Below are 133,449 nucleotides of genomic sequence, written 5' to 3' on the forward strand. Positions count from 1 at the left end.
CGAACAACTACGAGTTAAAATGTCACCTTGTTCATGTATTATAACTAATTTTTCTTGAATGCTCGATTCAATTGCATCAACAAAGTTTCTTACTGGATATCTGGGGTGTTCTCGATTCGTTTGAAAAGACCCAGGGCTTGACGTTACTTCTGCTACTTTTATAAAAGCATAGGAAGTCCGTAAAGAAAAAGGAAGATAGAAGGAGTGACATCCTTGCTCAGTATTTGTAAAATTTCCTAAACGATACGTGGGCGGACAAACACAGGTTCAAATGTCACCTTCTTCTTGTATTACAACTAACATTCCTTCAGTGCTCGATTCACTTGCATCACTTGTTATCAACAACGGATCGATGTGTGTGATGGTCCCGTTTCTTATGAAAAGCTCTCAATTCATTACGTATGTTTGCGTAATGGAAATTGTTTCTCGTTATCAATGATATGTATCTGTTAATGTTTACATTAGGTTCCCTATGTTTATCTAATATACAAATTGAAGGAAATCATTGTTCTTAACTATCCGAAAGTGGATTTAATATCTAATTTCAGTAGCTGAGCTTACGGGTAATTAGACGCGGAAGATCGAAAAATTATCGTCCAAGGTCAGGTTCAGCGAAAGCTGGTAATTGCTTTAACACATCATGCAAGAAACAATGTCGAAAGCTGCGACTTAAGCGAAGCCTAATTGCATTTTGAATACGAAGAGAAGACAGTCAATCTCAGTCAATCTTCTTCCGAAAAATGTAAAATAAATCTTATAAAAACTAGGCACCATTAAAATACCGCTGTGCATAAGAAGTGAAATTCGTTGTGGAAATTTTGATCCCTAGTCGGATGCCCGCTTTAGACTTTCGACATCACATTCACAAAGTAAATATGAGTATGAAATTCGGATAAGTATTTAACATTCAGCAGGTATTCAACATAATCTTAACGTTTTCGAGAATTTTTTGGAAACAAATGAAATTTCATAATTTTGCACCTGCAGATCTAAGGCTTGTAACAACTTTGATCACTTTCCAAGTTTATCAATCTGATAGTTCCCAATACAGAGCTCATGATTGACGCTATGAATATTTGTCTTCGCTGTTAACTTTAATTTTTCGTCCATCCGGCTTCTTAATGATATTTTACACTTCAGATTGTAACAGCTTTTGTCGAGATGTTGTAGGCTTTCCTGTCCGATATGGCAAAACACTAATTACAAAAATCTCTTCCATTCGATACACTAGCGAACCAACTACTTTTTCTTTTCAAGCTTTTAAAATGAAGCTACAGTCGCCACAAGCCCTGTATATTTGACTGAAGGTATTAAATGTTGCAAGATATATATATATATATATATATGTAGGATCTTTCATTGGGAAGGTTCGCTTCTAAGCAAGATGCAAAGGAATCGTTTGACAAGCTGCCTAACTGGGTGTGCTAAATCACCGAAAGTACACGTCGTCAGTAACGTGACAATCGAACCAGGACCATTTTGAAGGAAGTAAAGCGCAAAAACCGCATCAACTCATCACTTGTTGTGGTTTTTTTATTAAGATTTCAGAGCCCTAATTATGCTTGTTCGCGATCCCTGACAGGTAAAAATAATGCTCATCTCTTAAAAAAATTTTGTTGAAAGCTTTTGTAGTCTTTACCCATTATTTCAATATGCCATACAAGTGAATATTGATCTTTACCTGAGAATTTTCTAGCTTTTACTTGTCACGTGTCATTGCCATAACAGTTGCATACTGACAGCTCGGAAATGACGGGAAATATAAAACGACACCTCTTATTTAAAGATCCCAGAGTTAACGGCAATGAAGAGAAATATGAAGCGTTTTTAACAATGGCATTCGTCCATCTATATCGCTTGCTGCGGAAGATGTGATTAACAACACATTTTTCAATCATCATTATGCACACATACGCTTACAGGCACTCACAGACACACATATGTATATATATATATATATATGTATATGTTCTTTCTTTCAACTGTGAGCGAAGTTTTTTGCTGGTTTTCATATTCGATATGAATATTGAATAATAAGAACAAATTTAAGAGTAAATGAAGAGCAATCTTACACAAAGTTTTAAAACGCTTTAAAGGTAATTTGCACATATTTCCAAATCAACTCCGCTCTTAACGTGGTACAGGAATAGACGACCACTGTGGCCCTATGGTGTGTATTTTACTGTTTTAACCATTTATGTATATAAATACAACACCAGTAATAATATATATCTTCCCACGATGAATATAATAAAAGGCACTCCCCTTGAGCCCAGACCGAATCATTTCATATTTTCTTACAAAATGCATCGCGCATATAATATTCATTTTCCATTCATTCATTTTATTTTAAATTCCTGTTTCTTGGCGATAATTTTACTAATTCCCTTTTCTCCAGCATATTTTTTGTCCTTCCGTTCCAGATACCTACTTATCACCAAGCAAGAGAAAAAATCAATCGACAACAGCTCAGAAAATTATATTCGATTGTCACCATGTCTTTTATACTACTTTCCTAAAGAAAACTAAATTTCTATACCCTACAATACTTGATAGACGTAGCTGATTTTTGCGGATATTTGCGGAATAAAAATGAAAATTAATATGGTGTATGTGTTGTTGTTGTTGTTGAATAACAAGCGAACAACCTGGAAACTAAGAATGTTCACATTTTCTGTTGCGTAGGCGTGTCATTTGACTGGTTTCAAAATCTCTTGTAAATTTCTATGTACCGTACATTTAGGCAGGCGAATAGATAGACAGACGAACGGACAGACAAGCTTAGGGCATATACTTTATGAGGGCTTTGAAGCTTGCTTTTGCGCTATATAAAAAGGATCCCGATATCTGGATGCTTCATGAATGGACAATGAAAAATTGGATGGACTGGATTTCGGCTGCGAATCGTTACTGAAACGAAATGAATTCGAGCTGTTTTTTATGAACAAGGGCCGTTGTTAACGGTCTACGAAAAAGATATTGTAAGCCAAACGGTTGCAAACTCCGGATTGACGTCACCTAAGGTAGGGCTTTCTGTTCGCTGGGATCGGAGGCCAATCGCGCATTATATGCTCCTCCAACCTGAACGGACGATTAATTTCTCTCTCTACTATCGAGAGAGAGAGCGATTAAAGTTCACAACAAGCGTGGAGAAATAATCAGTAGGGAAGGCCGTATTTGTATTGATTGGTTTCAATACAAGACATCAAACATCCTTAATGGAAAGAGGACACGCGTCATGCAACTAACGTCTGTTTTGCTAACTGCAGAATTTTCGTAACAATTTGAGCTGATTTCAATAGAGACCTGTATAGAGACTCGCTATAGTTTTTCTTTTACAAATCCTGGCAGTTTTACAACAGCGATAAGCGCCTGGTCTTATTGGAAAAGCAGTGAGAGGTTATCGTTTAAAGTGGCATTCACGACAAACGCCCCGAACCTCTTCCTTATTGTGCCTTTTTGCTATCCTTCTTTACAATGCAAAAGGAAATTGATTCTACCTTTATGTATTACATTGCAGAAGGCTTTGTGCTAATGAAAATTCTTTAAATAAATTTCAAGGAAATTAACAGATTAAGTGTAAAGATAGAATTGTTAGAAAAACTTTGTACGCATGTATTTGAAAAACTCAAAGAAGAGCAAAGACGTTTTCAAATACTGAAGGCTTTTTCAAATTTTGCCAACAAGTGAAAAATTTTTCAATTGAAATAAATGATTAAATTGTGTTGAAAAAAGAAGAAGAAAAAAAAAAAGGAAAACACTTGATTTATGCTTCAGTGAACTGATTATGAATAACAAAATACACTTTCTATGCATACCACCTCGACGCCATCATCATCTTCTGTGTTATATGAATAACAAAGCGGAGAAAACGCATGAAAAGGGAACGTAGTGTTCTTGTGACTGGGAATATGATTTAATTTTTAAACTGACATCACAATGAAATCAAAAGTTCATATATATAATGCATATATATGTACATGTATAAGTATTTGTATATAGCTTTATAATGTAAAAAGAGAAAGTAAAGTGATCCACAAAAGCATGTATATAAGCATTTGTGTACGTAATATTTATTTATTTATATTTTTATTTTTTGCCTGATTGACTGATATTTTTATTTATTTATTTTTTCCTCTTTGGAACGCTGATGAGTATTGACAATGACACTGACACGTGTCAGTTTTCTCCTCTTGTCAAGTCAAAAGGATTCCTTTTTTTTTTTGTTACCGAGCTTAACATATACGTGAGCTATATGCATTACATATAGCTATGTATGTGCATACATTGTGAATGATGGAAGATCAAGGATTATAAATGTGTCTGGAATTTAAGCTTTATTGAAAATATTTATGAAAATATACAAATTCAGAAGAGTGCATTTGCTATAAATGTATGCATGACATGTGATACTTGTGTTTTCATCAACATCAACATCAACATCAACATCCCACATCAATAGCATCAACAAAAGGTTTTATTAAACTTATGCTTAAATTTATGAAATTTTCTTCCGGTCTTCAAAAAAAAAAAAAAAAAATATTCCAGAAACTTTTCAAATCTATAAGATTAGCTTGTAAGCCTATCAGGGTGTAAAGAGAAACACAAGTATTCCTATTTCCTATTGTGTTCAAAATAGAGGGTTACTCACAATGGACAATAAGTAATTAAAGAGAGGGGAGAAAGAAGAAGAAAATTTCCGGTTCTTTAACTGCCGCTGGTAACTGCAAACAAATATTTATTTGATTTCGAAACAGTAACGTGATAAACTTTTATGCATTTGAAATTAAAGAATTCTTCTAAAAAATACTGAAAGAGTGTAAAGCCTCGGAATTCTGAAACTTCACGTTCTATTAAATAAAAGTAAACATGAGATAACTTTTAGAGAATAGGAAGAAGACCGAATTTTTCTAATAATTATAACATTTTCATAAAGAAACCGCACCAATGCATTTAAGACCGAATGACTTTGGCTTCCTTTGCCTCTCTCTAGCAGCAGCTAGCTAGCTTTTTAGCTTAGTTTGACCTCAGAATAGTAGAAACTCTAATAACATTGTTGGGCACCATCAACTCGTTGTTTTTTTTCTTTCCTCAGAGCATCTCTGGCATCCACTTTGCTTACTTTCGGTTTGATTTTCACATTTGCTCCTGAACATCTGTACAAAGATGGAAGTGAGGTAAACATAACTGTTTAGACTTGCTTCTTCCTATCTATATATATATAGACGTCCTATATTGATCTATAAACTAAAGAATAAATACAATTTTTTTTTTTTTTTTTGATTATCCAAAGCTAGATTTAATAAATATTTTCATTAATTCGATTTATGGATAATTACGCGGGTAAGATGCAATAAATATCGTTCGCAATCGTTTTCGTGCACGCCCGTAAATTGAATTTACATTAAGCGAAAGCTGGAAAGTGCGTTAACAGTGCATTGAAGATCGGATGGACGGACCTATGGACAGAAAAGCGAGAATCACTAAACAAAACCTAGTACTAACCAGTAAAACCACTACAATGAGACATAGCCTATCATTAAATATGCCAAACCATTTCGTTTAGCCCAGTTAGTCATATAATGGCTTCTCGAAATAAATCTTTATATAAGCAGTAGTCGAAAACGGTCTGATGCGAACCATTTTCAATAGCATTCATTCGTTCTTGGGCTAAAATATTTTGATGAACCAAAAATTGGGATTTGTAAGTTGAATACAAGAGACACAACGAGACACACATACACAGACATGCTTAGGTTTAATAAAAGGTGGATCTATCGCAAGTTCTTTCTGGATGTTCTGTACAACCTTTACACACAATATTGATGTAGGCTACAATAAACGGAATGTTTTTGTTTTTTTTTTTTGTTTAATGATATCCTAAATATTGATATCAATAATTATCAAGGTTTTTCGCAAATGGCGCATTTTTTTTTTTTAATAAAGTTGTTTAAAAGCTAATCCAAAGTAGGTAAACATTTAAAGCGAATATGATACTCATTTTGCATTTTTATTAGATATAGCGGCATATTCGGTGATCGGTCGTTAGTCATAAAAGAAAATTATGTGTCTTCTTGTTACAATGGGTTTCGCAAAATGCATTCAAAATTTCAATTAAATGAAAAACACGTAAAAACGCAATTTTTGGGAGACCATATAGTTATTTTGATTTCACATCAATTTTGGTATTCCGAAGAAATAGTCATAAGAAAATTCCCCGATATTCGTTTTAATATAAGACATAACGCAAAATGCATAGAAAAGAACGCGGCTCACTATCGTCTTTTTTCTTTTTTGCAAATTTAAGGTCCAATTAAAGCCTTCTTCATGACAATATTCTCTTTGTCCTAAAGTCATTAAAATTGCGCTTTAAAGAGTTCTCCTTATCATTGAATTTATAAGGCAATTTATTTCTTTCGTCTGATGTTAAAAAGAAAAAATATAGTTTACTTTTTGCTCTTTAAGCACGTTTTGGCAACGATTCTCTGTTAAGGTTAAGGATTTTTTTATGATAAAAATATATAAAAAAAAAAAAAGGCTTAAAAATACTTAAGAAATGGTTTTATTTCTCCAACCATTTTCTAATTATTTTAGTACATTTTTTCAAGGGTTATTTAAATATATGAAATAAAATATATTCAAGAATTTTTGCTCTTTCGGTGTTTTCCTTCCCTCTCTATTCACTTGAGCAGAAAACAAATAAGAAACTTATATACATCCTAAAATGAAACTTTTATATTCATCAGCCTAAACCAGAGATGGGAAATTTTTTCCATCATCGGGGCCAATCTTAATTTTCATATCACGGCGAAAGAAGTTTCGACTTTTCCGTATTCTGTATGACTTTTCCATTTTTTTTAAATGGCCAACTTTATGACCTAATGAACAAAAAAAAAACACTTAAACGCGTTGTATACGCTACGCAGCTGAACAGGTACAAAAGGCAGACACTATCCATGTGCAGCACTGTTGTATGCGAACAAATTAAAGTGTTTGAAACTTTGAATGTAGTGGTCCGCAATCGGCGCGATCAGGCCCGCCGTCCAAGGATTTACCATGCCTGCTTCAAATAGGTACAAGGAAATTTTTAAATATTTCATTAAATGTGGGCATGTCATGACCCGGACCGGACGATTTTTGCGTCGATCTTCCATGTGATCCTGGCACACATTTATATCAACTTAAGTATCACCGATGTATAAGATTCTTTGTATTTTTGTGATGAGTTTATGGATGTATCGCGATCACTTTTTGCTGAAATTTTAACAAATCTTCGCACATGTTTTGACGGAAAGCTCGGGAATAACTTTCACGGATTATAAATGGAAAAGAAATGAGTTTAGATGCTTGTATGAAGGATTGTAGGCAGATCATGGTCGCAGCTTTTACTTTTTCCACAAGTCTTAACTTTTTACATACATTTCTAGCAAAATAGAGAGTTTCAATAATACGCCCAGAGATAGATAGCAAAGTGAGAAACGGAAGGAAAGGGGTTAAACCAATTCCGAACATTATGTTGATCAAGTATTATAAATGTATGTAGGACCTTTATTGGCTATTTTCGGATATCGCTTGCAGAACAACAAATCTAAAACACTCTCATCCCTCAACAGTGTGCGAGTACGTTTTCACCCTTCTGTACAAAAATAGAAAAAATATATATAAAAGCTGCCTCTCTGACCACTTGTCATGACTCTATTTGCTTTTATTTTTACTACTTTATAGATTCCTGTTGAATTGTATCGAATATTAAACATCAACGCAGTCATAACTTCCACAACAAAGGGCGGGTAGATAAGCGACAATCGAATAGATTCTTTTTTCTTTTTTTTTTTTGTATAAATTATGTTTCTTTCTGGTGGTGTATTATGATGCCCTTAAGGTATTTTTCTAACAACACGCAATTTTGTGCTCTGACATTTTGTGACAACCAGAAACGCAACCATACCACAAACAAGAAGGACCCTTTGGCTACTCTCCTCCTTACATTCTTGTTACTTAACGGTTGTATATTTGAAGAACGCATTTACCAAACCACTGAGCGCACAGAGATAAATAAATAAAAACATTATCAACATTCATAAGTAGACGAAAACTTAAAATAATAATCATAATGATGATGATTTCAAGTTTTACATTAAGGGCGCTATCTCTTCCTTTTCTATTTTTGTGGTTGCGTGGTGTCATGCTTTCGAAAGTTATACAAATATTCAGAAACTACAAATAAAGTAAAATATTTTTAATTAATTTCCTTTTTTTTCAATTGTATTTCAATTTATTGCAGAAGCTGCATAATTGGTCCGGAGCTTAGTGTTAAAGTCTGCACCATAGGCACTGTGATAAATCGTTTGGCCTATGCTACAGATTATTGTCAATTGGAAGGCACTACCGGGCGCCAATCACAGCCTATGCCTATACGCTGGATGGCCTGGGAAAGTGTACTGCTGGTAAGTGAAATTTATTTAGTTTTATGAAAAAAAAAAAAAAATTGTTTGACAAACTTAACCATAAGTGGATCAAGATGAGCCTTTGGGGCTCACTCGAACTTTGAACAGTTTTGTTATTTATATATATAAATATTGTTAAACTATAAACAAAGGTGGTAACATTTATATATTCCCGTGATTCTCGTAAGCGCTCCTTGGGCTCTTTGTCAAAAAGAAATGAGGAAAGAGAGAAAGCGACAAGGAGGTCAGAAAAAAATGAGGAAGGGAGACAGACGTCTTCACCGACTGAGTATTCACTATAGCTTCGACCCAAAAAAATTTTACATTTGAGATTTGAACCCGTAAACAATGACGTGGTAATCACCATTCTTTGAAAAATATATAAATATGTGAGTGAGAGAGAAAAAAATGTGTATTTCATAGCTGTAACACAACAGCTATGCTTTCTGTTAAAAAAAAAAGACCTCTGCTTTGTTGTACATCGAAGCGTAATAGAGAAACACTCCTATTATCTACGAAAAATAAACAACGTAACAAAACCTACTGAAAGGATTTCTTCTGATCGATTCGTTTTGATTATTCTAATGACTTATCCATCTGAATTTTCTTATACCTAGACGCCTTTGCGAATGCGAAGAAAATATGGCATAGGTAAATAGGTGTTTAGCTCCGCCTAACACTTCAACAGGTTTATCTTCACACAGTAAAAAAACCTACGTCGACCCCATAGCGAACTTTAAAGGAAGATAATCACACTTTTGAACTAAGAGAATTCTATCATTTAGTTTTCGTACACATAGCGCGGTGGGTCTCAGTCTAATATTTCTACGCGGGGCGCTGCCTTCCATACCGTACATCATCCATACATCATCAAATAATTAAACATATGAACTTTTCAAAGCGAGCTATTATATAGGCAGGGGTCAAAAAAGTGACCCGATCCGAACCATTTTCAGTACTTTTTGCACTTGGGCCAAAACACGTGGGTGCACCAAGTTTTATGAAAATATCTCAAAAATTGCGGCCTGCAAGTTGAACGTAGAGAAACAAGTCAGGCAGGCGGACAGAAGGACAGCCAAGTTGAGATGGATTCGGAAAATGTTTTTAAAAATGATTCTGAATCAATCGATGTAATAAAGGATAGGTGTATCTCAAGTTCTTCTGGATGTTGAGCATAAATTCGCACAAGGTTAATATAGCTTTGCACCGCGAATGGTACATGCTCTACGAATGTACAGAAAACGGACTTAAGTTCACAACCTTGAATTCATAATCTAGTCTAAAGCGAAATTCAATATAAATATTTTAATAACTTCCGTGAACTTCATAAAAAAAAAAAGAAGAAGAATTTTTTTGGTTTTTAATGCGTTCCCATTGCATTGTAAAAAGAATAGAAATTAAACTTTCAAGTATGAAATTGCCAGTTAATCGTTGCTAATAAAGTTAATTAACACTTCGGTCCAATAAAATTTTTTTAAAAAACTTTTTTTATTTAATCATCCAGTCATGTATGTTGTCTAAAATTTAAAATGCAAACGAATTCATTGCGTATAAAAAAAAAAAAATGTTAAGCCAATTTATTAAAATTTTAAATAAAATTCAACATTTTTAAATTAATAAAATATTTTAAGGAAATGAAAAAAAAAAAAAACGAATGAAAATAAAAGCGAAAATATATTTTATATATAGTTATATATATATTTTACTACACGTAAATGGAATTAATTAAATTTAATAAAATTAAAACTTTTTTTTATTTCATTTCTTATTTAAATCCGTTGTGTTTATTTGCCGGTCGTAATAAACTTGCGAATTTTATGTACAGAATATATTTTTTTTCCTTTTATTTTGTTCACATATATATTTTCAGGGTATTTTTCACTCGTTTTTCACTTACTTTTTTGTGTTGCCCTTAATCCTTTTGCCGCAGCAACCATAAATATTCATTTTACACTAATTTTCCACTTGATAGTCGTCGCAACAGTAGCTGTACCAACAGTTTAATACTGTTGGTAATAAAATGAATATCCCAGCCAGAGTATATTTTAGTCGAAAAGAGATTTAGAAAATGTACATAAAAAGCAGCTGAAAAAAAAAAGAAAAGGAAAATTATATCAAAAGCTTAAAACGCAAAAGAATTTGAAAAGGGGAAATGGATGGAATTATACCAATTCTATTGTTTTCCCGGTTTATTTGAGAAAAAAAAAATTATATTTTCCTTTTTTTTTTTTTTTTCCTAATTTCGTTAAGTATTTTTATATACTTGATGCATATACGAAAAGAGTTGGAATTTGGCAACGAGTATAAAGTGCAAAAATACTCGACGACCTATGAGGCGTAAATCCTAATGAAAAGTTCTCCACATAAACTATAAGTTCATATCATCTGGAGATACTTTTTTCCTATTCTTTTTTTTTAATTACCCGTACAAAACTGAAGTGAAAGCTGAAAAAACGGAGAGATAAGTAGTATACAGTTATATTTATATATATATCTGTTCCATCAAAGCACATCAAGGCTCCGAAGGCGTATGTTAAACAATGTGTGGGGCGAGTGGCTTACGACGAAGTTATTATTTGCGGGTTCAAATCTCAAGTGCGGTAAAGTTTACTTAGGCCACAGCTGCGATGAGTGGTCAGTCGGCAATCGCGTCTGAACACTGACACAGGTTGGGCACACGCTCACTAAGCTATGACCACCCCTTTCCTATCCCGTTCTCATCCCCCACTTCTTCCTGACCGCCGCCGTCACGAATAGGAGACATCCCCTATGTGATTGAGTTTTTTTCTCTCTTTTCTCTCAATTCCTTTATCTATTATCTAAGTCAACAAAGTCAAAAAATTTGATGATTACATGGATGTTTTTAGATATGCTACTAGATTTCAAAGCAGTGTCCGTGAGTAATTTTAGTGCCAACAACGAAATGTATAATTCCCAGTCTTTTTGTCATAGATTGAATACGAGAACACATGATTCTCTTACATTTGTGCTTACCCTCTAGAATAGCTACTGAAAATGAAGATTCAGTCTGCCATAAGATCATACCAAAGCGCCCTTTGGAAAGATCTCACATTCAAACAAAGAATTTAAAATTTCAAAAGCGCTGTAAAAGTCTTCAGCTAACCGAAGCACAAGAATTGAAAACAAACACAGAATATTTGTAACGGGCTAAGGACTGAGTACTTATTAGTAAGAACCGGATAAATTTCTTTTTATTTACGTAGTTTTTATCTCATTTCCAATGATTATCATCAATATATCATCAATTTGCATACATATCGCTGAAGAAAGAGGGAACCCCACAGAGTATGCATAGTTCTGATCAGCATCAAAATCCAAGTAGATTTCAGTCTGTCAGTCTGTCTGCCTCTTTGAAAGTTCCTGCACGCTGATGTGTATTGAAAATGGGCCAAATCGGTTGAAGAATACCCCTACGGTAGTACGTAAAGTGAGAAAACCTCAGTTCTTTAAGAGGAATAAAAAACTGGTTTTCTGCTCATTAGTCATAAACTACGAAAAATGAATCCACAAAAATATGGGGAAAGTTGATCACACCTACTCAATACCTTTATAACACACGGGAGCGAGCTTCAAAAGCATAATAAAGTATATAAAATTTTGGCCTGTCTCAAATTCGGAGTGAATCTAATCATGTTCGCGTACGTGTTCGCCCGTCCATCTGCCCAACTATGCACTATCTGTGGTAAACATTCTCCCTTTCCCAAAAATTAAGATATCGCCTATAAATTTCAAAAAGATAATGAAAATGACCTAAACCGGTCAAAGGACACGCCCACAGCGGCCACACATCTATGCCCACTCGTCTGTGCGTCTGTGAACACGTTTGTTTTCCGTGTTTTTTGCTTGCTACTCACAGAGTATAGCACACACGTTATAAAAATTTTCACTTTTATTCTGAGAATAGAAAAAATCAACTACGCCCACTCAATAGAATATGAAAATATAGTTCTCTTTCCCTATTTTTAGTCCCTCTTGGGACATCGGTGATGGGTATAAAAGATTCGGTTACAACCGAATATAATTTCCTTATTTGTTCCTTATACTCTTTACATTTATTTTACGCGAAAAAGTTTCCTACAGAGCCTATGCACTATTCGTAGCGAAATTTCTACCCACTTTCTTCTCTCACATTCGTCAAATTTATTAAGTGTCATACATTAAGTGCAAGCTGTAAATCTTGTCGACAGCTGAAGGAAATATTACCAAAGTGCATTAAGTAAAGGGAATTTGATTAACATTATGAACATGGAACGAAAACATGTAATTAGGAGAATACTGAAACGCGTTTGCGATTAAACGAAAATGTGTCTGTCGCTTACCGAAAGTATGCCTTAAGCGAAATTGTCTATTAGAAGTGATATGCGGAATTTCATTGCGGAATTTTTTATTCCTTAAATAACGTAGGTGCTGATCAGTGAGTAATCATATCAAGAAAATCTTGGTTTTCATAGATTTTGACTTGACCCTTGCCAGGCGTGTAAATTTCAAATGGACATTTGCCCATAGACGGCCATAACACCAGGAGGAGTAATCTAGGAGTAATACATATTTGAAGTACAGCACTAGCGTGACAGGGTATATTGAGGTTGTGCCGCCATATGTAACACGCCAAAGGGTTTTAAGATACATCCGTCTTTTATTATAGCGAGACTCCCTCGTCTGTCCGGCTGTCTATCTTTTCGTCTGTCCATGTAAATTTGTGTTCAAGCTACAGATCGCAATTTTTGAGATATTTGGATGAAATTTGTTACACGGACGTGCTTTGGCCCAACGACAAATGTTATTGAGAATTGTTTAGAGCCCCATATAACGCCCTATTTTAAAAAGCCATTTAAAAAGCTCCCCAACCAAATCAGATTTTTCATACCGGTTTGAAAAGCCCAAATACTATCACAAAACAAGTTTTGTGGAGAAATTTTGAAAATTGGATTTTTTTTTATATAAACTTTTGTTAACTGGAAATAAGAAGTGAATCTATTCTAATAATCTAAGCGTAACATTCACATCGACTACGAGTCTAAATCCTTTAAACAGACAGATAGTATTCTATGTTTGATGAGACCAGAGGGCACCGCTATTAGCTGTTATAGGTTCAGTAAACTGTTAATACCAAACGCTGTCAACAACGCCGTTAACCACCAATCACTAATTGTTTATTAATTATTTAATTAATTATTGTTATTTATTTTTTAATTAATCAATATTTTAATTTATTGAGGCGTAATTATTAATTAATCGAATCATTCACTGATCAAAGAAAAAGCAAAACATGGAAGAAGCTAAGCAAGACCATTTTTGGCATGGCATCCCTCTATGCAGCAAAATCTGTTCGTGAAACATTAGAAGCACACAACTGGAAAGTGCTAGCGCATGCGGTTTACTCACCCAGAAGAACTCGAGTTATTCCCATCAGTGGGACACGAACTTGATGAACAGCGCTTTAGTTCTAGATGATTACTTTAACTAGTTTGCTTCCAGCATATATCTCTACCCTGACCGTTCGACGGATGGGAAAAAGTGTGTAGCTAACTACGGACAATACGTTTTCATATTCGTACAATAAATAGGCAGTTTCTATATAAAAATTCCAGATTCATAAGCACTATGTGCCTAGCAAGGGTATCGGATATAGGTTGATTTCAGCGCATTGATCCGAAATCCCTGCATATATTTTACAGTACATTCTCTTAACGTTGCCCAATTCTCATCTTCACAGAACGTATTTACTATTGGGCTCAGTCTTGATACGCTTCCACAACTCCAACTCCCAACAGGTTCCAGTCTCAATACTCTTCCAAATTCATTAGCTAATCAAATATTTTAGTTTATCAAATATTTTAATTCTGTACTTTATTATTATATATATATATTTTTTTCATACTCAATTACCATTAAGAGAAATAATTTATGAACTCTGTCGAACCGCTTCGACGATTAGCTACAAGTTCTTAAACAAGGCAAGCTTAGGAAACAACTAGGCTAAGTAATTTTGATTAATTGTGAAAAAGTCTCATTGTTTGTCAATGGTGTGCATGGGAGACGACTTGTTCGGGTGTAATCCAAACTTTAACCAACTTTTAGTTGAGTTTTTTCAAACCATTCAAAGGTATCGGCATTGACGAACAAATATGTTTTGATTATCTCCTTTGGCAAAGAGAAAAGTTTTACCTCAGATAAAAACAGTTGTCACTCTGTTCACTTTTCATTGCAATTAAAGGGTCATAACAAATTCAGCTAAAATTCTCTTTTTCCACAATCCAAATAAACCGTATCAAATAAAAATGGAACCAATGAAAAAAACAAACAAAAAAAAAAAAATCAAAATAAAATAAAGGCATTGTAAATACTTTATGATGTTTACATTGAAAACTTCTTGATAAAAGGTAACCTTCACAGATTTCAACTTGTATGCCCTAAGTTATACCGTAGCTGTCTGTTTTCCTTCCAATTAGACATATGAATATCGTTTTATTTAATTATAAATTTCCGTCCATGCTTGTGGTTACGGTAAAAATCACTTTTCAGTTAATATTCATTTCATTTTGCAAATAATACAATTCTGAAGTTTTACCCGAAAAGTCTTTTATTATGTTACACAGAAAACGCATACAGACAAAAATAGACAGCAACCACGGCAATGAAAATTAAAACAAATGTTGTTTTGCGTTATTGTTGTTCTTACTGCTATTAAGGTTGAGCTCCCAAAATGCGTATAATTTTCAGTTTAATGCACTTGAGCAAACGTACAAACAAACCTAGAGGTACTTTCTCTACGCAAAACGCTAAAGTTGAGTGAGTAAGAGAATAAAGTTCAAGTCCTTTCAAAAAAACAAAATAAAATAAAAACAACAGCAAAAAGTATGATTTATTTGTTAAGAGACCTATACGTATACGTGCAAAGGGGAAGAGGAAGACCGAGAGTGAGGTACAGGCAACTTATAATTTGAAAAGCTCCACATACTTCCGTCAGATGCTTTGTTAATAATAACAATGACGATGATGATGATGATGATGATGCATTGCTATGCTCATAAGCACTTACTTTCAGTTACTATAGACATAACAAAAATTTTCCATGTAAATATATTTATTTTTCGTCTTTCTTTAGGATGCTCTTTGTATGTTTATATATATATATATATATATTTGCATTTATACAACTATTACTATATTTGTTTATATTTTAATACATATGTAGAAACCGCAAGATTTCCTGCTGCAAAGATCTTCTTAAGAAAGTCCTAGTTCTGGTATTTTGCTGTTTCTGCTTATTTACTCCGTCTATATACAAATGTATAAATGTAATAAATTCTATTAATGCAAACTTAGATACATTGTGTGCATGTTTATATGCAGAAAACTGCAACAAAATTTTCATACATCTGCTTCTATGTGAAGTGAAGTTTCATCATTTACACGCTTTCATCCACAATACAATATTTTTTTTAAATACCCACAAAATACATATCATCTTTTATTTGCATGGGTTATGCATGTGTGCGCGAGCGTAAGCGCATATATAAATACGCATATGCCTAGAGATAACTATGTGCTTTTTCACAAATACACATACGCATCAAAAGTATTCACAGTAGAGTATGATTGTCGTTCTATTTTTCGTTTTCAGGTTGAAGTCATATCATGTAAGCTTTACATTACTTTTAGTCTTTTTTTTATGCCCCCTTATAGATCAACTCCACCCGGCCCGTCCAAACGCGACCAGACCAGACCATACCAGGCCAGACCACATCAGCATCTGTATTCACTTTGTTTGCACATATGTTTTTATGTCCTCTTCTTCATGGTTTAGCATTCATGGCTTTCCACAGCTATATTTTTTTGTTCTTTTTTCTTTGTCTATTGTATATGAGTGCATGCATATGCTGGCGTGCGTGCGTATACTTGTTATCATGTAGTTAATTAATTTATTTAGTTTGGTTTTTTCGCTTATGGGCGAATTTTGTACGTACTTTTCATTTAAGTCCCATATCAGTAGATATACAAACGATATGCGTTTTACTTGTACATATGTATATATATATGCGTTTTACATGTATCCGTATGTACACCTATAAATATATAGATATACGAATATGAGGGTTTTCGTGACCGTTATGATGTGGTGGTTTTTTTTTTTTTTTTCTATATACCCTGTAAACCTAATACTTTTATTGTGGGCATATTCTCGGTTTTGTTGTTTCACCTACCAACGCAAGTGAAAGCCGACGAAATATTACATTTGTCATTCTCTTTGTAACTGAGAAGAGAAAAATTTCCTAACACTTTCGAGCAGCAGTTTATTCAGAGCAATATCACAGAGGCATTAGAGATCACAACCCAGTCACACTGTCTGATATTCTTAGATCTCATCTGAAGTTTGGAGATTTCAGAAAAGTCACAAATTTGCGAACACTTATGAAAAACAAATATGAAAAAGAAAGATAATTGCAACATTTTCGTGTGATTTCCTAATTTTGTAGATCAGTAAGTCCACATAAAAGCGTGATAAAGCTACTAATAAAATTCATTAGATCATACTGCAAAAGATTTTTAAAGCATTTGAAACGTTCTCCGAAATGTTATAAAAAATATAGAATCTTGCGAAAACCAAAAATTTCTTTCCCCTTAAGCAGGCGGATAAAAGCTATATACTATTTTTAAAGACTCTTCTGTATTCATCAGTTCAATGCTATAGAATTATTGACGTTTTGCAAAGGGATCAGAGCGATCAAGGATGACGGAAGATAAAATTTTTTAATCGAACACATGCTTATAAACATCTTCGATCCCAAAAGTTATAGATGAAAACGGGAAAGGATTTTCGGATTTCTACGAGCTTATCCCAGTTCTATGCGTATTCTAGGCATACCTACATAAAGATCACTTTTGTTTTTTTAACCTTGCCTTTTCAGTCAATCAGGCAGCTTCCTACCTTTATTTTCACGAGTTTGATAATTTCAAGGAAAATTAAAAAAAAAAAATTTTTAAATTTGGCAACTGCTTGACAGCACGTTAACTTAAGACTTAAGTCAAAGCATGTTTGATTTTGCCATAATCTGTCTAAGCAACCTTTTTTCTTGTATACTGAATACCTCAAATTCAATCGAAAAGTGTGGAAAGACGATTTTTCAAATGTGATTAATTATAATAAATAAATTCTACGACTAAAGTCTTAAAGCACTTGCATCTAAGGCTTTATTCGAACTGTACTTCACTTGAGATTTGAATCCACGACCATTGAGTTGCTAGTCAAGACTTTTGCCTACTCGGCCACTCAGGCGGATTGAATGAAAATTAAAAGAAGACACACTGCCCAAATCTGACACGGTTAGTAAAATTATGGTGCATGCGTCTTATAAACTTTTGCGACGAAATCAAGCTTATGCAGTTTTTTTAATGGAATGCTTAACAAACTACACATGGAAGCGCTGTCAGCAACAATTGGAACGCCTGAGAAGAGCATCACAATATATCGCATTTACTTAATAATCCTTTAAAATGAACCCATAATCGTAATAAATATATTTCTAGAAGCCAGCTAGTAGGCCCACTAGTAACCATAAAGACTTTGAATTGCCTTAAAGTAAATTATTCTTCAGTTTTCATCGTCATCAACTTGCACGTGAAGTAAGACGTAGCAACTAGTCCAGTTGACCATGCCCGCATTAAATTCTTTTAACCAAAATTTAAATTAAATTATTGTTCAAGTACTATAAGTAATACTATGGTAAATTTCTCCAAACAAGAATTGCTTTAATATTTACAAAGGAAGCATCTAAACAAGTTGTTGCTTAATTAATAATAAGCAGAAATATTGCTGTATTAAGGACATTAGAAAAATTTGTTTACGAGAATGTTATTTATGTAAATTGTCTTTGAAAGCTTTAATTAATAGAAACTATTTATTCTGTTGGCGATTTTTACCACCGAACCTTAACGTGCAGTATCTACAAATCAATAATTTCGCCCTCAAAGCAGTAATCAATGATTTCCATGACATATATGAAGTGTATGAACTTCAATTATGTTTTGAATATGTCTGTGAAAGTGTATGTGTATATGTGTGCGTGTGGGAAGAAAGATCGAAAATTAAAAAGGAAAAAACCAATAGGACAAAACGTACCGAATGGCATGTGTTGCTAGTCGTGAGACGAAGGACTTATACTATGTTGCCTTGCGGATGATTTGATATAGGCTAACGGAAGATTTTATTGATCCATCATCATTAATTTATCGACTTTAATTAGCTTTTGACAAAGGCAAAAGTTGAACGTAAGTTTCACGCTTTCGAATTCAATGTTAAATAAGGTTAACTTGGATGCACTTTTATTGCGTAACTAAGCAGAGATTCAATATCTAATAATAAAGAGAGAAAAGTGGCTGATAAAGGGGGTAAAGGGTAGGCAGCATTGCTGCATCTTCGAAACTTGCTAATTTTTTAAACATTCTTTCACATTTTCAGTTGGAATCACAAAAAGAAATAATGTTTTCTCGCACAATTAAACAAACAAAAAAATTATAGCCTGGCCCACTATAGAATGCTCTACAACACCCTACAGTTATGCAAATGACAACTTTTCAAAGGAGGATATTATGTGGAAAGTGGTCGAAAAAACTGGTCCGATGCGAACCATTTCAAATAGCGTTAGTCTTTGGGCAATAACATGACGGTGTACCAAATTTCAACAAAATATCTCAAGAATCGCGACTTCTAGGTTAAACACAACAAACTAGATAAACAGAAGGATAAGCAAGCGTAGAAAGTAGTTTTAAATCGCCAGCTATAATAAAGGGAGAGTCTATCTTAAGTCTTTTTGGGCGTTTCTTATATGCCCACAAACGCCCCTTGTACCACAAGTACCACAAGTAGTGTAAGGTGAAAATACCTCGGATTCATTCAGTATATATACTACTTGTTATCAATAAGAAAGCGTTGGTACCTGAATTAAGAATTATCTTCATTCGGTGCAAATTTCTGTAGTCTCAGCACTTCTTCTCACAAGCGATTCACTCGCATAACCAGCATCTAAAACGTAACGAGAGCAGGGGCATTTCAATGAGAACAATGAACGTATGATCGACCTTTCTAATCTCATACATGCTAATACTAGTTACTCATAGGTGAAGATAGAAAATCAAAAATGCATTAGCATACGATCTTTAATCAAAAAGGGGTCTCCCCTCTACTCGATGAAGAAAACTCGGAGGAAGTTTAAAAATATTGTTTCAACTACTTTAAGACTTAAATAGTATATGGTTTTGAAATCTCACAATTAACGAAGTTCACTTATTAGTTTACGATAGTTTTAAAGAGTCGAGAATTTAGTGAAAAATGTAGGTAAAAGGGATTGAAAAAAAAAAAACTCTAAAATATTGTAATTAAAATTTAAAAAGCCTTCCTTCCGTCGGTTGAATATACATGTATTCCATTCTAAGCATGAGTATCATTATCAAGCTGGCAAGCGGTGTTCGTTATTCTAAAAATTTGTTCAATTGTTATTTTTCAATTTTCTCAGCAATAATATTCATTTTCTACATTGTTTCATTTTATTTATTTTTCTTTTCATTTTTTTTTTTTTTTTTTTTTTTTTGCGAAAACTTTCTCTAGTCCGCAACCAAACTGTCATTTTCATTTAATCGTTTTCTACAGAACCAACCACAAAACATATCATGATATATATTTTATGCTGCTTAACCTCTTTTTCCTAAAGATAACCACTGCAAGCAAATATATCCATGTGTATATACATGTAAAGCAGGAGCTGGCAACATTAGGCCCGTAGTATTTGATAGACACTTTTAAAGCTATATTAAGTGAAAAGCGAAACGAGGGAAGAGTATAAATACTGCTTATCGAAATTTCTAAGAATATTATAAACAATGAATGAGTGATCCGCCGCATAATTTTCTCTTTAAAGTTCCAAAGTATCGGATCACAAGTACCAAGCCAGTGTTGATAGATTCAAATCGCAGTGCGCTATACTACTTCAGTTTGCAGTAGCGCTAAACTTATAATACTTGCCGATTGGGCACATAAGCCCACTCGACTGTTCCCATTCCCTCTCTATTTTTTTCCCTTTCCCCACCCCTTTCTGACTGTTAACGTGTTACGCACACGGTGGACATGTCCTGATTAATTGGTCACACCAAAGAAGAAAGAATCTACACTCAATATATATTCAAGAATTTCTTCTTCTTCTTATAAAGGCATCCAATAATAGGTCATTCACTCAAGGGTTTGTTGAGCATTGAATGTAAAAAATTGCCGACTTCTGATGTAGAAAGTGTCAAATTTCTCATAATTAAAAATTAATACAAAAATATGAAAAGAAAAATGAAATGATTTCAAAAACACACCGAACACACAAAAACAAAAGTAACACTTTTATTATTTTCCGCTTTAATTGGAAACTTTGCTTAATTAATGTTGACCCAATTAAGGCACAAATAAAACGTTGGATAAATGTGCAACTATTGTTTCGAAGGCAAAAGTTTCTCAAGTAAAATAAAAACAAATGAATTTGAAATATTATATTAAACAAAAATTTCGAAATGGGAATAATTGAAATCCAAACACAAGCTATTATAAGCAAGCTATGTAAACAAAATCCAAATTTAAGCTAATTTTACTTTTAATTTTTTTTTAATGAATTGTTAAGCAACAATTTTCGCTTATTTCACCCTAAAAAGTGGCAACACACATAATCGCGCAGGCAAGAAACTGATAACTGCACAGAGCACAGAATATTCATCTGTATTTTAAAAAAATATTAAATATGTTTAGTTTGCATAATTTTAAAAATAACAACCCTACACCATGCTACAGTTATCCATATAACGATTTTTCATAATAAGACACTATACGGAATATGGTCGAAGAAGTTGTCCGAAACTATCCAAACCGTTTTCAATAGCGTTCGCTGTTAAGTCCAACACATGTCGGGGAACCAGAGTCCATCAAAATTTCTCAGGAATTGCAGCTTGTTGATTGAATAAATCAAGCCGGACAGATGGACAGACAGACGGATAAACTTAGATCGATTGAGAAGGGCATTTAGAAAGTGATTCTGAATATATAGGCATAATAAAAAATGCGTCTATCTCAACCCTTTCTGAGTGTTGCCTACACCCGCACAAACTCAATATACCTTTTTGCCTACCCACATCACTTGCAGTTGATAGGAAAATTGTAAAAAAATGTTGAAATTTATCATTTAAAGCATTGTACGGCTTACGTTCCCCACTTTTTCCCATATCGCAATAGTGATCAGAAGTTGCAAAGTCTAGTCAATAAGAAGAACGGCGAACAAATCGCACTTCAGTGCTGTTAACTTTTCCTCGGAGATTGTTACGTACGAGACCGAACGTAAGTTCAAGTTGAAAAATCATCTTATCAATACAAAGCGGCCGTTTGTATACTAAGGCTCCGAACATTTGCGTCGGCTGTTTTCAGTAAAGTTCTTTAGTTACAGTTCTGAGCCCCTCTGATCTCTACATGTTATGAGCATAAGCTATATGAATATGAATATTTGACTATACGCTGAATATTGATTTTTTTACCCGCTTGTACCATTATTTTTTTCATTATACAGTCACAATAGAATACAAGAAATCTTTCCTCTTTGTGGAATAAACCTGAAGTTATATGTACATTGAAAACATGGACGTAAAGCGGCCCCAGCGCAACTCTAAACAAAATGACATTGGTCAGGCGTCTAGCCAAAATAAAATTAATAGAACCTTGTAGTACAATGAAAAAATTAATTAAATGAAGTGCTTCTCGTAAACGATATCTCGCACATCAAATTGTTGATAATGTTGCTGGGTATCTACGACAAATGGCGAAAGTCAAAAACATAGCTAAATGAATGCTAGAAGATATGCAAGGCATAAAATGTAAGGATCGTTTAAGCCTTAGAAAGTTGATTTGGGTGATGAACATAATTTATTATTCCCTTCATAACTTTCTGACTGATATTTTCTGAATTAGAATAGCACCTTTATCCGAAAATTTAACCAATCTCCTCAAATAAGCATCGCCATTGCGCTTCTAAGGCCAATTTTACCATTTTGAAGCTGATGTCTTGGATTCGGAATAAGCTAAAGACGAGCTTCGACGAGTAACTAGCGGAGAATTGCACCGCATACTGGTGCAGTTGTATTGTATGCTTCACCGCATAGGTCCAAACCGATAAATTTTAATTAACTCCGATTATTATTTTCACTTAACGATTCCGGATACTTCTCATAGGTTTACATCTTTTGTAGACAAGGTTTTGATATTTTTCAAAATTTATCTGTGAAACTGCCATTTAGGCATTTTTAATAATTACAGTTGCGCGTGAACGGTCAGATAAATGTTTAAAAACACTCACGTGAAGCCATCGAGCAGCTCAAGCCGTTTTAAAAAGTGACAAGTGAAAATCTAATAGATATAAACATAATGGCGGATCAATCTATCTACATCCCCCACACATTAATTGTGAATTAAGTAATTTAAAGAACGACAACCTTATAAAATAAGTTATATTTTTGTATATTATATCACTTGTGGTACAAGGGTGCGTTAAGTTTGTGTGTATTAACATGATATCCAGAAAAACTTAAGATATACCCGCCTTTTAATATATTGATCAATACTGCAACACTTTGTGAGTCTGATCTAAGCAGGTGTGTCGGTCCGTCCAGCTAATGTCTGTTCTTGAATTTTTCTGTTCAGGCATGGGATATTTTGATGAAGTTTGACACACCAACCTGTTTTCGCCGAAGTACAATTGTTCTAGAAAATGGTTCGAAATGGACCACTTTTCCGACCACTTCTCGTACAACGTGTTGCTTTGAAAAGTCGTGGGGCAAGGTAATCTCCTGGTGGTCCATGAATAATGATAATGTTTTCTCTTGTTTTGAAAATAAGTTCTATAAAGAACTGTACTGGGCGAAGAGGTGTAGTATATGTAATGGTTTTACCTTTTATATATAACCCGTTAACATACTAACCGAAATTTTTGGATCTTTCTCGGGTTTATTAAAGATTCTAAAAATTCGATTTACTGCGCAGTTAGGGTCAATTGTCAAACTTGCTCTAACACCGCCGTAACATACTAACAAATTTTTACTTCAGTTCAGGCGAACCTATGCGATTTTAAAATGGCGAATTACCTTTATTTCATTTATTTATTTAAAAATTTTCATCATTCTTTTTTTTTTTTATTTATTGTGACTAAAATGATTTTTTCTGTTTAATTTTCAGGGTAAATTTACGTCAAAATCGGATGTTTGGTCATTTGCAGTTACCTTATGGGAAATTTTAACGTTCGCCCGCGAGCAACCATATGAATATTTAACGAACGCTAAAGTTATTGAAAATATTGGTCATATGTATCGTGATAATAATCAATACGTAAGTTTTAATTCGATAGGACAATAAAACCATAAAAATCGATCAACAAAATGATTAAGTGAGAAAAACAACTGTTCATGTAATGCCACTAAGGATGCAGCTATAGGTGTTGCGAGGTAATTTTGCTACGAGTACTATTTGTCCGCTGCTTCCCAGCTTTCAAACCAAAATGTGATGAGGCCTGGTTTTCACTCTACACAGAAACCAAAACAAAAAAAGTTCCGGCACTGTCAAGCCCATAAAAGATCTCCCGGGCAGACTTTGTAAGGTTCTGGGCGATGATTAAAGATCCATGTACTTCAGCGTAGTTAATAAACTACACGAAACGTTTATAGTTTGAAAACCGTTCGTATGAATTCTATATTTAACGAACAACGTAAGGTTAAATTTATTTGCCAATTAGCGACCCTATATACTTCAATAGAAATTCGTAGATAAATATTCACAAATTTTTGCCATGTGACAGATTCAACTCTCTATACTCCACTTGGGTTAAAATTTTCCGTAGGTATGTGGTGCCCAGAAGGGATTAAAATGGACCCGTCATTTATTATAACGGTTCAAAATCATTTCCTGAACCGATTTAAGTTTGTCTGTCCGTACGCCCAGCTCACGTGAGTCCATGTATATTTGTATTCAATCTACAATTTGTTTACAATCTACAAATCACACCTTATTTCTCTTTTACATTCATTCTGGGTATAGCGATTTTTTTTTTTATAAAAATTCTTATATAAGAAAAATTTCCAAAGTCTTCGCCAATAATATTTCGAAGTTTTAGATTTAAAAAATCTGAATCCAATGGACTAATTTTTGGGACCCTCTCTTGTACAATTGTTCCTACGAAAAGTGTTTGTTTATATGGCGGAAAGAGCTCATTTTTTCCTGGTTATTTCTTATTGTGAAGACGGTAAATTGATACTTGCAGCCAAGAAACCACAGTGAAAAACTGATTCCGAATTCAAATTACATGTACAGTTGTTGGGTCAATTATGTTAAAACTATTTCGTACTTCTTTCTATACCCATCACAGAAGGATGAGGGGGATGATAGTGATTTTAGAACACCTACAAAGTATATATGAATGATTAGCATGAAATTTCGAATCGATTTAAGCATGCCCGTCTGTCTGTCTGTCCATCTGTGTAACGTGTACACATTCTCTTGGCCACACAAATGAAGCGACCGCCTTCGAATTTAACAGAAACATTGAGAGTTATTTCCCGCGAGTTGGCGTTAAAAATGGGCCAAAGGGACAAAAAAGCTACGGCAGATAAATCTGAACATACATATAATGCGCGAAAATTTGAACATATATTTCATGGGCAATGCTGCCAACTTCAAATTCAGAGCACATCTGTTCGTTTGGCCACCTGCCCACCTTCTCATCTTCTTAATGTTTGAGATAAACATTCTCCCGTTTGCCACAAGAAAGGTATCGCTTAGAAATTTGTAAAAGAATTTGAAAATAACCTGAACCGGTCAAAAGAAAGATCGCCAACGCCCATATGCTTATGCAAAACAAAAAAAAATGTGAACGCCTTTTTTTCCCGTGTTTTGCTTGTTACTCAAATTTCTCCCCTTTTGTTCTGGAAATAGAAAATTTAGTTCTTTCCTATTTTTATAATCTTTTTTAGGGCAATGTTGATGGGTATAAAAGATTCGGTCGCGACTAAATATAATTTTCATACTTATTTTTGTTATACTTAATACAATTAATAAAAATTTTTCTTTAGGAATTGCTTATCATACCAGTGAATTGTCCACGTGAAATCTACGATTTGATGTGCGAGTGCTGGCAACGTAATGAAGCTAATCGTCCCAATTTTCGGGAAATTCACTTGTTTTTACAAAGGAAAAATTTAGGTTTTAAACCGACACTAATGACATATTAAATAAATCATAAAAAAATAATAATAAAAAAAAAAAAAGTAAAAAAAAAAACAATTAACAATTTGTCTAATAAAAGTAAATAAATATGAGAAAAAAAAAAGTTTTGAAAACTAAAAGCGAATTTATAAACAAAAAAAAAAGAAAAAAACAAAAAATAAAACAAAGAAAAATTACAAAAAAATATCAATTATTTAAGTTGAAAATAAAAAACTAAAAGAAGAAAACCTTTTTAAAAATTTTACCTCTAAGCTTCTCACTCAGAAATTGTAAAGAAACAAAAAAAAAAGTCTTTATGCTTAAACCATTTTGTATATATTTTAAAAGAACAAATTTAATTTTAATTTCTGCCGATATTTAATAAGCAAAGGAAATGAAAATGAAAATAAAAAATATCTAAAATCCTAAATATATATATATACATATATATATATATATATATTTTAGAAGTATGTTTGTGTATGTGTACCTTCCTCCTATTGACCTGTTACCAGTCATTAACTATAATAAAACTCATAAAAAGCAATTATATATATATATATATATATAAATATATATATAAATTATTTCTTTCAATTTAATGTTTAAAAAATTTAAAAGAGAAATAATAATAAATATAAATATAACAAAATCACAAAAGAAAAAAAAAAAAAAACAACTTGATCCCTAACCTGCACACGAAAAAAGTTCTTTCGACAATAACTATTCTCAATTCTCGAACTATTCGCGTACTTAATCTAAAAAAAAGAAAAAAAATATTTTACACTCACTACCAAAGTTTTGTCCTTCCGTTTATCGTATCCAAAAATACGCGCAACAAATTGCATAAAATATTAATTCTAAAAGTAGATGCGTTCGCTCTGCTCATCCAGGTGTCAAATCAACGGAACATTGTACATTCAGAAGTTAACTATCGAATTCCATGACCTATATACAGCTGCAAAGAGAAAATCTATATAAAAGCATCACTTTTTTCCATTCCCTAAAATTTAGAAAGCTATCGCAAACGCAGAAACCGATATACTCCGTGTACGAAGAAAAAGCCGTAAGCGGAAGGGCAGGGTTAGCGGTTTTATAATTCGATAAGTGACTACTACTGCCAAGCAAATGAGAGCTATAACCGAATATGACCCGTATTTGACATTGAACGTAACCCCAATATTTACTGATTAAATTTTATTCGTTACGCCTACACTACTAGACTGCTGTTGGTACACGTTATATAAAGCTTGTGCAGATGTGCGCAATAAGCAGAAGGGCTTGATTTAAAGGCACTGTTTTTTATACCAATCGACTCAGCATCACTTTCTAAATCGATTTGAGTTTGTCTGTCCGTCTGTCCTTTTTGTTTTCTTTTGTTCGACCCACGGACCGTAATTTTTGGGACATTTTAATGAAATTTAATATACTGAGGTGCTTTGCTTCAAACGCAAATGCTATTGAAAACTGTTCGGATCGGCCCACTTTTTTGAGCACTTTCCGTACGACACCTTAGGCATTGTGACTGTAGACTAGTATAAGGTATTCAATGATGGACTGTGAATTTTGTTGCGTGCGTAATCAAGCATTGCGTACTCGTGAGATCGATTTTGAATTGACTTGAACAAGTCCACGCATCCGATAATCTGTTATTAGAAATTTTATTATCAAATATTTGAAGAAAAAACTCAACCAAACCCAGTACTGCTTAACTAAAGACCAGTTTTAGAAATTAGTAAGTACGATCCACGTGCATGATCCCTTAGATCTACTATACTAAATATGGATCTTTTAGGTCCTTTACACTGCCCGAAACTGAAAAAGCTGGAACACGGAATAACGAGGATAAGAGTCAAAATTTGCGGCAAATACCATTAGCATATAGTAGAACCATTGGGAAGAGCCGCGCACTGAACAAAAACTGAATCGATATGCTAATGTACTAAAAAAATTTAATTACAATTTTGCTTCTGTATATGCTTAAGGTAGTGGGTACATAGAGTTCGCCCCAAGGCGAACATTATTCTCATATTTGTTCTTGTTTTTTTCCAAGTATTTTTCGGGTGCCTTTTTTTACGTTGAAGTATTTTGTTTTTTCCTTTTTTTTTAATTTAACTTTTCATCTATTTTCAGTATAAGTCCTATTGTATAATAAGCTTTGTCTTCAAAGTAAAGGTTTCGCTGAAAAGAAAAACAAAAAAAAAAGTTCATCATAAAGAAAATGTATAAAAAGGAAATTTAAAAAAAAAAAACTTTTTATGTATAAATTATTCATTATTCATTTCGCTTAAAAGCAAAAAATAAAAATCTTTAACGTAATGATTAGAAAAATGTGAAACAGATTCTAAATATAAGTATATTGGGAAAATTAAAATATTTTTTGCTAAAAAAACTTTAAACATGTTTTAGAAAATATGCAAAAAAAAGGCTTAAAAATTGAAAAAAATATTAACTTTATGTATAAAAACAAATAAAAATTCGCCCACGGGAGAATATCGATTATCCATCATCTCGAGTCCAATAGATTTGCAAAATTCATATAAAGAATGATTTCGGAGAAGCAATGCGTAAAACTACTGCCTTTCTCTGCCTATCATGTCAGCGCATTGTTTCTGCGGTAAAATGTCTGAATAGTTTCTGAAAACTTTTCCGTTATCGTACCATATGAACTCGGCTCGGCTCGGCTCCGGGTCCCTTAAGCCAACTATTCCAATACATAATAGAACGAAATAAAAACTGTTGGTGGATAAAGAAAGCAAATAAAACATTCATAGTCGATTAGCATCCGCTGTTAATTACTCCACACTATCATTAAGAGTAAAACATTTACGGGGATTGTCTGATAAGTATTTATGTTAGGATACGGATACTACTTTTAAAGTTTATACAATGATCTACTTTTAAAAACTTGAAACATTCAATATTAATTGCATTCCATAGTTTGCGAGTTTCTTTACTTAAACCGAGGAATTTTTATCCCTTCGTTGTTAAAAAAGGAGATAAACCTTAACCTAGAACAGCAGTGAATAGTATAATAGACTATGTGGAAGTTGCCAGGGCCTGCAGAAGATCACATCACTCAGTCACTTTTTACACTGTTGCAAGTCGACTGACATTAGTAGATCGTGCTGTCTTCGATGATTTTGTGAATCTCTTCCTTCTCGCACCTGCTCAAGGCAAACCCAAGCACACACGTTAGCGCAATGGGATTATTTTTGGTATCTTCCCTGACCAAAATTAACTTAATAATAAAATATGTGCCATTTCGCTAATTGCAAACCCTGATGCTTAGCTAAGCCATTTGCCCCTAATACCGTTGCAGTATTCTCTTCGGTTTTACAAACTACCACCATGCTTAACATAACCTAATTCCAATATATAGTTTTTCAACTTGCGGCCATTACGAAGAACTGGAAAGTTTTACTCAATCGCTTCCACTAGATTCTAGATTTCTAACTTGAAATTGTTTGGTTTTCTAATGTTTGCATATGAAAAATTTATAATCATGTTCTAGCGTTGTGACCATTTACTTACTAATCGTAGGATAGCACATCGTGTTCAAATTTTATATTCCGATGTTACAGTAAAACCCTTCCATATAAAGTTTGATATAAAACTAGGTAATTAAATCGCGAAAACTTGAAAAAGCCTCTGACTGCGTTATAAATTTGGAATTGTCTGTGATATTACTCACAAAGCCAACGAGAAAAAGATAGAAGGCGACAACTGAAATTTGAATGCGTCAATCGACTAAATTGTCGCGTTCAGAAAATCCGCGTATGCTGAATGCGTCCAACGCAACGTGCCAAAGTTTGACGTGTCGCTATCGCAGGCTTAAATCGATTGACCTAGAAGACACTTGGTCTCAATAAAACGGGCGTGACATATAGGATGGGTAAAGCGGGTCCTAAATGATCAATATAACTTGTTTAAAACAACAAAAATAACTTCTGCGACTAAAAGCAAGATTAGCATTAGCAACCAAGGACTAAATGGTTAGTATAGTCGGGGGTTCTCTCATACAAAATTATGGCAGGGTGTAGAATAGTTTAAGGTATAACATTAGCCCGTCCGGTAAGAAAGTTTCAATCGTCCACCTGTTTCCGATAGGGTTTCCTCATATGTATTTCTTGAGTGTAACCGTTTGTGAAGTGTTTGTTGGATAAAAAGTGGAACCGACCCTCAATTACTGCCGAACTAGCTAGCTTTACAACGACACATGCGTGGCCTGTTGACTAAATATATTGCTTTCTGTTACGCTGTTATACCGGGTACAATTCCTCGAATATTGAATCTTACAAACCCATTAGATCGACACTGTAATATAGCCAAGACGAATTCTTGCAAATCTTTGAGGTTGAATTTCTCGATTTTGTTTGTGATATATACGTAATGGTAGAACGGCATTAGGATTAAGGTGAGGGTAGTTTGAATTGTGGTCATATTGACTTTTTTAGTTCATTTTCTCTTTATCTCTTTACTTTCTTTTAACATATTTTTGAAGGTCAACATTTTCCCTTATATCATTTCCCTTGTTAATGTTGCCGAAGCGTGAGATTCGTAATTTAAAAGCAATATTTAAATCTTCAATTGATATCTTCAGACCGTTTTAAAATCCTTATCCATAGCAAACAAAACGAAGGATCCCCACTAATAAATAGTAAATAAATGAGATATCAAGCATGCATCTGAGATGTTTAGGAAGTTAGTACACTTTCTCTGTAGAGATCTTTGTTAGCAGTTAAGACTTACATTTTTATGTAGACGCGTAAAAATTTTCTCGACGCCATAAAAACTTGAACATTAAATAAGAAACTTTTGACAATGTGTTAGTAAACTTTTCACCTAATTAATATATATACGGATATATATGGCGAACGGTTAAACATGTATACTTATTATACATTCCTCGTGTATGTTCTATTAAGATATTGTTTGTTTCACTTACAACGACTATTGAAATTTATGTTTTTTCATTCTAATAATTATTTGCTTGTTATGTGTACATAAAATCCTCTGGCCTGAATATTCATACTTTAATAAATCATTGTTATTTCTTACTTAAATTGAATTGAATAATATAAAGTAATAAAGTGTATTTATCACTTGTACTTATTATTATCTGCATCATCAACATCATCATCATCATCATAATCATTATTATTACGAATATTATTATAATTATAGGGTCATCAAATAAATGCTTCTTTTTTTCTTTTTTTTTATTTGTAAGAAAAGCTAAACGGTAAAAGATATTAACGTTAATTTTCTTGTATATATTTATTTAAGGATTGGTTCATATCATTATAGCTCCACACCTCTTGTGATATAAAGGGGCAAAAGTGCTTAAGATCGACAAAGCTTCTATTATACCGATAGTTTCCCGGTCATTTTTTGAATCCAACTAATCGTGTCTGTCCGTCCGTCCCACTGATGTTTGTCCATGTAAATTTATGTTCAAGCTGTAGATCGCAGTTTTATGCTATATTTTCATGATATTTGGTTCACTAACGTGCTTTGATCCAAAAGCGAACGCTATTGAAAATAGCTTGGTTCGGTCTACTTTTTCGACCATTACCCATACAACGCTCCAACTTGAAGACTCAGTAAATGGAAAATAATGGCAATTTTCAAAATTTCTTAACAAAACTCATTCTGTAATAGGGCTTGGACAATTTTGGTTTGGCTGGGGCAATTTTTTGAACCACCTCTCATATAACCGTTCTTACGGAAACTGATCCTTTATACAGTAGGAAGATATAATTTTTCATATTTTATGGTCAAAATTAGTATCGTAAATTCATATAGAAATCAACTTTGCCGAATTTGGACTATTTGGTCTATTTTTTAAACACCACCGCATACAAGGATTAACCTAATATGTGGGCTTTTATGCGGGCAATAATGTGTAACTTTTGATATGTTATTATCAAAAGAAGTGAATAACTGTATTATGCGAAGTATAGTAGGGTATCTACTTCATGCCAGATCAGATCACTAACCATGTCTCTATAGCGTTCTACACTGAAGGTAACTGCAATGCGATTTTCACGTTCAAAAGTGATATTTTCAGCCGACAAACAACACCTGAAAGTTAGTTTTGTACAAATAAAAGTCCTTTACGAACTTGAAGTAGGGCAATAATCCTTATTTAAAGCTAAATACCACTTGAATGAAACATAACCGTAGGCTCATGGGTAAGCTTTAACCATTTCTATGCGGTGTAAGCAACTAAGCCAGGATCCAAGCAATATGCTGTAAAACACTGTAAGCCAAATATCGTTTAGAAGTGTGTGGGTTGGTTATGTTTACTTTCGGAACTGCAAAACGGATGACCCTATATTATAAGCACAATCATTGTTTGAATGAAAGCAATGTTTATGAAAGAGTCTTTATTGTTTTATAATTTCACAGTTACTTAACTACAAATAAACATGTATTGAAAAATAAAATGACAACATAAACAACAATAGCAATAATATTAATTTTAACAAAAGCATTTAAGTGTCATATGTCAAATGTATGTAAATTAATTCATTTATTTTAGTGTATGCAGATATGCGCACGTATGTAACTATGATATTTTTTTATTTTTTTTTTATTTTTTTTTTGGATCAATTTTTTTTTGTTTTTTTTTTTGCTACACTTCTTTCCAAATACTTGTGACTGAAATTAATTAATTATTTAATACTGCATTGACAGGCACACATACACACACGCACACGCACACATAGACACAAACACACAGCTCTATATACAACGCATTCAATTTTTCGATTGCATTCGTAAAATCTTTACCAAGAATACATAAAAAACATAATATTTATAATTACCTACATTTACATACATATTGAATTCAATTTGGGGAAAGAAAGCAAACCAAACTAAAAGAAAAAAGAAAAACACATGAAAAATAAAGCACAAAAGCAACAATCAACGTATGAGAAAAAAATAAACATACAAAAATAAACTCAACTAACTAAACTCAGTAAAAATGATAAAAAATTGAAAAAAACCTTAAAAAGAAGAAGAAGAAAAATTGAACAACAAAGACAAAAAAAAAAAAAAGAGAAAGGAATCGAACAACAAAATCAATAACAACTACAATATACCGAATGGGTATACAGAAACAAAAAATTTGAAAAATGATTATGAATATCACATAAGTCATTGAAAAAACTTGAAATCAAAAAGTTTTTAAAAATAATAAAAATCGAAGGAAAAAAAAATCCTCTCAGACAATTGTCTTATTTCAAAAGGTTTTGGCCTGCGTGTAGGGTAATTTAAAATTCTCTTAATATTATTGGTTATCGTAGAAGTCTTGAGAATTACAAAATAATGCAAGAAGTTAAACAACACTGTAAGTATTTTAAAAAGACACGAGATATTTCAAATATAAAAAATAAAATAATTATATTCGGCTATGACCGAATCTTTTGTACCCATCAACTAAATTTTCATACTCTATAACCGTAGGTGGGTGTGGATGACGTTCAAATTTTTATCGTGCATGTGTTGTATTGTAGGAGTAAGAAGCAGAACATACAACAAGTGGAGGTTTTCTTATTTTTTTATTGCATTGTAGGCGTGTCCTTTGACTTTGACTTTGAGTAATTTCCAAATTCTTTTGCAAATTTGTGGACGATCGCTTCGTTTTTGCGAACGGACGAATGTTTACGGAAGATACTACCCAGTTGCGCAAACGGACAGATGGACATGCTTAAGTGTATTCCGAATTTATAGACTTTTGCTTGTTATAAAGTTTTTACAAAAAAAATTATATTTGCATACATTGTGATATTGAGTAGGCGTAATGAATTCTTCCCATTTTTGTTCGAGTACTGCAGCATCGCTGTTCAAAATTTTTGTAAACTTATCTGCTGTAATTTATGAGTGGTGAGCAAAATACCAATGTTTTATTCCTTTGGAACTGTAGGCTTGTCTTTCCATCGAGTTGTCATGGTTTCAATATCAAGGGGCGTACAAAAATTTCCAGTGCTTTTGGTAAATATGTAGCCGTTACCATTACATAAACGGACAGACGTACATGTTTGAATCAATTCAGAATTTGATGCTGATCAAGAATATATATACTCTGTAGGTTGCGTGAAGCTTACTTCTGAGCGTGTCTCAGATTTTAACACACATCCCCCCCCCCCCCCTCTCCCCCTCATCCTTCGGTGATGGACCCATGGACTATGACTTTCGAAAATAAGTCTTTATAAGTACAGTAGTTAAGAAAGTGATGCCGAACCACATCAGTGCATCAAATTTTGTTAAAACATCTCAAAAATTGCGGCCTGTATGTTGCATACAAGAAAACAAAACGGACATACGGACAAACGGATGGACAAACTTAAATCGATTCGGAAGGTCGTTCCGTACATGCGCAAAAAATTAATATATCCTTGTACTATAAATGGTGTATGGTATAAAAATCTTTCAACTGACCACAAAGGAAGGCAGAGAACAGCAACAAGGTGTGGCAAGCAAATAACTTTCTTTTTTTTTTGCACAGAACTGGGTTAATCAAAAATCCTAAAATCTATGGTCTCTACTGTATTCGGGAAAATTTATATGAATGAATCAGATGCAAAAGCCGTCGATTAGCTAAAAGAATAGGATCAACTTTTTTTGCTTTTGTCCGCTTGCTCTATGGCCAGTTAATAGGTTTTGATTTTTGAAACTGTTTGTGTGTCTTTCGCAAATATTTATAGATGCAAATGCTAACTGCGGCATTAGCTCGTTTGAAGATCGGTGCACTTGATAGACACTTTCGCTATATAGGTTCCCCGATGCTTCAAGATGTGCACCATTTCGTCGTCTCTTTCAATCATCAAAGGTAAGATTGTTTGTTTGCGTATAAAAAGCTACCGTCATACGTGAACGATCAGAAAAAAGTGCAGACAAATAAAGAAGTGATCGCCTGAATGTCTCGAATACTAACATGTACTGAATATGCTGAGAAAGCAATCGCAAAACCAAGTAAAGGAACCGAAGGAAATTTAAATAAATATTTGCTTGCTATGCAAAGTTAGATAGATGCCTTTAATCAAAAGTTGCTTTGGTTGAATTATCAACATAAGTTCAAACTTAATCTTAATTTGCATTTAATTTTCTACTGTAACGTCAATAGTTCATTAGAATTCGAGTAAACGAGACAATTGCTTAAGTTATTTGTCCTTTCATTTCGCGTGACATCACACCATTTTCCTACTTCTTCCACTTGTTGACCACCGCCAATGGAAACCATTTGAAGCCAGTAAAACTTCATTATAAAAACCACTTTATTTAAATTATACCAAAAAAAAATAAAAAAATATAAAAAAAAATAAAGAGAATAATTTAATAAAAAAAGCAAACGAAAAAATTTTATCCCATACATTTCTAGCTGACATGAAAATCAAGACAAAACAAATGAAATGAAAAAAAATAAGTCTTTGAATCCTAGAAGAAAAAATTCAACATTAAACACTGCTTTGCTTGTTCGATTTCCCCAAGGACTCGTGAAGCATATTAAAAAAAAAAAAAAAGTAAAAACAAAAGTAGAGACGGCAAAGCGTCACATCTGTGCTTGATTAATTTCCTAATATCCCACAATGGTAGGTAAACACCTTTTTAATACCGCAACAGACATTATTCTCTTTAAATACACACGAAAGTAGCAGACAGTTAAACAAATACAAACGCCGTTCCATGTACAATTATTTATTGAAAAATGAAAAAAAATTCCAAAAAGTTTCCTAGACACGCAATACGAATAAAGTAGTGAGTGGTTGTATGGTATGAAGGAAAATGAATCAAAAAAAAAAAAAAAAAAAAAAAAAATGTCAACAAAATGAGCTCAATAAAAAAATGTAAGTACGAATGTAAGGAAAGTTATTTCGAAATAATAATGACAACCTTAGACAAACACGAGAGCTCTCTAGGATAACCATGGTAGCAGCAGAAAGAGGAAGACCAACTGTGCTACAATGGTATTAGAAATTTCCTCCCCTCTCTCTCTCACTCTATCTGTCTCTCTCTCTCTCTCTCGCTTCTTCTTCATTCCCTGCCATCATAACTTCTAAGTAAACTTTTCCACATAGCATATTAGATACGTAACCGTGTTTGCGAATGTGGCGAACCTCAGATGTTTTGTCAAACATTGAGGATATAAAAAGGATCAAATACTCATTTCAAATTTTGTATCTCCTGGTAACAACTATGTACGTACGTGTACTCACTACTGTTTATAACTCTGTTATAATATATATATATATATATATATATATATATATATGTATTAACGTTCACTAGAATAACAGTTATTTAAGCTGGCGAAGCATTTCCGGCGGAAGTTAAATTACAATACATCAGCTTTGGTCGCGTATTAGCCTCAAAACATAGAAACACCGCATGCCAAACTTTTGTTTCTATTAGCGTCATCATCATCATTATCATCGTCACTATCATCATTATCATCATGATCATCATCATCATCATCAACACCATCATCATTATCATTGACGGTCATTGTTATTGTTAGAGATGATAACTTTTTTTTTTATTTATTTATTTTTTTTTTTTTTCAACTTTTTATTTTATATTTTCTGTCAATTTGATGTTATGTTTATCTCTCCGAACCCAGTTTCCCTATGAAGTTTTGCATTTATTACCATTTTTATTGTGTTTTTGTGTATTAAGCAACGCGAGAGAGCTCGCTTTAGGCTTTTATTTGTCAGAATTTTAATTTAATTCTCAGTCTTTTCCCCTGTTTTGAGGTTAAGTTTATGATGCACCTGCTGTGCGCATTTTCTCTGCTTTTATTAGCAAAACAAGAAAATGAGTGGATTTTCTGCGGCTTTTCTGGTCTATGTGCTCGCAGTAAATGCAGCGTGTGGTATGCCCGCACGTACTTTATAAAATAACACATTTTATCTTTAACTAATTTTATGTTAGGCTTTAAAGTTTTTCCATAAGATATAAAGACATTGTATCAATTTGTTAGATGATACGTAGATTTAGGTTAAAGTTTATAAAGAGGATTTTCAAGATTTTCTTAGATAATGAAATTTTTGCATAGAAAACGTATTTGAATAAGTTAAGAGAACTAACTCTAAATACTCTTATGTAACTGAATTTAGCTGACATGATTGCACGCAAGTTGCTTAAAAGATCTTTTCGGAGAATTTATGTAAAACTTAAAAAGCAAAATGGCTTATATATGTAAAAGTAGAAAAATAAAAAGTCATTTTATGTAGATGAACTTCAGAAAACAAGAAAACAAGTAAAAACACTATAAGTATTCGTTTTACGTTTTCTCAAAACAAAGCCTAGTATGGAAAGTGGTCGAGAAGATGCTCCAATTCCAACTATTTTATGTAGTATTCATCATCGATCCAAGACACATCGATATACCAAAATTTCGTGTAAACTTACGATCTGTAGGTTAAACACAAGAATACAAGACGGACAGACAAGCTTAAATCGATTCAGAAAATGATTCTGGAATGAAAAGTGGATCTACCTTAGATCCTTTCATAGATGCTTGCATGTACTTTGATCAGCGACATCTATTGGTGAAAGTTAGAAAATGATGCGAACCATCCACGAGTACACGGTTATATTCAATGATTTTGATCATTCTTTACATAAAACAACGGCGTTAGAGTTAGCATACAGTTAGCTAATAATGGAACGCTGAATATTGCATTTTCGATCTTCATTACTTTTGTTGTTTGACTTGAAGAAATCGTCTGCAGAAGCCCTTCACACACATTTAGAAGCTTGTGATGATGTTGTTTCCACATATCCCAACGATTTCAGATACTTGTAGGACCAAAAAAGTTCGAAGAGGATGAATTGCAAGACCTACGGGACGGAAACCAAGCTCAAACTCTCAAAGAAGTTTCGAACAGCTTAGCTGTTTATGAGTCAATAATGTCTAGATGCGACGGGTAGGATCCAAAAGGTGGGAAAGCGACTACCATAAGAGTTAATTGAAAATGCAATTTCGAACCGTCTTAACGTAGCGATTTCATTGGCTTGCCAAGCAAAAAAAAGGAGAGTGTAGCAAACTGTGACTGGCGATGAAATGTCGAGTCTGTTAAAATTCATCCTCTTTAGTAATTGTGAAACAAGTGTGAGGCCAAGTTAATTCATTCAGCCAAAATATTAAGACCTTAATGATGATTTGCATAAGCGGGCAATAGAAAAAAAAGATAGACAGATATTCCATGCACTATGGTTGATTAAAAATATATAGATATTATGGAGTCCTTTTTTTTATTTAAACCCACCCTCTTTAGCAATCGTGACCCATGCTTGAAACTAAGTTTGTTCGCCCACATAACTTTTTAAAACCGTAATGATGATGATTGCTACAAACGTATTGTTCACAGATAGATAGACAGATTGTCCACACGCTCTCACTGATTAAAAATATATATATGTATCCTACGAAGTTAATTAAAACTCGTCCTCTTTAGAAATTGTGACCCAAGTTTGAGACCATACTCAGATCCTTCCACAGGCGGAGAGCAGCTTTTGATGCAAGCCTTTAGCGACAATAATGTACCCGTAAGCGTCAAATATGACATTAGTATGGAGAGAAACGTGCACAAAATATGCTCAATGATCCCAAACAAGTCCGAAATGTTTCAAAATGTTTGCATATAGTATATGACAGGAGATGGAATGGAGATGTGCTCGTCACAAGGCAGCTTGATGTAGCTATTTACCAAAAATACATTCTCCGCCAAACATTTTAAATCCACTACCGCCACCGTTAGTTGGTACTCTATTTTCTTCTTCTTGACGTGTCGAAATGCAATAAAATCGAAATGTTCTATAAAAATAAGGAGCAAAAGCTATCAAAATAAAATAATTTTTTTTTTATTTTATTGAAAGAAATAGTTCTCCTGAGAATTAACCACATTGAAGAAGACGTGGAAGCATGTTAACAGCATGTTTTAATTTTAATAGAAACAAACGATAGTCGCACGAGGAAAAGGCAACAAACAAAATAAACAGAAACCCTATGGAAGAAAGCATAACAAGACGACAACGGATTAAATGGAAATTTTAGTGTTATTGATGATATGTTAAGAGTAATCTTACCCAAACTCTTCGCACTGCGTCTTTTTCCCTTAACGAATATTTACGTAAACGGGATACAAAACTATAACGACTTCGTTTTAATGTCACTGTTATCCTGTTGCTTACGGAACTTGCAATACTGTTATGATTCTTTCTCTTCTTTTATGTATATATATATATATATATATATATATTTTTTTTTTATACGGGTACATTACACCATCTAGGATTTCAATAAGATGAAAACCGAGTTAAAATTAAGGGTGATTGCAATATAACCTCAGAAAGTGTAATACCAATAACGAAAAGGTGAAATAATACAAGAGAGAATGTCAAATGAGACAGTTATTCGGTTATATAGACCGAATGTTTGCAATGCTTTTTACTTAATCTTTGTTTGTTTGTTTGTGTGTTTGTTTATTTGCTTTTTATTTTACTCTTTATTTATCCAAATGGTGTTGCCGTAAAAAAATTCTTGCCGGGTAATCTTAACATTATGTGATTCCCAAAGGTAATGATTTCACTTTTTTTGTTATACTGCAACTATAGCGTGCAGGCGGAGTTTTTATTAACGCTTAAGGGGGAGAAAAATAAAGTTTAACGGCTTTAAATTTAAGAATTGAGTTACGCTTAAATCAACGAATTTCACATTTGTTAAATAATTACATTAAAAACCATGTAAAATGGAAAAATAGTTGTAGCGAAAAAACCCGAATTAATCGAATTAATAAAACAAAATGTAACATTTGGCTTTGATCAAATCCTTTCGCATCCAATATTTGATTTCATATATATTAATATAATGAAACATGAGAAGAGCTTTTGTGCTGCTTAGACTGACTCTCTTGATATTCTAGTAGATATATATATATATATTGCAAGTAGGTCAACAACAATTGCGGAGGTTTTCTTTTTCTTACTTCGAGGATCAGAACGCGACACACGTAAGGAAGATACCGTATACTACTGCGCCTAATACAGTAATTTTTACCCAAATTCTTACCAATCCATCAAAAATTTTATATTAATTCTTATGTAAACGCATGATTTTTATAAAAACCCCTCGTATTGGGGCGTCCAAAAAGTATACCCAATTCAATTTTTTTCTTTTTTAAATCTATTTTCTATTCCAAATCTGTGTTGGCTTATATATATATTAACAGTACCTAATACATACTAATATATATTAACAGTTTGCCCTAACGGAAAGAATTCGCAGTGACCAACGCCACGATGATCGGAGTAAACTGTTAATATCATTTTGGGTAGGTTGTTTCGTTCTTGGGTCACCTCCGCTTGCACGATATTCGATCGTGTGAATAACTGTAGCAAACGAGGGTAGACTGTAACCCTCTCACTTGTTTATTAATGAAAGATGGGTGTCTTTTTGGCTCGCAACCTAAATGTTTTCCCCTTCAAGGACACGCCAATCGTACAAAAATCAACATTTTTCAAAGTTCTTTGCGTACTTCACTAGATGTAAGGCCCGTAGATGATGTCTCAGGAAAGTCGCAGCGATGCTGCCTTTTCTAATATTTTTCAAAAATGTTTTTTTTTTCTTAGTACTTAAACATACTTTTAATGACCTTGTATGACCTAAATATTATTATTTTGCTAGCTTTCCTAGTGTTTAATAGCAGGGTTACCCAAACTTAACATTTTCATAATTGATATAATATGAAAGCACAATATTATTATTCTAAGCGAATCGAATTTTTATACTGCAGGCACTGCAGTCCCACCCATAGGATACAAATGCAATTTTGTATTTTTGTGCCTCTTTTCGTTTATAAGTAGCAAGGAAAAAACGAAATATTTTTTTATATTTGAAAACAGAGCTGGCCGCAGATTATGTTGTACTATGGTTGTGTCCTTTGACCGACTTGGCTCAATTTCAGTACCAACGTGCAACAAATGGATGCTTCACTTGCCAAATCGATTAATTCCATTTTTAATTTCATTAAATTTAATAAAATTCCAAACACGGAGTTAATCGATTTGACAAGTGAAGCATCCAAATGTCAGTCTTCGTGCCAAATTTCAAAACGATTTCGTCCTTTTTTGTAACCAAAGAATTACATAGACAGAAGGAGAGACAAATTAGCGAGCATATCGACGAACACGCTTAAATCGCTTTAGAATTTGTCGCTGATGAAAAATATATATACCCTATGGGGTCTCTGAAGCCTCGTTGTGGATATAAATAACGCAATTAAATGACTTTAACTGTTGAAATGATAAAAATTATGCCCATTTATTAAAATCAATTTGTTATAATCAACGATAAATACAATGTTAACGTAATAGACTTGAAATTTGAATATAAAATAACATAAGTTGTTATACAGATAATGGAATCAGTTTTTTTATAACCAACAATAAGCATAAGCCCATGACAGACATTACCAAATAATGTAAAAAAAATAAAATCTTAAATCGTAAAATTGCCTGTTTGGAGGGTTTAACTGGGTCCTTTAAGATAAATCTTTTGTATCCTTCAATACAAGTTCGTCCATAGTCTTTATCGATTTTAAAGTTTAGACGTAGATTTAATTTATTCCTGCAAAAAAAGAAAAAAAGAGAAAGAGAGAGAGAGAGAGAGAGAGAGAGAGAGAGAGAGAGAGAGAGAGAGAGACGGAGATAGATAGAGGGAGAGAATATGTTATGTGAATTCTTTAATTAAGCTTAACATAAATTCTTACTTGTCTTCCTCGGTTATCAGGGTAGATAAACTTTTGTATTTGTCGTTATCCGCGATCCAATTCGTGTTTACAAATTTTTGAACGATCATATTAGCAGAATATATTCGTCGTTGTAGTTTCACGAAACTGTAAATAAACTCCTTTTATTAATTTACTAGTTTTGAATACATAATAGTAAAACGAAGTGAAACTATTATAGTGAGCCACGGCCCACCATTAAATACGCTACATCACTTTGTTTGATCCACGTATAAATAAAACGACATTTTGAAATAAGTCTTTATTTATATTGGAAGTGGTCCCGATCTTATCAAATTTCATCAAAATATCTCAAAAATTGTCTGTACGTTGATCGAAGTCAAACGCGACAGACAGACGGACACACAAGTTTAAGAGCAAAAAATGATTCTGCATCGATCGATATGATAAAGGATAAGTCTATCTCCAGTCTTTTCTGGGCGTTACAAATTTCATATACCGTTGTGCCACGCCTGTGACGTTTAAGTTTAGATTAATATTCAAAATTCGCACACTTCTGAAATAAATTCCCACTGAAAAATGTTCATATAAAATGTTCATCGTGCTTAAGAAGCTTCAGGGGTGTTATATTTGCCTCAGCAAGCTGGCAAGTAGCAGTTCTAAGGCCAGTCAGCAGTAAGTACGATAGATAAAATAGAATATTTGTGAAAGGTAATGATTCGTTATACAATTCTGAATATCGTTAATTCGTCAAGTACGAAAATTTTATTCGAATTTTTTGTAACCATCACCGTTATCCTAAAACAACTAAAAAAAAAAGAAGCAAAACTTTTTACCATTGGATGGGCGTTGCTGATTTTTCTTTTAGGTTGAATAAAAGTACAAACTTTTATACTTCCTTCGCGCATAGTTTCTGATTAACGAGCAAAAAACACGTCAAGTAAAGCTGCTCTAATTTCCTTTTGCATTGTAGGCGTGTCCTTTGGCTGGTCTGAATCATTTTCAAGTTCTTTTGCAAATTTCTGCCTATCGGTATCACCATTTTTATGAACGGGAGAATGCTTATCACAAATACTATGCAGTTGGGCAGACGATAGATGGATGGACAGGCGGATATATTTAATTAGATACCGAATCAGAAACTGATGAGAGATGAATGTGCTTTGTAGGGTTACAATTTCAAAACAAAATAAATAAAATTTTGAAACATTATAATTTTGAGTAGGTGGAGGCGCCGATTTTTTCCATTTTTTTACCATTACTATAGCATCGCTCATAGAACATACTTTGAAAGTTTTATGGGTTTTTCTACTGTACTTTGTAAATAATAACCAAAAAAACAGTTTTCTCCCCTGTTGCAAAAAAGAGGTATTCCCAGTTTTCGTCCTGCTGCAGGCGTGTCCTTCGACTGATTAAGCCAATTTTTAATTCCAGCATGCATGCAAGAGCTGTCAATGTTTACGACAAATTTGGAGCTCATTGCTCGGTTTTTGCAGCCACAAGAACGTGTACAATGGACGGACAAACGGACACGCTTCAATCGATTCAGAATTTGATTGTTATGAATATACCTCTGACCCTTCGGTGGTACGCTTAAAAATATTTTCCTTTTTATTTTATTATAGTGTGCTGCGGCAGAGGTAAATTTTACAATCAAGTAGTGGATACAATTTATATCACAAATCCTTTTTGCAGAACCCAGAAAGAAACTTCAGGGATCCCATAAAGTATTTGTATTCTTGATCAGCATGTAATTGAAAGCCGATTTAAGCGTGTCTGTCTGTTCGTCCCTCTACCTGTTTGTCTGTATATTGTTTGCGTTAATCATTTCTTTGGTCGCAAAAATGCCAATCGGCTTGAAATTTGGCACATTTTCCGCCCGCAAGTTGGTATTGAAATTAAGCCAAATCGATCAAAGAACCCAACCATAGTACAACATAATCTGCGATCAGTTCTGTTTTCGAAAATAGAAAACATTTGGTATTTTGTTTGTTGTTTATAAAACAAGAGATATACAAAAAAAAAAAATTTGTGTTCATATTCCATGAGTGTGGTCCTGCAGTACCTGCATAAAAATGGAAAAAATCAGTCACGCCGGTTCAATAATATAGAATATTGCAATTTCATTCTCTTATCAATACTTTCACAGCACTGAGAAAGAAGCTTCAGAAACTAGGCAAAGTCTTTATTATTATTGTATCAAGCCGTGATGGGTGTAAAAAGGATTTGCTCGCGACCGACTATAGTTTTCTTATCTGTTTTTTTTTTTTATTTCTACAACATTGCAAGAAAAAATTCCTTATTTTCTAAGATGAAAGAAACGTCATTTTGTTTCTACAGTCATCAAACAAGCACTACGTTACCGAATGATATCAAAATTATTACACGGTTGGTTAAGTCTTTTCTATCTGACTTTGAGAGACTTTTTTTTTATATGTTGTTCGCTCCCCGCCGCTCACTAAATACGTTACTTACTAATCGCCACAATAGTTATCCTCCCTTAACGATTGATTGAAAAGGTTTTGATTAAAGAAATCTTGAAAGGAGGTAAACAGAGAAGTGAAATTAATTTCATTTCTGAGTAACCGATAGTTTTAACGTAGTCTGGGTGGCCGGGTAGGTAAAAGATTTCGATTGACAGCTCAATTGCCATGTGTTCAATAAAGCCGATATCCTTAGATGCCTAGTGCTTTAAGTGCTTTAGTCTTCAAATTTCATTCTCTATCTAAATTAATTAATAATAATAATAATTTAAGTTGAAGATACTTACAAAGGTTTTTCTTTCCTCAAACGTAGGATACAATCAAGCAAAATGGCTAATGAAAATTGGATAAGCATGAACTAAAAAAGAACAATTAAGAATCGTTTTAGTTTGCTCGTTTGAAAAGAATATGCAAAATTTACGTGTATAAAGAAACGTATCCAACAATTCGTTTGGGTTCTACCTGTAGCCCATATCGCTTTTTCCGAAGGGTTTTCCCTTGCTAAATCAACGCCGTGCTCTATGATTTGCAATTGAGTCGATAAAGTCTCGCTTGACATACAATTATTTAACACTTCTACGGATCCATTTGAATTGTTTAAAAAGCTAGGTTTCATAACGACCGCGTAAGCGGATATGATAAGACCGTGAACCGTTGCATCACATGGAACCATATTTAATTTCGTATAGGGGCTCATATAGGAAACTTGGCTCACGCCGATATAACATGCCATGATTAGAGCTGCTGGACCATTAATATTATCTAACCAGCCTGGTAAGGGTTCATCAACACTGTTGATCACTTCACGTATGAAACAAAAAAAGTGAAAAAACGGACACTTATTATAAGATATCGTACGCACATATTTCTAAATTGTAATGATCCACTTACCCTGGGCTACGCGATATATTATAATGGGCAATTTATTTCTATAATCATTGACAATGTGTTCACCTAAACTTTTTGCAAACGTATAAGTATTCGGATGATCAGAACTATACTTTTTAAAAAGTATATCCAGTGTTTCGCCATCGAGTGTTTCAGCTAATTTAATGGTTGTACGCCAATCACAATTACTTGACCTCATCTGTGCAAATATTGGGAAGAGTAAGTTTGCAGTGTGCACTCTTATACTGAAGAGATAGATACCTTTTCTTCTATATGAATTTGATCGACGTTCGCGTATAAAGTGGACACATGTACGAAAGCGATTAGCTTTGACATCGTTTCAGCGATTTTTAAAATTTCATGAATGCCACGTAAATTTATAAAAACGGAATCCTTAAAAGGATTATCGAACCTTTGGAAACATCAAAAAGAAAAAAGTATTAATGAATTTCTTAATTAAAATATTACAAATTAAACATTATACCTGACATTTGCGGCCGAATGGAAAATGATGGTAACATTTTTGATTCGTGTAAGGTCTTCGCTGCTTATGCCCAGGCCCAATTCCTTACAATCACCAGCTATGGCGTGAATTTTTTTGAAACATTCCGGTTGCTCATCACGCGCTCTTTGAAATATTATATTATCCAAAAGTTCTTGAAGTCTTTCATCCGCCGATTTGTCCTTTTTTGGACGTAATAATATAAACATTTTATTAAAATTAGGAAATGAACGCAATAGCTTTTCTATTAGAGCTTTTCCTATGAAACCGGAGCCACCGGTTATAAATATTTCTTGATTATTGTAAAAATCCGTTATTGATATTTTTTTGGAATTTTCACCATTAGCGGTAAAATAATTTACACCTTTTATTAAACTCATTTCCAAAATATGTATCACTTTTTTATTAAAAAAATCACTTATTCACGAGTCCGGAAGTTAATGGCAACTAAGACAATTCGTTTAAAAACTTGCAGTTTATATACACTTTGCATGATTTGTCTACTCATTAAAACTTTCAACTAATTCTTGTCATTATAAATACACTAATTTTGTATTAATCGATTACACGTTACATCAATGTATATATTTCGGACCCTGAGACTTATGTAAAACACTTTTGTCATTTTACGGAATACTTAAGCGAATTTATTAAACTTAGTTAGTATACTGTCTAAAGAGCGCGCTGAATGACGCGAATTTCTAAATTATAATTCAGAACCTTTCGCTGTACTAAGCAAGGTGGAAGAAGGCCCGTAACCAAATACCCTATACCACTTCGCCTAGTATGGTTATTCATATAATTACTTTTCGCAAGAAAACTTTCTATGGGCGCAGGCCGAACAAATGGTGCGTCCTTGGCCTAAAATACGTCAGCGTACTAAATTTGATCAAAATATCTCCTACATATAGCTTATGGGTTAAACATAAGAAAACAATACGGGCGGACGGACAAACGGGCATATAAATTTGGACAGAATCACTTTCTGAATCAATTGATATCATAAAATGTGGTTCTATCTCAACTTCTCCTAAATGTTGCATACATCCAGACAATATACTCTGGTATCAGAATTGGCGTAATGTACAATGAAAATCTATTAAGCATGCGTAGGAGCACAGGTTCGTAATTTCTGTGAGATCCACATAAGCAAACGTACCTGCTTCATGTAGGGAAATAAGTGATTCGCTCAAGTCAAACTCGCCGTTATAGTCTTGGCTTGCATCGGATGTTGTTCATATTATATTTTTCTGTTGCTAAAAAGTCTTTACAATCAAACGGTCCGGCCTTATATAAATGCGAAGTTCTTGACCTAATTCAAATGTTCTGCGTGCTTACATATACTCAAAATAAATGTAATGTAGAAAAAAAATTTTTTTTTCAAGCTCATTAAAATCAAAGCTGATTTATATAAATACTTTTTTTTTTGGTGTGCCCTACACCGCTTGGGGTTATACTAAGTTTGTAGGTTTAATCCATCTTGTATTATACGGATCGATTCAGAAAGTGATAGTGTCCGCTTGCCTGCCTGTGTTCAACCTACAGAAAATGATTCTGTCCGTTTGCCCGCCTGTGTTCAACCTACAGAAATGTGCTGCCCAACGACGAACACTACTGAAAATGATTCTGTTGGGATGACCTTTTCAACAACTTCTCATATAAGACTTTCTTTTGAAACGTCGATAAATGGATAACTGAATGATGATGTAGGATAACGATAGGTCGTGCCCCCTGATAATGTTCTTATCTCTAAACAAATACTTTATTATTCTACTCTCCAAACTCTTTTATCTGAGATCCTTACCAAGTGGTCCTTAAGAAAATGATAACTTAAAATGAAAGCTCGTGGCGCCCACCTTATCTAAGGTAGAATGACAACATTTCAATCGTCGCATTTTGTTCTCCAAGTCTTTTGTTTGATACTCATATCAAGAGCGGCTTACATTATGCATATACCACTTTATGTTGGCATGGGAGTGTGCAAAATATCGGGGTGATTGGAATTGCCCGATGTGACGATTGGTAGATTCCACTCTAATACGAAAGAAATTAAAAAAAAAAAACGCTAAACGGTTGTAAGCAAAGCATATAGTGACACAAAATATACGAAAACGAATCGTTTCATTTCTTTCACTTACTTTCGTAAACAAAGCCACGACAGTATATGTTGTTATGTTAACGGTAATAAACCAAACAATATTTGAATTCAATAATAAACTGCGTAGGTAGCCATTGCAACTAAGCTTAAAACCAATTCTATGTACATCTTGAATCATGGTACACACATATAAGCAAGTTCAACAACCCAAAGAATCGATGGTCAATATTGTCTGTATTTAGCATATATTAACAAAGTTTTCATCATGTTTTCAACCTAGTCGCAATGGAGCGGGAAATACATGAATGAAAAGCAAGAGAAGCTCTTGTCAAATAAAAGTGTATTTCATATAAGTCGCTATAAATATTAAATGTTCACGTGGTGGTATATTAATATATTGTTACGGATATGCTTTTCTTGATACAGTTCGTATCACACTTAATGATACGATTATTTCTTAGTTTGACAGTATTCTTCTTTCCGACTCAAATGTCCTTCTCGTGCTAACTTATTCTATTCAAATGTTCAGCTTATATAAGCAAGTTATCGTAATAGATCTGGTTTCCATTAACCTTCTCGTTGGCCGGCAGCTGCTTGATGCGCCATGAATTTACGCTTGTTTTTTCCTTATCTTGGATATTATTTTCTGGGAAAATCAATAAGTGGACATGAATGTAGATTTGGGATTTCCATAACACTGTCATTCACTTAATCTTATTCGCCCCGAACTAGATCATTTCCAAAGGCTATCAGTCTGCTTATGAGCTATCTTATCTATAATTTCGCCTTTCTGATGTATCTGGATGCGATAGACTCTACCAGTTACCCTTCTGATAACTTTGTATGGTCCTTCCCAATTAGATAGCAAATTTGCTGACAATCTGTCATTATGCGACGGCTTATATAGCTGCACTAGATCTCCGTCAACAAAGCTCGCTTCCCAATCATTTGCGGCCCTCAACTTCTCACCTGCGGTTTGGTCTGTAGTTAGGTGCAGAGCAGGAGCCAGATGCAGCGCAGCAACTAGGTGCAAAGCAGTCGCTAGAGAGATCGAGCCAAACTTGGACTTTTTGTCTCAATACGGTAAAATTTGAACAATTTCTTCAAAACTTTTGATGAAATTGGGGTAAAATAGTAGAATTTTTATATAAAAAATGCATTTTATTAAAACTTTGAAGCATCCATTAAGCTAATAAAAAAATGGATTTTTCTGTAGTTTTTCCTCTAAGCAAGTAAATCCAATTTTGTAAGAAAATGCTCACACACACAGTGTACACAAATATTCCTACTAAATGGCTATGCACCTTTATATACACTAACCCGCATACATGTAGATTATTTATATTTTTTCATGTAAAAATGGCTGCTGCCATTTCTTGCTCTCATAGCCTCCTCTTAGGTTCGACGATCACATTTTTTTTTAAAAGGTAACGCACAAATATTTACTCACGCATACCTTGAAAAAGAATCTAAATTTTTGCTTTAGTTGGAAAGGGTTTCCTCTTCAACAGGGTTTCCCCTTCCAATAAGCATAAAAAAGCTTTTACATAAAATTAGATGCTGGTAATGTCAAAAAAAGCAAAATGCTAAAAGTTCATTATTTGAAAAATCTATAGAGCGAGCTAATATAATAGGGAATCTTGCAAGAAAGAAACATAAAATCTCTGTGAATGCTGTACATTTTGAATTAATATAAGAATTAATAACAGAAAGGTTTTTCATTAGCTCTACTCCGTAAATTTTGTAGTCCTCAAGCTCCATGCTCTGATTGTGCTCGGTTTTAAGTTCTTCAAAATTCTTCTTAGAATATATAGCAACGCCTACATCTTAAATATTGTTCGAATCACATTAAAAAGTCAAAGGTCTTTCACTTTCCTTGTATATTCCATACATTGTAGACTCATTTGGTTGATTTTCTGTGTACATTTCTGGGCGGGTAATGCGAAATTTTTCCAATTGAATATATAAAATTGGTTTTAGAATATATAGTTTTAAATTAACATTACTTATTTGGAAGACAGACATTTGGATGAAACAAGAGAAAATGATTGCTTGCAATTCGTTTTGTTACCCATTTCTTTAACCTATTTTCCCTTTCAAATTAAATGAAATATATATTTTACGAAAATCAAGTGTAGTTAGAAACTGTCTTTAAATTGTATAACAATTTTATCGCATTCTTTATACGAATTCTACTTTAGGTGCATTAAAAACATTATTATTATCAAAGATTTGCTTTAGTTGAATAATAAAACGCTGTGGCAACACTTTCACGTTTAAACTATTCCCAGTAATATTGTTTGGTTTTATTTCATTTAAACATTTCAAACTGAAATTAAAAATAAAAAAAATATGTCCATATAAAACTAACTCAGATTATAAACAACAATAAATCAAATAATTCGATTTTTTTTTTTTTTTTTTTGCTTTTGGTATAAGTCAATTCATTCCATAACGCATATAATGCATTCATATTTTGTAGGGTTTATCTATGGCTATGCCAGATAATCTTCATGGGGAAAGAAATGTTTGAGCATTGGCAACACTTTTATTTGAAACAAAAAGGGATTAGCAGAGAATATGAATATCAAAAAAGAAATCGAGACGAAAAAGTCGACGCGTCCGAAAGAATATTTTTTGTTGCTTTCTTTTATTAAAAATTTATACTTTTAAGTGCGTTTTTTATATAAAGTTTATTGGGAAATAATGCAGTAAAGTGTTGATGGAAGAATGTAGTAGAATGCATACATTTATCTTTGAAAATGTATTAAAAATAATAATTTGAAAAAATAGTGAAGAAAGCTCGCTCCCCCTTCCTCTTCTTTTTTTTTTTTTGCTCCTTTTTGATATTCGTTTTTTTTTCGTGCTAATAGCAGTTTAACAGTTTAATTTGCTCGTATTCGTATTCGTTGATATGGGAACAAAACATACTATAGAGAGTAGCAACAATAAATCTATGTTCATTCGTTATTTAGCGTGCGTTTGCGTATATGTTTATATGTATAGATATTGTTAATGACTCTACAAACTAGGAGTAAAATGTGGTTTGTGTGTTATTTATTGCTACTGGTGGTGCAAAGAAGATGAGCAAAAAAGAAATACTTTCAAGAGAGAGAGAGGGCAAATGTGTGTGTTCATGGAAAAATTCCTTTGAATGTCGTATAAAAACTATGTGTACAAAAAAAGAAAAAATTGCAATCAAAGAAAAAATAATCTATTTTTATTAAACCAAAAAAAAAAAAAAAAAAAAAAACAGCATGTAAGTAATTTATAAAGCAACAACAATAGCAATTATCAATACTGATCAACACTTGCCCCCGCATAAACGCCCTAGTTTTACTTTCCGTTTGTCTTTTTTTTTTTTCATATTTATAAAACTTAGTAATTAAGTTTTCGCATTCGTAGCTGTGTTTATATATTTGCTGCGTTGTCTTCTAATGTCATTGTAGGCAACAAACGCCCACTTTTGTGTTGTGTTGTTAGTTTTAATAAACTCTTATATATACATTTTTCTTATTTAACGAAGTTTCCCACAATCGTTGATAATATTATTGCTTTTTAGTTAATTTATTTTTCTTAAGTATTGTATGTCATATAAACATATAATTATGTACACAACATTTAATACGCGCGTGTGTGGCTGTGTGTGTGTGTAAGAACACATTGGTTGTTTTTGAATGTGGGTAGTTTATTTCGCTTGATCTAGCGTTCAGTGTTCATATGCCATGTTATCGATAACTAACGTAAATACTGAGCAGTCAGCAGTTTTAACAGAATCACTTCTTTTCTTACAGTTAATTGTTTATTTTGATTGTGATAAAAAATTTATAATAATATATATTTCTTCTTTTTTTTCTTACTTTATGTGATTCCATTCAACTTTTTTTTTTTTTTGTCATTTTTGTGACATATGTCTACGCACGATTAATGATTTACTTGTGAGAGTTGAATTTTTATTTCCCATGTGCAGTAATAACTCCACGCTCTATGCCGAATAACGAGGGTGGTTGTGGTTTATTCATTATTTCCCTTTTCTTCTCTTGGAGCTCATCACAACTTATAGCTTTTCTCTAGTAATTTCCGTTTGTTTGTTTATTTTGTATTTGTATGTGAATATTTGTATAGCTTTTTGCGGTATTTGTGCGTATTTGTTGTTTATATTACTTTGGAAAAGTGAGTGAAATTTGTTATTTTTTTTCTTTTGAAATGTCATCATGTCTTTTAATTAATGGTGAAAATAATTAAAACTTATTATATTGTGTGTTATTGCTGCGGCGTGCAATATGGTAGCGTTTCTCATATGCGCAACTTTCGTTTTGCTATAAGTTATCTTTATAGTTAGTAGTCGTGAGTAGTCTTGTGAGGCAGGAATCGATCAGTGTTATTAAACGGGGATAAAATCATAACATTCGTACAATAAATACTAATGCTAATCTATTATGATCAACTTAAGAAATTTATTAACTACTGATTGCTGCTATTTTCAAATCGATGAAACTTTTAAGACTTAAGTAACCCAACTGAAGAGCATTTTCCAATTATTTGAAATATTGTGATGAAAATTTCTTTCGAGCAGCTGAAGTTCTATTTGACTATCGTGCCATCATGATAAAGTGTTCAAATTGAAGACGTTTCTCTTGTCAAAGGTACGAGTAAGTTTTATAAATTTTTTCCCTTCAAACTCGCTTACTTGCCTAACTTATGTTTGGAAAAATGCCTGAAACAATTACCTTTTATGGACGCAAATGTATACAAAAATATATTAGAAAAAAATTATCCCTCAAGAAGGAGAAAAGTGAACCCCTATGCTTTACATCGTACCCCGATCATTCCTATGTGCTCAACGCCATATTTAAATATCGACATTTTGATAATAGGCAAGTAGTGGGACAATCTTTTCGAAAATAACTGGCTTTCACGGGCCAGTGCATTCAACATCATTCGCAAAGTGCAACTTTAATAAAAGGAGGAAAGAAATGAAATGGGGCATATTCTATTGTAATACTAACCCAACCGAATTAATTGACTAGTACTGGTTTACTAGCGTCTCTACGTGTACTAGATTATAATGTCGGAGTTATTTTCTCTACGCGATCATCTGGTTTTACATGCGTCTGTGCATTCTGAACAAATTGTTTTAAAAAAATATAAAGGGAACGTTCAAGTTGCTGTGTAATCCGGGGCATCAATCGTGATATAAATAGTCTGATATGGACCATTTCGCTCTTTAGTCAGAACACGTTCTTCACAATATCTCAAAAGCCTTAAACCTATAGGTTGAACGCTAAAAGAACAGACGGATAAATAGGCTTAGAATCAATCAGAATCATTTTCTGAATCGACTCGCACAATAAAAGGTAGGTATATTTCAAGTCCTTCTGGTCGTTGTACACATTCATACACAGTTAACATCCTGTTGCACCACAACTGGAGTAATGTATAAAAAATCTTGATACATTCTTTGGTAAAGAAATTATCTCCCGTATGATGTACCGCAAAAAAAAAAAACCGGAACTTGCCTGTTAGAAAATAGGCGACGTGGACAGAATCGGTGGAATAATTACGTCATCCGCCCTTCTCTTGCACTGTAACCGGGCGGGAAGAAAGATTATACGAAAATATATGTCTACTTTTTAGATATTGTTATGATGTTCTTAAGCTTCCATATGTTATATAAAAGAAATTTTTCCTGTTTGATGATTTTATTATTTTTTTTTTTCTTGGAAGTATTTTCAATGATAATATCCTTTTCAACAAGGATAGTTTTATCTAATAGAAATGAAATTTTATATGTTTTACTTCAATTCTTCCATAAAAATTATGACGCAGCTAATTGTATTTTTATTGCGTTTGACGTGCATGCACGTCACAGCTTGATTTCAATTTCGCACCCGTATGTCGGAGACATTTAAAAATAAATTACGTAGCTAACTGGTTAAAGTACTTACGACACTTTTTTCATACACTTCACAAAGAAAATGTAAGTGCGGGGAAGCTCACGCAAAACAACCCTTTATTCATTGACTTTCCTTGCTGCGCATCGCTATCATTTTCCACTTCGAATTAAGTCTCTTTGGAAGTACAGGCGAAAATCTAGTCACGTTCGGGTATTTTTCCAAAAGTTATTGCAAAAAAAAAAGGGCGACTTCTCTTATTTGATTTTTTTAAAATCAGTCGAGAATATCGATTCGGAAGGATCGTAAAGGACGCTCACTTGAAAATTGTGTTTGTGCCTGTATCTATTAGGTCGATAACTTCCGATGCAGGTAGGTAGAATCTATTGTTTGGATTTTGTTTTCGCTATATATGCATGAGGATTCAGATGGTCTTCTGCCAATTGTTTTAAGTGACGCATGTTACATTCAACTGTTTTTAATAACCTCTGAGTGGAGAGTTAAAAAGTGCAATTTCGATATAGAATACTTTGGGAACTTAAACAAGGCACTAAGGCTGAAAAGGCTGAAAAAATATGTAGCATATACGGTGAAGGATTGACAACTGTTTGGGCAGCTAAAAATTGGTTTGTAAATTTTCGTTCTGAAGATACGACCATAAAAGACGGGATGTTCTGCCGAGCCAAATGCACTTTCTCTTGTGGCATATTCACGAGCAGCAATCATATATAGGAATAGATAACCATTATGTTATACAGTATTGGATCGAGATATAGGTATAGATGCAATTATAAATTATAAAAAGCCCCTTCAGACTAACAATCGTTTTAATACAAAGTGTTGAGCTTGTGAAGAAAGACTAAACCTTTGATGTGAGGGTACGTCTGGAGATCGGAATCCAAAAGGAAAACGTTTTATCCGTAATTTACAATGCCTCTACCAGACAAGCGGTTTATTGGCCTTGATCACTTCTATGTGCCAGGCACAAATTTGCCAAAAATTTTCTTCCAATTCTGCCAAGTTATGGAATGAACTTAAAAGAGTTGTAGTATGGATCTATTACCTTTGGAAAGACAGTTGTCTGTAGTCGTGTTTTTATATCACTTTTCTATAGGTAAATTTTAAAAAGTGATAGAAAAACTTGTAAATTGACTCACACATCACAGATATTAAGTTGAAAGCGACGTAGTAGGAATAAATGACGACAGATCTATTTTGAACTATTCTGACGATTGCTAAATTTCTTAAATAGACCTTATAATATTCCACTCTTCGTGGCCTACAACACTTGTCGAATACGGGTATATTAAGTTTATACGGATGGATGCAAATTCAGAGGATGTTCGGATAGGGCAACCTTTCATTACGCCAATTGATTCACATTCACTTTCTGAATCGAACTGAACTTGTCTGTCCGTCTGTCCGATTCACTTTTCGAATCTACCTAATCTTGTCTGTCCGTCTGTCCATTTGATAGACCCGCCTTTTATTACAAACAATCGATTCAGATTCACTTTCTTAATCTATCTAAATCTATCTGTCCATCTATTCGCCTTGTTTTTATGTTTTCAACCTAAAGGCGACAATTTTTAGATATATCGATGAAATTGATGAATTGATCGTACCATTCTTTTGACCACTTCCCATATAACGAATTGTCTTGAAAACTGATTACATGAATACCTGTAGGTTGATAGTGGAAGCCGCGGACCAATATACTCTCTTTGTGTATAAGCATTGAAAAAATCCTTTATTTTGAGAAATGTCTACATTTTTCTCTATAGTTCTTTAAAAGTGCATTAACAATATATTTCTCTCTTCTCTTTCTTCCTGTTTTTTCATAGTATGTCATGTAAATACAGGACTCGAAATTTAAAAATCTCTCTTGTATGATATAAATAAGCAAAGACGAATTTATTAACATATCTTGATTTATGTAAAACTATGTATTTAAATCCAAAGGAAGAAGATATCATATAATCTACGTATTTCAATGTATTCTAAAAACGTAAAATAATAAATATTTATAAAAAAAGCCGAACAACGCGGGCGAACAGAGAAAAAGAAAAATTTTTATTTTTAATTTTATGCTGTTTGTTTGCTGTTGTTACCGCGGGGAACAACTAAATGGATCCATATCATCATATACGACAACATGTAAGTTAAGAGGCATTTATTACGAAATTATAGCTTTAATAGAGTTTTATTTAATTTAACAAAAAAAAAAAAAAAAAAACAAAATTTCAGTATCAACCACCCAATAGACCAGAATTGCACCAAAAATGCAATCGCGGCTCGCATTCAAGTGATACCAGTTCAGCTTATAGTGGCAGTGATACAATGGCTTCCGTCTACGGTTCATCACTAGAAGGCGAGGAGATTGATTTCTCCGGTTTAGTTGAATCTACAGTAGATTCAGATGAAGAGGATTTGGCGGAATCTATGGATGTAAGTACACAACGATCACATATTTTCTTTTTTCCCACATTTATCATTTTTCAAGTAATGCGCTTAAGAATGCCTTAATTTTTTATTATGCCATACAATTTAAATTCTGCTGTAATGGTCTTGCCCTAGCTGAGTAGCGTTGATAAGTTTAAGCCTCTGTGTGTGTTTGTGTTGGTGTGGTGTGGTTGGATACCTCTTCAATAATCAAAACCATTATATCGCAATTATTATTATTATTATTATTTCACCACTATGGTTCAATGTTCCACTTTAGGTTAATCTTACTCCCAGAGCTGATTTATATTATCATGTCGTCGTATATATACGCTTTGTATTGTGTGCAAATCGTCATCATCATCGTCACTGTTATCGTCTCGTCACTACACAGTACCACTTGTTTAGTTATAATTGACTCAATTCCACACACAACAAGTTGTTTTCTCTTTTTATGGCATAACCGACCGTTACTTTGGTGTTTTTTTTTTTTTTTTTTTCAAAATAGGTAACAGGTTGTTATTATAATTGAGAAAAGAAAAAAATTATGTTTTTCGAATGAATGAAAAGTAATAAAAAAAAGAAGAAAAAAATGAGGAAAAAACCTCAAATCAAACGTTGTTCTCTTGTTGTTGTTAAGCAGTACAAATAATTTGATGGGAATGTCGTGCTTAATAAAAGCTTTTACGGCAGAAAAAACATAGAAATATTAAATTGAAAAGTTTCCAGTTCTTTGTAACTCAATTCGTCAAATTCATGTATTATTTATTATACCCTACACCCTTATAGTACAAGGATATATTAAGTTTGTATGCAACACACAGAAGAAGTTGAGATAGACCCTCCTTTTATCGATGTAATCGATTTAAGCTTGTCGGTCCGCAGTTTTTGAGATATGTTGATGATATTTGGTGCAGTGACCCAAGGACGAACACTTTTTTTTTCTATTATATAAGCGATCAATCAGGCGATGTCCCGATGAAATTTAAATTGGTTTGGATCGAACCATTTTTTCCACGACTTCCCGTAAAACGCTTTATTTTGAAAAGCCTTTATACGAATCATTGTGGGTTGGTGTATTGTTTTTAATGATAGGCAGCGACTTACTATAACGTTTTTCTTATAATTTTATGAAGTTTTTTCTGTACTCGTAATGTTCATCTATTTATTATAGATTGGTCTTATTCTCTTTATTCTGAGTTTAGCAAATAATCCTTAAGCTGTCGTTTTTCTTTTAATAGAGTTTAAATGTTCGTGATGCTGTACGTGATTGCCTTGAAAAGGATCCGTCCGAACGTACCGAAGAAGATGTGGAGATTTTGTTGGAATTCACTCAGGGCCTTAAGGCTTTTACCAATATTACACTGTCAGTGAGGAGGGCTCTTTGTTCGGTCATGGTATTCGCTGTGGTCGACAAAGCTGGCACAGTAGTTATGTCTGATGGCGAAGAATTGGATTCGTGGTCCGTTCTAATCAATGGCGCAGTGGAAATCGAGCACGCAAATGGCGAGCGCGAGGAACTGCAAATGGGTGACTCATTTGGCATTCTCCCAACTATGGATAAACTTTATCATAAAGGTGTCATGCGTACAAAATGTGATGATTGCCAATTCGTGTGCATAACTCAAACAGACTACTATCGCATACAGCATCAAGGTGAGGAGAATACCAGAAGACATGAAGATGAAGACGGTCTCGTCGTAATGGTTACAGAATTGCGGCAAATTGGTAACAACGACGCAACGAGTGCCACTACAACGTCGACTTCGGCCAGTTCAAATACAAAGCGAGGACACGTGGTTATCAGAGGCACTCCAGAGCGTTTATTACAGCAATTAGTAGAAGAGAACTCCATGACCGATCCTTTTTATGTGGAAGATTTCTTATTGACTCATCGAATTTTCATCAAGAACTCTCAGGAAGTTATACAAAAGCTCTTAAACTGGTTTGAAGCCGACAGCCAGAAAGAAATTCTGCCGAAATTTGCCAGTCACGCCACTAACCAAGAGATCAGAGACCGCGTGACTAGAGTGGTACTATTATGGGTGAATAATCATTTTACTGATTTTGAAGCTGATCACGAAATGATGGAATTTCTAGAGGTTTTCGAAGCAGGATTAGAGCGTAAAAAATTACTAAGCCAGTTAAGATTACTGCATATAGCTTGTGCTGCCAAAGCTCGAATGCGTTCCTGCATTTTAGCACGTAGTTCTAGAGACGAGTGCTTGAATTTCAAAATTATTGGAGGATATGAAATGCGTACTGCCTGTGTTGCTACCGGTGGTTATGGAATTTATATTTCCCATGTAGAGGCGGGATCAAAAGCACAGGACACTGGTTTGAAAAGGGGTGATCAAATCCATGAAGTAAATGGCCAGTCGTTTGAACATGTGACCAGTAAACGAGCACTGGAGATACTTATGAGCAGCACTCATTTGAGCATCACAGTGAAAAGTAATCTTTTAGGTTTTAAGGAAATGATGCAGGCCGTCGAATGTAACAACAGTGGATCGATAAACTGTGGAAATGGCAACGTTGCCGGTTTAGCGTCCAAGTCTTTACGGACTCCGAGGCGTATCTGTGCTAATGATGTCGCCAAGTTGCATGGTCGAGCCGATTCCACTACAGATGAATTGTCAGCTGCTGCTAATCGGGCTCATATAGTTCGCTTGAGTTCCGTAGACATGCTACTGCATAATGCTGGTGAAGATCAAACAGATCGTGGTTTGCAGTCGCCAGTTGCACCGCTGCAAACTGCAGGCAACTTAGCTACAAATTTTATGAATAACTTATTGCAAAGTGTTAACGTATCGGCGAAAAAGGACACTAGTTTGCAAGGCAATGGAAGTGGCGAGGGCAAAGGTGGAGGGTTTATGACACTGGCTCCTAAGCGTAGATTGCAAAAGGCCTTGGCAAAAATGAATCTTTTGAATAAGAATATTAGTGGTTTGCACAATAGTAATCTTAACGACTCCAGCGATGCTTTGCTCAATATGGGGACTCAAGAAAAGGTTGGTAAGTCTGGATCATTAAGCAGCGGCAGTTCATCTTCAGTGGGTGGACGTCTTTATCAGTCGCAATCTAATCCTGACTTGACTTCCTCGCAATGCTATGAATCGAGCACAACCCCTACCAGTAATATAAATTTGGGAAATTATTTGTCTGCCTCCGTACACCGCCCTTCGACAGCTTCTGCTTCGGGCAGTGTGGTACCTGATTATCCGGAACATGTATTAAAGGTATACAAAGCCGATCAGACATGTAAATATCTGCCGATCAATAAAGAGACAACTGCTCATGAGGTGGTAATGCTGGCGCTGCAGGAATTCGGTATCCATGATCCTAGCTCGAATTTTTCTTTATGTGAGGTCAGCGTTGGTGAGGGGGGTATGGTTAAACAACGACGTCTACCCGATCAATTGCAGAATCTAGCAGAACGCATCAGTTTCGCAGCTCGTTACTATCTGAAAACTAATACAATAACTGAAACTTTAGTGCCCGATGAATTGGCATTGGAACTTGTGCGAGAATCTAACGTTCATTTTCTGCAATTGAATGCCTATGAGCTGGCCGTACAGCTGACTTTACAGGATTTTTCCATATTCCGGCAAATTGAATCAACCGAATATGTGGACGACTTATTTGGTCTTAAAACAAAATATGGCGTACCTATGCTGAGCAGATTCTCCGAATTGGTGAATCGCGAAATGTTTTGGGTGGTTACAGAGATTTGCGGCGAGCACAATATTGTACGTCGAATGAAAATTGTGAAACAATTCATTAAGATTGCGCGACATTGCAAGGAATGCCGTAATTTTAATTCAATGTTTGCTATTATTTCGGGGCTTGGTCATGCGGCTGTATCACGTTTACGGCAAACTTGGGAAAAGTTACCCACCAAATATCAAAGACTCTTCTCGGATCTGCAAGATCTGATGGATCCTTCGCGTAATATGTCTAAATATCGTCAATTGGTTTCCTCCGAACTGATTAATCAACACCCGATTATACCTTTTTATCCGATCGTTAGAAAGGATTTGACATTCATCCACTTAGGCAACGATACTTGGGTGGATAACTTGATCAATTTCGAAAAGCTAAGAATGATAGCAAAAGAAGTAAGATTGCTGACCCATATGTGTTCTTCACCCTACGATTTGTTGGCTATACTGGAACTGAAAGGGCAATCGCCTTCAAATGCCATGTTTTCTTTGAATCAAATGTCAACTTCACAAGGTGGTACTGCTGGAGGTCCTACGATGATAGCTGCAAATGCCGGGCAAGCGACTATTAAGAGGCGCAAGAAGTCAGCGGCTGCACCCAATTCCAAAAAAATGTTTGAAGAGGCTCAAATGGTACGGCGAGTCAAAGCCTATCTCAATAACCTAAAAATCATTAATGATGAGGATATTCTGCACAAATTTTCATTGGAATGCGAACCGTCACACACCTCCAGCAATTCTACATCCTCACATCAAGGTGGCAATTCATCTCGTAGCGGTGGCGACCAATTAAGCATTTATTCACATAATTCGAACTCCTCTTCGGCCCCAAATTCTTCGCTATCGCTAAGGAAGCGTCATCCATCTTCACCCACCTTATCTACTACCTCTTCGACGAGTTCGGCCAGTGATCACCGTCGTAATAACGTAAACCCAAATTGTCCGAAATTTGGTACAGCTTCACCGCAAGCCGTGCGAAAGATACTTTCACTTTCGGAGTCGACAAAAAAACGGCCACATCAACCTTTTCCCCGACCACCGGCTGTTCTGCCCGGTAATCTGCCATTACTTAGCAATCCTCACCATCTGCAAGGCCACAGTTTCAATCCAGCGGCAACGGCGGCATTAGTCGCCTCTACACCTAGCCCTAGTCCTTGCTCGCACCGTAGATTGGCGTCGGGTAGCAACTCAGTGCCAGGTAAGTCAAATCTGATCGTATAGCATCTTGCGAATGGATTTTAAATTGAAACATTTGCAAATTTTTAGCCACAATGGTTCCCGTACGTTCGATACACGAACGCTCTCATTCAGATACACCTGCTCCACCTCCGCTACCTTCGGTAGATCTGAATGTAGAAAGCAGTAGTGTGACAACTTTTCGTGATTTACCCTTAAGAAAATCAGTTACCTCTGGTAAGTTTTGTAAAACCACATTTTTTCTTACTCGTATAATTACTTTAAACACTAACAATTTATTATTAAAATTTATTTTGCTTGCATAAATAGTAGTTAAAGCCAATTAAACTTTAATCCTCTTGAAAAATAAAAACTAGTTTTAATTACATAGAAAATTATCCAACCATATCTAATCTATCAGCTCTCTGTAACTATAGTTTAGTGTAGAGTAATTGGTTTCAGACAAACAACCTGCATATTGGAATGGCTTGGGCTGTTGTTTTTATTGTTGCTTTTTCTTTTGCCAGTTGGTTTTTTATAGAAAAATACTCTACTGATATGGTAATTAATAATGCAATTATTGTTTGACACAAACATGCTGTGCTTTTCTTTCTCAATCTTTCTCGCTCTTTTTCTCTCATTCTGTTGTTGCTTATTAGCTATACGTAGTTAAATAAATTACGGTGTGGTAACACAATAATAATTACTTTCACTTTATATTTATATTTCTTTATTTTTTTGCTTAGTGAGTAGGCATTCATTTCTCATGCTTTCGCCCTCTCCTAGTATAATATCAATTATTTACTTAGATAAACCGGAGACATTTTTAAGACGACAAAATTATAACTTAACTGATTTCTTTGCTCATTACCACACGCACATCCTTATTTACTTATTCAAACTTCTTTCTACGTCGCGCTACGTTTTAGGATCCGTTTCATCTAATGACAGTGGTCATGGTTCTTATGCTCAGCACGATACGAGCACATCTTCTGTTTATACCGCCGCGGATTGTCGTCTTTTACAACAAATCTCTAATACCGCTACACGTAATTTAAGTACTCAGTGCAATACACGCGCCCTTTCACCGCCTCATACACTTCATCCATCCAATATGACTGCACCTCTACCACCACCACCTTCTTCTGTTACCCCCACAACCCCGCAATATATAATGCGGACACAGAATACTCAGTTGTATGCGACAAATGGGACACCACCGCAATTAGCAACTGTTCCAGCGACAGCACCAAACATGCCGCCTCCATACGCAACAGCGGCAGCATTGTTGCATCATAGCAATCATAGACATTCCAATATGCATGGTAAGTTTAAGTAGGGGAACGAAAGAAACTTCAACGATGTATGAGACGCCGCGAATCAATCCACAATGATGTAATGCGAAAGCGAATTATGTGACAAATCGAATTTCCACTGCGACCATTAACAAGCGAATCAGTCTTAGGTAAAAAACTTGAGCAACTTTTCTCCGGAAATTATTGCTTCTTGACGAAATATATTTTAAGGGCTGATCGCTTAGTAACGAGTTGGCCTATCATTAGATAAGATAGATTTACACAACATAAAAGTATACTTTTCGTGAAAGACCTCATATCCTTGGAGGGTGTCCAAGACATCTCAACTGGCGTGATCCATATTTAGCTTAAAAATTTACTCCGTCTGATGCAAATTTTCCACATCAATTTAAAATTTCAAAGTACTACTACTCAGCCATTTTTGTTGAAAAATTTTGAAATTTTTTCTCATACAACGGCTTTTTGAAAATTAGTCGAAAAAGTGGTCCCACCCGAATCATTTTCAGTACAAAACTTCCGACGTGTTTTGCGCCAGAAACGTTCATCAAAATGTCTCGAAGATTACGATCTTCAGGTTGAATACAAGACACGGGCGGACAGACAGCCCAGCTTAAATCGGTTTAATAAACGATGTGTTTATGTCAATTGCTTCTGAACGTTTTGTATATCCGCACAAACTTAATATGCCATTGTACCACAAGGTGGTTAGGGAATGATTACTAGAATGAGCTAAGTGGAAAGGAATCGCACAGGTAGCTGCCGTAAATTTATCTTAACAAAGCCCATCTGGTATGGATCGTCAATTGACACGTTGACGTTCATTTTACAATTTTTTTTTTTTTTATTCCATAATGCTAAGAATGTAGGACTGCTACAGACATCGCGTGCATCTACAATTCGAATAATAGATTAAATGCGTATTATATAATATTGTTAGAACATTAGAAAAATCTGTTGTCTACTAATTTCATTTTCTTGACGTTCTAAAAAAAGCATTTTTTTCCTTTCTTGGACAAGCGAAGTGCCTTCTGCAGCTTATGGTTTTGGGCTAACGCCTACTAAATAAGATGAGCGACTATTATATCGGCACTATACTAGGGTGTAACTCGAAGCACGGCTATGCAGATTAGCGTGTGGTTGCAGCTGTAATGAATGCACAAGAGATAGACTTATCGATCGGATATATACTTCTTGGGTCCTGTAGCCACACCTTATTCATCATTGTCGATCTATCTCTCTTCTATCCCGTATTTACGAACGCGTTCAGGGGACATACTATTAGTCTTTCATTAAAGGTGCTCTTCAAAGAATTTCACTTTTTCCTAGAAATCGATAGGAGGATAGCATTGGCTGTTTTACAAAAAATGGTCTCCCTGGACGCCACATATCATTGATGGTTTATATTATAGAATCATGTCAATCCCTTTTTCTAGATAGGTAGGTTTTTATTAGGAGCCACTGTATAGATATGGCTTTTTTTGAGTGCTTATTTAAATAGATTTCGTAAATGCGAACAAGTTCTCTAAGTTGATAGGTAGGAGCGTTTGTTAAGTTTTATGATAACCTTTAAAAGATTTTAGTGTGAAAAAATCCATTAATAATTTTTTTTTTTTTTATTTATTAGAAATTTTCTTTTGAATCTCTTTTCAAGGTACCCCAGGCTGCCCCATGTGTCCCCCTATGCCTCCAATGAATCAATAAAAATCATGAAGCATATTTTTAAAGAACAAAGATTTTTTTAAGGTAAAATTTGACTTTTAAAAAACTCACAAAGCAATTCGTAATTATAACTTTTTATTATTTTTAGTCTCATCATATTGAAAATATAAAAAGAATGCCAAATTTTATGTGGAACAAGTCTATATAATAAGGTTGTGGATATTGAAAATTGGAAATTGATTATGGTTCGATTTTTTACGTAAGACTAGAAAATATTCTTAAACACAAAAATATTTATAATTATGTTAAGCACAAAAAATTATTGAGAAAGTCTGCAGGCGGGCCCTAGACACCTCAGACATTTGATTATTCGCAACGTTTTTCACGTTTTGAATGCTAAGAAAGTACCGTTAGTAGTTGGGGGCAAGAAAATGGTGACTTTGATCTCGTTATTCGGAGATAGACTAAAGTAAACGTTATCGCCCGTTGAAAGATTAACAACGTAACCAAAGGAAGCCGCTGCCATCAGATGAGCGTACGTAATGAAGACTGGTTGAGCTGCGTCCGGACAGTGGTGAATTTGCAAATGGCATAAAACAAGGCCTTCGCCCACTCATACTCGCAATCGTTTGGCAAACATTAGTTTTCAAACTAGCATAATAAGCGGCCTAACATTGTAACTGATTCAAAATATGTAAATCCTTGGATCGTGTTCGGTACTTTAATTGCAATGCAGTTCTTTAATCCCGTATGGATCTATACATAGAAAGTATAGCTAGCTTTTAAATGTCACTTTTTACGAGGATCGAAGACTAGCATGCGATTGTCAGCATCAGTGTCACTGGTTATATGACTTAAAAAACTGGAAACACCGTGTATGTTATTAATAATGCTTAAGTCCTCAGAACCATGCAAGCCTTGCAAGCGTTTATTTTTACTTTCATCGAACGGAAATTAGGATTAAGGGAACATGGCCCTCAGAGTATTCGTAAATCTGACAAATAATATTTAATTGGGGAAGCGTATACAATTTCATTCAACCAGTTTTGCTGTAACGGATCATTCGCTTCTACTTCTAGCCCTATGTCGATGCTGCCGGTTACTCGTCCTACAAGATGCATATCACTTCCTTTCATATCGTTATTGTCATGGACTTCATTTTCTTTACTAAGACCACTTCGGGACTGATCATTAACAGTCAAAGGTATATTGAGAGGCGTTAAAGCCGTGTATTCGTCATATTTGATGACGCCAAAATAATATATCTTATCCTGTTGATTAAAGGCTATTGAGGGTAGATAGAATTTTATCCCAATAAAATAATTGTCACAAGGATTGCTTAAATCATATCTAGTGAAACTGGTGAAGATAATTCTTATAACGTAGCAATATAAAGGCCACTAGTACTTTCAACTACATCTGTACTTGTGCGAATTTTCGTTGAAGTAATGTTTAAAGAATTTAGAGTAGAAGAGTAGAAAAAGTCGAGAAATAAAGCGTCGTGCGTCTTATATTCTGTTCCTTACGTTATATGCACACAGTTACAAGAGGACTACTATCGGTGCTTTCAACACTCGCGTTCGTCATTACAAACACTCAATTGTTGGCAGCATGGTATGTAAATATCTTCTGCCTACGAACTAGACCTCAAGCTGACTTTTCTCCTTTTCTAAGTGGTGTATAAGGAAAATAGCGAAAAAAAAAACAAAAACAAAAAAAAGCAAGAGTAGAAGAAAGAAGTAGAAATTTCGCCAAATTTACAAAAAAAAAAATAAAATAAATTAAAAGTTAAAAAAGAAAAGACACTAAAAGACTTGAACGTACAACTAATATTTTACTGTATTTAAATAAAATAGTTTATTGCGTCTAACAACAAAAGCTCTTAATTAAAGGGATCTTAATAAAGATCTCAACATTTTGATAACTTATTTAAAACTATAATTGTCGTCTTAATTTTCTTAGTTTTTAGTTGAATGGGCTTTTGTCGTAGCATCTATAATTCCTTCCATGCTTAAATATACGTATCATCATCCAATCATGTTCTCATGTAAATATATATATGTATCTGTAAACTATATGAACAAAATGCAATAAACAGAGATATATGAGGATAATTTATAAGGAATCAGAAGCAAAAATATAAAACAAGCAAAGCAAGTACAACATTCTCTTATACAACAACAACAATAATCTCTAATAAAGATCGTTTACATATATATTCTGTTTAAAAAAATATATTATATAAAATGAAGACATTAAAATAACAACAACACAACATATAATGTATTAAAAAATATTTTATTGTTGCAAGAAAAAATATACATAAAAATATAAATAAATGTATTATTTATTTAGTGGAGAAAAAAAAAAAGAAAAGAAAGATAATTTATTTAAAAAAAAATGTATTCAATTCGCATCTTTAACATTTTACAAATTAAAAATTAATAAAAGAAATAAATATATAAAAAGTGTGCAGAAATTAGTTCATTTCGTTTAAAAAAAAAAAAAAATTCATTTTTTCATCTTTTTTTTTTTTTTTGTTTTTTTTTTGTTCTTGAAAGTTCTTGTTGGCGCAATTTAGTCTTTAAATATAATATATTTTATATAAGTAGTAGAAAATATGAGGAAAATACGTATTTGCAAACTCTTCTAACTATAAAACTTACAGAATTTATTTTATAGCCTATTTTTTTTTTTTATTTTGTATTAAATAAAGCTTTTTAGTGGCATTATTTTTTTTATTATAATTCGTTTCAAGTAATTTTTTAAAGAGCGGTACAGAACGCGAGCTTAATTTTTTTTTTTTTTAATTATGGTCTCAACGAAAAAACAACTGGCGGTAAGTTGAACTCGGATCGAATTCTTGCGAAGTCATTTGTATGTGTGTATATGTAATCACATTTAATTCTGAACGAAGCTTTAAGACGATTTATTTAGAAAATTAAGCTAAGAGTCGAATTTTATTGAAAAAAAAAAAAACAGATCAAGCCTGGACTCAAAATGTTCTTACCAAATTTAAACGATTTTTTAACTTAACCTCAAAAAAAAAAATGAAAGAATGCGGTTGTTGTCTTAGGGGACATTTCTTTCCTTTCAGTTTGGTGCAAAATAATGTAAACTTTATAAAACTTTAATATTTTAACAATAATTGGTTGAAAAATTGGGACCTGGATTGTGTCGCTGTGCTCATACAATTATTAGGTGTTTGTAAAAACATTAATCAACGACTTCTACAGGTAATGATAATAAAGAAATGAGGAACTCCCTGGGTACATAGCGGTTGAATTCGATGGTAAGATTTTGTGTTATTTATTTATTTATTTATTTATTCGACTTATACTAGAAACTCAACTAAACAAATAACAGTCAAGTTCAATTGGCTCTTAATGCAAAACTTATATTAATTAATAATAAAATTTAGTATAAGTATAATAAAACAAATAAGAAGAAAAAAAAGCATGTACACTATCACCATAGGGCCACACTTACAACCGGTACAGGACCAAATTGCAAATGAACCCCTAAGCCATCGCAAACATGCATAAGCCTGGCAACCGATAATAAATTGACAATAATTCACTTTCGAAACGTAACGACTTTTTAAGGATAAAAGCTAGTTTAAATATGACATAGGTAAATCGCGCGTATTAAGCAATGTTGCTTTAATGGACTTTAAAGAGTCCGATAACGAGAATAAGTGGTAGACGTCATTTAGGTTCTTGCAAACGACTCTGCACTTATGGTTAAAGAATTTAACAGAATTTAAGGGCACAATTTTCAAAAAGGTCGCGACAGCTAACTGATTAAGGACACACTACTTCAATGACAACTGCTTCGATTATTATATTCTTTTACTAGACATACTACGATTTCTTACAGCAACCTGTACCAGGAAACTAAAATTTCAAATATAAATCATATTTTCGGACATGAACAACGTTCAAGTTAAGTGAATTATAAATAAAATACATTGTTAATAGTTTTCTTTAGCATATAAATTTTATTTTAATTTTTAGCTTAGAAAGCAAGGCACATAATTTGTTTTTTATTTACCGTACATTTGTTCTTATTTCCTAACATACAACATATTTAATTATGTTTGCGACAAATTATAAACAAAAAAAAAATGTTTAAATATGAAAATATTAGGAAAAATACAGTTTAAATGAATACTTACACATTTCTTTTATACAATAACAAAAAAAAAAAAAAAAAATACAAAGACATTAATTTATATTTACAACTACTATTAATAAATTTTCTTCAAAGGAAGCACCCTTGTATAACAGTGGCAAAAAAAAAAAAAATCTACAAGTTGTTCGTTTTAACTTAATTTTTAAATGATTAGAAAAAAAATTGGAACCGAATACTAATTAACATATTGTTAGTAATTTTGTAAGAAGAATTGGACGTGTTTTGTATGTTTTTCTATTTTTTTCTCACTAAGTAATTTTCGAATCGAGCACTAAATCAATCTCGTTCTCTTTAAGTATGTAATTAGAACGCTATAAATGAATTTATATTGCGCCAAGCAAGGTATGATGCTATCCCTTTGATGTCGTAATTGGCCAATGACCCGAGGTATATCTAAATCCTAGAACGGTAAATATAGAAATAATTGTAAATCCATTCCTATGACTGAATAAAAATTGAAATATTCTTTTACTTCATTATGATCTAGAGTATATAATAGTAAATCGGCTGTTAAAGTAACGCCGGATCGTCCTCCTCCCTCCAGACAATGGAGAAGTACCGGCGGGTTGGTGTTATGACCTGGTGGCACTTCGTTTATGGAAGCCATACGTACGGAGTTCAACTCCTCGAGAAAATCAAGAAAATGATTCACTTCACGTGGACAATTTTGTTCAGCCCAATCGATATAATTCAAATGCCAAACGGAACGGTAACGCCGCGATTGCATGTTATATAAACGTAATTTACTTGTTATGCAACGATCGGTAGTTTGTGAAAATTCCTGATATACTTGGAACTACGGATTAAAATAAACGATGACAATGGGTCACAATCGATAATTTTCCAAAACTGAAGAGCTCACCAGACCAAACTCCATACGTTGATTGCTAGTGGGTGGTATGTAATTTAACTCGTCCGAAAGTTGAACTACTAGGTAAACATCTGCTTCCCAAACGCATTGCCAGAAAATGCGTGTCGTCAAATCATCATGCGGCGATTGAGCGACTATATAGAAGCGCTGCTTAGTACCCACAGTGGCCTAACATTTTTTTTTGCACGAAATTATTTATATTAATTTTTGAATTGTAATAATAAACAATACCGATATATGCGAAGCGTTGACGTAACCATGTCTATTCTCCATGGTCGGTGTTAAACGTACACGATTATCATCGTATGGTAAGAAATTGGGGTCGGAATTTTTCATAGCGTTCTCTTCCATTAGGGCGCATTCATAACGAGCAAGTTCGCGACGCTTGGGTATGGCCTCAAATTCCATAAAAAGTTGAGAATCATTCACTTTATCGTGAAGAATTTGACACTAAAAGGGAAAAAAGAATTTGTGAAATAAATTCCTTTTAAAACATTTCAAGACGATAGTACCAATTTATCCTTGGAATATTGCCCGGAAATGGGTTGTAATTTTGGCACACCAGTCGACCATCGATGATGCAAATTTAGATCATCTTGAGCTAATTTGATTTTCTGCAATTTACTGTTAGTGTAGGCTTTTTCTCGACCCAGTGTAGCTGACTTTTGTTTATCGGGCGTTTTGCTGCGTCCCAAAAAGTTCCAACGTTTTTTGCGTTGTTTTTCAGTTTTTGTGGACGAAGTTGTCGTGTTTGTGCTCTTCGTGGTGCTATCCAAGATGCTACTATGTATGGATGACGAGTTGTTAGATAAATTCATAGCCGAAAACTGCTGCGCGATGGAATCGTTATGCGATAAGGTGTTCGTAACCGTCACCGCAGATGAGGGTTGTATAACATCTACTGCTGCTAAAGAGTTGATATTTTTCAACCCTTTATGTTGTCGAGGAGGGGGAGTCATTTTTATAGGTTGTTCACTGCCCAATGCAGGAGCTGCCGATGCTGCCCTCATGGTTCGTTGCGGTGGTGTTGGCTCTAGTAGTTGCATTTCAGTGCTGGCCGCCCGTTCGTTTCGTTTTTGATGATTGAATTTTTTTATGTTCATAGAAATTTCATCGGGTTCGTCATCCTGCTGTAGGTGTGTCGACGAAGATTGTTTTTGAGGCCCACTTATTGTTGATATACGATTTCTTACGCTAAGCGTTTCACTATTATTAGCCGAAGAGCTCGACGACCTTTGTTCGTCATCTCGGAGCTGTTGCGCAGTAGAAGTTGTGTTGTTGTTGTTACCATTGCTATATTGTGGCAGTGGTACATTTTCGTATATAGGTTCAATGGAACCATTTATGGCATTGTGTTGTAAGTCAGCTGGTTGCGTAGTTTGTGACGTCGTTACAGTCGTGGTCCTATAACCTGCTATAGGTATTGTAGGTGAATTTTGCGTTTCATAAGTTTGACTAGCTGCCGTCGCTGCTGCCTGACCTAAAGAGGACTGCCTAAGTTGTGACATAATGGACGGTTGCTCCTCAATCATATTAAGATTTTCGAAAGTACCATGTGGCGGTAAATAAGTTTGCGAATGGCCCATATGTCCAATGTAGGGATATTGATGTATCATTGTCGCACCCGAAGAGGTTGTGATATTACTGTTACCTGCTACACCGCTACTTGCGTAAGGATATTGTGTATTTAGAAGATTTCTATTTGATACTAAATCGGGCGAAGAACCGGATACATAAGCTCTGTAACCTAACAATGGCCGATGGGATGCAACCGCTAAGTCTGGTGTTGAAGAAGAACTTAATCGATTGACGGGATAAGGGGGTGGCGACTTTGATCTAATCATTTGCAAGCGCTGCGATAGATCGATGTAGACATTGTTGCCCGCTGAAAGATTGACGCCAGAAGCAACGGCAGCCGCCGCAGCACTTAAATGATGATGAGCATGCATCGCGGCGGCTGGTTGAGCTACGTCAGGGTAACGATGAGCTTGCAAATGACCCAAAAGCAAACCCTCACCATACATACCCGCGGTTGCCTGATGGACGTCGGGCTGTGAACCAGCATAGTAAGCAGCTGCATTATTATGGGCAGCCTGATACTGTAATTGATTGAAATTATGCAACTCATTAGATGGTGTTCTGTACTTTAATTGTACTGCAGTTTCATAATCGGGTGCAGGCCTGTACGTAGGAAGCATAGCTTTCAGACGTTCTCTTTCATGAGCATCGACAGATAATATGTGACCGCTAGCGTTATTGCTGTTTGTGTGGCTTAAAAAACTGGAACTGCTATGTAAATTATTGTTATTGCTTAAGTCCTGGCAAGAGCTACTCTGCAGACGGGTATCCAAATTTTTATCTGATATATGCTGAGATGACGAAACATAGTCGTGAGAGTATTCCTAAAGCAGATAAAAGTTAAGTTGATATTGAACTTATAAAACACATGTAACTTACTTTACTCAGCCAGTTTTGCCCCAAGGGACTGCTCGTTGTTGCTCCTATTCCTATACCACCGCCACCGGCTATACGTCCTACATGCATTGCGCTACCGTTTACACCATTGCTGTCGTGAGTTCCACGCCCGCTACTACCACCTCCTCCGGACTGATGGCTAGCAGTCAAAGATATATTGGAAGACATTAAAGCTGAACTGTGAGGATTCATCATTTGCGATGGCGCTACTGACATATATTCCTGCCCCTGTTGAGTTTGATAATGATTACCAATAGATACCGTATTGGTTGAAGATCCCGAAGTATAGATAGCACGTTGTTCCAACAATAAATCTTCACGGGAATCGGTTAAATCGTATCCACTAAAAGAGGTTGAATTTAGAGTATCCGCTCCAAGACCGCTTAATGAAATACCGTTTGCACTCTCAACTTCGCCCATACTTGGTGAATCTTCATCGATATGGCGCTTAAAAAATTTATGTTGCGTTATGCAAAGTTTCCAAAAGTAACGAGCTGTATCGGCTTCAGAGAATATAAAAGAGCCGACAAATAAAGATCCGTCCGCCTTATTCTGTTCGATGCGTATAGTGCGTTTATCTATAGTTACTGTATGAAAGTCTTTCCAAGGAAAATATTGTCTGCCGTTTTCAGCACTAACAACCATACCATTAATTGCTAAGCCCAAAGTTAGGTCATTGCCTAAATTATCCTTGGCTTGAAAACGTTCTTCACCGTAACCCTCTAGCTGCTGACAGCACTGTATGTACATTTCTTCTGCTTGCGAAGTAGTTAGGCGTTGTATGCCCGAATGTTGCTGCAAGACTTCAAGTATGAGACTGTCAAGTAGATTATCGTCGTTTGCTAAACCTAAAACAATAATTATAGAGAATGAATAACATCATAAATATGCGTGATAATGAATCACAACTACACAGTGAATAATCTTCATAAACGCTTTTCACTTTTCTATGCTTAAGGAAAAAGGAAAAAGCTTGTAAAGTCCACATTTCACAGATGTGTAAATGCTTACCTTGAAGATTTTTGGGTAAGACTAACGATTTTTTCAAATAATCTTTGCTTTGTTTGTCGCTTTGATAACTGTCGTATTCAGCTTGACGACAGTAAAGTGCCAGTAGTATAGCGGTACGTATATCGCAAGCAATTTTACCCTCATAAATATCGTTTTTCAATTGTAGAAAATAATAGTAACGCGTTACTTCATCACTTAAGTGTCTTACGCCTGTTGTTACATAATGGCGAACACGTAGAAAGATTTTTGTACCGGCTGCATATTTTTCCAATTGACGACTCAAAGATCGCTCCAAATCAACCCATTTCAATTCATTCTCTTTTCCTTTGACAACGTAACGCAAACCAAAGAACTCAGGCTGTTGTATTAGCAACCGTTGACACACATTATCAAGACATTCTTGACCTTTACTTTCCGACGATATCGTGCAATCTACAGTGGTGCTGGTATCTGTGAAAAAAAGATTCAATTTCTCATATTTAAAACAAACATTAATTCAAGGATAAGAAGATAAATTCGAATTTAGTTATCAAAGACACCTAGCATTTCTGTTAGCAAAACTCTGTTAACGAGTTAACAGCGCTCTATTAAATAATTACAATTGAGATATAGTGGGATTTGAAAATACAGTCAATTTTGTCTAGTACAAAATACACTATACTGTAGTACTATATAAAATATTTTGTACTGTAGTACACTACACTGTAGTACTGTAGTACAATATATTTTAGTACAAAATACACTATACTGTAGTACTATATATTTCAGTACAAAATACACTATACTGTACTATAATTTAGCATAGTGTATTCCAGTACAAAATACACTATACTGTAGTGCATTATATTTCAGTGCAAAATATACTATACTGTAGTACAATATATTTCAGTACAGAATACACTATACTGTAGTACAATATATATCAGTACAAAATACACTACACAATATATTTTGTACTGTAGTACAATATATTTTGTACTGTAGTACTATATATTTCAGTACAAAATACACTATACCGTAGTACTATATATTTTAGTACAAAATACACTATACTGCAGTACTATATATTTTAGTACAAAATACACTATACTGTAGTACAACATATATCAGTACAAAATACACTACACTGTAGTACTATATATTTCAGTACAAAATACACTATACTGTACTATAATTTAGCATAGCGTATTCCAGTACAAAATACACTATACTGTAGTGCATTACATTTCAGTGCAAAATACACTATACTGTAGTACTATATATTTTAGTACAAAATACACTATACTGTAGTACAATATATATCAGTACAAAATACACTACACTGTAGTACAATATATTTTGTACTGTAGTACAATACAATACACTGTAGTACTATGTATTTCAGTACAAAATACACCGTAGTACAATATATTTTAGTACAAAATACACTATACTGTAGTACTATGTATTTCAGTACAAAATACACTATACTGTAGTACAATATATATCAGTACAAAATACACTATACTGTAGTACTATATATTTCAGTACAAAATACAATACACTGTAGTACAAAATATGTTGTACTGTAGTACAATATATTTTACTGTAGTACAATATATTTTAGTACAAAATAGACTACACTGTAGTACTATATATTTCAGTACAAAATACACTATACTGTTCTATAATTTAGCATAGTGTATTCCAGTACAAAATACATTACACTGTAGTACTATATATTTCAGTACAAAATAGACTACACTGTAGTACTATGTATTTCAGTACAAAATACACTATACTGTAGTACTATGTATTTCAGTACAAAATACACTATACTGTAGTACAATATATTTTAGTACAAAGTACACTATACTGTAGTACTATATATTTCAGTACAAAATGCACTATACTGTACTATAATTTAGTATAGTGTATTCCAGTACAAAATACACTATACTGTAGTGCATTATATTTCAGTGCAAAATATACTATACTGTAGTACAATATATTTCAGTACAGAATACACTACACTGTAGTACAAAATATTTTGTACTGTAGTACAATATATTTTAGTACAAAATACACTATACTGCAATACAATTTATTCTAGTACAAAATACACTGTCCTGTAGTCTACTGGAAATTATTGTACTACACTATAATATTTCATTACCTCAAATTGTCTGGCATTGTATTCGCAGACACAGCCTTACACATCTTAAATTTGTTTCATGAAAATTCTTAGGCATCTTGTTTTATGATCCTACAAACAAAGTAAGCTTATTGTACGTATAGCTTTTATACTTTCCCGCAGCTTAGCGTGTTTTTACCTAAATTTTTATACAACAAACAACGTTACATAACCTCAAATTGTCCGGTATTGGATTTAAAGATATAATTTTAAATATCTTGAAAAAACATTTTAAGAAAATTTCAAAGTACTTTTTTTACCACCCTACAAACAACGTAACTCTTTTGTATTTTCCCGTAGCATAGCCTGTTTTTACCTAAATTTTTATACAACAAACAATATGGCTTATTATTACTATTGTTAAAATAGTCAGAGAAATAAATTCTAAGACCAAAACCTTAAAGCAGCAGCATCTAAGGCTACCGGTTTTATTGGAACCTCTACGGCGTTTAAGATTTGAACCCACAAATATTTAAGAAAAACCCGCCGACCAATATTCACATACAACAATTTTTCAAAATAAGTTATTATACGAAAACTCTGGTCTGACGATCCAACGTTCCTTTGTATCATATGTGGTGTAAGAGTATTCAATAAAACAACTTTCGAATTAGACCTCGTATCTGTTTGCAAAGACCGCAAATTCCACATCGAGAAATGCGAAATGATAATAAACTGAAATAAACCACTTATTACAAACGTTAAACGTAAAGCAACGTTTAGAGAAAAACATCAAAACGCCAGCTGTCATTCAATATGAATACAAATTATCAGTTACTGAATAGAAGGGAGGGTGACGGCATGAGGTAGAAAATACGGTCTTATTTATTTTATTGCCTTATTAAATAATAAAGCAAATAATTCTGTTGTGCTTTTCAGTCATTTTTCAAACATAAAAATATTTAAAAGCAAATAAAAAAAAAATGAAGATAAATAAATAAATATAAAATTTAAAACATATTCAGATATGCATACACAGCTACTACATATACTTTTCCTGAAACAATATGTGAGTTGTAGAAATTGCCGAGAATTGCGTAAGTTGTGGCTAGAAAAGTATAAAAACAGATTTAATATATTTTCTGATACTTTTTCTATCCCACATCGAAAGATGGCCAATTGGTCAAGACGCTTGCAACACACAGAGAGAAACTCTAATCGCCCTATAATGTAGCGTTGTACAAATTCTTGATTGGCATTTCATTCTAAATTGACTTAACACTAGATATACGGCATCCATTAGTTGAAGGGATTTTTAATTTTAAAAATGTAGCATGAGGAGGTCGATATCTTTAGTTCTTATACATTGGAGTTTAAAGATACAATACAGCAAATATATAATATATTATAAAATATATAAAATATAAAAATATAAAAAATAATATAAAATAAAAAAATATAAAAATAAAAAAATATAAAATGTATATATATATAATATATAATATATATATATATTATATTTTGATGCACACGTGATGTTGTAGAACTACTTCTACGAAATTATCATCAATTTGAAGGTTAACTTCGAACTGTAAATCGTCAGAGTTGCAATAATGAGGTTACCTAAATGAATTTGGCTTGGTCCATTAAAAATAGAAAGTTAATTGCGGACGTATTTTATTAAACTAATGAGAATCATTTTTGGATCCAACATTATTATTATTATTACTAATTGCGTGGGCAAACCGTACAGTGATCTAGAAGATCTATCGTACTAGTCCTCCAGTATTAGGACTTTTATATATCCAGCAACCTTCTTTGGATCGGAACATCATACCGTGTCTGTCGTTGTAAAATGCTCGCCAAACATATGGTGTCTGCAGTTAGCCTTACATTCACATAGAATATGATGTGACGTCTCTCTCGCCCCTTGGCTGGGTCTGCATAAATCGATATCGGACATACCCATGTTTTGCGAATGGTACCTGAGGAAATAATGATCCGTCCAGAAGCCCGTGACTAAACGTTGCTTCTTCTTAGTTCCATACTGGAATATTTTATGATTATTTTTGCCACGATTCACAAAATTTTATTCGTAAATTTTGCTGTTAAGCATGCCCATCTGTCCATTTGTGTAACGTTTCGTGGGAAACATTATTCTGACACCAAAAATGAAGATATCGGCTTCATATTTAAGCTTTTCACCCAGACTGATATGGCGAATGGGCCACTGTTGGTTAAAGGACGCGCCTATCGTGCAAGATACACTGAGAACATTCCTTCTGTCTGCCTTTCTCTCTCCTTTTTTCAACGTTACGCCAGACACACGATAAAAATCTTCACGTATTTTTTTACAAAAACGGAAAAATCAATCGCTTCCAACCCACTATTATGGACTATGAACATTCATTTTGTTTCATTTTTTCTTTAGTCTTTTTTAAGATGAGTGCATCAAATATTCGGTCACAGTCAAATATAATTTCCTTACTAGTTAAATGTATAAGAAAGTGGGTAAATAAATGCAACTAAGAAAATTACGTCAGTGTTTTGTCGGCATTACACATTACCCTAAGCGTGAGCTGTCAATTTGAGCACACTTTGAGGAGATTTGTACAATGTCAATGTGTTTTATAATAAGGTGCACCTCAGAAATTATTTTCTCTTGCGGACAAAGTGAATGGGTTTCAGTTGGCCTTTATTGATCTTTGCATCGAGTTGCACACCAATAATTGGTGTATATGTTTGCCCACAATTTTTCGCTTTCAATCACTTCTTGTTAAATTGAATCAAAATTTTGCGCTGATCATTTTGATCAGATTCGCGAATCATACTTTGGAGTCACAAAAGGAAATGGAAATCCGTTGATGGTGGCTATGAACATACGAAGGCAAATCATGCTAAAACGCGACACAAACAAGCCAATTAAGCTGATCCTTTCATTCTACGTTGAACTGGCATTGTTTTCTATTTAAAAAAAGAAAAATGCCATAGATAATGCCTTGACATTATAAGATCTAAGAGCAAAACTCTGAAATCCCTCTAGGCTTGTGAGAAGAAGAAATGATAGCTTTATACAGATGGCCATTACCATTTGATTGAAGCGGCCTTGAAGAAGACAGTTGTGTTTCTCTCCATCTCATTTACAAAAACAAGTTATCTATATTGAAATTTGTCGCTTCATAAAATCTATCGGATTCAATTTTGCCGAAAATTTGGATCTATATAGTTTTGACTTTTACGTTTATACTATCTAAATTTCAGTTATTTACAAGCTGCTGCTCTTTATATACTAAAGAGTAAAGATAAGGATGTCATGTAATTGAACTAAACTGAATAAAAATGCAGTTGAAGCTAAAGGAAATTATTAAGTTGACTTGAAGTAAAGATGCAGTAAGAAGCAGTTAGGTGGTTTGCGAGATTTTATACAAAAAACGATGACAATTTACATACGTCCTTGCGTCTCAAGCAAAATGAAGCCAGCAAATGATCAACTTGGACTGGGAATATTTCCCGATTGCGGCATGTTCGCCACAACTGCCTGCTTTCAAGTTCGCCACGGAACCACGAAGTGAAAACTTCAATAGATTCATAAAAATATGCAAAAATTCGTTGATGACTAATTCATCTCGGAACCGTGAAACGGCGACTCTGAAGGCATCCGCAAGTTACCTGATAAACGGCAAAAGACCATACATAATAATGGTGGGGATTTCGATTATTAAGTTTTCTAACAAATATGGTTCCAATAAGTTTGGAACACGGAACTCAATCGAATATGGAATTAAGTGACTAAATTCCGTACGGGTCTTTCGATTTTCCACTGGCCAATCGTCCATCTAGTCTAGAAGGATACGTTAGGCCAGCCAGCTTGTTTAGTACTTTGTTCTTTCCTTGAGCGAGTATCAGGGACCACAATATTCGGTGGATTGTTATGAAATGTCATCATGCAAGAGCGAGTTCAGCCCTCTTATTCGTAAAACTCATTGTCCAGAATTCATCTATCAAATTAATCGGAGATTGTATATATTTCATATTTTAATTTATTTAATTGTATTTATCGTGGCATTTAAAAAATGAGAGTTTATAGGAAACGACCAAACTGAACTTCCAAGGCATCGATTTCCGAAGCTGTGGTAAGAGTCTCCAGCTTAGCTAACTTTTTGCTTACCTCTAAAGCTTTCTGTGGGTTACACTGAGCAAAGGCTATAACCAGTTGAGCAAAAACTCTCACACCATTGGGTTTTAATTTGAGTGACGAGCGCCAACACTATCCCGTTAAACTCAAGATGCTCAATTTCACGCAAAAGCTACATGGAACGTGAAAGACAGAAAAAGAATTGTGTGCATATCTTCTTTTAAAAAAAGGACAAGATAATTATTTTATTTTTTATAAACACTAACTATAGTTTGAATTTCATCAAAAATTATCGAGAACTTATTTCTAGTGCTAATAATGGCTAACTTGATATTTTATTATAATTTTCATATCAAATTTGACTGGCCCAAACGGCCATCGATTTTTTTTTCATTCGCAGATATTTTTTTTGGTTAATTCCATACTTAGTTATCCCCTTCTATACTTTATGCAGCAGAAAAACATGTAAAAGCATCGAAAACGATTATTTGATTTCATTATTTTTGCCAAAATTTTGGAATTTCTGCTTTAAGCAAAAGACCAATTTAGTAATCATAAGCGCATGCAGTAAATGCAATTACCCCGCACGGGATGAAAATGGTGTTGAATGTGTTGTTGCTTGATGAATATATTTCCACTCTGCATCAAATTATTGTGGCCTGCGTCAGCCAAGTTTAAATGTAATAAACACCAATAAATAAATATCACAAAATTTTTAAGTATGTTTTACACACACACACACACAAAATTGACTTTATTATAAAGAAATTGTAAGTGAGAGTAAAAAAAAAAAAAATAAAAACAGAAATTGCTTACGTGAGTATAAAAATCTTCATCCCTATATCTACAGATATATGGAGAGTTGTGCGATTAAAAAAACTGGGAATTGTTTGAGTGGTGGTGCATACCAATCGGAAGAATCATGCTTCGGACATGTTTTCCTACTATAAAAATTTTTCCTTTTTCCTTGTATTGGTCGGCAATTCCAGATCATAAAACACAGCTTCCAAATTCCAATATTCCTCCTCGTTTTCTTTCCTCGATTATTTGCTATAATGTGGCTCTGCAAAAGAAATCAAAGGCGACTCAGCTTCCTTAGTCCGCTTGAGCGCAGTTTCAACACAAAAAATGGTATGATTCGGTCCAAATATCTATCTGCAATATTTTCATTTATGGTAAAAGACTAGTTAAGTCATTCTGGAAATTACATACAGTAACATCAATCGCCATGTCCAGCTGGGAACTCGAGAGGAAAATTGTTTGCGACTGTAGAATTTTCGCCAACGTATTCTAGAGGGCCTAAAGCATCCATTGCGTAGGAAAAAAACCTTTATCACCTTATAATTTTTGATTCTAATCTAAATTAGGTTTGGTTTGTTATTACTTGATTGTTTACTACTTTACATACATACGTACGTACTGTTTGCAGCTACGCTACTATTTTAGTACTTACTCTTACTACTGCTGTTAAAATCTTTCTTAAATGTTGCTTATAATATCCCACGAAACAATGTTAATTGACTGAACTATAAAAGACCTATAATTTATAGGTCGGTGAATTATTTTTATAAATCAAATTAAATTAAATTAAATTAAGAAAAGAAAATGGATAGTTCCAACTTTGACTTTATATCTACTTAATTTTAGATCATTATTATTATTTTTAATTAGGTGGCACTTACGAAGCACACTATGTTGCGAAAAAGAGCTTTTCATCTGAAACTATTTGTTTTTATACGCTCTATGAAAGAGTCGGGGTATATTGATTTCGTTAGAGCGTTTGCAACAGCGACAAGGAGACTTCAGATACCCTACAAAAGCATAGGCAATGTTGATTAACATTAAATTCGAAATCAATGTAGGCATGTTTATCCGTCCCTCTTTCCGTGATAAATATACCTGAAAATTTCGAAATGTCGACTTAAAAGCTGCAAAAGCTTTCGAAAATATTCCGAGAAAAATTTGTGTTTTTTTTTGCTTATTTATTCATTATCCATACATTTTATAAATAAATTAGCAAGATATGGTTAAAATAGGCCGGATAATTAGATCATATGCGCCTGTAGATGTTATAAGTGGTAAAGATGTTCTGAGGCTAAAAATTTAAACATATAATTAAAGGAATATCGAAATAAGCAAGAAAATTATACTCGGCTACTGCCGAAACTTGCTTTTACTTGTTGTCATAAAAAAAAAGAAATGGGATAAAATTTCTCATGTATCTCTTCCTTTACTAAAAGGAATAAAAAATAATAATCTATAACGTCGTGGCGTCCACCATAATTAATTTAAAATCAATGTATTTTGTTTTCTACTCTGAACACCCCTTTATTGCCTCATTCATATGAACGATATTTTTAAGAAAAAATTAGTCCACTATGTCGTGATGCCCAGCACAATTAATTCACAATTAGCTTTTTGCATTCTACTCTCCAAGTCATTTTATGTGATAATCACATCAAGGGTATTGCAACGATAAAGTTGCCATATTTATTTTATAATCTACACTTTTTTAGGCAGAATAAATTGCGGTATAAAACCGTTTTAAATATTTCGCTTGGTTTACCTTATGATTAATAAGCATAAGACCTCAAAAAAATGAAAAAGCTGTGTGGGCATGCCCATTGTAGCAGAGTTTTTCACACAATAAATATGGAAAATTTCAGGCTTTTATCTTTTATAATTTGTGAGTAACGAGCAAAACCCCAGAAATTTTTGCTTAGACAAACGATGTTGCTTTCAATTTACGCTTCACTGCCCCCTTGCGCTCTGGTCGGTTTGGTTCATTTTCAATACCAATCAACGTGCGAAGGCCTTCAACGTTTCTACCAAATTTGAAATCGATGGGTTCAGTTTCGCGACTAGGAAAACGGACGGCCATGCGGACATGCTTAAACCGAATCAGAATTTGATGTTAATCAAGAATATATATACTTTTTGGGACCTCAAAATGAAAATACACCTCATTCTTCGATGATGAGGATAGACTTGGAATCATCAGGTTTCTGTGCAGGTGAAAAAATCTGACGCTCGAAAGGAATATTGTTCACCAATCTTCCTACATATATAATTTTACATCAAAGTAGCTACCTTTCCACCAGTTAATATCAAGAAATGTTTTTCATTCGTTCAATATTGACTTATATATAAAAACTGAGTTTAAAAGAAAGTCCCATCCATTAGAGAAAATATAAGAAAATCGGCTTTTTTAAATATATAACTTCTCACGCATTGCTTCACTGTCTTCTGAGAGATTTACTTTTTTAGTCAGGTGATTAATGATGATGATGATGATGATGATGACGATGATGATGATAATTATTGAAAGCACGATTAGCGGAAGCGACATTCAACATTTTTTGCATCTGCCATTGTGTATTCAATCACTTTCGGCGTTATGAGCAAAACATATATATAGTATAACAGAAAAATCCATATGAATAAACATATTTTCTTTTTCTTGCTTTTCGAACTTGTCGGTAAAATCTGTTGGCTTCGTTTCGGTACTTTACAACTGTAAAGCGGCGTTTGCGCATTCATGCGATAGGAATTTTTTCTCTTCATTTTTGTTGTTGTACTTTGCTATTTCGCTATAAATGCGACACGACACAAACTTGTGTCAATAATATACACACAGATACGTAGATATTTCAAGCCAACAATGGTTTTGCTATATTACAGAGTACATAGACAAAAAAAAGAAAAAAGATGAAGAAAACAACGTCAACGCACTTGCACTTTTCGAATATGTCCATATATACAAACAACTGCATACGTTAGCGACTGCATAGACAATGCCAATAAAAGCAAAATTCCAAGATTAAAAAGTTATGCCTTATAAAAATGAATTCCTACTCACAAACACACTTTCAACTTTTTTTTTATGGGAACATGACTCCCGCATAACGAAATAAAGGCGCTCGCACACATGCACAGGCTTATTTTTTTGCTTACAGTAGTTTGTCCACTTTTAAAGTTAGGGAAACTTTAGGAGACTACAGTACTTCTTACCCAATAAATGATGCACCGAGATGACAAACAGGCTCTTTGAAGTCACATTATATTGACGATACTTTTTAAGAAATTTTAAGGGCATCTTTGTTACAATTTGTTTACAATTTTTTTCAATTAAGACCAAATGTTTGTTTTTTTCTTAAAATATATCTTCTTTTTTTTTTACTTTAAAGAGCATTCCATGTGCATAGCCCCAAAAACTATTTAACCAGCAAAGCTAAGCGCTTGAATATTTGTGGAACAAATTACACAATTTTCTTCTTTCAGCTTTTCTTGGCTTCACCACTGCGAAATTTTTCTTTTTTTCTCTGAACACATTTTCTATAGAAAAGCACTTGAAATTGTACATTTAATTTTTCTTAATGTAAACTGAAGAAAAGAACGCAAAATAATAATAAAAAAAAAAAAAACTAAAGCAAAATTTGTTGCAAGTGTAAAAAATAGGAAAAAAAGTTTCACTTCGTCAATTTTAATGTAAAAATGTCAGTTTTTCCTCTTACTACAATGTTGATCAAAAAGGTAAGCAAGCAAAAGCAAATAGAAAAATACCAATCAGGGTTGCTTTCTTTGCTTTTAATGTTAGCAAAGAGCTTCGATTTAGCAGCTACTTACTGGCTTCATATTATAATAAATCAATTGCAGTTGCAATTGATTTTTATTTAGAAATTGAAATTGTGACTTGTTGCAGACAGTTTTGTATTTTAATTTAATTAATAGTACAATGCAGAAACAGAAAGCTATTCTACGGCTTCTGTTAATTAAAATGCATAGCTTTTCATTTTTGTTTCCTTTATTAGTTAATTATCCGAAGTCCTTCAGCGTGTACCACGGGGCATTCGACTTCAAATGTTCCAATACTGTGGCGTAAAAAGTACTTGTTATCATTAAACCCAAAATTGAATTATAGACCACCCCAACTCTGTGAGACACCCAATAGAAACACACGACAAACCGAGACTACGACACCAGAATTAGGGGAGTTTGTTAAAAATGCTGTTGAAACAAGTACACCAGGCGTCAATAGGAAATTGCCAGTTCAGGAAATGGAAAAAGATAACGACGCAATATTAATGGCAAACCGACCAAAGAGGTGGCGACTATCGGGTTTAAGTCGTACTCGTACTAGTTCAAAGAAATAAATACTACTTTAAATAACCCATCGTCTAGTTGAAGCTTATAGCAACAAACACTTTTTCAACCGCTTTAATTTGTCATTGGGAAAATCAAACTGGCCTTTCATATTAATTTATATAATTTATATTTAAATATAAATAGCTTTATTTATATAATAGCTTTATTATATACTTAAAATAGCTTTATTAATATATATAAAAAAAAATATATATATATATATAAAAGAAATTGTTAATCTTTCTAATGGTTTTAATGGTTTCCTGATTGTTTCCGATTCTTTTTCCTTGACTTGGTAGCTTTCGCTCTTCTATCATCACCTCGAGAATACGCGAACTAAACTTGTTAAATTTTACAAGTTATCCGCCTGAGTGGCAAGAGTCAACTTTTAACTCAATGTATGCATAATACCTATGGAGAGAGGTGAGTTAAAATGTATAACTAGTACACATATATTCGTACAATGTTTGCTGACTAGCCCTTCAGAGACTTTAAATGATCGTTATCCTATTTTCTTGGTCATAGATTCTCAATGTCATACATGCTTGAAAGTGTGAAGATTTTTACCTAATTGAATGTGTCAAAGGTTAATATCGAACATTTAAAATTTCTTGTATTTTACAAGTTAGCTTAGAATTAAACCGTCATAATTTTTAAACAACGCCCTCGCTAAATTCCCTGTTGAAAAGCAAAGCACAGAGTCGCTTATAATAAATAAATGGTTAAAATCCCAACTTAACAACTTAAATGTTAACGCCAATCAGCTATGTTAAGCGCGCAACTTAACAGACCAGAAGGGTCGAACTCTGCAAAATAACGGACCAAATTAACAAAAGCCGTCGGCAAAACAAAAACTTAACATTATCTAACGGACCAAATTAACAAAAGCCGTCGGCATTTATAATGAAAGAATCAATGCAAAAAATCTGTATCAAACCTATTTAAACAAAAAAATTAACACAGGCGATAGATTCATCACAGACGCGCTCTAAGTCACCCGGCATTTTTTTTTTATATGCATACTTTGTAAAATCATTTGCAAAATATTAATGGCAAATAAATGAAAAATTGTTGTGTAAAACTAAACATTTGAAAAATAGTTAATAATTTGAAAATAGTAATTAATAGTTAATTTAGTATGTAGAAAAATTATTCACTTGGAATAGCCCTGTTTGAATACAACCAGCTGATTTGGTTAGTGACTTTGGTCACCTTTACTTTTAAAGTTTTATTAAGCTCGCCTTTCTGACAGAATGGAGAGTTGACAACATTTGTTTTCAAGAAATATCGTGAGATGGTGCCTGAGAAAGGGGGGCAGTGATAGAGAGAAGCTTTAGAGAATTTAGCTAACAAAACAAAATAAAAATAAATAACACCACAATCATAAAACAAGCAGAAATTATTTTAGTTACAATTTTTTTGTGCGAAAGTCAAGTAATAAACAAAAAGTAAGAAGACAACAACAGTACAAAATTGCAATAATAGAAAGTAAATCTATTATAATATAAATTTTTTTCAAAATAGCAAAAAAGCAAAGCAAAGTGAAATTTAAACAATAGACAAAAGAAAAAATATTGAAGAATATATTTATAATATAAAGTTTGTTTTTGGATCCAGAAGTGTTTGAAAGCAAAATTCTATTATAATGGCTGAAGAATATAAAATGAATTTCAATCAAGATTTTACGTAAGTTTGAGAAAAATAGAAAGGAAACATTAAAGAGAAAAAAATAGATAAAAATATAATTTGATTTTGGAAAGCCTTGAAAAAGTGAACAAAAAAAAATAACAACAACAATATGTAAGAAGGTCATTTAATTACTTACAATAAGGAATAATCAAGTGGAATGAGAAGCGAAGTAAAGTAATTCAAAATAGAAGAGAGCAATACTGCCCTAGCAACACAGACTTTTTTTTTTATCATTTTAAGTTTTACTACTTTTTTGTTATGTACTTGAGGAGGGGGGGACGTTGAGTGCTTACATATACGTAGCTGTTAAAATGGTCTAGCTTTAGTAAATGTAAACAAAGAGCGAGTTCTTTGTCGAATTTTGTCGAATAAATTGTACACAAAAAATTTTGTTTACTTTCAAAACAAAAAAGCATAATTTTCTAACAACTATACTTCTTATAAAACGTATACAAGTATTATTTATATTTCTCTAAAACAGATGTTTTTGCATTTTTACTCTCTTTCAATATTTTACTTTGAATACTTGAGCTCTTCCACTTTTTATGAGAGTTAGCGTGGGTTGGTAGGTAGAGTTCTTATACCCTACATAACTAGCACTATTGATGCTACTACCTAGTCGGATTTGAGGTAAATCACGGCTGTTAATACACTACTCAACTGAAGGCAGTTTTCTGATTCCACTTAAGCATGTTTTTCCACTACCTTGGTCCGTTAACGTGTGTGCATGTATTCTTGTATCCGATCTTATCTTCAACCTGCAGTTTAGTGAAATTTGGTACACTAAAATATCTTGACTCAAGGACAAATACTAATGGATTGGACGAAACTGTTTGTACTCTTGCGCACCGTATGAACGACCATATAATAAACGTTTTTATGTAAAAAAAATTGTAATATTTCGCGACAAAAATTGGTAGAGAATGTAGGAGATATAGATCGTATACAATTATTTTTGGTATTCCTCCCATATAACACATCTTATAAAAACAAGGTCTAATTTTTGTCATTTTATGCCGAACATGGATACAGTTGGTTCATCTCGGTTCCCTTTCATGGGAGGATTACCATGACGAGTAAGTATTTGCAGGGTGATTAAGTGTGATTTTTGATAGTAGTGTAGGGTATATAAAAACCGCCTTACCTGCCTGTAACACTTTAGCTTGCTTGCAATTGTACTCTGATTATAATGAAAATGTGTTTTTGCTTTTTTGAAAACATTTCTACCTACTTTTGATTTCATTTAGTAAGATATGTAAATATGTGCACTCGGCTCTAAGAAGTTCCTGATCAGAAGGATAGCTGGATATATGCAGTAGATGAAATTTGAAAGTCATGAAAATAATGCAAAAAGAACTGATAAGTCCGAACTTTCAAAGTATTTTCCTCGACAGATATTTGACAATTCCATGCAAAGAAAAAAAGGTCAGTTAATCGGGACGCTGATGCTTCCGATATCAACTTTGTGTATGTATGTATTTATTATGTTTATTCGCCTGTCCGTTTATGCGTACTTCTGGTCAACCTGCAGGCCACAATTGTTGACTTAGTGTGAAGGTCCACTAACTTGTTTTGATATAAGAATTAACGCCATCGAAAATAGTTTGAATTGGACCAATTATTAGAGCACTTCCCGTATAATGTGTAATTTTGAAAAGTCTTTATGCGGTGGAGGATGGTGTGGAGCGTTCACTGGGGAACTGTGGCCCATTATTATTAACTGTTATTAACGGTGTGTGTGCGTAACCTGGCTTATATTTTTATTAGGTACCTTTAGAAAGTCTTCAAACGTTTGCATTTTAAAAATCAAGCATTACTGTTAATCATTTCCATTGACAGACGTAAGTAAAGCTTTACTTGCTCGCTGCCAGCTAGCGCTACGTTTGAAATTGGTGTGAATGCATTTGTAGCGCCCAATATATGAATTTGTATATATGAATACAATGAGTGAGATAAGTATAAACTTCTTGATTGCTTGGAGTGTCCAAGTTTCGTCAGAATACTTAATGTAGAGTGAAGCAAAGTGAATAAACAAAGTAAATATTAATGACAAAAAAAATCTGCATATTAAGAAGATTATTATATACATTAAGATAACATTATACATATATTTAAGAGCTGTATATACAAATAATTGATTTTATAAGTAAATGAAGTAAAATGAAATGCTTTATCTTGTAGTCAGCTGTTCCGAGATGTGAGTACAAAAGCAAGCACAATTGCCCAGAAGCGAAGCATAGATGAACAATATGTTATGTTAGATAGTGTTTTTGTATGTGTTTTATTACTAATGGCTAACTTCCTCTCATCTTTCAACTCTCATATACAATAATAATATTTTTTTTTTTCTCACGCGAAGCTCTCTTTACATTTTATGTTATTTATGTACTTGATTTTTATTGTTTATTGCATACAATGTTTTTGTTATTGTTTCCGTTGGTATTTGGTATTTTTATTCATCGCATTAGATACGTTTAGATACAAATGTAAATAAATAAATATTTTTGATTTTATTTACAAACATGTTTGTACGAAATGCAATAACACTTAATTACTTTTTTAAAATTAATTGTTCAACTAAAATGATGTCATTATTGAAAATAAAAAATAAGAACTTTTTTTTTCGTAATCAATTGATTTATTTCTGTTTTCAATATTATTCAAAGTTTTTTTTCTTTACATTAACTTTTTTATATGGAGAAATAAAAGGTGTTTTTAAATTTATTCAAAGGAGAGAAAGTAAATTAAATTAAATAATTTTTGATAAGAAAGGACAAAGGAAAAGTAGCTGTTGCTACTTATCGTCAAAAAAAAAGAGCAAAACTTGAAATAATGGTGTTATTGGGTAAAAAGACTTCGAAAAAATGCGAAATTAAAGTTTGTGTCTCCGTTCAATCGTAAATGATACACAAATTGTTATTGTAAATTGCATTAAAGTTTTGAAGAAAAAAAGGGTCAACTTCTCATACAGAAGATAGATAGAGAGAATGAGAGAGAAAGAGATTTCTCGTTAGTCCTGAACATGTTAATGGGTCGATTTGATTACTTGTCTATTAGTTGGATCTGGATAAATATACCTTCATAAGTAAAAAGTCCAAGTATTTTAGCAGGCGATTAGGTTCCTCATAACGTCTTCGTGGACTTTTACTCTTGGTATATGAAAATTTTTCAAAAATCAATTCTTTTGTCTTTAATAGCTCGAACAAAGAACAAAGAAAATGTGTTTGATATCCACCAGTATGTTTTATTTAAAAACCATGACCAAAAAACCATACACTTTTTCGCCTAATGCAGTCATTCACTCATTTTTTAAATAATACACCGAAACCTTTGCATTACAATTTTATATACATGCACAATTTTCAGGAAAGCCTTGGAGGATACTCAAAACATCAACGAATGTTTTTCAAATTTGTCTTGTGAATTTGCGGTTTAAAAAATAGACCTATGCCCTAGTGTTTATTAGGGACCAATTTCCATTATAAAGTTTTAAAAATTACTTACTTTAAAGGCTTATGTGGCTTAGGATGCACAAAATAGCCCTACGAGAGGTAATACGTTAAGGTTAATTTTTATGTCAACTTTTATTATTATGAACGAAGTTTCATCGAGAAGTATTGAAAATTAGATTTCTTACTATTGAAGATTCCTTTCCTTAAGTGCGATGTTTCCAATAAGGTTCATACTTGGGCCAAAACATGTTAGTGTATCAAATTTCATCAAGATAACAGGAAAATTGCGACCTGTAGGTTGAAAAAAGTGGACAGACATTAGTCGAACTGCGACACAGACAAGTTTAGATCGATTTAAAAAATGATTCTTTTTCAAATCCTTCTCAGTGTTACGAACAACCGCCTGAGCTTATTATACCTAGTATGGCAAGTGGTGTTTAATTCTGGCAAATAATTTTCCAATATCTCCACTCGCCTTTAAACCACGCCTTAATTGATAATAATAATAATAATAACAATTTGAAGCAACAAGACAGTCACATCCGCAATCAGTCGTGTATAGGAATGTAATTACAAAAAAAAAAAAAAGAAGAAGATTACGTTTGCAAATATATTTTACGTATTGACATTAACTTATAACGGTAAACATATCCGTGGAAATTTTTTTAGCCCAAGCTACTTATTTATTCCATTGTTTACTTTATACATTGTCTGTTTATATTAATACATAAAAAAAATGGATTTTATTAGTTTATTGTGCACAGCACGTTTTGTCATAAAAACAAACTATTAATATCACGTGTTCATATAAAAAAAAAAAAAAAAAAAAATAGTATAAAAACTTAATGAAAAAAAAAAAAGAAACAAATTGGAAAACAATGGAAAGGTTGTATAAATATTTACATTTAGTTATAAATGAATTTTAAATATACTCCATAGGCGCCACAATGTCTCTCTCCATTAGTAGTAATACTTCTCTGTTTCGACAAATTGCTTTCCTTTTTCACTAAAACAATGATTCATTCATTCAATCATTTTAGAAGATTTTGCTTTTGCTTGCAAAGCAATTGTAGCTTTCGCGACCTCATTACGCATTCATTTACTTATATAAACATAAGCGAATAATCGCACGACCTGTTTTTTTTTTTTTTAACTCGTGTAGATTAAGGCAATCTTAAAAAGCAGGTTTTTGTCAAAATTGAAAAAAAAAAAAAAAAAGAAAAAAAAAAAAAAAAAAAAAAAATCGACCGTAACACATCCGTTGTAATGTTTGATAAGAATATAAGTAAAAATCAAAGCAAATTTCTAATGTTTGTTTGATTTTTACAATATTTGCTCATAAAAACGAGACACAGTAACTGTTGCTTTTTTTCTCTTTCTTTATTTTTTTGTTTCTTTCAAGTGTGTGTATAACGATTGAACGTAGGTTAAATATTTGTTATTGAAAATATATATACACACATCTACATACAAAAAAAATTTTATTTCATCCCTAAAAATTATGCTTTAGAGTTATCGCTTATTGCGTGTACGTTCATTTTAAGTGTATAATTCTCATTCGATTTATGTTTAATTTTATATAAGAGATGAATGTTTTTCAAGTTAAGGTCAGCTTTGCGCAGAGGCGATATCGTAACCAATGAGGTTCTACCGAGGTGCGATTATTGCTAGTTGAAAACTTTAACCAATACCCCGCCATGGGGACGTGCAATACCGTCCACTACGGCAATTTTTGAAGGCCCGAGAGGGCAGTTAATAATACATTTCAAGTAGTTGTTTAATAAGAAAAGTAGTACAAATTGAGTTGTTGTTTTGCGAGATGGATGCTTGCTTGGGTGCTAATTAAGAAACCAAGTTGCTCGCGAAACTTCTTCTGAATGCGCGACTGATTGAACTGAAAATCAGGGAAGTTGTACGTTTGCCAATTCAAATGCACTTTTATTTTCAATACTTGTGCTTCCAAGGGGTTTTTGTGACTGGAGTGATAGTGTTTTTTTTAGTACTACCTTAAGTTCTTTTTGCGAATATAATAAAAGTAAGTCAGTCGCGCAATACCGTGCCCTGCTTTAGCTGTGAAAAAGTGGCTTTGAAACTAGTGCAAAATATAAAAAAATTTATTTATTAATTTATTGGATAGATAGATGTTTGCTACAAATATAGCATTCTTAGTCAAGCTTAGACAATACTTACAACAATATATCCCATATAGTGCTAGAGTTAAGTTGATAGTCAGAATACACAAATGCTTTTCACTACATACAAAATCCTAACATGCACACTTGAACATTAAGTCCATTCGACTTTAATAGGCCTCAAGCGACGCATATTATATTACTCGCTTTCTCGATGACATTCACGTTGATGTTGACAAGCAATTTTTTATCATTAAGTAAACTTTAATATTTAATTAGCAGTTATCCATCTACTGAAGCGAGGCAGTTACTCGTCAACATAAGGAGGAAAAGCGCCTCGCTTACGATTTAAATAGCAAGTAGCTTTAAATAGTTCCGCTCATGTTGCCTTTACATTTTATTAAATATAACGATGCTATCTGTTGAGATTATAACATATAACTGTGCTATTTAGTATTGAAATGAAAGTCTTTCCAATTGCTAAATTCCTTTTGAGAATGCCATAAATATTCTCTAAAATAATAATAATTATGTCTCCTGCTTGAAGTAAACGGAAGAAAATTTTTCGATACTTTCACTTAAGTTGGCCCAGCTTGCTCTTAAGTTAATTAAAAAAATTAAAATTTCTTCTGATTTTCACTTCGTACTAGTTTTTAATAAATTTTCCTTTTTATGAGAATGAATGTTTAAAAAAGAAAGAGCATTAATGACTTCCGCTTAAGAACGCGGGTTCAAATCCCGGATGAGATAATTTTTTTTTTTGTTAAGTTTTATTTTTTTTTAAATATTTCTGTGACAAATTATTACATACTTTTTAAAACTATCGCTATTTCTTTTTTATTTTTCAGCTCCGTGTCGGTTCTGACAAGCAACTCTTTCCGTTTATTTGCAATTAGTGCTGGTAATAAAATTGATGAGATTTTTTCAACGGAAAATTCGGAAAATATACGAATAGTTGAGCGTTTGTTTAATAGTTCACTGGTTGTGCTGGTTACTGATTTAAAACCCAAATCTCTAAGAATGTTGCATTTCAAAAAGAAACAAGAGATATGCAATTGCTCTTATCCCTCCGATATACTTTGTATACGTATGAATCGTTGCCGTTTGGTGGTGTGTTTGGCCAAAGATATACATATCCACGATATACGTAATATGAAGGTTTTGAATTCCATTAAAAATATTCCGCCAAATGAATTGGGCTTGTGCTCGCTATCGTTAAACTCCCATTTAGCGTTTCCTATTAGCACATCGACTGGAGAACTACGCATTTTTAATGTCAATAAAATGAAAACTGGTTTAATAATAAAAGCTCATGATAGTGTGTTGTCGGCCTTAAGTTTCTCCCCGAACGGCAGTTTGCTGGCGACAGCTTCAGAGCGTGGAACAGTGATACGAGTATTTTGCGTGAAAAATGGTCAACGGATTCAGGAATTTAGAAGAGGGGTGAAACGTTGCGTGCGTATAGCATCGCTAGTGTTCTCAAACAATGGTGAATATTTGTGTGCCTCTTCGAACACAGAAACGGTGCATATCTTTAAGGTGGACTCGAAAGCGATAGAGCTGGCTGAAGCGAAACCTAAAAGTGGTAAATAAAATACATAAATTTTTGAAAAATTGTTTGATAGATAAAATTTCCGAAATTGTAGATCATGAAGACTCCAAACTGGCTGAAGAAAATGATAGCCAGGATAGTAATAGTGTTCCGAATTCTTTACAATTTGCCACTCAAAACGCTCCCACCCCTAGTACCTGCGGTAGCCAGTCTTGGTTAATGAGTGGCTACCTAACAAAAGCTGTGACGTCGTACCTGCTGCCCTCTCAACTTGGTGATATCTTAGCTCAAGATCGGGCTTTCGCCACTGCCGTCTTAGCTCAGCCGGGCCTTAAACATGCCTGCGGCTTGGCACGAATACAAAAAGAACCACGCTTGCTGATAGCTTCTGAAGATGGTTTCCTATATATTTATGATTTCAATACCGAAAAAGGTGGCACTTGTAAACTATTGCATGTACATGATCTACGTGGGACTTTAGAAGGAGTAATTGGTAAGTTCGTAAATCTATTCAGAAGAATGTTATTATTGCTAACTTGACTCCTATTAAAGAACTTAATATAGATAAGTGCTGTGGATTAGGAAGCTCTACACCTACTTCACTTCCACCAAGTCCACAAGCTGAATATTCCAAGGAGTTAAAATTCGATACTGCAGAGGATGTTACAGTTATAATAGAAAATTCTGAAATTGTACCAGATAACTCGTACGCCAGCATTGTTAAAGGTGATCAAACGATAACAGCTTTGACAGGTATGAAAAGTCAAATTTGACTATTTTGGGCAGAGAGATGGTTGAATATATGTATAGTATAAAAAGTGTTCCTTTAATGTTTTTGGATTTGTTTTAAATCTAATTTCGTTTCTTCTTCAGTAGAATCCGCAAAATTTCGTAACCTATGTGATGCAATCGACACGCCCAGTAAACTATTTGATGAGCTTCAATTTCCGCCGGTTGCCATAGCTGCCAAAGAATGACAAAATATGAACGAGAAGTAAAATAAATATTACTTTAAACGATTAGTTAAATTTTTGTATAAAACAAAACAGAAATTGAAAGGAAAAAGAAATTTCCATATATTATTTTAAAGAGCATTTAACTTTTACTGAATATCCAAAATAGTTTAATTTTAATTTTATTCAATGCTAAAATATTTATAATAGTTATAATTTTTCTTTTCATGTCAAGAAGTATAGCACACACACACTAATGACTAATGATTTATTTAAATTCATTTTAATTAAAAACACTATACACATACAGTTATTTATAAAACAACCTTTTTAAAATAAGCCGTTATATGGAAAGTGGTCGGGAAAGCAGTCCAATCCGAACCATTTTCAATAGCGTTCCTTTTTGCGTCGAAACATGTCTGTGTAATAAATTTCATTAAAATACCTGAAAAATTGCGGTCTGTAGATTGAATAAATGAAAAAAAGAAGACGGACAGATGGAGAGACAAGCTTCAATCGAATTATAAAACGATTCTGGATTGGACAGTATAATAAAACGTGAGTTTATCGCGAGCCCTCCTGAATGTTGCATGCATCCTCACGGTTTAGGGTACATATGTAGGATATCTAAAGCCCTTAGCACGCTTGTGGGGATTTTTGATTAAGCACTGATCATATTTACATATACTGTCATCATCATTGTAATCACATTCCTTAGTTTTCTCAAATTCGTTTAACATAGACAATCATTTTAATATTACCTTTCTAATGATCAGAGAAGATATATAAATATAAATATAAAAATAAATATAAATATATAAATGTGAATATCATTAAGAAGAAAACTGTGAAACAATCCACTGTAAACCAACTGTGAATGTACCTCGATAATGATATTTTAAATCTAACAAACTTGTTGTAATCAAATTAAACAATAAATTTAATCGTAGAGGAAAGCCAACTAAGGACATTTTTTGCACCGTTATTTAAGTAATTTAATTGCAGGTTCATTTGTGATAAGGAGTTCAAATATTCATAAAAATTATGAATATTGTGAAAATGTCCATTAGAAAAAATACATATGTTAGACCACAGTAACAGCCACCCAAGAAGGGAGATTTTTTTTGCAATTTTCTTTGGATAGAAGGAAATTTAGTAAAAAAATAATCTTTGAGGAGGCGATTAATCGTACTCTTAAGTGGGAAAAATTGTTTTAGAAAATATCGCAAAATGTTAGCACTGGAGCCATTCTCGTGAGACATGTGCAATTAAAGAAGTTCTGCGGCCCGGTGGTATTGTAGGGAACAAAGTTATTTAGTTTACATGCCTACAGCTGGCGCAGTACATAAGATTCTTTGAAAATTTGATTTTTCTGTGATTAGGTTGTGTTTGAATGCAAAATTTCAAAATTTCCAACCAACAAAACGAAAATAAAACAAAATTCTATTAATAAAAATATTTCAATTGATCTATCAAAAAAATACTCGTTGCTACCCTGCGGAACATTATTTTAAAGATACTGAAAAGAATGAAAATTGTAGTAAGTTTTTCGGCAATGCGTTGGTGGCATCTTTTCTTCTTATAAGAAATCTGTCATTATTTTTTCTATTAGTCTGTAATCCCAGGACCATAAAAATTCTCTTTCATGCTCCAATATTTCGTCTCATACCCTTCTTTCGCCCATTATAACCTCAAAAATGCCTGTTTTCCTCTATCTGTCAAAAGCACAGGTGAATCCGTAATCAGCACCAAAAGCTTCTTCCAAACTTCCAGTTTTAATTTAATTTAGTCGAATCACTCTCAGCCTCATATCCCCTCAAAGGTCTTGGTGAAGCCACACTGCCTTTGCTGAGAAATGTTTTTAATTGAAGATTCATTATTTTTAAAGACTTCTGCTAGTGTATTAGTGTATTATTATCATTAAGTTAGAAATCACCGGGGACAACGTTAGCCTATAAAGTCCCAGCATGTGCTCGTAGTATTCATGAAAAATGCTTTTTTGCAAGAAATGAATTGTTTTATTTATTTATAATTGTTTATAGTGTAAGACTCAGTTGGTCATGGGTGGCGAAAGTATGTCCAAAAGTCCGGATACCCTTGAACATTGGCGTAATGTGGGCTACGTTGTGCTCATATATAGATACATCCAGTGCAAACGTTCTACAGCGAAAAAGAAATTTATCCACCAATCAAGTCCTTTAACAGGACAACGCGGTCCCCCCACTAGTCCTGAAGTTAACGGCATATCGCACAACACACTACGTCATTTTTTAACCTTACTAGCCACCTTTGGAACAATCTATCCTACCGTATCTGATGTCTCTATTTTCAAATTGAAAGCTCACTGCTCCCTTTCTCATCGTATAACTCTTCGTGATTACCACAGTGCCCATGTATACAGGGGGCATGGCGTGAGTGGCTGGCCATAAAAAAAATCTACGGAATTACTTAATGAATTTTTATTATTTTTTCTTGTTCCTTCTTAGAAACTTCCGAAAGAGAGTGTTCATTAAAAAGCCATTCTGAAGTTAAGTCTATGCCCTCTTTATTTCCTTGTCTTCAAACATTGAAATGTGCTTTACCGCTCGCTTTGCTATCTCTTCTGTGTGGTTCACGTTGAATATCTTGCTCAATATCGTCCGGATGCAAGTGATTTCGATGGCTTTGCTTATGATGATGACGGTGCCGATGTTCTTGAGAGTTTTCCATTTCAATCTGCGTCGCTTTTTCTTCTTTGTCGATTTTATCGTCGACTTCCGAGGGTGGTTCTATCTCGATTTCAGGTTTTCCAGAATGCATAGATTTCAAAGAGAACATTGAGCCAATTTTGCGCATTTTAGCACCAACAGCGGTTTGCATGGTTTCGTGTATAGAGCTCTTCAAGCTTCTCATGCTGTGACTAATAGAAAGACGTCTTGACTTTTTAGAGTGTGTTGATGGCGAAGAGGAGCTACTGGACGAAGAGCTTTTGCTAGAGTTCTCAGAGCTACCACGTACCGGTTTAGTAGTAATCCAGACTTTTAAAGCAAACATGGTTTCTAATTTTAAAGCTTCCTTCAGCGAAATCTATAAGAAAATGGAGAACAGTTGTTTCCTGTGATTGAACAAATATCCGGCATTTTTTTACATACTTTTTCTTCTATGGCAACTGTTTTAAGATTCCATAGGAATTCAACTAGGCCTATTACAATTGAGCACAATAAACCAATGCCCAATACTAAGAAAACACCGCCGACGTTAACCAATTTTAGCTCAGGTGTGCTGGAAGACGCGGCCTCGGCTACGGTACAATTACCACCGCCATGCATTTCTTTCCACCATTTACGTTTTAATGCAGATAACGTTCCTGCTTCACCCAATTTTAGAACAGCTCCACTTATTTGCTTACGGTACGGAGAGTCTGCGTTAAATATTTAGAAAATAATTTTTTTTTAGTAATAAAAATTCCATCCGAAACCTTTAAAACTCACTAAATGGCATGGCAATGCCGTAAGTTTTGTAATCCAACCATCCTCCCACCTGCATTAAATCGCATTGCCTTTCGACGATGTACTCTAACGTTGTGGACTCCATTAGAAATGCGTACAAACGTTTACCTTTTAAGACCCGTTCCGCACCTTCATTATTACTTTTGGTAAATACAGTGGGATTTGAATCCATCGCGGCCCACATGCGTTGGTAGGTAGTAAAATTAGAATGCTGGAAATTTCAAAAACTTTTATAGATAGTTATTATTATGCTTTGGTTCTGAATAATACCTTAAAGAAGCCCATAGTACTACCACCCACTACAGCGCCATATTTGATTTTAGTTTGAGCAGCCAAATCTTCCGCGCTCTTTATAGAAGAACCCATACGGGACATAGTCAAAAAGGCGGCCAAATTCGCCGTGTAAGAGTTTAACATCATCAAAGCGAAAAACCACCATATGCCGGTTGCCAAACGTGTCGACGCAGCCCTAAAGGATATAAAAAACTTTTAAGAGAATGTAGTTATAATAGCACAAAATAACATTGCACTGAAGTACATGTTGCTCTGAAGTTTGTTTGCATGGGCCGTCTGATATTCTACACAAAAAATAGGTATGACTCGCATGCAAAGATGATAGAAAGATAAAAAGAATATGATCAAATAACTAACTCCGTAACTCGCGACATAGTTTCTAAGTGTACTTTATGTTACCTATCGTACAAGGTACAACAACCTTGTGTGGACACAGCTAATAGCCAGAAGGAGTTGAGATCGACCCATCTTTTATTATATCGGTCGACTCACAATCATTTTCTGAATTAATCTAAGGTTGCATCTTTGTCTGTCCGTTTCTCCATGTATTATTGTGTCCAATCTACGGATACCTCTGCTTCTACAGAAACTGAATCTTTATATGGTAAAAGGAGCTAATTTTCAATGTTTCTTGATAAAAGTCCATTTATAACAATAACTTGACATAAAATTTAACCTTATCAAATTCGGACCCCGTAGGTCTGTTCTTTCAACCCCATCCCTTACAAGGGTCCTGACAAAATATAAGACTTTATACGGCAAAGTTATCCTGTTTTTGATATTTTATAACGAAGAATGGTTCGTAAAAGTAATTTGACAAAAGGCTTAACTGTATCAAATTTGAATTAAGCGGATCGATTTATTGGATATCAGGGCGCGCAAGAGTTACCATGAAATACCCGTATAAAATGTATTTTTCTACGATGAAAATTGAATCATAGTAGCAATGTGCCATCAAAATTTATCATGAGGAATTTGAATTACATAGTTGTATTTTTTAGACACCACCGTACGTAGGAGCTCTTATGAAAAACAAGCCCTACTTATGTGCAGTTTTTTATGGGGAACTCTAAAATAATAAAATCTTTGACAAGTAACTTAAGTTTTGACTCATATTAGTTGATGTTGTGAGCATCATTCAAGGTAAGGGCTTGCATGAAAAATAAATCTGTACATTAAAATATGGTGCAGTATTTGTTGGACTATTATTACGAAAATGAATAAATGACTTATTAGGCGAAGTGATGTGAGGTATCTAACGGTTGGTCTTGCCCGAGTATGGTTTTTTTACTTCGTTTTGTGTGTTCTAAGTGATGAGTACCAAAAGTTCGCTGCGAAGCAAATATAATTTTTTTTTTGGTCTTGTATTTTTACTTACTTTGGCAATAGATCGCAACCTTGACCCATAATTGATCCTATTGCTAACCAAGTAGTATTCGTCATAGTCCATACATTTTCAAGTTCTTCGGGTTCTTTGCACGGGTGAGGATTTTCCCAGTCGGCCGGAGCCATACGTGCCAATATAAATAAAAGCAAAGATACCGCTAGAAAACCCGTGGCCATGTACATCCAAACATCAACAGAGAAGGGCGAAAGAAATGAAAAATAATTAGCTGGTGGCACTTCAGGTTTCGCGTAAAGAATACTAATGCCCAATGTCATAAATGGAGGTGTAAAGTCCACAGCGGTACGGCGCGACGATGTCATGGTTAAATCGCAAATACCTAGATCAGCATTCTGACACACAAATACTCGGCAACTAATTTGAATTGATTATGCAGTTATGAGAGTGACATCTACTTACCCCATCTAATATCTGACGCACCAAGCCGTCCCATTGTTTAGTATCTTTATTATAACTTCCATAGCGACCGTCTGGTGCCAATTGGAATTCATATTTAAATTCAAGCTTTTTGGCGATTGCGTCAATCAAGTCCATTGAGTAGCCTTCGTAACGTGCATTGCCCTGTAAAATCTCTCCCTCTTCAGCTTCTCTACATAAGAAGAAAATGTACCAAAATTCTTAAAATGAACATAATAGTGACAACTAAGAAAGGAAGTCGAATTTCGACTTAGTCTCAATAAATGCTCTGCTTGGTTGATTGCTTATGTTATTATTGCTTATGCAGTTAGTGATTAGGGAGAACAGTACGCGTGAATGAAAAGGTTCGTGGCATTTCTTCCAATAGATGGTCTTAAAGCGGCATAACTTTGGCACCCTATCAAATCGTAATGTAGGGTGTAAGAAAAGTAATAGTCCAAAAGGAGGCATTTCCGTTTCATAATGCAGTTGAAAATAATTGCATTCTGAAAACGAGGCAACATTGGCTTCGAAAGCTTTTCAAAAAGACTTGTCGTGAAAATACTTTATCAAAACCAACAGCTCGAAAACTTTGGTGACCGGTTTGTGTAACCGAGAAGTCTTTAATGAAGTCGATGGAATTCGTCATGAAATGGGCTAGATAAGTGCACGCCTATGCTTTTTGTTTAGTGGAATTGTTCCAAACTATTTAAACAATCGATGGCCACTCTCTAAAAGTGCGCTAGGTTTTCACTTCTTATGCTTAGAGCCTGCAAGCCCATGTTTAAACTTCGTGGTAACTACGAAAATGTCAAGAAGATAGACGGATGAAAATATACGGCTAAGTCTAGTTAGACCTGTTGGTCGATCAGGGAATACCTACAATTTTTTGCATTTTCAATGCTTATACATACCGTTATGTTCCGGATGGTAAAAAAATAATTTAAATTTTTTCATAGTATTTAGGGTATGAGTATTGTCCTAACCTTGACATTAGGAACGGTGCGCCTATGCGTGATGTGATAATAAAAGTTTTATTTTGCATCTTTTGTCCTAATAGTTTATCACTCAAATCATCGCTTTCTTTGGCCAGTAGGCCATTAACAGGATCCCATGTGGCTAACTCCTGAAAGCCAATTTGTGTTAAGCCCAAAAAACGCAGGGTGAAAAAACTTCTCTGTCCATACTGATTGAAATCCACACGACCCGTAGCTACTTCGTCGGATCGCTAAGTTGTTACAAAAAGAGAAAGTATAAAAATGAAGACAAGTTTTTGAAAGATTTGTTTTACCGCCTTCATGAACTCTATTATACGTCTACCCATAGGCCAAGATCTATTTCTACGGCATTCCACCTTTGGTAGTTGAAGTTCTTCTTCTTGGAGTAGCTCTGCAAGACCTTTGACAAATATCCAAATAGCATCGTTCAGCAAAATCATATTTGTCTAGAGAAAATAATGAGAAAATGAAAAATGTTTCGTTTTAATTGCCTTTTATTATAACCTTAGCTCGATCCGGATCGACTCTAAAGTAGCGCTTTTCTCTTTTCTCGTGTTCTTCCCAATCGTGTACAATGTTTTTCACATGAAAATCTGTCGGATCCATTATACGTACAGTGCTTATGTTAGCTCCAACGGTCAGAATATCGGGCATGTCGATTGTGTGTGTGTCTAAGTTCGGAATAAAAATGCTCTACAAGAGGTTAGTCGGTTAGAATATCAGATATTTGGCGTGAAAAAAAAGCTTTTAAAGCCGGATTTTAATAAAGGGATAGAGCGGGGTTTTCAAAGCTTTCATTCCAAATACCTGATATTCTCCCAACATTTTCAATTCCTTTGCCTGTTTTAAGACTTCCACAATTTTCTCAGTGGAACAGTGCAGAATTAAGCAATTATCGGTAGACATTTTAATACTTTTTAACATCGGCTTATAATCAAAATCATCAGCCAATTGAAACATTGTAGTCGGATTACTGTTACGTTCACCTATTTGTAGGATATCTTGAAGTTGTTGCAATTCTGTTGCGAAGGATAAGTCAATGCTCGGATTAGTTAAAATCAATTTAGTAATCGGCTTACCTGTGTACGATTCATAAGCTATGGTATAAGAACGCCAACCAAAACTCTGAACTATATCCGCTAAGCCACGAGTTAAATCCAGATTATCTGGGTGCACGTTCAATGTCATCGCCATGTGCTGCTTTTTATCCAAAGCTTCACTGGGAGACCAATCGTATTCAAGATGCGGTATATCAAGTGTATTGGCTATAGAGGCGATAATATCTGAAAGAAGAGAAGCAGGTAGATTGAAGATCCTCTAAACGTATGACAGTTGATTGCAGAGCTGCTTTTAAGCCGCCCCATATGGATTCTTAATTCTAAAAGCCTGACATTCTAAAAAGATTTTCAAAATTATTTCTAAATAAATCTAGATATGAAATCTATTATGTAAGAAAATATGTTGGTTATTCGATGAATCAACTCATCTTTCTACGCCATACCACACCCATTATCAAATTATAGATTAAGCTAGTGCGGAGAGAATAACTAGAAACACTTGGGTTAACTCATCTTTTATGGCATCAATCAATTCAGACTCAGTTTCTCAGTCGAATTGAGCCAGGATTTTCGTCGCCAATCTTTCTATTTTTGCGTTCAGTCCATCGTCTTTATTTTTCAAATGATTAGGTGAAATTTCGAACACTGGCATGTATTGGGCTAAGAACAAACCCCATGAAAATGAATTATTTCAACGCTGTATTTCGCCAATGTTGTTGTATGAAAATAATTTCACTATTTTTATATCCATCACCGAAGGATGGCGTTATATTCATTTGTTAAAACGTTTGCAACGTCCGCAAGGAGATCCCACAAAGTATACATACTTTTGATTGGCATCAAATTGTGAATCGATTTAAACATGTCCGTCTGTGTAAGGTCTCTCGTAAAGATTTTCTTGGTTGCAAAAATGAAGCTAATGACTTCAATGGTCGAAACATTGGGAGTTCTTGCGCGCAGGTCGATATTGAAATTGAAATTGATTAACGGACGTGTCCACAACACCATATTAACTGAGAACGCCTCTCTTTTTCAAAAGGAACAAAAAATTGGTTTTTTACTCATTACTCATAGACTACAGCGGATACTTGTACGAAAACTTGAATGTCTACTCTGTGGGCGATGCTGAATCCACCTTCCAATATTATAGCATATAAAGACTTAGTTTTTTCCTCAACACCTTTACAATGCCCAGCAACAAGCCTCAAGGAACACATGAAGCATATAAATTCTTGGGCAGTTTCAAATTTGGAATGCATATAAGATTGTCCGTCCATTCGTCTATCCATCTGTCCGTCTGCTCAACTATGCCGTAACTGTGGTAAACATTACATACAACATCTCCACCATTACCAGCTAGTTGGTTAGTATTTTCTTCTTAGCAATAGTTTATGAGAAAAGTGTGCTTCTTCCAGTGTACCCCTAAGCTAGCTTTTAGAAAACTTGTCGCCAAGTTATAGGTTGTCCAAGCCTTAAACACTTCTTCGTTTGTCGAGACCGTTTCCAGTCATCACCACGAGGAGGTGAGAGTTTGGGCGCATCTATGCTCCCCTCAAAGAATAGTTTATTACCCCAGCACTGGATAACAGTAAAGAGCTTGAATTCGCGTTCATTAGCTTTTCTTAACACTTGTCAGAAAAGCGCATATTTTTTCGGTTTATTTCTCGATCGCTAGCAGTCTACGGCTAACCGTGGCTAACAATGTGATAAATCTCTCGTGAACGAGCCGAACTGCTCAATGCTAGAATGTTTTCAACTATGAGAACTCCGATTCAAGTGCAGAATACTTTGAATACTCGATAGAGTTATTTAACTTCTTTCTTTCAAAGATGCACTTTTGTTACCTGATCCTCCAGATACCGGACTAATTATGGCGATTACTCCTTCTTCCGAGATAAGATTACAAGCTGAAAAATGTGTTTTTTTTCAAGTATTAAGCGAACTATTTCTTTATGTATTAGTTTACAGTGCTTACCTGTCTTCTCCATTAAAAAACTATCCTCGGTATCGACGTAAACAATAATTGGTAGCAATTCGAAACTGCGTTCATAGATATTGGCCCGTTCGATAGCGGTATGAAAAGCGATCGCCAGATCATCACTGCCAGTTTCAAAAATTGCCCCTAATTGAAACAGTGCTCAAAATTATGTAACATTAGAAAATGGTAAATATGTCGAATTTTTAAGTATTTTTCTTTTTACCTATAGAATATTGAGGCTTTTGGCCATGCACCAGCCGTAGTAGGCAGAGAAAATTTATTATTAAACTATACGAAAACATTGCTTAACATATTTAAAAATTTATTTTTAAAATTTTTTGTTTTTCTTAAAATTTTCAAATTTTATGATGATGTAAAAATTTTTGGTATTAATGAAAATTTTACTTTCAATAAAATTAACACACTTTCGCGTTTATGTGTTTTAACGACGAATGGCTAAAATAAAATGAAAATTAATTGACAAAAATTTTGCCAAAGCAAAGACAAATATTGACAATAACAACAGCAACAACAACAACAACAAAGTCATGTAAATAGAAAATCCTCAAAAAGCATAATTTTTTTTTATACATGTGCTCCTCGCTTCTTATGATCATTAACATTAGGTTTTGTTTTTAATTGGTTCTCTGTTTTGCTCTCAAAATTCTAAATCTTATGTTTATTTTTACAAAAACGACTAAAGAAAAAGAAAAAAATGCAAAAAGAAATAAGACGACGTATTTTTTTTGTTTGTTTTGATTTATTTATGTTTTGTTTTGTTTGTTTTTGTTTCATGTTAATTTTTTGTTTTTGTTTAAACTTTTTCACATTAATTTTTTTTTTTTAAACCTTTTAAATTTTATTTAACAAACTAATAATATTGAACTTAAGTTAATAAATCTTAAGCAGTAATGAAAATGAATAAAAAAAAAAAAAAGAAAATTTCTCGAAAATAGCCGCAGCGACCGCTCACCTCAAATCTTCTTTCTAATGATGTGATCATAAAATATGACATGGCCGTATTTTTCGGAGAAATACATTGTTGTTGTACAATTTTTACTATATAACTCCCGTGAAATATCTACACAGATTTTCTTATGATCACCTTTATGCATAAAAATTAAACCGTATTCCACGTCATGTACAACAGCATAATTATCGGAATTATTATAATAAACGTGACCCTTATGCCAATCGAAATAACTTAAATGCGATCGTTTCGGTTTTAGTACAACACGCTCCTCAAAAACACCACCCCAATCAATGTAATCCTCGGCGTGTAAATTGGCACGTCTCAAACTGTGCTCATAATCAATGTAACCGGATATTTCGAAACCGGATTTCAAACGATGTTTCAGGAAGATAATGGTCTGCAAAATAAAAAAATCATACACATGTACAAATATTTAAATCAACCTTAAATGGGATTTGTTAGTTTAAATAGGCTTTAGCCGGCTATCTAGTGTCGGTTTGACGAAATACTAAGCTTTTATTATTAATACGAGCGACTTATTTCTTTAAAATCAGATCATTTATTATGTTCTTAGGGATTAAAATTAACTCGAAAGATGAGAGGGCCTTGTGAAGTTAAGCGTGTGCCCCACTGTGAATAGCTTTTTCTGCGCGATATATGATACAATTATATGATTCTCCTCATTATCTCGATTTTATCAATGAGTTCAATGACTTGAAAATTTGTATTGATCAAGAAACGCTTATTTCTGCAGATTGAGAAACCAACCACACCACCTACTTGTGGTCCATGTGAGGGTACTGCGAACATTCCACCACTTTTAACGCCTTTGACACCTTTAATTATTATAGCTGATGGGCAAAGTGAACTTTGAGGTATTGTTTTTGTAGAAACAAATAAAAACGCTTTAGTGGGCCACGCCACAGTCCGTCATTTTACATTTATTCATGTAGAGGTTTTTCAAAAATAATGTCGGAAAAGTAGTTCTATCCGAACTATTATCAAAAGCGTTAACCCTTGCGCCAGGGCATATCAGTGCATCAAATTTCATCGAAATATCTCGAGGCTTGATATCTACAGGTTGAACAAGGAACGCATTGACAGACATTGAACGAACATTCGGATAAACGAACGGACAAGCTTAGGATGTCTCTGTCTCAATAACTTAATACATCCTTTGCCACAAGTGGTGTAGGGTATAGTAATAGACGCTTTCATGTAGGCGATGGCTTTGAACAAGCGTATCTGTTTTGCTGTTTTTCTTGCTTATGAATTTTCAAATTTAAGTATCTATCTTCGCTATCTATTATAAGTTATCAACGCGTTCGCTACCAACTACTACACATATGTGACGCAGGCGTTTCCCCTACCATAACTCAAAGCCACTACAAAGTTCGCTATCAAAGTCCCTATGTGACCTTGAGCGGGTTAAGAAAACTATTGTGAACTATGCTCTTGTTTGTGAATATCTTCAAACAGCGGTCTGAGGCCAGACGCATCTGCTAAATTTTGGTGAAAGGATTTGAAATTTTTCACTTGCGAGATTTTTTTCCGAATCATTAACCCGTTTTTAGTGAATTTTTATACATTGTTCCTTTAGTTTTGCTGTTTGGTCAAAGGTTTCTATGTTCGGGGGTTATTTAGGGAAATTCCACGACTAACTGCAAGTTCGGTAGAGATTTTAGTTATAGTAAAAGACAATGTGCAAAGTGCTTGCAATTCCTTCGATTGTGTTAAAAATTGTTCTTCCTGTAACTTCAATTTTAGAGCAGATCCTGGGGCAAACTTTCCTATATAATGGGTTCTATGCCATGAGTTGAAAAATTTCCAGGAATTTTCAGTTAATGACGATTCTTAGGAAAGGGCAAAAAAAGCATAAACGAGTAGTAGACTAGTAGCAGACTGTATCGCGTGAAAGAAGAATTGGGTCGGATCATAAAAGAATTGATTCCAAACTAGTTTAATTTCTCTACCAAATGAATCTCAGGCGACAAAAATCTAAATTCCCCTTGATTAATTAATTTAAAAATCTCACTTACCGATAACATTTTCTGAATATTTGGTCTTTCACGTATGGCCAATTCTCTTAAGACTGGATCTAAACTCTTCAAATGATCACTGAAGAATATTGTCGATTTTTTCGTGGGCCATAGGGATTCTTGAGCGGCAGCTTTATGCAAAACAAATTGTTCAGGTGTATAAATTTCAGTTGAAGAACGATAACCCAATTCGACTAGCATACGACAGAAGCGTATATTTCGTATAAAGCGGTAATCATTTCGTGTAATAAATGTATCTAAATAGTCCTCGTAAGTGGGACAATCTAATAAAAACATATCCTGGCTCATGTTTATGATTTGTAACGCGGTCTACCAATGGCGAATAAAAAGTCTGCGAACAGGTGATGAAAAGAATTTCGAATTTTTCGTTAATTTCTTCTTTTTCCAATATATTACGAAATATTCGAGATAGAACACAAAACCTCAAACCGATATTCAAAACTGAATGTCAAAAAGTAAATTTATTCTTTAATTTATTCATATATTCCTTCCAACGCATAGGAAGAAGGCAAAAAAAAAAAAAATATAACATAAACGATTACTTAGAAACATTTCAAATTCAAGGTGGTTCGTATGTTTTCAAATTTTCTCTTTTTTTTTCGGAAAATTATTGAATTTGAAAATATTTTGAAATGTATGACTGAGCATGATTGCATTGCGTTTATTGGCGTCTACTATTTGCCGGTATTTCCATGAAAGAATTTCTTTAGATATATATATATGTATTTTTATATTGTATATATATATATAAATATAAATTTGTATATGTAAATTTATTATTTATCGCCGTTTGTTTGCTTCCTAAATGCTGCGTTGAGTGGTCGAATTCAGACCGACATCACAAACGTAAAACGCGGAAAAATCAGTTGGTGCTAAATACGCGACAAGTCTGGACGCTTTTCAAAATATCATCGTAAAAAATATAAATATATAAATATATATTTATACACCTATATATATATATATATATATAGTGTTTACGAGAGCAATGGAGAAGAATGTTGAATTCTGTGCGAGATGAGATTTGCAATTTTTTTGAAAATATATTTTCATTAAAATATATATGTTAATAAAAAAAAAAAAAAAAAAAAAAAAAAAAAGAAAAAAAAAAAAAACCCCCAGCAACAAGTAATAGATATGTATACAACAGTCATCAAGAAGCTCCGCTAATTTACGTAATAATTAAAATGAATTTTTTTCAAGCATTTTCCTATTTATCATAAGATTAAAACCGAATTTATTAAATCAGTAAATGAAATCAAATGAAAAATGTACATGTGCCGTGAATTTTTTTTTATTACACTATTAAAAATTTCCATAGAATTTATGGATGAAAGGAAGACGGAAGTAAAAGTGGGTAAGAATTTTAGCTAAACTATCTGAAGAATGTATGGATTAATTAATTAATTTCATTCATTTTTAGGGGCAATTTTTTTTAAAAATGAAGAAGCATTGGAGTTAAGTTTCGATGCCGCGTTCCAGCAAATCAATAATATAAAGTTATTTGAATTACATTTTATTACATTTAAACGCTATATGCCTAACGACGACAGTTATGTGCTGCAACAGTTGAGTAAGTAATTAAAAAAGAAATTCATGCATTCGTTTTTAATTGATTCTATTTTACTTCAGAATTTATTCAAAGCGATTCGTATTATTGAGCCCCATTTATTTATGTCGTATAGGGGATATACGAATTTTCTTTTTCTATTTATAAACTCCAGAAACGCATATATTGAAGAGTAAGGAGACAAATTTTAAGCCAACTACGACATAATTGCCCATTCCCGAGTCCCCTCTGTGCTATGGAGACTTGTTAATTTGTTGAAAACTGGTACACATCCTCTTAACAGTTATCTTGTACGCACATCCTTCTTTTACGGGAAGAGATGAAGGCAAATCACGGCTCGTACAATAAGGATAATCGCATTAGTAGTAACACAAAACAAGTAAAATCCTACCACTCTACAATTATTCATATAAGGACTTTTCGAAATAAGGTGTTATGTGGGGAGTTATTCGAAAAAGTGGTCTCATGAGAAGCATTTTTAATAGCCTTCGTCCTTGGAGCAAAATAAGTCAGTGTATCAAACGGTCATAAAAATATCTCATAACTTTGTGGTCTCTGTATTGAACATAAGGTAACAGAACGCTGTACAGACGGACGGACAAATTCAGATCGATTCGGAATCGCTTTCTGAATTGAATGGCATAACCTATAGGTGGGTCTACCTCATATCCTTTTGGGTTTTGCATACACCCGCACAAACTTAATATATGCCTAATACGCGCTTGTAATGCAAGTGGTATAGAGTGCTATAGAGTGTAAAAAGCAAAATTTCAAAACATCGACCTCAGTAGATTTGACAATAAACGCTTGATCTAATGTTACTTACCTATGTTATTTGCAAATTTATTACCACAATGGTGTCCTAACATTTACATACTCCAAATTTACCACATCGGATGCAGATATCATACTGTGTCATAATGTACATAATGTTCAGTATAAAATACTAAAAATTTCACAAGGTCCATTAAAATACTTCTTCTCAACGGTTTTTGTTGAGAAATATTAAAAAATATCGTAAGTTATTGTTATAAAGTAACTGTTCCAACATAGGTTATTATATGTATGACGTATGCCAATGTTTAAAATTTTTCAAAAATATCTTAAAAATTGTTGACTCTACACATATATGGAGACAGACGTCTAATGATCAGACGGACAGACATGGTTAAATCGATTTAGAAACTGATTTTGAATCGGTTGGTGTCTATTTTAAGTCCTTTGTAAGCCTTGGCCATATGATCCTGTCAGATTAAATAAACACTTATCACAAGTGATATAGGATATAACAGGGGAATAAAAGATTTCAACTGAAACAGAAAAAAACGGTTTACTCACGTTTCTCTTTATTTTTCCTCCAGATTTCTGCTTAACAGCATGTGAAAAAGTTAAGATTACCGAGAATTTTCGATTTCGATTAGAGGGCACTTATTACTTTTCATGGTTGCGGCAGCTGTAAGAATCTGATGAAAATATGTTTCATAAATTGCTTTTACTGAGGCATTGAATACAAATTGCAAAACTATTAAAAAATTGTTCTGTTTTAATAATACTATCGTTTGCTACTGCTTTTCATGTCATTTTTCTAGAGAATAGCGAACAGCATGGCAGCAGATCGAAACGTTAATCGTTGTGTCATAGTAATCCTGCGAGAAAGAAGTTAATTAGCCTCTCAGTTTAAGCACACTAGATATTACTGTGGAGTAGCTCCTTTTCTTTATAGGTGTTGCCAGTTCTTTTACAGACTGCGTTTAGGCCGACATAGTTACTGTACTTAACCTGGGTTCCTTCTCCTATATATATATATAAATAATTGCTCCGCTTTCGTCCTCATTGTATTGTACTTTGATTCACAATCGTATTCTACTTCACTCTGGTCCATGTCTATCGTAGGCCAAGTAGGGTAGAATTTAAATTTTTAGTTTTTTTTTTGATTATTAGCTAATTAAGAATTACATTAAGAAGAAGATCACAAGGAACTTAGCATTTGTGCGATATTCCTTGCGCACACTACTAGATAGAGTGCAAACTTTGTGAACCGTACTTGATCGAGTTTAAATTTGCACATACACATCTAATTGTACATGTTATCTAATTAAGATTTGCATTAACCCATGGGAACAATGAGTTAAAAAAATAGTTTAATAATTGTGTGATATGCCTTACGGGCGCTATTAACTGCTTATATAATGACGTCCGGTGCATGTAATGTTGGCTAGGGTGTGATAGAGTGATTTGAATGCGGTGTCGTTTTCTATAGGTCTTCAGCTACTGGTTACTACAACACTTGAATTCATTTAGAATTCGAGTTTTTGAACTTGGCTTAACTTTCTTAAATGATTTCATTAATTTCGAACAAATAAAAAGCAAAAGTAACGTAAAGAAATTTTCAAAGAAAAATAAAATTCGCTTAAAAAGTTTCTAATATAAATATTTGTTGCTTTTTTTCATCTAAATATTTTTTTAGTTAAATCAAATATTTCTCCATCTTTTTATAGTTTTGCTTTGACGCGCTTTCTCATATTTTCTACAAATTTATTTTTTTCTTTCGCTCTTTTACAAAAACACTTAGTTGTTGTTTACTATTAACGCCACGATTGTTTTGATCTGTAAAGGAAAAATTCTATATAGCATTGATTTAAGAACATCACTAATATCTATCGTAATCCTTAATCCATACTAGCTTCTCTCTCTATAGAACATTTCATCGACCCAGCTCCTCATTAGTGTGTTTTGTTGTTTTGGTTTTCTTCTCCTATTGTTTTTCAATCTTGTTTATCATTTTAATTCTATACTCTGTCATACTATCGCTAAATACCTCCTTCTAAACTGTGGTATCGTTTTTATTGTTCTTTGTAGCCCCATCTTTTACCTCATTTTATTCTATTCCTTTCATTTTCAAGCTATCTTAACCCATCTATTTTCTGATGCTATCCTAATTATGATTTCTTGTTTTTGCTAACTCCTCCTATACTATCTTACACCAGCTTCTTTGCTATTACTATTGCATTCTAGCCTTTTCAGTAAGCTATCCTAACTGTTTCGCCTGGGAGTTCAAACGTACTCTCCGTGTGATGCGTGTATGGGTCATTTTGACCCATAACCCTCTTGAAATTTGGCATAAAAATTCCTTGATCAATATTTCTCAATCCAGAAACGGTCCTGATCGATCCGTTAATACGACCATAAAAATTTAATTCCAATTTATTTTTAATTTACTTCTCAAATATTCTAACACACATTAGCATTTTTTTCATATAAATTTCTACAATTTTATCGTGGATTTTCAACGCATTAGTAAACTGGTCAAGACCATTTTTGGACCGTTTATGCAATCATTTTTGAGATATATATTCAAGAAATTGAAAGCGTGAACAGCAAGTCGGCCGTCTTTTGAGGTTGCCTGCTCTATAATGCGCGTGTGTTAATGAATATAATACAACCATTTTTCAACCTTGAGTTTTTAATCGATCAAGATATGTTTATGCCGAACGTCAATTTCACATCTTCATTTTTGCAATTTTAGCCACGTCACAAATTTTATGGGTCAAAATGATCCATAACGGTAGAAATAGGCATAACTGAAACGGTAGTCAGTAGTTTTAGTGTTAAAGCTAAGCAAGCTTCATAGAGAAATTTTGTTGCATATTCAAACCAAATGCTGAAACCAAATTTCTGCAAATTTGAAAATTACTAAAATGGATTTGAGATTTTTTTCTCATTTGTCACTTTTTCAACAATTTTTATGACATAATTAATTAATTGTTTTCATTTTTTGTTTACTGTTTGTGTTTTTTCTTTTTTGTTTGCCAAACAGCTTGCGAATTAATATCCAATGGTGTGGCCGCTCTTTTCGGTCCCACATCAAAGGCCTCAAATGGTATGTTTTGTTGTTAAAGTAAATGAAATATAAAATTAAGAACCAAACTATTTTACATATCATTCATTTGTCTCTGTCATCTGTCCATCTACTTGTGCACATTTATAATTGCAAAGATATCGTGGCCTTAATAGCCAATTCAACGGGTATTCCACACTTACAATATGATTGGAATATTGAAACAACTATCGAGCAATTACAACTTAATCATCGCATGAGCGTGAATGTGGCGCCAACGCTGTCAGCCATCTCAAAAGCGTATTGGGATATCATTAAAATAAATTACGATTGGAAGACATTCACAATATTTTATCAGAGTGAACAGGGTGCGAGTACAATATATGAAATTTTCTTGCAATAATTTACATTATTTATTTATGCTCTTATTTTTGAAGGTTTGACACGTCTACAGGATTTAATGGGTATACATACGGTTAATAAGGATGCAATTAAATTAAAACGTATAACGGATTATAGCCAGGATATACGAGTGCTTTGGAAAGAAGCTGCAGAGGCTCTGCATGAACAGCGTTTTATACTCGATTGTGATCCGGAAACTTTGGTTGACCTATTAAACACCGCTAAGGACTTTAAACTATTAGGTCCTTTCAAAGTAACTTTTGACCTACATTCGAACGGTTTACTTTTTTTCCATAACAATTAATGTTGTTCTTTAGCAATGGTTTTTGACACACTTGGACTCTCACAGTTCTAGTCTGAAATTGATCTATAATGAGCAATTTAAAGCGAATATTACCGGAGTGCGCTTGAAACTTAATGATCTAAATCCTTACGAGAGACGAAAGACACGAATTACTTTAATCGATGTAAGTTAAAAGTGTAGTTAATGTAAAAATATTTTTTTGAAAACATCTATCCAAACTTTGGGTTTTGCGCGCTGTGGGGATGATCAGAGAGAATGACATAAGCCCATTGCGTAATTTTTACATCTATGAAAAATTGCGTGCTAATGAGACCTATATAGTTATACTGTACACCATGTGTGGTACAAAGGTATGATAAGTTTGTGCGGATGGGCGCAATACCCATAAGGTCTTGAGACGGATCCACCTTTCACTATAGCGATGTAAAATTATCCGCCCGTCTGTCCCTGTTTCCGTCCTGTTTTCTTGTGTCCAACCAACAGGCCTTAACTTTTCAGATATTGTGATCAAATCTAGTACACCGACGTGTTCTGATCCAGGTACGAACGCTGTTGGAAATGATTCGGATCGCACTATTTTTTCGACCACTTATCTTATTTTCAATGGTTGTTATTTGAATGAAGGGTAGTGGGCCGTAGCATACTGCAGTGCTCTCATTTATTTAAGGAGAATTTCTGGAATTTTTAATGGAAGACTTTTTGTTAATTTTCAGCAAATCTTTGGAAACCAAACTATGCTACCAATTTTGATGTACGATGCAGTTATACTATATGCTAATGCCGCTCGTAATATTATCATTTCCCTGAAAGAGTATCAGCATCCTTACAAGCGCTGCGATTTAGGTCGCTACGGTCGAAGTCCATGGCTGGTTGGCCGTTTAATTGTCAAGGAAATGAAAGAGGTAAATGCTTGGGCATAATAATTTTTCTATTTATCATTTAAAAAGATTTTTTTTCGAACTTTTGTAATTTTTTGGCAGCTCTCTGAGGATGATGTCGAGCCCCTTTTCAAGACGGAAAATATGAAAATCGACGAGAATGGCCAGCGTTCTATATTCAATTTGGAAATTTATAAGCCTACAGTTAATGAACCGTTGGCCATTTGGAAGTCTGATGGACTTGTAACGCCTATTCGAATAAAGCAGGAATTCCAAGCGGCAGCTGTCATACCAGATTTCTCCCAAGTGCGGCGGACCTATATAGTGGTGACTCATTTTGAGGAACCTTATTTTATGTTGAAGTGGGTGAGCATGGTTACCCTTATGTTCTTGTCCTAAATTGTAATTTCTGTTTCTACAGAGCTGACCATGAAAATTTTCGAGGTATGGAGAAATATGAAGGTTATGCAGTTGATTTGATACAAAAACTTTCAGAGCTAATGGATTTTGAATACGATTTTATGATAGTCGGTGGTAATGGCAAATTTAATCAGATCACTAAGGAATGGGACGGTATAATAAGAAAGTTAATTGATCATGTAAGTATTTTCATCTCAGGACAGGAAAAGACAATACAGAGAGTAAATTGATTTTTATAGCAAGCTCAAATCGGTATTTCTGATTTAACCATTACACAACTGAGACGTAAATATGTGGATTTTACTGTGCCTTTTATGCAACTCGGTATTAGTATTTTATTTTATAAAAGAGATGCTGAGCCAAAGAATATGTTTGCTTTTCTGCAACCTTTTGCTAAAGAGGTTTGGATCTATTTAATACTCACCCAACTAATAATAACTTTAATGTTTGTCTTTATGGCCAGGTAAGAGAAAGAGAAATAGTTCTTTCTCAAAAAAAAAAAAAAAAAAAAGAGATAGGGAAGGGAATAAGTTTTACTCTCTTTCCCTTTCTCTCTCTCTTTACGTTATTCACTCTTTTTGTTTTATTTAGAATTTCTAATCATGAATGGGAAAATCCTCATCCTACCAACCTTGAACCTATTGAATTAGAGAATAAATGGTATACCAGCAACTCCGCTTGGCTAATGATCGGCTCCATTATGCAGCAGGGTTGTGATATACTGCCCAGGTAGGTGAGGTTTTCTAAAAGAGTGAAAACGCGAAAGAACATTTCTTTTTAACTCTTACAGAGGTGGTCCTATGCGTATGCTAGTAGGCATGTGGTGGTTTTTCGCTTTAATGATTTTAAGCACTTACACAGCTAATTTGGCCGCCTTTTTAACCAGTAACAAAATGCAGAGCACTATTAAAAGTTTAAAAGACCTCATCGAACAGGATTATGTGAAATTTGGTACCTTTCACGGCGGTAGTACTTCACAATTCTTCTCGGAATCAAATAATACCGACTATCATAAGGCCTGGAATCAAATGAAATCATTTCAGCCTTCGGCTTTTACATCCTCAAATAAGGAGGGCGTCGAACGGGTTCGCAAAGGTCAAGGGAATTATGCTTTTCTAATGGAAACAACCAGCTTATCGTATAATATTGAAAGAGATTGCCATCTACAGCAGATTGGTCATCAGATTGGAGAGAAACATTATGGCTTAGCTGTCCCTTTGGGGGCAGATTATCGCACCAATTTAAGCGTTTCCCTATTGCAGCTCAGCGAAAAGGGCGAATTGTACAAATTGAAAAACAAATGGTGGAAAAATCATAATAACACTTGTAACGATAACAAAGAAGCCGATTTGGATGGCGATGAGCTATCGATTATAGAACTGGGTGGTGTTTTTATGGTCTTGGGCGGCGGTATTGTGATAGCAATTGTTATTGGTTGTTGTGAATTTCTTTGGAATGTGCAACGTGTAGCAGTCGAGGAGAGGGTAAGTTATGAATGCGACAAATGAAATTTTATATCTTTTATTTAACTTCTTCTTCAGGTTACGCCTTGTGAGGCTTTTAAAGCTGAATTAATTTTCGCTTTAAAATTTTGGATTAAGCGTAAACCGATACGTATTTCTAGTGGAAGTAGCACTAGTCGACGATCTTCACGTTCCACTTCGCGACGTTCCTCCGGTCAGTCAAAACAGTCGAAACGTTCTAAAATTTCAAAACGTTCGAAACATTCGAAACGTTCACATTCGCGTAGTCATAGTGGTCCGAAATTTTCGGAGCGAGATTAAAGTTTTTTTCTAATTTTTATATAAATTTTATTATTAAATTTTATAAAGTTTTATATAAGTATTAAAAACATATGTTTCGAAGGAAATGTTATCGTCAATTGGACGAGACGTCGGGCAGACAGATCAACTTTAAATGAAATCGGTCAGCAATTACAAACTAACATATCTACTTACGTATACATTTAAGTATTTTTAGGTCAGCATATGATGAGATAATTTTTTAAAAAAATTTTATTTCAAAGTTTGTTCCTCAGATATTGTATTAATGACGTTAAATGAATATTCCAAAATGCTTAGGCTGCTGTTGTTTTTATTGTAATTTTATATTTTAGGCGCCATAAAAAATGAATAAATAAATAGCAAACGCTACGAGCATTATGCCAGAGCTATGTGAAATGTTTCGAATTAAATATATATTTAGTTGTAGAGCGAATGTGGAACACAACCAATGCGAAATTGAAATGCGCGAGTGAATATTCTATGGATATTTTTTTTTAAATTTAATTAAAAAGACAATGGAAAAAAAATATATAAAATGCATTTTTTATGGAAATTTTTAATTTCCTCATTATTTTTAACTATAACGAAAGAGTTGCAAACAGTGAAAATTGGTAAAAAACAAAAATAAATCCATAAATTAAAAAACAATATATTTTTTCAAACATATGTGTTTGCTGTTTCCATAGGTGCTTTATTTTTTAAAGATGAATATTCTTTAATGGAAGCTTTTGATAGTGCGATTACGGACATAAATGCCTTGGATACCGAATTAAGGTTCAAGGTCGTGAAGCACTTTCTAGCGGAAGATGATAGCGTAATATTGCAAAATTTAGGTCAGTCTAGTTATTAATAAAAACAAAAAAACAAAAAACTTTCTCTTGTCTCTGTTTTTCCGACAGCCTGTGATCTGCTTGAACAAGGTGTTTTAGCGATTTTTGGCCCAAGTTCAAAGTCGTCAAGCGGTAAGCATTGGCATTACGTTTTTTAATCTCTTTTATATGTATGTTGTCGCTATTGGACGTATTCACTTATGCTTTGCAAATATTAAGCCTTTTCTGTTTATTTATATACAATTTGTTTATGTGGATTTTCGTTTTTTTTTTTTTTTTTATTATAAATATTTTCTTTTAACGAGTTTCAAGCGGTATACATATTGATTTGTTTTCCTGTCTGGAAGTGTAAAAATAAATTTTCAGAAACTTAGTTCGTGATTTTTATATTTGACATATCGTTGAGGTATGTTGACATGTGCGAATTTCCTTACTTTTATCGCTAAAATTTGGAAATATGTAACCAAAAAGGCAGCACGTAACAAAAGCGCGCAAATCAAAAAATTATGTAATTCGAAGTTTCCAGGGGAAAAGTTGCAACTTTAATATTTTTGGCCCTAACCTTTTTCAATATATCTTTGAGGGCGATTTGTATTGTTTACATATTGATATGAAAATTACGTCTTAGGGGAAAAGTGGAATTAACACAAGGCAAAGGGTACATCAAATAATTTATTTTCACTTTGACAATGAAGCATCATTTCGTGCTATTGTGCGGATCTGCTATGATTGCTATGAGTTAAGTCGCGGCTGCCATTTACTAGCGAGAGTCGTGAAGACCGTACAAAATCAACGTCCACGTGAGTACCCAAATAGGTAAGACACGCGACCACCAATTCATTGTTCGCAAGTTTAAATCTCAAGTGTCGATGCTTCAAAAGATGTACATAAGATTATAATAGATAGTTGGTTCTATGCAAATCGCCTTTAAAGCCCTTCGAAAGAACTTTGTAAGTGTAGAAGAATCTAAAACGATAATTTCTGTAGTAAACACAAGTATTTGTGTGCGGGAGGTTTTTGGTGAAATAAGGACAACAAACGAACATCGTCGCATCATTCCCCACCATGAAAATTCGAACTCGTAAACATATCCCTATTGTTCATCCATTTTACAGTCTTTATTTGACTGAAAGTCAAGGATAAGTGGGATGGACAATGACTTTTGTCCGCAGCCATGCTTTGAAAGTGTTTCAAGGAAAATGGAAAAATGCTACGAAAAATAGTTCCATTTTTTCGTTATTACACTCAAGACTATGTTCTGGGTCCACCTAATACTTTGGTGGAAGAATGAACGAGACAAGCTTTTTAACTTACGACCTAAGAGCTAAGACTTACAGTAGAAACGTTCCGCAATGTTATCTGAAATGAATCAAAGCTATCAACAAGTATTATGTAACGATGACGTCATTTTCTATGTTAATTTAAGGACAGATTTAATGATAGGATCTAAGCTGGATGTCTTCTTTTATATACTTCGTATAGAAGGTATGAGGGCGTCGATATTCGCGATATTTTGAACTCTAGTTTTTGAAAGAAATCTTGGATTGGCTTCAAGCCGGTAGACTCTTTCTTATTCACTTTCCATAGATGCTATCAGGACGACGATATATAGGACTCCAGTTTTTGGGAGAAGTCGTTAAAGCGGTAACAACGAATCTAAGAAATAATTATTTTTTCTAGCTCACCTCTAAAGCTTTCGAAATCAATCCTTTGTTTATGCTTTGCACGCTATGTTTGCTGTACATAATAGATACTTATATTTTGGCGCAATTTATGCAGCAAATTGTATTAAATTTATACCTATAAGTAGGCATCAATTTGTACGTGTAATAATTAAAGTGATATCCTACTTAGATATCGTAGCGGTGTTGTGTAATCAAACAGGTATACCACATTTACAATTTGATTGGAGTTCAAAGGCTAAGGAAGGGGATATGCGTTATTATCAATTCAGCATAAATGTGGCGCCAACTGAGTCAACATTATCACAAGCTTTGTGGGAGATTTTAAGAAGTACAGAATACGATTGGAAATCTTTTACCATAGTTTATGAGGTTGAGAGTAGTAGTAAGTCAAATCAATTGACTAATCGTAATTTCAATTACTATTTTTTATTTTCTAGGTTTATCTCGCTTTCAGCATTTGTTGTCGTGGAAACCTTTTCATAAAAACGGTTTAAAGATGGTCAAGTTTCGTCGTGGTGATGACTATCGTATACTATGGAAAGTTTTAAGTAATATGAAAGAAAAATTTATACTCTTGGACTGTCCGCCTGATATTCTTAAGGAGGTAGTCAATATCAGTATATATTATAACATGACGGGAGGCTTTAATGTAAGAACAAAGATCTAAAAATATTAGAAGAGTTTGATAGAGTTATTCTTGCTTATCTTTTCAGAATTTATTTCTTGCTAATTTGGATACACATGCAAGTGGTTTGGCTAGTTTATATTCGAAAAAGTTTACCGCTAAAGTAACGGCTATACGATTAAGACGTTTCATACCACCTGGTCAACTGGGAGAATTTGACATATTTCACCAAGAACCCGAAGAATCAATTGTATTAACGAAATCGCAATCGCTTTATGATGCCGTGATTTTGTACTCCAAGGGGCTACGAACGGTCATAAAAAGTGGAAGTTTTCGATTGCCTCCGAAAACAAAATGTGGTCTTCAGTCTTGGTCTGTCGGCGAGGAAATTGTAAAGCATATAAAACAAGTATTTACGAATAAATTTTCAAGATTTCTGTCATTTTAAATGTTCTTGCGTCTTTCTCTTTCTCTCTCTATCTCTCTCTCTATATATATATACAGTTTAAAATCCAGGGCGGAAATATAACTGCCTTTAAGACCCAAAAAATGTTTTTAAGTTCTACCGGTTTGCGAGATGATTTTAATTTGGAAATTTATAATCCTTTAGTTGAACGAATTGTGTACATATGGAATAAGGGCCATGGCTTAGTAGATTATGAAAAATTACAAGAAAATTCTACTCAGGAGGAGAAAAGACAGAAATTATCTCCCCGTAAAGAAGATTTCTCTTTGAAACGTGTACGTTACACGATAGCAACACGTATGGGCGAACCTTATTTTATGTGGCGGCCTGAACCCGAGGGTGTTCATTACGAGGGTAATGAACGTTTCGAGGGTTACGTCGTAGACTTGATTTATAAACTTGCCGAAGAATGTAAATTTGATTTCATCTTCGAACCAGTAGCAGATAATAATTACGGCAGCTACGATTCTTTAACGGATGAATGGAACGGTATTATACGGCAGCTAATTGATAATGCATGTGAAAAGAGAAAATCTTTTTAGAATAGCTCTAATGGCTCTATTTTGATTTAGAATGCTCAGTTGGGTATTTGCGATTTGACCATAACCCAGGCCCGCCGTAGCGTTGTAGATTTTACGGTACCTTTTATGCAATTAGGTGTCAGTATTTTATATCACAAACCAAAGCCTCCTGAGAAGCGTTTATTTGCATTTCTGAAACCTTTCTCTCTAGATGTTTGGCTGTGTTTGCTGGTAGCTTTATTGCTTATGGCCTTGCTATTAATTCTGATGGCCAGGTGAGACGATAATAATGATATATTTTTTAGCAAATTTCTTTTAAGCAATTCCCCTTTTAGATTGAATCCTTCTGAATGGCAAGAGCAGCAAATAGATGATTGCCTTGTAATCATAGAGAACAAATGGTTTCTTAGAAATTCTCTTTGGTTGTATATAGGCTCCATACTGGGTATGAGTTGTGATCTTCTGCCTAAGTAGTATATTCTCACGAATATTTATTAAGATTTTATAATTTTCATTTTCTTACCTTGCAGAGCTTCTTCCCTACGTCTTTGCACGGCCTTTTGGTGGTTATTTGCTTTATTAATGTCACGTACATACACAGCTAAATTGGCCTCGTTTATTACGGCTTCTAAGCTGGAAGGGTCTATAAAAAATCTACACGACTTAGTAGAACAAAATAAAGTACAATTTGGTATGGTTAAGGGTGGTTCAACTTCGCTATTCTTTTCCGAATCCAATGAGTCTGACTATCGTGTGGCGTGGAATAAAATGTTAGCAATGAAGCCGGAAGCTTTTACAGCCAACAATAGAGAAGGAGTAGATCGGGTGAGAAGAAGTAAAGGCCGCTATGCTTTTCTTATGGAAACTCCGAATATACAATATTATGCTCAAAGGAATTGTGAATTAATGCAAATCGGGCCAACATTTAGTGAAAAACATTACGGCATAGCGGTGCCTTTAAGTAAGAACTCGAACATGTGGTAAACGTTTTATTGAAAAAACTTTTACAACTCATTTCCTATTTACATTTCTACGCAGATGCCCCTTTTCGTTCCAACTTGAGCGTTGGTATTTTAAAACTAAGCGAGAAGGGCATTTTATATAATTTGAAGAACAAATGGTTTAATAACAACGAGACTAAATGTATTCCAACGGATTTGGTAAATTTTGAGCAAAGCACACAATTCAATATCAACTCTGTGGGTGGTTTATTCATTGTTCTATTGGCGGGCTTGTTGGTGGCTATTGTTCTCGGCATAGTTGAGTTTCTGTGGAATACACAAAAAATTGCTATTAAAGAAAAGGTAACAAATTAAGTTTTTTTTTAATTCTTTTATCGTATTTTAAAAGCAGAAAGTTCCAGAAATCTCCCGGTTGGGCTCTAAGAGAGGAATTGCAATTTTTCATACGTTTCTGGCGAAAAAGTAAACCTTTTCGAAATTTAAAAGAAATCAATGAAATTTCTGATTGCCCTAAAACGACAACGAAACTGGAATTATCATCAAAGAGGCACAAAACAAAAGCGCAGAGAAGAAAGGTTAAAACGAGATTAAGAGAGATCAGCTAATAAAATAGAATAAGAAAATCAAAATTTTTAATGAAAAACGATTGTAAGCGAGAATTTTTCCTAAGTAAATGCAACGTAATGCTCTTAACAAATAATTACAAATTTGAGGCATAAACATGACACAATTTAAAGATGTCATTGTATTGTTTCGTACATTAAAGAAGAAGAAGAAGAAAGGAAGACATGTGTAAAAGTCCTTCGATAAAGTCAAATTTAAAAAATTTCTAACACAATTCACTTCTTCAAAGTATTTTGTTAGCCAAGCAAATCCATCGACAATATCTCTTTTGGATAAATGCAGTGAAATGAGAATAATATTGACGTGGCATTATATAGTGGATTATATAGTGGATCTGGCATTTATGATTAGAAATAAAATATATTAGTTACTCAATTGTTTTACGAAAAGGCATCAAGACGTCTAAATAATACCATTTCCTAAAATCTTAGGTAGTTAGAAGGACATCTTAGTCCACTTTAAGTTTATAAACAACAAAACTTCACATCTTTACTGACTACGTCGTGTTTTTTTCTGTTCAGCCATATTTTTAAGAAATTATTGAGAATATTATTGGCGACTTTCGAGCATATGAGTATGCTATACCTTATATACGTTACAATATGTTTAATGTATGTGAGATAGTTAAATTCGGCTTCAAAAGGAAAGCTTTAGCATGTGTGTCCTTAGTTGACGGCTCAATTAATCAATTTCGAAAACGAGCTGATCTACGATTAACAAAATAATCGCCATAATTTAAATAGGTGGAGTTCTATTCGAAACATATCACAGTTTCGGTCATTAAGAATTAATAAACTATGTTGCAATCTTTGTGTCTTGGTTTGAGTCGCTGGTAATGAAAAATGATGTCCATATTACTATTTCTTTTAATGTATAGTGCAAGTTTGCCAAAGTACATGAAAGGAGGGAGGAGGAATCAGTCTAGTCATCATATCTATCATAGTCTCAATATCCAAAGTGAAAGGATTGACATCAAGCCAAAAAATGGCATCTATGCCTTGCTTGTTGAATAGGACAGCAGCCTCTTCGAAATTTATTCCGCGTAAGAGTACGTTACTGTCAAAGAAACCTATAACCAATTGTTGTACTTTATGGACACGTGTCGGTCGAAGAACTAAGATAATTTCATGCACATGCTTTCCACTCACATCGACATTGCTTTTCGCATTACTTTTATGGTTGAACCGAAAAAATCCATATTCAATTTTGTAAATTTAGCGTGAGACAAAGTGTCGGAGAATTTTTTACCTTCAAGGGACGATTCAATTTCCAAATGTGCTTGGTAACGCACTGTGTTAGCCAATATGTTTGCTTTTGTTTTTTTGGTTGTACAGCTTAGTGAAATGATCCGTTACGTGATGATCGAAATCTTTGCTACCCAAATTGGTATCGGCATTGCCTGCCGTTAATTCAATAACGTCACTATCGATAGTTAGCAAGGAGGCATGAAAAGTGCACCGTCCAAATTGAATACGAACAGATTCTTTGAAATTTTTTCTCAAGCAATTCAGAAGCAATAGTAATAGTTGTTGTTCAGTTGTTCAGTAATGATAAGCACGATATTCAATGCGGCAAGCATCTTTCGAGACTTGACGTTGAGCACCATTCAAGTATGCTGGCAACTTAACGACAAACTGGGTTAGTACACTTCAGCGGTCTGTTTCGTTTAAGTGTGAAAATCTCTTCCCGCCCAAATACTTTATTAACTTGTGACGTAACAACAAGTGAGGCTTGGAATTCATTTCAGTTGTTTGCAACAGGGAGAATTTTACACCATTGATGTTATTCCATTCACGTCCAGTCAGACGCTTGGTATCGAACGCGATTAACTCATTGGTAATCAATTGATTTTTGGCAGTGTCAGTACTTAGATGCTCGCCATGGGGTCACGAGATGAAGACGTAATGCTATTGCCTTGACCGTTAGCGCCAATCTCAACGACGATACGAAAATACGTAGTATTTAAATCAATGCCAATTCGGAATGCTCTTAAGCATTCCCTTTCATTCATCTGGCAATCTGTCCGTCCGCGAAATTGTGTGTGTGTCTGTGGTGAAAATTCTCCCGTTCGCAAAAATGAAGATATCGCCTACAAACTTGTCAAAGATTTTAAAAATGAACCGCACTTTTCAAAGAACATGCCTACAATGCCTACATGAATATGTAATAAAAATTGTGAACACTTTTGTTGTCTGTGTTTTGTCCTTGTTGCTCATAGAGTACAACATATATCTCATTTTCACTTCTATTCAAAGAACAAAAAAATTTAATTGCGCCCATCCAATATTGTAGAGTGTGAAAATATAGTTCTTTTCCTTTTTCTTTATGATCACGGTGATAGGTATAAAAAGTTCGGTCATGACTGAATCAAATTTTCTTACTTGTTTTTTTCTAAACAAAAGTTCTTTTAAATGACATGACATGTTGACAGGCATTGTTTAAAGATTAGCACTTTGTAAATATGGTATGATTTTTTTGTTGGTCTACGTGTTGAAAATTATCAGACAATGTACCTTTTCGCCCGTTCTAACAGCGAACTTTGTGTCAAATGGTATGCTAAAGAGGTTAGTTCATGATATTTGTTTGATAAAAGTTTGAGAAAAAGGCTTGTTGTGGGTTGTGTCTTCGACTTGGAAGTTACAGATGGAAATTGAAATGGAAAACGATCAAAATAATTTGATTAAAGACTGACTCAAGTTCTTACTAATACGAACATTTGGAGCAGTACTCAGTTTCACTGCAGAGCGAAGCACTTTGGCATTAAAACCTTTAAAAACTTGTTTTTCTTAAATCTACGTCTGCTGTCGTATGTTCATGTTCATTGTTTACTGCCGTCGTATGTTTTTCAGTTTACAAAACTCTTTTATTTCTTATCTTTATCCTAATTGTAAAAATGAACTTGTCACTGAAGTGCAATTCAAATAAATCTATTCTTTTTTCCCATAGACGAAAATATTGGAATGATGTTCCATTGTAATGAGATTAAACAGAGGCAGCAGAAAGTTAAAAAAAAAAAGAAAGAAAAATCAAAGCCTTGTATAGCAGAAAAACATTTTTAAATATTCCATTTCCCTTTCCTCTATTCTTTTCCTCTTGTACGCATAAAAACCAAACTAAAAACTATCCTTGTTGATGATGAAGTGAGTTTTGTTTTTGCTTTTTTGCAGATACATCCTGTCTCTGCTATTCCGTTCCGAGAAAAAACAACTGAAAATCTGTTTCCTAAAAAAAAAAAAAAAAAGGGTCAAGTGTCTGACTAAATTGACCGCTGTGACCATAGTGATATAAGGATTATGTAAAGTTAAGCTACTTGCTTTCCTACCGCCAGCATTTAACCAGAACCGTTCAGAGTCATTTAAACTCGGGGTAGATTTAGTAGCAACAGACTTATGTACAGTGAAAGCCAATAAATATCAAAAAAAAAAAAAAATATAATATAAGGAAAAAAAAAAAAAAAAAAAGACAATAAAATATCAATAAATTTTTTGTGATTCTTTAACCCATAAAATGATAATTGATTTCTTTGACCGGCATAGGAAAACAATTTGAAATGAATGCAAATTATTTAAGGAAATTTTGTTTTTATTTTTTGTTTTCAACATTTTTTATTTTATTATTGTTCACAAGAAAACTATTAAACTCAAGTTTTTCTTTCTTCATTCTCATGCATGATTAAATATAGATTTAACATATAAGGTATATAAATATTAGCCGAGAGCCTACTGCAGAGATTATATGTATGTTTTTGTTTACATGAATGCAAAATAAATAAAATGTAAATGCTCATATAATGTTTTGTTGTCAAAGTCTTTAAACTTTCGGTGAGTTATTTTTATAAAGAATTTCTATAAAATGACAGAAAAACAAATAAACGTACACTTTACGTAAAGCAAGCAAATGTAATTAAAAAAAAAAAAGAAGCAAAACAAAAAAGAAAAAACAAAGTAAGAATTATTTAATCTTAAATTGAAGCAGTTGGATTTTATTTATTCATATTTTTTTTTTTCCAAGGAAAAATGGTTTTGAAAATGGTTCGGGTCGGACAACCCTTTCGTCCACCTTCCATATAACGGCTTCTTTCTTTTTGGAAAGTCATTATGTACGTCATTTTAGGATGGTTTAAGGTATTTAATAATGAGCCACGACATACTATAGGTAGAAGATGCTAACCCTGGTTGGGTATCTCCTGCAAATATGATATGTAAGTTAATAACTTCTGGAATTGACACTTCAATGAATGGCATAAAATGATTTTAGCAAATAGTTTGTAGTGTAGTTTCGGAAGTGTCAACTCTTAAACGTCCTTCAGATCTATTAGGATTTACAATTGTTTAGAAAGCAGCGTTAGTCTCGCAATAGCGAAAAACTCCAAATTCCGCTTTTTGATTAAACGTTGCTTTTTAATAAGGAAAATTCCTTGCGAACTCAGCATTGATCTGAAAAGTGTTATGGCAGCTGTTGTCGGTTGAAAAGACTTGATTGCTATTTTGTATTAAAATTTCAGTGTTGGAAATGTGTTTTTTAAAGGAAGGTGTTACTTATTCGGGGCTTTGGCAAAATGTTACATTCTTGAAGAAAACTGGGCTAATGGATAAAGTTAACAATAAATTGTTTATCTTACTTCCTCCTCGAGCATATTGACCAATGTATTATGTCTTTGTTTGATAAAACAATTATGAAAATATATGCGATCCTCTCATAACAGCTTGACAGAGGAAGAATTGAAAGCAAACGAAAAACGATAAATCAAAAATGTCACTAATTTAATATCAATATTTTGGAAGTTCGATGTATAAGCGGTCTCTACTAAGCAAATGATAGTTCAGTTTAGAATGTTTGCATATGTTTGCCTCAAACGACTTTTCGACTTCTTTCAATTTACTTCTCATTAAAAGCATTCATGAATAATATAAAGAAATAAGCAGAATAAAATTTGGTAAATTAAATTAAATTACTTTGCAAAGATTTTTTAATATTTCTGCAAGCTCTTTATATATAATATGTTCGTCATCTCTGTCAGATAATCTTCACCTTATTAAATATAAATTATGTTTATCGTTTCCCTTGAGCACACATTTATAAATCTTTAACATCTGCATTCATTCTCAGTATAACTGTTTCATAATAATCATTAACTTTATCCGTTAGGTGTTGAAATTATATATTCATTCAAAAAAAATTGCACACTTTTTTAAAACTACATATAGAATGCAAAAAGTTGTGCTGTGATGTGCTTAAATAGTTAAAAGTTAGTTTCATTCATCTCTTGTATTATGTAAATATTTCATCTTTTTTTCTTTTTTTTTTGTTATTAAAAGTTATTTATCATTAAAATCTTAGGACAGATGGCTAACAGTATTTAAGAAGTTTCTTATTATGTGTGTGTGGTCATATCTGTAAAGTTATCTTAGCCCAAAAGCATATGAAGTTAATATTAAGAAATGCAAATAAAGATTTGAAGTAAAAAAAAGAAAAAAAAAATATGGGAAAATAATCCCTAAAATAAGCAACACGTTAGAGAAAACGTCAAGCCAAAAAGTATGCTTTAAAAGTTTTAAAACATTTAAAGAATGCTCTCAGGAATCATCACTTTTAATAATTTGAGAGAGTAAATATAAATAAATTCTTGCCGTTTTTTTTGATAAAATCGAACTATATTTAAATTATGCTTGGTACAAAGCTTAATAATCCAAATATGCACCATCACTATCTATGTTCTTTGGCCATTTATCGGGAAGCTTATGGATAGGCTCGCAATAGAAAGTTGCCAGCTTCTATGGATCGTACACGTGTTGAATTCGTTTCACTGTTAATTAACGACCTCCTGCGCGCAACGGAGACGACAGCACCTTGTGTCATTCGTTTTCCTTTAGTGAGAAACCACGCAGAAACCGAGTAGAGAGCAAACCTTGCAAGATGAACGACAGACACGGGAGTTATACAAAAGTAGGGTTTGGTAAATAGGCTTTAATGCCATTAAAACCTAAAGTTGTGCTTGTTAAAGTATAACACGCACCCTCGGCTTTTACTACATACAGGGATAAGGTCAGCTGCTCATGGGCGACAACAGTGTGTCAAGAACCTTCTGTATACTGGAGCATCGTTTTAATATGGGTTGTGTTGCGGCTATGTCCGGGACATTCAGGCCAAGTGTTCTACGGACAGAAGAGAGATGTGCTCATCAATTAAATCCTACACTAGGACTGCACGTTCTTCTCAACATTTTTACCCACTCGTCGTGCAGTTATCTGTTGGCCGCACAAGGGACTAGCGCGATTTTCCCCCGGGAAATTATTTCCTCGCTTGCTCTTGCTGTAGAGGGACGGACGTATGCGATTTTCGTCGCTTTCAAGGCAACAATGTCGCATCACCCTTTCTAACAGTAATCGTAGCTTCTTGTGTTTTCACTCCAAGGTAATTTCTGTAGCTTGGGCAGCATTTTTCCACGTTTCATTTAGTTAAAAAAAGGAAAAAGCGAAGTGCCATGTATGACATCCATCTCTTTAAACTTTGATATTCACTGACAGAAAGCTTGTAAACAATTGAAGCTTACATCGTTCAAACATAAATATCTAAGTTATCTATGTCTGAAATTCCGGGAAAATGATACGCGTCAGATACCAACCTCTTTTAGCGGAAAACACGAATTTGTATATGTAAGCGAGAAGGCAAAAAAACACAAGACATTTTACTTTAAATTTTCTTCAAAAAAATTAAATTTAAATGAAAAATTCAAGGAAAACCTTTTAGTACAAATTTTTTAAAAAATTTAAGTTTTAGTGAGTTTTCATATCTTAAGGAAAACGACATGAAGTAAACAAGGTTTACGCATAGTTTTCATAACCAGCACAAACTATTATTAAACAAATTTTTGATATTTTTTTCAATCATATTTTTTTATTTTTTTTTTTTGCATGGCTTTTAAAAGAAAATGTCGAATATTTTTAAACATGTTTTTTAGTTAAAACATATTCCTTGCGTTCAACAATTGTTCAACTTTTTTGGTTTTTTTCCTTGGCCAACTACCACATTTCGTTTTGTTATGTTTTTGACGGAAACGTGTCTTGGCTTGTCAACTTCCGCAGTTCACTTACCAAGAATAGAAAGGAATGGTAACATGAGTGCCAAAAGAAAGAAAATAAAAGTGAAAAACAAAACACATGACTTTCTGAAACGTATACAAGGTAATAGTCTACGACATATTATTATAATAGGCTTCAGTGGTGGTGGCTTAAAGGAATAACCGTAAAAAATAAATGTGATACTATTTCGCATTAAGATAACAGATATTTTAATATTTATATTTTACTTTTTCTTTTTGTTTTTAGCAAAATGCGAATGTGAGCCAGTTTGTGATATTTTGGCATTTATTTTATGATAAATTCTTAATATGAAGTTTTCACCAAAAACGCAAAAAATTTGACATTAATCGCGTTTCTGTTAAGGGATATATGATTTTAACAAACAGTAGACAAGCGAGCATAGAGGGCTGAACTGAGGACGTCTTGTAGTTTTATGTATTTTAATTAAACCGTTAACCAAACGATAGTGGAAGAATAGAGAAATCAGGAAGGAGTAAATTTCAGAGAATTTATCATACCCTACAACACAAATGCATATTAAGTTCATACCAATGTATGCAGCATCCAGAAGGACTTGAGATAGACTTATCTTTTATTATAATAATCGACGAACGATTCAAGCTTGTTTATCGGTCCGTCCGCCTTTTCGTTTTGTTTTTTATGCTCAACTTACAAACCGCAATTTTTGAGGTATTTTAATGAAATTCAGTACACTGCCATGTTTTGGTTCAAGGGCAAAGAGCCATATTTTCGACCACTTCCCATAATTGTCTTATATTGAAAAGTCGTTATTTGATATGTGTAGTATTTAATGCTACTTAATGGTGGGCAGGAGTCGGCTATAGTTTTCTTACTTGTTTCTCCATAGGTAGAACTTGTCTGTCATATCATTATGGAACAGTAACATATTACTGAATATGTCTATTATTTGGCGAATATGAAACAATACTGCTGACATACGATTTTTGATATATACAAACTTTCAATTAGTTTATAGGTTACAGCAGTTTCAATGATGTTACTTTTCTAATTTTCGAAACAATGCTTTTTAATGAGAAGAAATACCGTTAACGATCAGCAGTCACTTGAAAGATGTTATGCGAATTCTTGACCGTCGAAGAAATAAATTTGTGGGGAGTTTGCTAATTTTAAACAAACTTATACTATACACTAACGACGCTGTTCGCCCGAACTCGGTAGTTCTACCAAAAAACATAAAAAAGTGAAGTTGGGTGAGATAGCTGACACCGTAAAGACGTCGAAAGCTAGCCCATCCACAATTTTGCACTAACGTTTATCAATGAGAAAGATCTGTTCGAAATGGGTGACGTGTTTGTTACTTTTTAAACAAAAGTAACAAGGTGTTCGGGGCGTTTAGGTGAAATAAAATGAAAATATGCGGAAATGGATGAAACATGAAATCATCACTGCACTCCAGAGGCAAATTAGCAATCATCTGAGTGGACAGCAAACGAAAATGCGATTAAAAATGCAAATGTTACCTGGAGAGGTTATGCGGCCCGTATATTGTGATATGCGCGGTATTAAATCCATCGATTATCCTGAAATAGGACCGAAGTTTTATAGTGAATTTTATGTAGAATTATAAGTTTGTCTGAATGATAAAATTGCAACAAAAAAAAACGCAAGACCGGGGATTTATTGAGTCATGTGATACGTACAATCTTAAGTAGTCATCTACATATTTGCTCCAAATTCTAGTCGGATAAAAGGAGTTTGATGTCGGCTAGAAGCAACTTCTTCTTATCGCTTGGTAAATGAATAAAGCTAATTAAGTTTGGGCAAAAGAACGCTGAAGGTAATATTTTAGATAGTGATTCTATTGTGTGCACGAATTTTTAAACAACGTGCGCTTTTTAGGATTTAAAAATTTCTCTGATACCTTTTTTGTCGTATTTTCAACACGTTTCCTTATCTTTCTTCTTGAGTACCCACTTAACTATCTTTTCGTTTGATACTTTCTTAGGTCTAGGAATCGTTTGGAAAAACGTTTGCTTAGTTCACATTTCTTCCGATGGATGCAAGGCATTTGTCTTTCAAGCTGCCTAGTGTAATCGTTCTAATAGTAGTAGTAGTAATAGTAGGGAAGATGCATAGAACTATATATGATATAGGGTTCGGCGCAAAGTGGATTCGATCGATTAATCGGTAGTTTCGTGGTTGTTTTTTTCGCTTACCTGCAACAAATGTTGAAAATTCACTTCAAAATTCATCTAATTACTTAGGTTGTTTTGTTATTTTCGTTCTTCTCATTTTATTTTCGCTAATTATTTAATAATCTTTTATAATTTAATGCCTCATTATTTATTTTATTCAAAGTAAATTATTATTTTTCCCCTTTTTTTTGTACCAAAATATCGCCATTAATCACTAACACGATGTGCGTTTTTAGAGAATCCCCTCTACACTTGCAGTGACTGATAATTCTTACCTTTTATGAGTAAACATTATAAAACTTTATTTTATTTTTTTTATAATATGCAACATGTCTTATATATGGATTTCCTTTATTTCTTTTCATTTATTCAATAATATTTTTTAATGGCTTGTGCAAGAATTCTCGGCTATAGATCATGCGGAAGCACATAAGGGAAACTTTTTTTTTTGGCAAATACTTTACTACACTAATAAAAATAACTTCATTCAAGCTCTAGGCCGTTGATGATGATGAAAGTAAAACTTATGCTTACATGAGTATCGAAAAAAAAAGTAGAGGATAATTCTTTAAGACTCTATGACGGCATATGAAAAGTTTTGGGTGCAAAAACATTTTTATTTTGCCAAAAAAACATGCGAAAATATGCACACAATTTTGTTAAAAGCCTTAAACTAAGCTGAACGTAAATTATCGAAAGTATATAAGGATTTTATTTTGTAAGCTTATATCGATTTTTATTCTCGCCAAAGGCGGTATAGTACATTTGCACATATTTGCAACGCATAGAAGTTTATTATTAATAATAGTGAAGTAGCGAAATATTGGAATTCATTTAGCCATGTCTGTCTTTTCATCTATTGAAGTCATGGTTTCGTCGACAAGATGTTGTGTAAAAAAATATATTTTATGTGAAATTTTTCCCTATCAATCTCGAGAACTTTTTCCACCTTCGAAAATGAAAGGAAGTGAAAATTATTTCGTTCGAATAACAATAATCAAAAAGAAAAAAACGTCCCTCTCTTTTTGACATCAAGTTTTGACTTTACAACATTCCAGGCAATAGACAAGATCTTCCCACTTAACGCCAAGCTCTGATCACGTTCTGCTTTCAGCTTTGCTCGTGTCATTTTCGTTTGCCCGTTTTCTTTCCATTGTCATTCTACTTTTCAAACAGTCAATTTGTTTTGCTGATGCGTTTATACTAAAGCCAAGGTTTGGTGTTTGGTCTGCTAGAAATCTCCTCGTTTGGAAACGAAATCAAATCTTCGACTCATTTTTTGGTGCATTTAACTTTACTACACTCTTTCCGTGTCGAATAAGTCTCGCCATCGTATTCCTTTTACCAAGGCCTATGTCCAGCTAGAGACAAACCTTCATAGGATATTTCTCGACCTTGAGCATAATTTCAATAACGAGTTAGTGGTAAGTAAAAAAAGATCATTTAGAAATGCAAACAGTTAATGGTTATCCTTCTTTTTAAAAGTATTGAGATAAACCTTCACGCATCCGACTGATCGAAGAAAATGCTGGCGAAAATTTGCTATTGGGAATTTCTTAAACGCAGGACACTTTTATCGAGCAATAACTAAAAGGGCGGAATTTTTAAATACGCGCATTAAATAAACTTGTGACAGAAGGGTAGTAAATATTATAAATATATATTAAATATATGGTTCTGTTTAGGCAATCGGCCTATCGGTTTTAAATTTCTTGGCAGTGTACATTCAGTAGATAATAGGATATATCTGGTTGTTTTCATTTCAAAGAGTGAGACTTTTCTATTCAATTGAATCAAAATGATGTTCACGGGGCAGCTTTTGAGAATAGGCAGAAGTTCGACTAGGTGATTATAGCAGCCGCGGAAGGATATAAACCGAATATTTGGTGAAAAAGTGTTGAAGAATCAACGCAGTGCAAAGAAAGGGTGTTATCTTGATAGCAAAAGTGAAAAGAGGCTTTCTTTTAATTCCAGTGAACAGTTTCAAGCTAGCGGCGAATAACTTTGTTTTATCATTCTTCGATAATATTAGCAAACCGAGTTGTTTCGGATAACTTAGAGCATCGTGATGAGGAGGAAGAAGGATAAAAATTGAAGAATTTGACGCTTAAGATAAATAAGATTGTTTCAGTAACTAGAAAAGTAGAAGTGGTATTGTAAAACACCAGAATACCCCGGTGTATTGAGCGACTTTGTCTTTGATTAAAAAAATACACTATAAATGAATCCGGTTTTACAACAAACAAAATGTAATTGTTGTGTATATATGAGGCCAATCAAAAAGCTACAATGATATAAATTAAAAAGCGGTTTTAAGTATTATTTAATATATAAAATTTAAATTAGTTACTAGATTTTTCACTCAGACACTTGACAATTTCATATGCTTGTGTTGTTTTATTCTTTTTTTTAAGAGATATGCTTACTCAAAATACTCGGTTAGCTTCATTTAATCAAGTGTTAAATTGAAACTATATCAGAAAATAACAAATCCAGTAAAAAACCAATAATAACCACAAAACATATACACAAGAATTTGCACGTATATGAGGTTATATATATGCAGTGATTTCTTTTTTCTTTTTTGGTTCCGGTTGTCAGTATTTATAACACAATACGTACGAGTGTATGCATAACTTCCGCTTGAAATTAAATGAACCATGTGGAATTTAATACAGTAAAAATTGTTTATATAAGTAGTTGTATATGTATAAACACATATATATTTATACAATATATATATATATATATATATACAATATTTGTATGCATTTAACAATCAATATGAACAATGCATGAAATTTGATAACGTTTAACAATTGTTTAACTATAGCACGTCATATGAGTATGTGTTGGCCATTTTCTTTTGCTAGTGCAAAATGTGAAAACGAACACATAAATCTAAACTAATAAAACTGATTTTATACAATTTATATACAATTTTAATTAAAATTGTTCGAAATTTGTGCTCTTTTTTTCAAAAGTCATTGCCTAATGTAAAGCCAGAGCAGAGTTCACGGACTTAATTTACAAGTCTAATTAATTTTAATAAAATTTCACCTAAATTTTTATTAAAAAATGTTTTGGTGACCTTGAAGCGTATTTTCAACCATACATTGCTTATAAATCATTAAATGTGTGATATTATGGGACCGTAAGGGATTTGATGCAATTTTTAACAATAAATTATACAAAGGACACAAAGAGAGAGAAGGAAAGCGAAAGAGAAAG

At 33.7% G+C, this 133,449-nt stretch overlaps 9 protein-coding genes and 1 non-coding gene across 18 annotated transcripts in view; 6 read left to right on the forward strand and 4 right to left on the reverse strand.

Moving 5' to 3' along the window:
* Window positions 1-25,806, forward strand: part of LOC119632874 (discoidin domain-containing receptor 2) — a gene marked incomplete at its 5' end in the record, with an annotated part of 216,597 nt that extends 190,791 nt beyond the window's left edge. The window contains 3 exons of the mRNA XM_038026018.1: window positions 8,285-8,447; window positions 23,719-23,868; window positions 25,605-25,806. Of these exons, the coding sequence (XP_037881946.1) occupies window positions 8,285-8,447; window positions 23,719-23,868; window positions 25,605-25,763 (472 nt within the window). The remainder of the gene's footprint in view (window positions 1-8,284; window positions 8,448-23,718; window positions 23,869-25,604) is intronic.
* Window positions 25,807-41,132: 15,326 nt separating this feature from the next.
* LOC119634130 (fatty acyl-CoA reductase wat-like) lies at window positions 41,133-45,833 on the reverse strand. The gene is made up of 7 exons (XM_038028081.1): window positions 45,354-45,833; window positions 45,131-45,281; window positions 44,873-45,068; window positions 44,403-44,782; window positions 44,269-44,339; window positions 41,520-41,645; window positions 41,133-41,377 (listed from the first exon to the last, which is right to left on the reverse strand). Exons 1-7 carry the CDS (start codon window positions 45,749-45,751, stop codon window positions 41,158-41,160), a joined length of 1,542 nt encoding a protein of 513 aa, XP_037884009.1. The 5' UTR covers window positions 45,752-45,833; the 3' UTR covers window positions 41,133-41,157.
* A 4,879-nt stretch (window positions 45,834-50,712) lies between these two features.
* LOC119632977 (rap guanine nucleotide exchange factor 2) lies at window positions 50,713-63,756 on the forward strand. Of its 5 annotated transcripts, none has more exons than XM_038026149.1 (7): window positions 50,713-50,728; window positions 55,208-55,520; window positions 55,611-55,811; window positions 57,047-60,725; window positions 60,794-60,940; window positions 61,633-62,028; window positions 63,671-63,743. In XM_038026149.1, exons 2-7 carry the CDS (start codon window positions 55,491-55,493, stop codon window positions 63,718-63,720), a joined length of 4,503 nt encoding a protein of 1,500 aa, XP_037882077.1. In that variant the 5' UTR covers window positions 50,713-50,728; window positions 55,208-55,490; the 3' UTR covers window positions 63,721-63,743. The 5 variants fall into 5 exon arrangements, with proteins under 5 accessions (XP_037882077.1, XP_037882078.1, XP_037882076.1 ...); XM_038026150.1 differs by lacking the exon at window positions 50,713-50,728 and adding an exon at window positions 51,640-52,115 and having other exon boundaries at window positions 63,644-63,756; XM_038026148.1 differs by lacking the exon at window positions 50,713-50,728 and adding an exon at window positions 51,641-52,115.
* Window positions 63,757-67,672: 3,916 nt separating this feature from the next.
* On the reverse strand, window positions 67,673-82,879 carry LOC119633374 (tyrosine-protein phosphatase non-receptor type 21). Its single transcript, XM_038026910.1, has 8 exons — window positions 82,489-82,879; window positions 72,230-72,679; window positions 71,201-72,066; window positions 69,256-71,145; window positions 68,975-69,193; window positions 68,735-68,911; window positions 68,345-68,668; window positions 67,673-68,272 (listed from the first exon to the last, which is right to left on the reverse strand). Exons 1-8 carry the CDS (start codon window positions 82,571-82,573, stop codon window positions 68,144-68,146), a joined length of 4,140 nt encoding a protein of 1,379 aa, XP_037882838.1. The 5' UTR covers window positions 82,574-82,879; the 3' UTR covers window positions 67,673-68,143.
* A 2,391-nt stretch (window positions 82,880-85,270) lies between these two features.
* Window positions 85,271-94,230, forward strand: LOC119633802 (WD repeat domain phosphoinositide-interacting protein 1). Its single transcript, XM_038027554.1, has 5 exons — window positions 85,271-85,308; window positions 91,744-92,480; window positions 92,542-92,940; window positions 93,000-93,200; window positions 93,324-94,230. The coding sequence occupies exons 1-5, from the start codon at window positions 85,286-85,288 to the stop codon at window positions 93,422-93,424; spliced, it is 1,461 nt and encodes a 486-aa protein (XP_037883482.1). The 5' UTR covers window positions 85,271-85,285; the 3' UTR covers window positions 93,425-94,230.
* On the forward strand, window positions 90,374-90,513 carry LOC119634271. The gene has a single exon (XR_005246944.1). It is a non-coding gene; the product is annotated as a U4 spliceosomal RNA (small nuclear RNA).
* Window positions 94,231-95,841: 1,611 nt separating the features above from the next.
* On the reverse strand, window positions 95,842-103,359 carry LOC119633801 (glutamate receptor ionotropic, kainate 2). 3 transcript variants are annotated; one of them, XM_038027551.1, is made up of 14 exons: window positions 103,241-103,359; window positions 103,015-103,176; window positions 102,884-102,946; window positions 101,061-101,264; window positions 100,789-101,000; window positions 100,486-100,674; window positions 100,275-100,427; window positions 99,970-100,211; window positions 98,987-99,176; window positions 98,561-98,919; window positions 97,159-97,357; window positions 96,871-97,099; window positions 96,532-96,800; window positions 95,842-96,466 (listed from the first exon to the last, which is right to left on the reverse strand). In XM_038027551.1, the coding sequence occupies exons 1-14, from the start codon at window positions 103,317-103,319 to the stop codon at window positions 95,960-95,962; spliced, it is 3,057 nt and encodes a 1,018-aa protein (XP_037883479.1). In that variant the 5' UTR covers window positions 103,320-103,359; the 3' UTR covers window positions 95,842-95,959. The 3 variants fall into 3 exon arrangements, with proteins under 3 accessions (XP_037883479.1, XP_037883480.1, XP_037883481.1); XM_038027552.1 differs by having other exon boundaries at window positions 95,845-96,466; window positions 103,015-103,161; XM_038027553.1 differs by lacking the exons at window positions 102,884-102,946; window positions 103,015-103,176; window positions 103,241-103,359 and adding an exon at window positions 102,393-102,845 and having other exon boundaries at window positions 95,854-96,466.
* A 606-nt stretch (window positions 103,360-103,965) lies between these two features.
* LOC119632876 (cilia- and flagella-associated protein 299-like) lies at window positions 103,966-106,889 on the reverse strand. Its single transcript, XM_038026020.1, has 3 exons — window positions 106,884-106,889; window positions 106,030-106,359; window positions 103,966-104,387 (listed from the first exon to the last, which is right to left on the reverse strand). The coding sequence occupies exons 1-3, from the start codon at window positions 106,887-106,889 to the stop codon at window positions 103,992-103,994; spliced, it is 732 nt and encodes a 243-aa protein (XP_037881948.1). The 3' UTR covers window positions 103,966-103,991.
* A 269-nt stretch (window positions 106,890-107,158) lies between these two features.
* On the forward strand, window positions 107,159-115,258 carry LOC119633314 (glutamate receptor ionotropic, kainate 1). 3 transcript variants are annotated; one of them, XM_038026807.1, is made up of 14 exons: window positions 107,159-107,407; window positions 107,474-107,623; window positions 111,438-111,500; window positions 111,617-111,826; window positions 111,896-112,113; window positions 112,178-112,327; window positions 112,878-113,066; window positions 113,145-113,404; window positions 113,464-113,486; window positions 113,538-113,641; window positions 113,702-113,925; window positions 114,054-114,191; window positions 114,253-114,946; window positions 115,004-115,258. In XM_038026807.1, the coding sequence occupies exons 1-14, from the start codon at window positions 107,320-107,322 to the stop codon at window positions 115,244-115,246; spliced, it is 2,754 nt and encodes a 917-aa protein (XP_037882735.1). In that variant the 5' UTR covers window positions 107,159-107,319; the 3' UTR covers window positions 115,247-115,258. The 3 variants fall into 3 exon arrangements, with proteins under 3 accessions (XP_037882735.1, XP_037882734.1, XP_037882736.1); XM_038026806.1 differs by having other exon boundaries at window positions 113,464-113,641; XM_038026808.1 differs by having other exon boundaries at window positions 107,159-107,403; window positions 113,464-113,641.
* A 516-nt stretch (window positions 115,259-115,774) lies between these two features.
* Window positions 115,775-120,036, forward strand: LOC119633732 (glutamate receptor ionotropic, kainate 1). Its single transcript, XM_038027434.1, has 10 exons — window positions 115,775-115,857; window positions 115,933-116,079; window positions 116,146-116,208; window positions 117,931-118,143; window positions 118,199-118,410; window positions 118,475-118,795; window positions 118,891-119,367; window positions 119,425-119,648; window positions 119,709-119,818; window positions 119,904-120,036. The coding sequence occupies exons 1-10, from the start codon at window positions 115,782-115,784 to the stop codon at window positions 119,954-119,956; spliced, it is 1,896 nt and encodes a 631-aa protein (XP_037883362.1). The 5' UTR covers window positions 115,775-115,781; the 3' UTR covers window positions 119,957-120,036.
* Window positions 120,037-133,449: the final 13,413 nt, after the last annotated feature.

Source organism: Glossina fuscipes, unplaced genomic scaffold, assembly GCF_014805625.2.
Source record: "Glossina fuscipes isolate IAEA_lab_2018 unplaced genomic scaffold, Yale_Gfus_2 2, whole genome shotgun sequence".
NCBI classification, from domain to species: Eukaryota; Metazoa; Arthropoda; class Insecta; order Diptera; family Glossinidae; genus Glossina; species Glossina fuscipes.

What these genes read in the sequence shown, in the direction of transcription:
- LOC119634130 (XM_038028081.1), bottom strand. Translation starts at nt 45,751, where the DNA reads ATGAGTTTAATAAAAGGTGTAAATTATTTTACCGCTAATGGTGAAAAT. An exon ending in AATATATCGCGTAGCCCAGG is followed by an intron (nt 44,783 to 44,872) that starts GTAAGTGGATCA and finishes TCATACGTGAAG; the next exon opens with TGATCAACAGTGTTGATGAA. An exon ending in CTGATAACCGAGGAAGACAA is followed by an intron (nt 41,378 to 41,519) that starts GTAAGAATTTAT and finishes CTTTTTTTGCAG; the next exon opens with GAATAAATTAAATCTACGTC.
- LOC119632977 (XM_038026149.1), top strand. Translation starts at nt 55,491, where the DNA reads ATGGATCCATATCATCATATACGACAACAT. An exon ending in AAGAAAATCAGTTACCTCTG is followed by an intron (nt 60,941 to 61,632) that starts GTAAGTTTTGTA and finishes GCTACGTTTTAG; the next exon opens with GATCCGTTTCATCTAATGAC. An exon ending in TAGACATTCCAATATGCATG is followed by an intron (nt 62,029 to 63,670) that starts GTAAGTTTAAGT and finishes TCTCTTTTCAAG; the next exon opens with GTACCCCAGGCTGCCCCATG.
- LOC119633374 (XM_038026910.1), bottom strand. Translation starts at nt 82,573, where the DNA reads ATGCCCTTAAAATTTCTTAAAAAGTATCGTCAATATAATGTGACTTCA. An exon ending in AACGTATGGAGTTTGGTCTG is followed by an intron (nt 68,669 to 68,734) that starts GTGAGCTCTTCA and finishes TTTAATCCGTAG; the next exon opens with TTCCAAGTATATCAGGAATT. An exon ending in ATACTCTAGATCATAATGAA is followed by an intron (nt 68,273 to 68,344) that starts GTAAAAGAATAT and finishes TTACCGTTCTAG; the next exon opens with GATTTAGATATACCTCGGGT.
- LOC119633732 (XM_038027434.1), top strand. Translation starts at nt 115,782, where the DNA reads ATGCATTTTTTATGGAAATTTTTAATTTCCTCATTATTTTTAACTATA. An exon ending in CGTAATATTGCAAAATTTAG is followed by an intron (nt 116,080 to 116,145) that starts GTCAGTCTAGTT and finishes TTTTTCCGACAG; the next exon opens with CCTGTGATCTGCTTGAACAA. An exon ending in TTATGAGGTTGAGAGTAGTA is followed by an intron (nt 118,144 to 118,198) that starts GTAAGTCAAATC and finishes TTTATTTTCTAG; the next exon opens with GTTTATCTCGCTTTCAGCAT.
- LOC119633801 (XM_038027551.1), bottom strand. Translation starts at nt 103,319, where the DNA reads ATGTTTTCGTATAGTTTAATAATAAATTTTCTCTGCCTACTACGGCTG. An exon ending in AAAGCCTCAATATTCTATAG is followed by an intron (nt 103,177 to 103,240) that starts GTAAAAAGAAAA and finishes CATAATTTTGAG; the next exon opens with CACTGTTTCAATTAGGGGCA. An exon ending in AAATGTTGGGAGAATATCAG is followed by an intron (nt 100,675 to 100,788) that starts GTATTTGGAATG and finishes AACCTCTTGTAG; the next exon opens with AGCATTTTTATTCCGAACTT.
- LOC119633314 (XM_038026806.1), top strand. Translation starts at nt 107,320, where the DNA reads ATGTACATGTGCCGTGAATTTTTTTTTATTACACTATTAAAAATTTCC. An exon ending in GAACCTTATTTTATGTTGAA is followed by an intron (nt 113,405 to 113,463) that starts GTGGGTGAGCAT and finishes CTGTTTCTACAG; the next exon opens with AGCTGACCATGAAAATTTTC. An exon ending in GGTTGTGATATACTGCCCAG is followed by an intron (nt 114,192 to 114,252) that starts GTAGGTGAGGTT and finishes TAACTCTTACAG; the next exon opens with AGGTGGTCCTATGCGTATGC.
- LOC119633802 (XM_038027554.1), top strand. Translation starts at nt 85,286, where the DNA reads ATGAATTTCAATCAAGATTTTAC. An exon ending in AATTTCAATCAAGATTTTAC is followed by an intron (nt 85,309 to 91,743) that starts GTAAGTTTGAGA and finishes TTTATTTTTCAG; the next exon opens with CTCCGTGTCGGTTCTGACAA. An exon ending in AACGATAACAGCTTTGACAG is followed by an intron (nt 93,201 to 93,323) that starts GTATGAAAAGTC and finishes CTTCTTCAGTAG; the next exon opens with AATCCGCAAAATTTCGTAAC.
- LOC119632876 (XM_038026020.1), bottom strand. An exon ending in ATATTCAGAAAATGTTATCG is followed by an intron (nt 104,388 to 106,029) that starts GTAAGTGAGATT and finishes TTTATTTTGCAG; the next exon opens with ACCATTATCTTCCTGAAACA.